This window comes from Salarias fasciatus, unplaced genomic scaffold (assembly GCF_902148845.1).
Source record: "Salarias fasciatus unplaced genomic scaffold, fSalaFa1.1, whole genome shotgun sequence".
NCBI lineage: Eukaryota > Metazoa > Chordata > Actinopteri > Blenniiformes > Blenniidae > Salarias > Salarias fasciatus.
The window spans coordinates 230,630-369,695 of record NW_021941388.1 but is presented as its reverse complement, the minus strand read 5'-3'; the positions used below and the strand labels follow the sequence as shown (position 1 = coordinate 369,695).

The 139,066-nt window shown below is 43.8% G+C and overlaps 12 protein-coding genes and 1 pseudogene across 42 annotated transcripts in view; 11 read left to right on the top strand and 2 right to left on the bottom strand.

Moving 5' to 3' along the window:
- LOC115385479 (sodium/calcium exchanger 1-like) overlaps nt 1-2,957 on the top strand; it is an 8,649-nt gene extending 5,692 nt beyond the window's left edge. For 3 of the 22 annotated variants that reach the window (XM_030087520.1, XM_030087521.1, XM_030087516.1), the window contains exons 3-6: nt 1,613-1,737; nt 1,881-1,980; nt 2,065-2,346; nt 2,569-2,957. In XM_030087520.1, the coding sequence (XP_029943380.1) occupies nt 1,613-1,737; nt 1,881-1,980; nt 2,065-2,346; nt 2,569-2,945 (884 nt within the window). In that variant the 3' untranslated portion in view covers nt 2,946-2,957. Of the gene's footprint in view, nt 1-313; nt 321-477; nt 501-557; nt 581-623; nt 649-708; nt 738-836; nt 876-951; nt 967-1,102; nt 1,117-1,400; nt 1,417-1,446; nt 1,539-1,599; nt 1,738-1,880; nt 1,981-2,064; nt 2,347-2,568 lie in introns of all 22 variants that reach the window. The other 19 variants (XM_030087532.1, XM_030087531.1, XM_030087515.1 and 16 more) reach the window with 16 other exon arrangements.
- Nucleotides 2,958-5,423: 2,466 nt separating this feature from the next.
- LOC115385483 (histone chaperone asf1b-B-like) lies at nt 5,424-9,840 on the top strand. Its single transcript, XM_030087535.1, has 4 exons — nt 5,424-5,727; nt 7,232-7,347; nt 7,503-7,679; nt 8,784-9,840. The coding sequence occupies exons 1-4, from the start codon at nt 5,619-5,621 to the stop codon at nt 8,979-8,981; spliced, it is 600 nt and encodes a 199-aa protein (XP_029943395.1). The 5' UTR covers nt 5,424-5,618; the 3' UTR covers nt 8,982-9,840.
- Nucleotides 9,841-10,482: 642 nt separating this feature from the next.
- LOC115385470 (atherin-like) lies at nt 10,483-31,793 on the top strand. Its single transcript, XM_030087489.1, has 8 exons — nt 10,483-10,493; nt 24,835-26,116; nt 27,264-27,516; nt 28,209-28,336; nt 30,851-30,899; nt 30,986-31,088; nt 31,325-31,439; nt 31,518-31,793. Exons 2-8 carry the CDS (start codon nt 24,974-24,976, stop codon nt 31,659-31,661), a joined length of 1,935 nt encoding a protein of 644 aa, XP_029943349.1. The 5' UTR covers nt 10,483-10,493; nt 24,835-24,973; the 3' UTR covers nt 31,662-31,793.
- Nucleotides 11,704-21,618, top strand: LOC115385472 (cAMP-dependent protein kinase catalytic subunit alpha). Its single transcript, XM_030087490.1, has 11 exons — nt 11,704-11,987; nt 14,503-14,564; nt 15,386-15,514; nt 16,224-16,322; nt 17,629-17,711; nt 18,076-18,202; nt 19,018-19,113; nt 19,651-19,773; nt 20,792-20,851; nt 20,938-21,042; nt 21,140-21,618. The coding sequence occupies exons 1-11, from the start codon at nt 11,942-11,944 to the stop codon at nt 21,263-21,265; spliced, it is 1,056 nt and encodes a 351-aa protein (XP_029943350.1). The 5' UTR covers nt 11,704-11,941; the 3' UTR covers nt 21,266-21,618.
- A 2,116-nt stretch (nt 31,794-33,909) lies between the features above and the next one.
- Nucleotides 33,910-42,034, top strand: LOC115385469 (transitional endoplasmic reticulum ATPase-like). The gene is made up of 18 exons (XM_030087488.1): nt 33,910-34,127; nt 34,543-34,654; nt 34,805-34,977; nt 35,643-35,785; nt 35,876-36,006; nt 36,171-36,302; nt 36,395-36,497; nt 36,925-37,058; nt 37,187-37,322; nt 37,414-37,526; nt 38,344-38,508; nt 38,678-38,800; nt 38,880-39,092; nt 39,278-39,456; nt 39,564-39,693; nt 40,434-40,592; nt 41,172-41,323; nt 41,410-42,034. The coding sequence occupies exons 1-18, from the start codon at nt 34,105-34,107 to the stop codon at nt 41,507-41,509; spliced, it is 2,421 nt and encodes an 806-aa protein (XP_029943348.1). The 5' UTR covers nt 33,910-34,104; the 3' UTR covers nt 41,510-42,034.
- Nucleotides 42,035-49,729: 7,695 nt separating this feature from the next.
- LOC115385474 (NADH dehydrogenase [ubiquinone] 1 beta subcomplex subunit 7-like) lies at nt 49,730-52,129 on the top strand. Its single transcript, XM_030087493.1, has 3 exons — nt 49,730-50,016; nt 51,415-51,583; nt 52,007-52,129. Exons 1-3 carry the CDS (start codon nt 49,905-49,907, stop codon nt 52,092-52,094), a joined length of 369 nt encoding a protein of 122 aa, XP_029943353.1. The 5' UTR covers nt 49,730-49,904; the 3' UTR covers nt 52,095-52,129.
- A 570-nt stretch (nt 52,130-52,699) lies between these two features.
- On the bottom strand, nt 52,700-67,613 carry LOC115385473 (very-long-chain enoyl-CoA reductase). Of its 2 annotated transcripts, XM_030087492.1 has the most exons (12): nt 67,542-67,613; nt 61,298-61,348; nt 56,127-56,178; nt 55,975-56,019; nt 55,779-55,882; nt 54,834-54,949; nt 54,610-54,715; nt 54,443-54,515; nt 54,216-54,259; nt 53,873-53,930; nt 53,648-53,736; nt 52,700-52,937 (listed from the first exon to the last, which is right to left on the bottom strand). In XM_030087492.1, the coding sequence occupies exons 1-12, from the start codon at nt 67,554-67,556 to the stop codon at nt 52,764-52,766; spliced, it is 927 nt and encodes a 308-aa protein (XP_029943352.1). In that variant the 5' UTR covers nt 67,557-67,613; the 3' UTR covers nt 52,700-52,763. The 2 variants fall into 2 exon arrangements, with proteins under 2 accessions (XP_029943352.1, XP_029943351.1); XM_030087491.1 differs by lacking the exon at nt 67,542-67,613 and having other exon boundaries at nt 61,298-61,545.
- A 1,712-nt stretch (nt 67,614-69,325) lies between these two features.
- LOC115385504 (dnaJ homolog subfamily B member 1-like) lies at nt 69,326-73,806 on the top strand (annotated as a pseudogene).
- An 8,657-nt stretch (nt 73,807-82,463) lies between these two features.
- On the top strand, nt 82,464-85,015 carry LOC115385494 (CMRF35-like molecule 5). Of its 2 annotated transcripts, none has more exons than XM_030087553.1 (6): nt 82,464-82,558; nt 82,642-82,965; nt 83,147-83,266; nt 83,353-83,397; nt 83,469-83,617; nt 84,434-85,015. In XM_030087553.1, the coding sequence occupies exons 1-6, from the start codon at nt 82,522-82,524 to the stop codon at nt 84,797-84,799; spliced, it is 1,041 nt and encodes a 346-aa protein (XP_029943413.1). In that variant the 5' UTR covers nt 82,464-82,521; the 3' UTR covers nt 84,800-85,015. The 2 variants fall into 2 exon arrangements, with proteins under 2 accessions (XP_029943413.1, XP_029943412.1); XM_030087552.1 differs by having other exon boundaries at nt 83,108-83,266.
- Nucleotides 85,016-88,046: 3,031 nt separating this feature from the next.
- Nucleotides 88,047-91,573, top strand: LOC115385498 (CMRF35-like molecule 6). The gene is made up of 5 exons (XM_030087560.1): nt 88,047-88,202; nt 88,285-88,626; nt 89,678-89,713; nt 89,820-89,947; nt 91,169-91,573. Exons 1-5 carry the CDS (start codon nt 88,136-88,138, stop codon nt 91,478-91,480), a joined length of 885 nt encoding a protein of 294 aa, XP_029943420.1. The 5' UTR covers nt 88,047-88,135; the 3' UTR covers nt 91,481-91,573.
- A 592-nt stretch (nt 91,574-92,165) lies between these two features.
- On the top strand, nt 92,166-103,313 carry LOC115385461 (uncharacterized). The gene is made up of 13 exons (XM_030087475.1): nt 92,166-92,317; nt 93,311-93,610; nt 93,817-93,864; nt 93,942-94,046; nt 94,261-94,556; nt 99,015-99,108; nt 99,207-99,263; nt 100,685-100,996; nt 101,077-101,400; nt 101,825-101,938; nt 102,048-102,134; nt 102,330-102,373; nt 102,456-103,313. Exons 1-13 carry the CDS (start codon nt 92,272-92,274, stop codon nt 102,663-102,665), a joined length of 2,037 nt encoding a protein of 678 aa, XP_029943335.1. The 5' UTR covers nt 92,166-92,271; the 3' UTR covers nt 102,666-103,313.
- Nucleotides 103,314-104,875: 1,562 nt separating this feature from the next.
- On the top strand, nt 104,876-126,279 carry dnm2b (dynamin 2b). Of its 8 annotated transcripts, none has more exons than XM_030087508.1 (21): nt 104,876-105,266; nt 108,098-108,171; nt 108,409-108,558; nt 109,681-109,884; nt 110,280-110,378; nt 111,569-111,729; nt 112,648-112,790; nt 112,893-113,028; nt 113,714-113,781; nt 114,085-114,223; nt 116,990-117,076; nt 117,192-117,262; nt 119,170-119,224; nt 119,450-119,461; nt 121,434-121,544; nt 121,620-121,729; nt 121,846-121,957; nt 122,164-122,331; nt 122,434-122,660; nt 122,758-122,985; nt 125,865-126,279. In XM_030087508.1, the coding sequence occupies exons 1-21, from the start codon at nt 105,106-105,108 to the stop codon at nt 125,902-125,904; spliced, it is 2,556 nt and encodes an 851-aa protein (XP_029943368.1). In that variant the 5' UTR covers nt 104,876-105,105; the 3' UTR covers nt 125,905-126,279. The 8 variants fall into 8 exon arrangements, with proteins under 8 accessions (XP_029943368.1, XP_029943364.1, XP_029943361.1 ...); XM_030087504.1 differs by lacking the exons at nt 114,085-114,223; nt 125,865-126,279 and adding exons at nt 115,281-115,419; nt 123,289-124,233; XM_030087501.1 differs by lacking the exons at nt 114,085-114,223; nt 125,865-126,279 and adding exons at nt 115,281-115,419; nt 123,286-124,233.
- Nucleotides 126,280-128,223: 1,944 nt separating this feature from the next.
- Nucleotides 128,224-136,519, bottom strand: tmed1b (transmembrane p24 trafficking protein 1b). Its single transcript, XM_030087568.1, has 5 exons — nt 136,252-136,519; nt 134,368-134,465; nt 134,086-134,278; nt 129,939-130,106; nt 128,224-129,416 (listed from the first exon to the last, which is right to left on the bottom strand). The coding sequence occupies exons 1-5, from the start codon at nt 136,450-136,452 to the stop codon at nt 129,366-129,368; spliced, it is 711 nt and encodes a 236-aa protein (XP_029943428.1). The 5' UTR covers nt 136,453-136,519; the 3' UTR covers nt 128,224-129,365.
- Between the last annotated feature and the right edge of the window lie 2,547 nt (nt 136,520-139,066).

The window sequence follows — 139,066 nt, the reverse complement described above, 5'->3', positions numbered from 1 at the left end:
CTTCTTCTGGGCTGCCCTCCTTTACTGAGTTCATTGAATGCCTTCAGACCAGCTGGTCGTCTTTGACTGACAGAAAGGTCAGGAAAGAGGATGAGATGAGGGACAGCTAGCGTGGACAGACAGGGATGCTGGCACTGAGACTGTTTGGGTTTGATGTGAAGAGGTGTCAGCTGATTACAGTGTGGTGGGTAATGCACGGATTAAAGTGATTCTGACCTGACCGTTCAGTCACATTTGAATGAGTTGACAAACTGAGGATAAGTTGGGACAGTTTGATTCTGTTTCACAGGACTGGACGCGTTGGACTTGTAAGGATCAGTGTGGAAATGTTGAACTGACCCACTGTCTTTGTCCAGATTTATGCACCAAGTTGACATCTAACTTGCACAAACGAATGACCGCCTCTGAGACATGGATTTGGAAGACGTTATTTGAACTGTCCAATGTGTCTGACCTGGTTCGTAACGAGGCCCAGAGGACAGACTGAGGTCCAGAAGACAGTCTGAGGTTCACAGGACATCATGAGTTCCAACAAGGTTTAGAGGACAGAGGTCCAGAGGACAGAAAGTCTACCTGTTCTGTCTTCATTTCCGTTTCACCTTTATTTTTTTTCTCCTCTCCAGCTGTGTTGCTTCAGGAAGTTGGTGAGCTTTCTTTATTCTATTTCCCCTATTTTTCTCCTCTGTCCTCCATTGTCCTCCACCTGACCTCCCTTACTCCTCTATTCTCCTAAGCCTGTCTCTGTCCATCCTCTCCCTCATCCTTCAGCATTTACCTGTCTGTATTTGGTTGTCCTCACACTAACATGTTGTTTTCACATTTCTTTCCCCTCTCAGGTGAATTCATGCCCACAGGTAAGAGAACTTCACTCACTTGCTTTGAGATCCCATCTCTTATATTTCCTGTTTGTCTGACTTCCTGTTCGTCTGCATTTTGTGTGACTCTTGACAGACAAGAAGCTGTATGGTAAGGCGCCTCTTCGCTGCAGCGTGCCACCACACTTTGGTGTTCAAACACGACTGAATTTTTTAAAAACACGCTGATGAAAGCTTTCTTGCTCGATCACCTCCTGACTCCTCCCACTCTGCACCCACTGCTGAAGCTGATGGGAAATGTGTGCAGGTCACCCAGCATCTTTTATTTTGTTGCTAAAGGCATATCTCTTGTTTCTCACCACTTCACCACCAAACCATCCAAAACTTATCCAGCGAATGTGCTCATTTTATTTAAGAACAGCAATAACAACAACTGACTTACACGCAGTGGCAAACAAGAAGTTGAAACCAACTCATTTGTTTTTATTGAGTTTTTTGTAATTGCTGCAGTTGCTGTTGTTGCTATTTTCGCTGTTCTTTTTTTGCTATTAATGTTTATATTTTTGTTGTTATTGCTAACACTAGCATTATTGTTGTTGGTGTTGTTCTCAGAATGTGTCGGTAAAATCAGCCTGTGTTTAAATGTTCAGGCAGAGATATCTACAGGAAGGTCCAAGGACGAGACCACCCAGCCCCCTCCACCATCATCAATGTCACAGGTTTGTCGGTCCATCCATCCATCCATCCATCCATCCATCCATTTTTTCTATCATTTATCACTCACCCCTCCCTCTCAGACAGGAGCGAGGAGTCCCTGACCAAAAAGGAGGAGGAGGAGCGAAGGATAGCAGAGATGGGACGGCCGATGCTGGGGGAACACGTCAGGCTGGAAGTCACCATTGAGGAGTCGTATGAGTTCAAAGTGCGTACAAAGAAAGCTTGATTTCATGTTAGACCTTTTGACTTCGTATTGGTGTTTTACAGAGAACTCCTGCCAAAAGTAGTAGCCGTTATGAAGCCGTAGTAGCTTCATAACCTGGTCTCTGCTGGTCTCTTTGGTACCAGAACACGGTAGACAAACTGCTGAAGAAGACCAACCTCGCGCTGCTGATCGGGACCAACAGCTGGAGGGAGCAGTTCGTAGAGGCCATCACTGTCAGCTCAGGTGGGAATGTGGACTCTCGTGGTCTGATGTCTGTCTCTGCCCTGCACTGGAAGATCTCCATGAGTCTGGACTTGTTCTCCTCAGGTGACGATGATGATGACAACGAAGATGGCAGTGGAGAGAAGAAGCTGCCGTCCTGCTTCGACTACGTGATGCACTTCCTGACGGTGTTCTGGAAACTTCTGTTCGCATTAGTTCCTCCCACAGACTACTGGAACGGCTGGGCCTGCTTCATCGTCTCCATCTCCGTCATCGGACTGCTCACCGCCATCATTGGAGACCTGGCGTCACATTTCGGCTGTACGGTTGGCCTCAAGGACTCCGTCACGGCTGTGGTGTTTGTTGCGTTGGGAACATCAGTCCCCGGTATGCTCACTTCCTCACACCATCGCCATGGAGATGGAATGTGTGTGTGTGTCTGTATGTAAATGTGTGTATTTGTACTGGATGTCCTTGACAGGTCGTCAGTCTGGGGATTCCTTGCTGTTCGGTAGAAATGTGGATGATTTTTTTTTCTTATGGCGCAGCGGTAGCTGCGACTTGTCATCCATCTCTCTGAGCTGATTTCATGTGACCCTCTGTCCTCAGACACCTTCGCCAGTAAGGTGGCCGCAATCCAGGACCAGTATGCCGACGCCTCCATCGGGAACGTGACAGGAAGTAACGCTGTCAATGTGTTCTTGGGCATTGGAGTGGCCTGGTCTATCGCCGCCATCTACCACCAGGCCAAAGGCGGCAAGTTCTATGTCAACCCCGGAACTCTGGCCTTCTCTGTCACCCTCTTCACCATCTTTGCCTTCATCTGCATCGCCGTCCTTCTCTACCGCCGCCGGCCAGAGATCGGTGGAGAGCTCGGAGGCCCCCGAATCCCCAAGATCCTAACCAGCGGCCTGTTCTTCACCCTGTGGCTGTTGTACATCATCTTTTCCTCACTGGAGGCCTACTGCCACGTCAAGGGCTTCTAAGAGTCCTGCAGGTGACGGAGTCTGACTTGCTCTGGTAGATCAGGTTCCTGAATAACCTCACAGGTTCCTGCAGCGGGTACTTTGGCTGAGCTTTGGTGGACAACAGGAGGGAGTGTTGAAGGTTCTGGTGAATCAGATTTTGAAGATATTGAGTGAACTCCTTGGGGTTTTTGTTGATGTGACAGATATTGGAAAATTAATCTTCTGAAGGACTTTGTTAGGTCCTGCTGAGGTGCCAAAACCTGCTTCAGAACATCTTGGCTGGTTTCTGAAGGTCCTAAAGGTTCTTGAGGGACTCTCCAGCTTCCTTGCTGTTCTGATGAGTTTCTTGTCTTCCTCTAATAACGTCTTGTAATCTGTGATCAATGGATGACTCTAGCGGGGAGGTGTAAGTCTTGTCTCGACTTGTCTCTTGTAATTTATAATAATCTAATAATCTCTGTTTCAATACTTTTCAAATGACATCTTACATCTGCGTGGATTGAACTGACCCTTTACAGGTTGAACTGGTTCAGAACATTTTGAAAAGAATTAATTCATAAGTTTTAGTTCCTTTAGTTAATCTTATTAGTCAGAGGTTATAGATCAACGTCTGCAGGCGGTGGCAGGTTCCTATGCTGGTCTCTGAAGGTTGGGGTGGAGGTCTACCAGCTTTTAAAACAGATGCCATAACATTCACTCTGTCTCGTTCTGTCATATTCTTTGAATGTTCAAACAAATTTATCTGGTCTTTACTATGTTTTTAAAGATCCTGAAGGTTCCCGTCAGAGTTTAAAGGCTCTGGTGGGACTCTCCTGATTGCACATTCATTGACCCACCTTTCAAACAAGTACAGATGTGTTTTATGGATTCTCCAACCTCAGTGAAGTGTGAACTGTATAGCTTTCACAATGTGTGGACTTTGAAGCACCAAGCAGAGTGACCATCAGCGGCCTTTCTGGGAACACCTGTAGGACCTAGTTGATCCTGCAGTGTTGCACCGATGTGAAGTTCTACACCCAGCTACCGTTGGATGAACAGAAGAAAAAGTGGAGCTCTCAGACGTTTCAAGAAGCTGTGAATTCTTTAAACAAGATGATGCTGCTGCAGATTCTGCAGATGATTGGATGGCTGGAGGGACCAAAGGTGGCGCTCTGAGATCTAATTTCTTGTATTTTCCTTTCTTCAAATAATAAAGTGCAGTGAGTGACATACCATCATGCCTCCTGTCTGATTCGTCCATTCCGTCTTCTCTCTGACATCTATTTATTTTTTTGAATTTGTATTTTTTTTTTTTCCAAACACTGTTTTCTGAGCCAACAGGAATGTAATAATGACAAATTACACTTATAAAATGCATTCAATAGTACAAAACCGTAATTGTGAAATGTCTTACAGTTTTAGGGCTTCATATGTAGATATCCTCTCTGTCTCTACAGGCCAAAAGTCTCGGGTTCATTTCTCAAAGGGCCTTTTTTCTTGATGGACCTAACATTGATCATTTTTTTCACTGCCAAATTCAGCACACATTCACTATTGATGCATAGAAGCTGGCATTCCCTCTTTGCATTGATTTTAAAACTTCTGTTTGTCTGATGTGTTGGTAAAGCAACTATAATCACTATAAAGAGAAAACGGAACCTTTCCGTTGTCGGCCTCTTCCAGAGGTCATTTTGAACTAGCAATGCTCTCCATTAATTACAAAAAGGCAATTATGATGCATTCATTTATAGTGTGCTGATCCAAGCCATCTTTTTTGTTTTTGAAGGAATAGATTTCTTTAAGCAGCAGTTCTGACACCTACTGGCCAAACCTCTCTATTGCTCTGTGCTCTGCTCACAAGCATGATTGCTAATTAGAGCCACAAGGCCTGTTTTCAAACACAGAAGACATGATATTGAAGAGCAGGAGTGTTTAAAGAACGATGACAAGTTGTACATTTCTGTGCACACACTGTGTGTTCACTAAAGGCACTGATCATATACAGAAACGTCCAGATTGAATTGTGTGCTGGTAAGCTTGCAGTATGATGTCAACTTGTTTACTGTCCTCTGGCCTGCCCTTGTTTTACTTACTATCACCTAAAACCCAAACACTGCAATGAGAAAGTTGCCAAATGAGAGTTTGGGTCTGCTGGAGTTTTTTCTGTTACAGTTAACAGTGAACAGTATGTTCAGTTCATCCCTTTCAGTATTACTGCTGGGTTGATCAAGCTCAAAACTTGAGATAGATAAGTTGTAGCTCCACTATAGGCAAAAAATTTAAGACAAAGAAAAACAAGAGATAATTACCTTTTTCTGAGACAGGCAGTGCTTGTTGCCTCAAGGTTGACATCTTTTCCCACTGCCGCAAGTTCTCCAGTGACCTCTGGATCATCCGTGGTTTACAAGAAGCAACAGGCCTTGCTGTTTAGGACATACACCACTAGGAGGCAGCACCTGCAGACCACCACGCTCCGTGTGGCCTGAAGCAGCAGAAGAAGAAGGCAGTGACGTCCTTCCGGTCGCTGGTTCATGTCCGTGCTGTGGAAATAAAACAACCGAACTGTCTCCGCTCCTCAAGACAAGACAACTCCGAGCCGAGTGGACGGATCCGCGGACACAGCTGGAGGAGAACTGAGCGCAGGCTGACTCGTTCAATTAGTTCCAGGAACGAAAAACTAGTTTTTCAGATTGAGCTGCTTGAAAAACTGAGATGGCCAAGGTACAAGTGTTAAATGTCGCCGTGCTGGACAACCCCAGCCCGTTTGGGAACCCGTTTCAATTCGAAATCACGTTTGAGTGCATGGAGGATTTACCAGAAGGTGAGTTTTATGTTTAGTTCACGTATAATTTTCACTCTTTGTCTAAGCTGTTAACAGCCGCTCAGTCTTTTTACGTTCTTCTTAAATATTATATGATGGAATTCATTCAACCGCCAGGCGCGTTGTTTTCTGTCGTGATGATTTAACAATAACTGTTATTTTTTTCGCCGTACATGAAGAATTCGTGTGACAAAGTGTTAAAATTTGGCGCTGGCGCGTTCGTGCCCAAAGCCCCGCCTCCGGACCGCACCGATTGGCTGGGAGACCCGCCACGTCATTTTTTTCTTGAAGCTCATTGGTCGACGACGGGACGTTTCTGTAGCAACAAACAGACCCAAAAATTTGCCGCGAAATGCAAAGAACGCGGAATGGACAGATGCGCCATGTGTGTACTCATATTATAAAGCACCAGCATCCTGATGTGATCGAACGGCGAAACAATGTGTTAAAAACATAAAAATACACGTGTTTTCTTATGTTGATTAGTTTGAAGATCGATAGATCAACTTCTCAAGCATCGAAGCACAATCCTCCAGGAGAGTCCCTAGTATTTAATGATTCTACTCTGTGTTTAACTGCAAAAACAAAGACTTTTTATATTTTACAACTTGACCTTTGACTTTTACACTGTCGTCACTTGGTCTGTGTGTGTGCACAGGAAATAAGTTTCTTGCATATACATGCCCTCGTGCTCAAAATGGAACAATATGACCAGCTTCTCCATTTGACCTCTCAGAGGCTGTGATGGTGCTGCAGATGAGAGTAACCCGAGTCTTCTCGCTTATTTCTCTGCTAACTGGACTCTGTCAGATATACTGCAATAAAACTCCCTCATTGACCAAGTTGGAGCATCTTAATCACATTTTAGTCTGTATATCTAATTTTCAAAAAACAATTAACACTTTTTTGGCTAAAGACTTGCTAGCAATAGTCTAAAACAGAAATAAAGATAATAAAAGGTACAGTGTCACAGAGACATCATGTTTAACCTGAATGAATAGGCTTTGTGACATGTTAGGTTGTAAAACTGGGTGATTTACAAGTTGATTTTGGTTAAACAAAGTTAATTTTGTTTTATTTTAGGAGTTCAGTGAGGGTAGGTCATTTTGACCTGATGGACACAGTTTATAAACAGACTATCGGGAGGCAGAGAGCATTCATTCTGTTATCATTTGGAGTTTGACAGTGTTGCTGTGAACATAATGAGCACTGAGACACCAGCAAAATAAACTGGTTGTTGGAGGAGCGTTTTATAGAAAGTAATGAAGCAGCTGTATTTAATGTGAATCTTCTCTGGCCAATAGCTTAAGATCAATTTTGGTTCAGTAATTTCTATAATAGTGTCAGATAATAATACACGGACATGTTTTCTGTGTAGCATATGATAGTGATCAATGAAGTGTTTGATTTTAAAATGTTCGCTCTGTCACAGTGTTTTTTTCACAGCTCTGATTTATCCTCTTGTTTGAAGAAAAGTCTCATTTTCTCCTCTTTGTGCCGGCAGATCTGGAATGGAAGATAATCTATGTGGGTTCAGCTGAGAGTGAAGAGTACGACCAGGTTCTGGACTCGGTGTTAGTCGGCCCGGTACCAGCTGGCAGACACATGTTTGTGTTTCAGGTGAGTGTTTTGAAGTCGACGTTCATTCATGATACTTAAATTCGTCTCCTTACAAATGACAGTGTGAATAAACATGATTGAGGATGTGTTTGATGTTTCTGTCTGTGTCACGTGATCGCTGTGGTTTGATCTTCTCTCTTCATCCATCTCATTAGGCTGATGCTCCGAACACGAGGCTGATCCCAGAGAGCGACGCTGTGGGAGTGACTGTGGTTCTTATAACCTGCACTTACCGCGCGCAGGAGTTCATCCGCATCGGTTACTATGTCAACAATGAATACACGGACCCTGAACTGCGAGAAAACCCTCCCAACAAACCAGACTACGCTCAGGTAATACACAGCACTGGTGGAAGCTGCTGGTCGAAACATAGCTTTCTGCTGCCCTCTAGTGCTCAAGTGCAACATTCATCCATCTTCTACACTGCTTTATCCAGCTCTGATGATCAGCACTGCAGCCAGTTTTCAATAGAAAGACAGGGAACCACACACACATTAACACCTTTGGGCAATTTAAGGCCACTAATTAACATTTACCGCTTGTTTTTGGACCTATAAAGTTTACCTAGAAAGTAGGTAAAATTGGCTTAACTTAAGTTATTATTATTAAAATTGTGTCAGTCATTATTTAACATGCATGTTTCCAAAACATCAATAATGTATACATACATCATGTAAAATACAAGTCGGTTATCCATTCGTGAGTTGCAAAGCTGAGAGTACATTCAGTACTTCAGGTAAATAGAGGAGCATGTCGCACTTAATCGCCCCACCGTATCAAATTGTCCTTGTCCTCCTAAATCAAATCAATCACTTAGTATCTGTGTTAATGTATGCTTTATGTCCCTTCTGTTTAGACAGTTTGATTGAACGATTTAACATTTCAGGTGCTGCTGACAACTTCTGTTTCACAGTGATGACCTGCGATCGAATGAATGAATGAATGAATGAAAAGCATCATGGTTTCATATGCTAGCCAGTTTCACAGGAACGTCTTTCCAAATCGATGTACTTGCATACTTGTATGTTGTTGTTTTAAGAATGTTTAGTCAAATTTCCCCGTGTAAACATTTGGTGCAGTCGGTGACAATAACCGCCTGCAGAACTGAGAGCAGTTCAGTCCCAGTGGTCAAGCCCTCTTTCACAACTGTGCCATCAATATTGAATAGGCAGTGGCGCCTTAGTACTTTGCTGTAGTTTAAATGTGAAGCGGCTCTGTTAGTGCTGATCCTCTGTGTGACGTGATGCAGCTGAGTTAAAATACTCGATTCTGTTCCAATTTTAAATGACTTCTGCTATTCCATGAAAGCATACCTCCTTAAAATGTTCTATAATACATTCAGTGATACAGCTCCTGTCACCACATAGTCACGTCCGTTTTATCAATATCATTTTCAAACCAAACTGATGGGGTTTTTTTTCTGTTTTGCTTTGCAGCTCCAGAGGAACATTTTGGCCTCCAACCCCCGCGTCACCCGCTTCCATATCAACTGGGAAGGCTTGGCAGACAAGATGGAAGACAGCGAGAACGTGGATCCGTCCCCCAACATCAGCGGCATGCTCCCGCCGCCCTGTGTAGCAGGGAAGATGCCGCCTCTCGGACTGATGCCGGAAAACTCCATGGACTGCATTTAAGGATAATTGCATTAATCTGAAAGGACAAGGTGCCCCTCTCATCGACACCGTCACCAACATTGAAAATGCATATTTTGACAGGGAGGCCATGGATGTGTCTGTCACGGCTTGTGGACATTAATAGGGAGCAGGACACACCAGCAGGGATTTCATTTTTATATGTATTGCAAAAAAGAAACCTACAGGTTCTGTCTGGATTGTTGCCACATTTGGTTTCTTTTCTTTTATATTTTTTTTTCAACTTGATTGAATCTGCTCAGATGGAATTGCCTTAATTTATAGTCTGTTTGAGGTGGAAGTTTGAGTCACCAGGGTAATCTTAAGACGGGATCGCCGTCTCCTCACAGCCTGGAGAGAATCGAGCAGACGGGGATTTTGGTAACCCGGGTGTGCTGTTAATGTTGTCCTCTTGAGCACAGATCAAAGCCTCGGGCGGTTCTTTGTGTGTCGGAGTAGATGTAGCACTCGCTGCTCATTTTAAAGCGCTCCATTGTTCTGAAGGTTTCTCTCGCCGCATGCCTACCTGCGGAAACGGATACCCAGCCGAACATATGGGTCGTGTCACTGAGCTGGTTATTCGGCGTCATCTGAAGCCCACGCAGAATGCAGCCATGCGGTTCAAAGATTTGCTGCGAGGTTTCCCAGATTACTCAGTAAACCCGTTTGCATACTGCTCCTTGGTGTAATGTTACATAAAACACCTGCTTGTACAGGATGAACAGGTGCCATGTGGCAGTCAGACTGCAGGTGATGAAGAGTCACTGTTAATGTTTTCCCGGCGCTTTCATGGTCTTCACGATGAAGGCACGTTTTCTTTTTGTAACTGAAGTGATTGAGTTAATAAAGTTGGCTTTGTTGACCTTGTGCTGCTTACTGGGTAAATCTCCGCATCTTTCTTGCAGCTTCTATTCTGCCTGGACTATTATGGGAAGGAGCACAGCAACAGCAGCAAGACTTAGCACGTGTGCGCGTGCATCAGCCCACTCTTCACCCTCCCCTCCCCGGCTCCTTTCTTTTTTTCCAATTTCATTCATAAAATGCAGCAGCATCACTCCACCATATTCACTCTAGCCTCACGTTGCTTGGCAACTGCGCTACAAAAGGGAGGGGAGGCTGTCTGCTCTCACCCATTTTAGTTGAAGGGACTAACTCCCCCATCCATCCATCTGTTACCTCTGTCTGTTCCTCACATGTCTGAGCTGTTCAGCACAGTGAGAAGTGGCCGCGTCTCTTGTCTGCATATTTTTATTTGGCATCGGAATCCAGCTGTCCCCCAATAGCAGCAGTGCTGAATGCTCTTTTATGTTATGACGGTGTATTTTTTTTTTCTCCTGTTAAAATGTCAAAAGTGTGCTTGCAGTTTTTCAATCAGACTGCTGCAGTGTAACCTTCAACTTGTTCTTTGATGGATAATTTGATATCTGCAGAAGAACAATATTAGATAATTGTAGGAGTTGCAGAATTGTTTTTTTTAATCATTATTTTTTTGTGTGAACCTGAGGTGGTGTTTTAGTGTGATGGTGTCACAGCCTCTATTTATAGGGCGGGTGTTTGTTCATGTCTAGGTTTTGTTTACGAACTCCAATTATTATTAATATGAGGTAAAGTATTGATATGCACGTGTCTGTGTGATGGGGCTGCTCGAGGTGATCCAGATGCAGGGTGTCATCAGGAGGCTCGTGCTGAATGACTGCAGCGGCGGACTGTGTTAGCACACCGCAGCAGACACGCACGCGGGGGCCTGGCTCCGCGTCCCGCGCCGCTTCCAGAACTGATATTATCGTGTGATATTAATTCCCACCAAATCAACTCATCGCTCCGTGCACGAGAGTCTGCGAGATGTTCAGAAGCGCTGCCAGCCAGACCGCGCCGCGCGTGCATTAAATTCTGACCAACATTTCTAAAAATAGCTCGCGGTTGACGTCACTCAGCCAAACGTGTATCAGTCGCTTGGCGGAGGCTGGGGGGAGGAGGGGGGGGGGGGGGGGGGGGGGTATAAAGGAGGGTCTTTTTCTTCTATGGAGGGGGGGGGGGGCATTCTGTCAATCACCGGTGGCAGCCAATAGACGCCCGCGCATTCATCGAGATTCCCACGGTTCGTCCGCATCAAGCCAATGGGCGACGGAAACCAGAGGAGGTGGGCGCATACGTCGTCGGGAGGAAAATAATCAAGTAACCCCCCCCACACCCCCCTCCCCTCCGTGAGCTCGCTTTATGTAGCCTGGTAGGATGCCGCCGCTGCGATGGATCGCGAAGAGCCAATCAGAGCGGTCCGTGGAGCAGCCGGCCAATCAGCGCGCCGCCTCGAGCTGTCAGTCAAGCCCGGTCCTCGCTAGTGGGCGGGGCGTTCATCCGACTGTAGTTCCGTCATCTCGCTCGTCTCCGAGGCTACGGGGGGCCAATGTTGATTTTGGTGAATTCCCGTCGCTGTCGGTCCCCGCCGAGGTGTAACTTTTAGAAAGCTGGGTTCGGTCACTAAACGTGGGTGGCTTTCGGTTGAGGGTGTTGCAACCCCGCCTCTGGTAGCCTTGTTTTTTTTTTTTTTTCGGGCTGGGGAGAGGTGGGGAGCCGAGGTGGGGGGGCTCGTTCGGCGGGGGCTGCAAGGAGGGACAAGGCGAAGACTGGATCCTCCGTGTTCAGGCCGACAGTGCCGAGCTCGGCCAGACGGTCCAGTTTGAGCGCCAGCGACAGAGACGCCTCGCCGGCATCTCCCCCGTGGATTCCAGCTCGGCATCGGTCGCCGGTTGTCCGCCGCTGAGCCCGGGCGAGCCCGCCTCTCCATCCCGTCTCGCCGTGGCACCGCATCGGCGGCTGTCAGGCTATTAAGCACCGAGACGTCGGAGGTAACGCTGCTGCTGGATTTAGGAAACACCGGACCGCGCCGAATCGAGATTATCCCGGCTTGAGGAGGCTGCGGGGCGGCCACAAAGCCACGGATCGCCCGTTGACAGGTTGTCATCATGGGCAACGCGCCCACGGCCAGAAAGGGCAGCGAGATGGAAAGCGGTGGGTACAGTCGCCTGTACACACAACACCTCGTCTGCTACAGTCTTAGAGCCACAGACGATCTGACACAGCAAGATGTCTCAGCTCCACATAAAATACTGCATAGTGGCCTGTTCCTCTTCCTGCTGGCTAATTCCACACCAAGTCCTCATTGTAAACGAATTAACTTGTTCCATTCAGGCTCCCAGGTTTCTTGAAATTCTAAGCTGCCCTTCGGGTCAGAGGCGTCCTGTGTAATATTCTCACAAAAAATGATGCTCGGTATTTATATCCTACAGAAAAAAAGTGTATTTCAGCAGACTAAGGTAATGTAAAGATAGAAGAAAAGGCAAGAATATGGTACAGTTTGTCCATGAGCTGAATAACAGACATCAGCAATTGTAAGCTGCAAGAAATCTTGGCATGACCACATCCTGTTGTACTCAAATCTTGGCGATATCACAGTACGCTATGTGTCAGATATTTCCCAAACACTGTGTGCCTGTTGCTCTTTGGAAAGTGATGCTGCTGAGCTTGTGTGCTGTTTGGTGGACTCTGTGAGGTCTGCAGGTGTGCCACAGCTGGCCTGTTGGCTGCAATGAAGGCTTATTGTTATGCAGAAGGATGAAAGTTTGCAGAATAGTCATTCTGTTCTATTTCCACCAATATTACAAGAACATTTTTAATTGGCATATTAAAAATAGACGTGTGCATGTGTCTTTAAGGGAAGTTATGATTATATTCTTACAGTGTGTGGGCATCTTGTTTGTACATCAGCTGAAAGCTTTTCAACTAACTGAAGTCTATAAGCGGAGGAAAGGAATAAGTGAAACCTGGAAGCAATGGATCATATACAGTAGTGAGACAGTTACATGAATGCTTTTCTAGTTTTTTCCATGAATTTGCTCAAGAAATGTTTAGTACAGGTGAACATATCCATCAGATATTTACTGTGATTCTTGAAAAGGTAAATGAATCCTCAGGCTAAAGAGTCCAGAAAGAACTTCTGGTTTATTTTGGGATCCTTATGCTTAAAACAACATCATCAGAACACTTTATCAAACTGCTCTTTTAACACTGATCTGCTGATGTGAACATATCAAGCAAGTAGTGATTTCCAAAGGCTTTTAAACAAGAATTGTTGATTTATATAAACTGGGAAAAGGTTGCAGACTGGAGCTGTTCACCGGTCAGACTTTGACCGAATGTTTACAAATGGAGATAATTTTCTGATTTCTTAAACACAGAATCCGGAGGAATTATTAAACAGCTAATCTAACCAGACAAATAGAAATTCTTTCTATTAAAAAATAATTACTTTTTGACAGCTTTGCTGTTGCCCACTGCTACAGGAATTGTTTAATACACAATTCTCTAATTTAAATCAACATCCATGCATTTGATACTTTTTTTTTTAACAAACACAGTAACCTGGTACTTTGGAGTAATCTCATATGTCTTTAAAATGACTGCTATCTGTGATGCAGAACATGTATTCCTTTTTCCAAATTGTATGGATGTAATAGTACTCCAGCTGAAGCAGCAGTTTGTTTACTTTTTTGTGACACTGTAGATATAGATATAGATTTCACTCAGTAATCAAAGAAACCTTAGGTGAATGCATTAGAAAGGATTGTAGCATTCTTTAGTGATCCCATTTGAGAAGTCATTTCTCTGTATTTAACACATTCCATTCATAGTGAACCTTACTACAGATATTGGGGGAGTTCAAGAGATCAAGGGGATTTGAACCTTCAAACTTGAGCTTGATTCTCTACCTCTTGTCCACCCTGCCCGTTATGTTGACTTAGATCTCATGAAGATGAGGCTTCCGTGTCTTTTTCAAGGAGTAATTGCCTCTGAGGAGAAATGTTGGAAGTTAAATGGGTTTTTCCCTCCAGGCAGCCACGTTTAAGTTGCCTGTTATGTATCTTTCCTCACACTTTAAAATAGTTTTTTTATGTAATAAGCTAGCATGTCAAGATACACATTCATATCCATGTCCTAACTCATTCTCTTAACTTCCCCAGAAGCCATTTACTCTAATTTATTAATATTTTAGAACTTAAAATAACCTGATTGCACTTGATAATGTGAACAACATATTTTGATATAGTGATAAAATGATGCATCATCTGAGTTATTTTTTTGTTATTAATAGATTTGACTGGAACTTCAGTCTCGGGCAGTGGTAACTGAGCTTTACTGAGGTGCACATCAATCTACTTCCAACCAGCCTGGCCTTTTCCTGCACTCTTTCCTCATCTTGACTTTAATCTCAGTCTCTGTAAATGTTGTTTATATCATTAAATCACAGAAGCAAAGGGAGATAAAGCATATGATGGAGAGAAATGTAAGTGTGAGCTGCTCAACGGAGCATCTCCACAGTTAAATTTAGAAGTTGCTGTGGTGCTTTCTTTCATTCAGTACACACACACACACACACACACACACACACACACACACACACACACACACACACACATATCAGTAGAAGCGTGTCTTTTGTAAACACTGCTGATGTTACCTTCCACAGTCAAGGAGTTCCTTGCTAAAGCCAAAGAGGACTTCCTCAAAAAGTGGGAGAATCCTGCACAGGTAAGCTCCTTCCTCAGCCTGCAGTATGTCTCTCCAATAGCATGACAACAAATGGCACATTTTAGTTCTTCTAATTCAGATGGTTGCTTTTTTTTTACATATATAAATAAATAAGAAACACTTTTAATAGTGATCTTATCTGAACATGTCTGAATCACACCTGGGCCTTTGTCATTTTTTCTTTTAAATGGGGTTTTCATTTGTTTCTTTTTCTTTTTCTGTTTAATCCAACATGCTATGAAAATATAACTATTTCTATGGAGTCTAATATATTTTGACCATGAAGTGAAAATAAATGCTTGAGAAGAGCATCACCTTGATGATCATAAAGCTTTTCTTGGGAGCCTGCGCTCGTACCTTTTACCATTGGAAATAATTTTACAAAGCCTGTCTTCGCTTATAGACAACTTTTCTGTTGTGTTGAGTGCCAAATAGAGTTTTTTTTAGAGTGAAACACACCATTCTGCTTTTCACTATTTGGATTTGATCCATTCAGTTTGCTGCATGAAGATGGTTTTCATTCAACTTAAACAGGAAGTGGGCTTGACTGGGTTAGGTCTCCATGGTGTCTTTAAACTGGAAGAGGGGATCTGTATGTAACGTGCATTCACTGTGTCCCAGTGGCTTTAGGTCAAAGCAAAGATAAAATCATCACTTCGTCTAAGTTGCTGAAAGTGAACCAGTGACAAATCTTTAAAATTCCTGACTTGTTCATCTTCATTTTTTAATGTGCGCACCATTTCCGCTCTTGTAAAATGCAGCCTTCCCCATCGCTCTTCCACATAAGTCAGGGAAACGTTTTTTCTGTTTCATCTGTTCAGAACACTGCTTGCCTGGAGCAGTTTGAGAGGTTGAAAACTCTGGGCACGGGCTCGTTCGGACGTGTTATGCTTGTGAAACACAGAGAAACGGGACAGCATTACGCCATGAAGATCCTCAATAAGCAGAAGGTCAGTCTGGGTCAGAGGTCGCCGTGCGTGCACTCGCTGCGAAACGCAAACGGGTGGATATGGTTGAAGGAAATCATTTCTTTAGAAAAGACTGAAATACAAATGCAAGTTTTGCCTGGATACAATATTTACATCATAGATGAGACACTGGGGTGTGATTTTCTGTGTACTTATGGATAATATTAATCAAAAGATGACTGAAAAGAATGTTTTTAGATTTTTTAATGAAGACATGCAAGTTAGTTTTCAGATAAAAATGTGAACTGTATGTGTAATTTAAGTGGCTCCAATTTTCCTTACGTATACTCAGCTCTACAACACAGGAGAACTTTAAAGTTTAAAAGTAAAGGTTATTATTGTCACACTATTTCACCGGTCCAGTCCACTGTGGATGAAAATATGTCGTCGATGAACTAAAAGCTATAAGCAGGTATAGAGAAGGAAATATTTTGGTTACCGGTTATTTGATCCTCAAATGTAGTTGACATCCAATTAAATAGTTGTTACAAATTTTCAAGAAATTTTAAAGAAAATAAAAAGCAGCGCTGCGTACTCAAACCAGTATGGTTCAAGATGCCACAGCCTCTGATCTTCATACAACGTTTTTTGTTGTTAGTGCCTGATTAGAATGTCATAGTTTGGTTAAAATATTGTGAAGTCTTGCCGATCTCTCTGTTTTCTTCCTCAATCTCTGTCACTTTTGTTTCAGGTGGTGAAGCTCAAGCAGATAGAGCACACTCTGAATGAGAAGAGGATTCTTCAGGCGGTCAGCTTCCCCTTCCTGGTGCGGTTAGAGTACTCTTTCAAGGTACCGACAACTGCGTGTACACAAACCTGTGTTTGATGTGTGTGTGTGTGTTCTGTTTATCACGAGATTTAGAGTTTGTGGTACATTTTTTGTGAAGGTGAAAACGCAAAAACATTTAACCACAGGACTGTTAATTTGTGGGTGAGAGTGCTGAAATACATGGATGATGTTTAAAATGAAAGGTTGAATTCTGTAAATTCAAATCCATGAGCTGAAAGAGCCTGAAGTGAGAGCGTTCACTGTCAGTGCAGTGGTTAGTGCTCTTGCCTCACAGCAAGGAGCTCCAGGTTCGATCCTGCTGTCCCTGATGGGGTTTCTTTGACTGTGAATCTTCCTCTCTGAGTTGGATGAAGCAGCTCAGAGGATGAATGGCTGTTTGGAGAACAGAGCTTTTGACAGGACTTCCTGGTTGAAATCCCTCGATCGGTTAGAGACTGTGTGGGGATAGTGAAAGCTGCTGCTTCTGGCCCCCGACTGCTCCGCAGGTGAAGCCCACTCCTCTCAGTGTGTAGTTCAGGCTCACCATGAACACCATGTGTCAAACGCAAGAAGAACAATTTACCACGACGAGCGCTGCTGCATCAAGCTGTCATTTCCCTCATCGTGTCGTTCTCCTCACTTTGATCATGAATCTGGAGGATTCCTCATGTCGGTCCAGAGTGAGGTGAGCCGGTCAGCAGCTCTAATGCTAGCCGCCATCTTAATCAGTGGCTGTTTGTACTCCGACCAGCTCGCCCAGCTGACGGCCTTACCCCAAATACGGCCTGATTCAGGTTAAGCTGTTTAGACGCACCTGGATGCCCGGGGGATTGAATATCCTTAACACCTTAAATAAACTTTTCAGACCGTGTGTGTGTGTGCGGCGCACAGATGGAACAGTCAACAACAGACACAATCAAATCAACGTGTTTAGAATTAGTAGGTTAGAGTCTTGTTTCCTCACCATCCAAAAACATTCATAACACAGAGTGTCGGAGTCACACACGTGGCGTTTGGGCCGAGATGAGTCGCTGAACAGCGCTTGACAAAAGATCGTTTGAGTTCTGTTGACTGTTTAATGTGCTGCGGGCTCCTTAAAGTTCCTTTTTGTGGTATTGTACTGTGTGTCACATTTCCACATTTCTTCTTAATGTTTTAACAATAATAAAATAAAATAAATAAATGTACTTAAAATATCCCAAGAGCACAGATATAATCCACACCTGCTGTAGCTCATTCTGTGTGTGTGTGTGTGTGTGTGTGTGTGTGTGTGTGTGTACATTAATACTCATGAGTGTGTGTGTGACCTCTGGCTCTCCGTCCTCAGGACAACACTAACCTCTACATGGTGATGGAGTACGTCCCAGGTGGAGAGATGTTCTCCCATCTACGGAGAATCGGCAGATTTAGGTCAGTGGTTTACAGTCAGGAGGATCGTTTTCCTGACGCCTACTGAAACAAACAGGGGACTCTCTGTTCTGTTCTCTTGTATTTTACTCTGTTCTATTTACGTCGCTTCCCAACTGTACGGTCAAGCGTACTCTTTGTCCTCCTCTGTTTTTTTGTTTTGTTTTTTTTAAATACTTAGCTTTTATTGGAATATTAAAAAAACAAAACAAGTTACACATTTAAGGAAACGAAGTTAAATCCCGCAGGGGGCAGAGAAGTGAGAGTTGAAATTGAGGATGATGGGGATGATGAAGACCACCGACCACTTCCTCATTCTGCTGGATATTCTCTCCTGATTCTCCCCTCTCCTCTGCTGTGTGTGCAGTGAGCCCCACGCTCGGTTTTACGCTGCTCAGATCGTTCTGACCTTTGAGTACTTGCACGCTCTGGATCTGATCTACAGAGACCTGAAACCTGAAAACCTGCTCATAGACCAACAGGGCTACATACAGGTGAGAGGCATCAACGAGGAAACATTGATGAATTGATGGAACAGTTTGCCATTAGTCAAACAAAAATCCAATGAACTCAGAAATGGAGGGAGTGCAAAGTCTGAGTGAAAACAGCACGGCACGTTAAAAAAAAAAAAAAAAAAGCGTCTGACACACTTTCCTTTTTCCCAAGTTGACATTCTGAAATGTTTTGCCCCACCAACAGATGACCGAATACCACAGCCACTGCAGTTCTTCCTATTTTTAGCATGCAAACCTGGATTCGGGGTCTTTGTTTGACTTTAATGCAAAAGCACGAAAGCTGGCGTGAGGCTGCTCAGAGCAGGTGGTTCAACTCATTCAGTTCAAGCAGCACCATCCTAATGAGACCATGCTGCTGAAGATTTAGCAATACGACCAGCACATACCATAGTAGAAAACTTGATTCCCTCCTTTTTGATTTACTGTAAATGTCGCTATTACCTGAAAATGTTTGACAGCTTCTTGTGTCAAAGCAGATTTTCAGTACCGCTTTAATTCAGTTCTAACTTCTTCTTTCTTCTTGCATTTCCCCAGAGTTTGTTTTAGAAAATATAAAAAGAGTGTCAGGGTGTTCCCTCCAGCAGTCACATCACTGTGTTTACAAATCATTTGGAAACGTGAATGATGCTCCAGCACATTGACAGTTTTTAGCCCGGATCGTGGCGCCCTCTAGTGGTGAAAAGTGACATTACAGCAGATCTTTTTTCTCAATGCCTCTCAAATGCGTGGTGTGATTTGTCATTTTCCTTCTTTCTCATCTCCTCGTCTTGCTGCTTTTCTTCTCCATTCCTCAGGTGACAGACTTTGGCTTTGCCAAACGTGTAAAGGGCCGAACCTGGACGCTGTGCGGCACCCCAGAATATCTGGCCCCAGAGATTATTCTCAGCAAGGTGAGTCAACCGTGTCCCACTTTTCATCTGCACGTTCAGATGAGGTGAGCTCAGACATCGGCCTCATTCGCACCAAGGAATCCATGATGACACTTTTTATAAATCATAAACTTTCTTACATCAAAGTTCTTCACACAAAAGAGAACTTCAACAAAAGTAACACAGTCGTGATAAAAACATACATATACACAAATAACAATCAAAATGATGAAAATACAGTTGACACCTGAAGAAAGCTGTATTCAAATAAAAAGGCTGTTGCTGCTCTGTAAAGCTGAGAATTTACTGATTAGGGTAGCAGCTGCCAAATATTTTAATTAATGAAATAAATGTGTATTTTCTGTGCACGAAAACAGAAACTTCTTTCGCCAGTCATTTTGTTTCATTACAGGAACTTTCATTAAGGCTGAATCATCTTCAGTTCTGCAGTTAGAAATGTACAAAGGTGTTTATCCATGAATGATTTAATGACCGTTAAAACGTTTTGAAACCCTGTATAAAACAGGAAGGATGCTGAAAGGCCTTATTTCTCCACAGGGATACAACAAAGCGGTGGACTGGTGGGCTCTGGGCGTCCTGGTCTATGAGATGGCAGCAGGTTACCCACCCTTCTTCGCTGATCAGCCCATCCAGATCTATGAAAAGATCGTATCAGGGAAGGTGAGTTGGAATGTGTGGGGTTTTGAGGTGTGATGCTGCTCTCTTGAACTGTCTGCAGACTTTGATTGGTGTGTTTTTTTTAAACGTAGGTTTTCTTTTTCACTTCTATTCTCAGTAAAAACTTTTTCAGACATTGGTCTTTACATCTATTTGTGGTTAAATTCAAAATGTTTCACACCCACTAACTTGGAAGATTGGAAGATCTGATTATTTCCCTCCTGAATGGTGCCACTTTTTTAAGAGCCATGCATTTGTGGGATGAGCAGCAGAGCTATGTGGGTTTGCTCCCGTGAGGAATTCGAAGAGCGTTCTCCACCAATGCCAAATAGAATTCTGTGTTTTATTGTTGCTATTGATTGTTTTATTCTCCATTTGGTGTCAACAGAAAGTACTGCAAAGCCAACGATCCACTAAACAGACATTTCCTTATATTTTGTGCAAAATGTAAATAAAACTAGAAAGACGACAGCTTTCTTAAAAAGCTGAACTCAAGTTCAGCAGGTTTTGGCGCCGTATCACATGATGAAAGTCAGTATTCAGTACTTTTTAACAAACTGTTTGACATGCACATTTAATTAGATCCCGGGCGTTCAACACATTTTAGTTCAGTTCCCACATACAGTTTAATTTCATCTTGAGCCATAATTTCTCTGTGTTGCAAAATGTATATGATGAAAATGTCTGTTTTCGCAAAAAGCCATTCAAACAATCTCATTTATGCCACAAGAGACAACTCATTTGGAGCTTCTCTGCTTACATTTACATTCACGCACGGCGCATTCACTCAATAACATCTAATCGAATTGTCAGTCTGTCAAGGAAACGATTTAAGCATGAGACCGAGGGAGATGTCAGAACAGCAAGATAACACGAGATAAGACAGAAGATAAAGAAGATCAGATTAGAACAAGATGATAGTAGATGACAGTAAAAACAGCAATAAAAGCAATAAATAAGACACAAAGTCAACTGCCTTCACCTCACTCTGCCTCGTCCCTCTCTTCTCCTCCGTCCTCAGGTGCGTTTCCCGTCTCACTTCAGTTCAGACCTGAAAGACCTGCTGAGGAATCTGCTACAGGTGAAAACGAAGCGTCTCAGCCGATCCGCCGTCGTCGGCTCTGCTCCTGTGTAACTTTGATGGAAATGCGTCGGTGTCGCCCTCAGGTGGATCTCACAAAACGCTACGGCAACCTCAAGAACGGCGTCAACGACATCAAGGGACACAAGTGGTTTGCAACAACTGATTGGATCGCCATCTACCAGAAAAAGGTGTGTGTGTGTGTGTGTGTGTGTGTGTGTGTGTGTGTGTCTACACAGTTTTTTTTTCACATTCGGCTTTAAGCTGACGTTTGAATCCTGCATACAGGTGGAGGCTCCCTTCGTTCCCAAGTTCAAAGGCCCAGGCGACACCAGCAACTTTGACGACTACGAAGAGGAGGAGATCCGCATCTCCTTCACTGAGAAATGTGCCAAGGAGTTTGCTGAGTTCTAGAGTTAAAGAGCAGGAGAGGAAGAGAGCTGGAGGTAGGGAGAGTCGCTGGAAGGCTGGTCGAGTGGGAGACGTACACGCGGCGAGCACGGTCTCCTGTCCAAACACAAGCACCAGCTACAAAAAGAGGGGGAATGGGATAGAGAAGGGAAAAAAAAAAAAGAGTAAGGAGACTGATAACCAGCAGTGTTGCCTTTTCAGTTGCATTTTTGTTGTATTTTATTTATTATTCTGTCTTATTTATTAATCCCTTTATGATGAAGGTTTGCTTCGGATTCAGAGGTGGCGAAAAACCCATAAATTTAGAGTTGCCTCGACGCGTTTTTATCCCAGACTTCCCTTCCTTTTTAATATTTTTTTTTCCTAACATCTTTTTTTTTTTCACATCATAAAAAAAATGTGTTTTCAGATCTACTTCAGTCTTTCAGTCACTACATGAAGCCCACTGAGTCCTGTGCAGGTTTGAGGACGGGTGATTTTGAGCACGTAAACGGTAACTCAGACCCACACACACACTTTTACAGCATCAGAGTGACATTATGCAGTTTTCTCTTGGTGTTTTTTTTTTTTTTTTTTAACGCCCATATTTGAACATTTCCTCTCTCATATCATTAACGGGATTGTTTAAGGCGTATTGGGCCATTAAAAAAAAAAAAAGAAAAAGAAGTAGATTGAGTCAGTTCAGTTTACTGTAACTCCATCTGTCGTTCTTTGTTAGCTCGGCCAGACACCGTGCATATCTACAGTGCTCCGTCTTTAAATGTCGTTAGACACTAGTGGCTTCGAGAATACGTCACGCTAACAAACAAGAAAATAGGACTAAAGGAGTGAAAATATCTCAGTTTCAGTGGTGTTGTGAAGAAACGCCGTAACGTAATGGTATCTCAGGTTTGAACATATCACTCAATACACATTTTATCAACACGAAGCGTCGGGATGAGCGATGGACGTTTGGGAGTTTGAAGTCCTGGTTTTCAGTCAGGAGGAGCTAAAGGGAATATTTAGACTTTTGGTTAGCGTCTTCCACAGTTTGCCCTTCCAGAAGATTTGATTTTTGTGGACTCGAACATCTCCGTTTCCATGAGAGCACTTCCTGTCTCAGCTGCGAGCTCGCCTCTCGCTCGCTGACGCCGTTCCGTTTTCGCCCTCGATAGCTCCGACTAAAAAAGAGAAAATCCGAGCCAATCGGCCGCACCCTGCTGCGGAGCCATCTGAGTACCAGCCGCTGGAAGCAGTCCGGGTCGCCGGCTTCACTTTTTTTGTGTCCATCCATTCCTTTGACCAAACCGGGACGGCTCCACACACGACAGCAGCTCTGCTGGCAGGTCGAACACGCGCACTGTTTTTATGTTCCTGTGGTAATAATGCCAAGAGGACAGGCTCGCCAGTAAAAAGTTACAAAAAATATATATATATTTCGCTGCTGGTGGACATGAATGGAGCTTTCTGTTGAGGAGAAACCAAACAGTCTTAGTGCTGATCATGACATTGGCTAATCTGAAAGACAGAGTTGTTAAAAATGCTCAAAAGGTGTTTATTGTAAGATCTTTCATTCAGAAAGTGAAGGTGAGCCCATTGCCTGTTTGAGACATTAAAATGCCTTCTTTATCGTGCCACCATGATTAAGACGTCCTGATTTGGTTCCTACGGCCGCTCTGGTTTTTCTCATGTTTTTAATCTTAAAATAAATAATAATAATAATAATAATGTTCATCCAGATTGGTTCAGACACAGCAAAATACAACAAACCTGTCAGAATTACACTTTTGTGACGTGTAATCGTTTGTGTGTATCATTTGTAATATGGAATGATGTTTCAAACGGCCCAACATGAAGGAATCTGCAGCGTTGAGTTGTTTATCGTCCGACACGGCTCAGTGTCCACGGTCCCATTTGTCCGCTCTGGGGGTCCGGGGCCTCCTGCCCTCCTCACAGAGCTGCAGCCTGGTCATTTGAATTCGGCACAGATTGACACTCGAATATGGATTACACAAGCACAGTATCAGCCGAAGCGATGGGGGTCTCAAAAGCGCCGCCGCGGTGATTCGCTGTATAACGTTTTAATGAAGCTGGCGAGAGACGTGGCCGTTGAGATGAAGGCTGAGATGACCTGACGACGAGCGCCTTGTGTGGGTCAGCCTCAAAATAACTGATCCAAGAGCAGCTGCATGCAGCACGCCATGCAGGCTCTCCTTGATTAAAAAGGGCTCATTGATCAACCCAAACATGAACTGTAAATGAAGCAGAGTTCATATGAAAGGTTGATAATCAGAAGAAATGTGATATTCTGGAAAAATCCCATACAAAACAAGTGTGTAAATATGAAAAGTGCCGCAGCGTAACACAGTGTAGGTAGAATGTGGAGATAGGGGCTAAAACGTGTGGATCACACTGGTGCATTCTGACTCCATATTGTGCTCATGTATTACATATTCTGCAAAAAAAAAAGTTATAAAGAATTCTCACAAATGAAGCACTCTGGTAAAAATGGGACAAATGTTTCTGATGGTCACATCTTCAACCAAGTCATGACCAAAAGATTTCTTTTTTTAACATTATTTTATTGTTTATTTAATGAACAAAAAAAGCATTGCACAAACTTTTTTTTTCATTCCAACAAATGAAACCACTTAAAAAAAAAACGTATTATGGATATAAAGCTGCAAGCTGATCGGCTGGCTGTGACGAATTAATTTACAACCTGTTATATTTATTTCTTTTACATGGTTTGTTGAGACTTCCCATCCGCTGTATTTCCTCCATGTCAGGTTTAATGTTGACTATATCATCAAACTGTTCTGAAACACTATAATTGCGTGTCTCCTCGATGTTTTTTGCAGTGAAACAACTTCCTCTCAACGCAGGCACAATGCTGGTACCTACTGTCGCACTTTTTAGGGAAATGAGACCCCAATGTAAACCATGTTAACCCTTGCCACATACACACACACACTCTCTCTCTCTCTATTACACACACAAACACACACATGCATACACGCACACACACACACACACACATCGCAAAGGGAAGCGTCTAAAGTCACGAGAACAGTGACAGAAAAACACGAAGTGTAATATTTTGCAACATGAGTATCATTCCAATAAAGTTTTACTTGTAAAATTCCTTGTGATGTGGTGTGTGTGCGCGCGCGCGTGTAAGTTCACACTGGGAGTGTGTTCCTGGAGAGGAATCAGAAATGTTTTCAGAGGAGAGGTGTTTTTTCTCAGCTTTGAGACCGGACGTCCATCAGAGCCTCCAGATGCGGGATGGAGCCGCCACCCGGCCCGCTGCTCGGCCCGGTCCTCGCGCGCGTCGCCGGAATCCGGCTGTTATCAACCGCGTTCCGATCAGATTTAAAGACTGTGAAACAAAGAACGCAGCTCCGTGCGGGAGGGGAGGAGGGGAGGAGGGGAGGAGGGGGGGGGGGGGGGGGGGGGGGGGGGGCTCCAGAAGCGTTTCCATTCCACCTTAAATGCAATTTGCGTGTGTGGCCGCGGACGAGGCGCCTGGCGCCATCTTCAGTCCACCTTAAAAGCGCACAATTCGTGGCGAACCAACGCAAAGCGGTGAGGCAGCGAGGCTTCCGTCCTCATTCTCCGGCTGGGGATCGCACTTTGGCTCCCCGGCGTTGACACAGCGCCACTAGTGAAACAACAGAGGGGGAAAGACGCACTCGGGCCAAACCGCATCCGCAACAACCCGGGGGAAAGATGTCCGAGCCCAATAAGTACCGGGAGTGGATCCTGGAAACAATCGACTCTCTCCGCTCGAGGAAAGCCCGTCCGGACCTGGAGAGGATCTGCCGAATGGTCCGGAGGAGGCACGGGTCAGACCCGGACCGAACCAGGACGGAACTGGAAAAACTGATCCAAGAGCAGACGGTGCTCAAAGTTAGCTACAAGGGCTCCATCTCGTACCGGAACGCGGCGAAGGTGCAGAGGAAAAGCCGAAAGAAGAGTGAGTTTACGGCCGCTGGCGGCGGCGGCGGCGGCGGCGGCGGCGCGGAGGCAGCGAGGGAGCGGACCAAACACGACCACCTCAACAACAACAACAACGGCGACAGTGCGCACAGCTTCACCGACCAGGAGGAGGGAGAGGAGGACTCGGAGCCCAGCCCAGACGCGCACGCACAAACATCAGCCAGCGCCTCCGGCAGGAGGCTGCAGCCTGCCTCCAGCCCGAGTAGCGGAAACGGGCGCCTCGGCTGTGGCGCAACACCGGGCTGCGCTGCCGGGAGCGGCTGCAACGAGGAGAAAGCAAGTGCACCGGGGGACGGGGGATTAGGACCGGAGGGAGCGGAGGAACGCCCGGCGCCCGCTCTGAGCGCGCGCGACGGGGCTGATGCCAGCGGGACAGCGGGGAGCGGCGCGGCGGAGCCCGGCGGGTCCGGAGCTGACAGCCCCAACAAAACTTGTTCTGGGAGCGCCGGCAGCCCCGCGCCGCCTCACAGGCTCAAGCCCAAACTTCGAGTCTGTGCAGGAGGCGGAACCAGAGCCGCGGGGAGCCACGCCAACTCCGACCTGGGCGACAGGCTGGTGGCTTCAGTCCGCAGCCTGTCCGAGAGGAGCCTGCGGGGGGGCTCCGCCGCCAGAGGCCACATGAAGCCGCTCGGCTTGAAGGAGATCCTGGGCTACCTGAGCAGCCAGGAGCGCCTGTCGGAGGAGAAACTGACCCGAGGCAAAGTCAAAGTGGTCATGGAGCGAGAAGTGGCGAGGGGCAGGCTGCGCAGGACGCGCTGCGGGAACATTACTCTTCCTCTGAGGGGGATGGTGCTGGAGGAGCCGCTGCCCAAGAATGCGACCGCTGACAGACTTGCGAAGAGCGCACTGCAGGACAGACACACGGCCAAAAAGGTGGGCAACGCCAACTTAATATTTCCAACACGTCCCGTCTTTTGACAGGGGACAGCGAAGAGCGGCTCGCAGATAAATTAATGACACACACACACACGCACACGCCCCGCACCGGGACGCGCTCGCCTTTTGCGTTATTCCTCCTGGTTGAACCTCGAGGTTTGCGGCGCAAAAGTGTGAGAGGCGGCTTTATTGTTGCTTCGCAGTGTCGGCGTTTAGTCAGCGGGATGCAACTGTGTTCTGCGCCGATTTCTCTTTTCAAGCCGCGGTAAATGTGTGCGTGTGCACGTGTGTCTGTGCGCGCGAGCGTGTGTGCGTGTGTAGCTTGGCTTCCTGCACAAAAGGTGCGGGTTACATGGAGGGAGCAGACGGCTCCGGAGCGGTAACCCCCCCCCCCCCTCCCCTCCTCCACCACCACCTCCAGCTCGCGGGACGAGCGCGCGCACCATAAAGAGCGTCTCTGCATGGCGCGAGCACGAGAGCCGCCCGGTTTCGCGTCCAGATGAGTGTTTTCGGTGTGATCTGGCTGGCAGGAACTTTGGCGGAGCGCGGAGTGTCTGGGCCTGGCGCGCAGTAGGCGGTGTCTGTCTAAACTTGAGACGTGCCGCTGCCGCGCTCCTGTGCGCGCCGCCCGGCCGCGCAGGCCGGCGGAGACCTCACGCCAAACAAAACAAAAAAAACAAAAAAACACAAAAACTGCCGGGCATCACTGCTCGATCACGCATTTTCGATGTGATTCCTGCTCTGTCCCGACCCCGCTGTTTCCTCCCTGTAATCCGCCTCTCCGGTCTCTTCCCGCATCCCTCCCGCTTCGTGCCTCATTAAATCCTTTGTATCGCCTCTCCTCCCTCCCCGCCTCCCCGGTGGGGACCGCAAACTTGAGTGGGCTATACAGTAGGCGGCTTTTGTTATTTTTGATATTTCTGTGTGTCTCTCTCAAGTGGGAGGTTTTTTTAAAAAAAATTTTTTCAGTAACAGTATCCGCCCGAAAAAAGAAGTGCGGCAGGCCTAATATCACCAAATCACTAAGAGCCACGCCGAACAAAAACTTGAACAGATTGAAACCGAACGGAAGCGGCCGCCTCGCCTCAATTCACCTTTTTAAATAACGGAAACCGATTTCTTGTACAACTTTATGTCAATGCAGCCGCCGTCGCCCTCTCGCAGAGAGAATGAGCCAATGGAAACAGAGGAGCGGGGAGAGAATGAAGAAGAAGAAGAGGAGGAGGAGGAGGAGGAGGAGGAGGATGATCCCCGGAGTTCTGATGAGGAGGGAGGACTATCCCTGGTAGCCATGACAACCGAACCAGGGCTCATTGAGAAATCCAGAGAAGATGCTGAGATCCAGACAGCATCAAAGCAGGAGAGTCCCCAGCAGCAGCAGCAGCAGGGTGGCAAAGGTGTGTGTGTGTGTGTGCACGTGCGTATGTGGACTCCTGACAAACACTAATTAAACAGGCAACTGTTGTTATCATCTTCCGCTGCTTATAATCGTCATCTGGCTCATTAAACTGTAGCTGCAGAATCGATTTCATTTAATCCATTTAAATCCACATCGGCCTTCCTTCACATTTTAGCCTTCACGTTCGTGAACACACACATTTCATTTTAATTCCAGTATGAGTTCTGTAGTAATGCTGAGATGAATGAGAAAGAATGCAACTATGCAGAAATCATCCGTCAATCCCTCATTGGTTGGAGGAGGATGGAGCCCAGCAAATCATTTAAGACTTCTTTTTAATTGGAAATAGAACACACACACACACACACACACACACACACACACACACACACACACACACACACACACACACACACACACACACACACACACACACACACAACTGATCTTAAACACAGATGCTGATGCTTTTCTTTCCATTTATGTTTTCCATTTATAACTTTTAAAAGTGAGCCATCGGCTTTAAGTTGAGCATGAACTGGTTTTATTTTAACTTTTAATGTTATTTTCATTTTTAAAGATTGAATGATTTTATTCTGGGAGTTGCATTGCTGTTGTTTTAATATACTGTGTGGGAACACTCGCTGCCGCTTCCTCCTAATCTTCTGACTCATACTGCTGGTTTTTCAGAGACTTCCACGCCCAATTTCCACCCTAAGACCGAGCCTCCACCTGCTCCGGGAGCGTCGCTCTCACAGTGTAATGGCACACTGGAGGACAGAGCTTTTTCCCCTGAGCAGCTACATATGGAGACGCAAGTGAGTGAAACATTTACATCTCTTTTCTTGGTTTTTATTATGATATAGTACTTTTTCACATGCGTTACCAGAATAAGTGAGTGCAGTTAGGATTCTCATTGGTTCAGGTTCTAGTTCTTTCTGTGTGGAATGTGGATGTTCTGATCCTGCGTCTGTTTTCTTCAGGCACTCTGGTTTCCTAAAACATGAACATGCGGTTCATTAGTGACCCTAAATTGAAAATTGTTGTAAATGTGTGTTTTTTTCTGTGATGGACTGGTGACCTGTTGAGTCTTTCTGCAACTGTAATTTGAAGAATTAGAATAAGAACAGAGAATAAGAAAAATACATTTATTTGCATGTTTTTTCTCCTTCAGCACTTACTGATATAAAAATTGAAATGCAAAACATGTAAAGCAAAAAGATTTCCACATAAAGCAAAAATAACACCATGGTATTACAGACAGTTTGTGTAGATGAATGTAATCAAATTAAGGCCATAGGAGAAGAAAATGAAGCTAAACTAAACCGTAAAGTTGGATAAAGTGTAAATTAGATGAAAAATTACAGTGTGCAAGTATATAATAGCAATTTGTCTTTAAGAAGTACTTTAAAATGCTACTTTTCAGTGAGTTATGTTGTCACTGTGTTGTAAAGCTGACTGAAATGTGAAGTTGTATTTATTATGGACAAAAGCGTTTGTGCTCATCAGGTCAGTTTGTGAAGCTCAGAATCTTGTATCATACTGATATCAAATTTACTTTGTATCCGTTTTTCTTTCCACATCATAAAATTTCCATGCATAATTTGACATTCTGCTTGTTGTAACATCATCCATGGTCAGTGTGTGTTCACAATTCCCACTGCTGCAAAAGCAAACGTTAATATCACGCTGTAAAGCTTTAAGCTCTATCTAGGAGATTGAATCGTTAATATGTGCGCTGCGTCTCAGTGAGATAATCACAAAGGTCAAATCTGTGTCTGTGCTGTCATTTCACCGATTCTCCTTAATCTCTTTACTTGTGGAGTTTTGTGTCTTTTATCAGTGCTCAAATAGAAAAAAAAATCTTCAAAACAAATCCTGTAATCGAGATGACAAGAGCAGAGAATCTCACCTCAGATTACAGAAAGTCATCAAAGTTGTTTCTGAATACAGTTTAGTGCAGAATTAGATTATTATTTTGTGCAATTATCTTCATGTTCTGTAATCTGATTGAGAGCTCATCAGGATCAAATGAGTAACAGCAAAAGAAAGAATATGAACAATAAATAATAAGTAACAGTGACAATAATATAGAATGGAGAAGATAACTGTGACGTTATTTACATTCTTTTAGAGTAATGTTGGTATTAATTGGTAATGAACCAGAGATGATTTAGATCTTATGTTCAGGCCCAAAAGGAAACTCATTAGTGTTACAAATTCAACCTGAATCCCATCAAAAAATGTCTGTGAACAGATTGAAGTCATGATTGTGGGGCGTTATGTTTAGTTTCATGGAGATCTGGAGCACATGTCAAATCTCCAGCACTTCGCCCTCCACCGGGGTCCTGATCGAGAGCAGCGGTGGATCATTTCTGCACAGAGGAGTCGAGAGGAGTCAGGCTTAAACGCTTCTCAAAAGCAAAATGAACAGAGACTGGAAAATGTTTACTCTGCTGGGATGCCGTTCCTGTTTTAATTCCAAACCTCTCAAATCAAAAAGACTCTGCTGGATAAAGTAGTTAAAAATTCTACAAACTGCTAAAATTGCTAAAGACCAGAGAAAAAAAAGTGTAAGGAGGAGTGGCTTATAAAAATTTGTCAAAATGTTTGAAATGGACAAGAATGGAGCAAAACTAATCAAAGGATTAAACTGGCTAAAATGACTGAAAATTAATGGTCACAAATGAGAGTGGCTAAAACAACCAAACTCGCTCTATCAGGCTAAAAATGGCTGCAGAAGCTAAACCATGAAAACTCTACATTGCAGTCATGAAATGTTATGAATGAGCATTGAGAAACACTACATAAACATAAGCGACGTGTGTCCTCTTTTATGATTAAAGGAGTTTTGTTTGTTTGACAAAAATGTCTCTTTAGATAGGAGAGGCTGCAGAGCCCTGGGCTCATCCAGTCACCCCACATCCAAACAGAACGCCCATGATACATGCGCTTCTGAATTATTTTATTTTATTTTTTTATTATATTTTTTCCTGAGACAGCAGCTTATTATGACTGTGTGAGAGACCCTGTTACATCCATGTGCACTATGGAGCTCTGTGGGTGATGGAAGCTGAGGGTGACTGAGGTTGTTTTTTTTAGTCTTTCAGGTTAAAGTGACAAGAGTTTTCTCATCGGCGCCAGGCTCCACTCCTCCATCAGTCTTCTAAATACCTTGCACATCACTGTTTACACCCTCACAGCAGATGGCCTGAAGTGTCCCAGTGCAGTTTTGCTCCCGCTCGCCTCGTCCTTCATCTCAGGTGGAGGTCAGATAACAGTGACTCTTTCAGCAGTCCTCTGACTCTGTCTCCTCTTTTTTGTTTTTTCAGAATGGGACCCAGCCAGATGGCATAAATCACTCATCGTCGGGCTTTAACAGTGAGTCCCGCTCTTTGCGATGCTCTCTGAATTTACGACATTGTGGTGTTTGGAGTCACAGCTGGCTGTGAATGTGTTCCTAACAGGCTTGGAGTGTAAGACGGAGGTTGGAGTGTCGTCGTGTCTGCTCACTCCCACTGCCTCCCCGAGAGACTCGGGCCCGCCTGAAGAGCGAGGCTTCGGCGGAGGGTGAGTGCAGAACAGATGCTGGCATCGCTGATGCATGTCTCTGCACAGGTGTCTGAGATCTGCTGGAGTCCAAACCTAATGACGGATCACAGCTCGCTCTTACGTTAAACACATTCTGATCTCAACAGCATCTACGCTGTTATCTTTGGCTCGTGCGTGCAGCTATTTCCGCAAGTAAAAGTATCTGTATCGTAGCTACAAAAGCTGACTCCTGTTCCACGGCTTGTGGCTTCCAGGCTGATGAAGAGTGAGGGGGCCAGCGGCAGCCCGGCGGACTGGACGGTGTCTGACGTGGTCAGTTACTTCACCGCAGCAGGCTTCCCCGAGCAGGCCGCCGCCTTCAGGACCCAGGTGAGCCCGCAGGCATCACTCATGGCCGTTAGGGGGCGCCACCGGCCGGCTGTAACCCATCCTTGCTCTCTTCATCAGGAAATCGATGGGAAGTCTCTCCTCCTCATGCAGCGGAACGACGTCCTGACAGGCCTGTCCATCAGGCTCGGCCCCGCACTCAAGATCTATGAGCGACATGTCAAGGTGCTGCAGAAAACACACTTTGAGGACGAAGACTGCTAACAACACACACACACACACACACACACACACACACAATAACACAGGACTCGTGTGTGTGTGTGTCTATATATAACTCAGCTAGTGTAAAAATGCATGCCTGATATAGAAAACAATACACTTCACTCTCATGTCATGTCAGATCACACACACACACACACACACACACACACACACACACACACACACACACACACACACACACACACACACACAGTTCCCTCTGTGGACGACAAGGCGTTTTTGCCGAACGGAGCACAAACTGATGGAGGGAGGGAATAAACTCATAAACGCGGCATTTTAAGCAGCAGAGATGCAAAACAATCATGCAAGTACACTTTTTACCTTTTTTTTTAAAACTAAAATCAAGCACTTTGCTGTTTTTTTATTGATTGATCTGTAGACGGTTTGTGTTTTGTTGACCCTCATGCACATTTTTGTCCGAGACGGAGATTTCGCTTTGCTGAGGTTGGAGGAATTGGCATCTTTGTGACTGTGATTGGGGGGGGGGGTGCGCTCGTGGTCCAGTGTTGGACGAAGCTGCTACAAGTCAAAGGTTGGGCAGATCAAACTTATTTCCAGAGGTTGCATGAGGTGATTGGCATGCCGACCCGTCATCGTCATCCTGTCTGCAGAGGAAATACAATCCTGCGCAGAGTTTTCTGACCTTTTGCACACAGTTGCTTGTTCGAGCAATAAGCTGATCCTTTCTGCTTTAGAGGTTCTTTGTAGCCAAAACCTAAAATCATTGAACGGAGCTGTTTGTTTCCCGCTCTGGCCGATATGCATCACCTCTCCAGGGCTGGTTTCACAAAGACAGTGGTCTATGGGTTGACCCTGGGGTTATGTGGGAGAAATGAGCCCCTCCCCTCAGAGCTGGAATCGCAGTGTGACCAACTGATTTAAAGCATCTTCTCCTCGGCAGGTGTCAGTCATTGCTATTGTGCACAGCTGGATCTCAGTTGTGTTCAGTGACTTCTGAAGGCCAGGGGTGTAAACGTAAGGCTGATCAGACGCCGAGAGCACGTCTTTGTGAAACCAGCGTCGGAGAGCGCGGCAGAAATGTTGCTCGATCTCACCAGCGAACTGAACCCAAATCAGCAGAACAATCAACTCTCAGCTCCTCGGTCGAATGTAAATATATTAAAGATACATTCATTTTATGCATTATTTGTTTATGAATTATGGGAATTCCATTATCAGACGGAGAGATGTAATTGCAGGGTGCAGCTGAGTCAATCAATCAATGAATCTCACACCACCAGCACTTTTTACCAGTTTTCAGTGGTTATTACCATTACTAGCAACCAAATGCAGTCAGACTGTCTCACATCTCGTTCCCATCTCAACTCGAACTGCGCACATTCCAGGTCTTAAATTGCTGTTATCGTAGTTTGTCTTTTCTTCATCGCACTGGTTTCATTGTGTTTTTGCTGAGATCAGATCCGCGGTCTGCTTCCAGACCTCCTCTACCTCTCGCTCTCTTCTCTCTCCATCGACGTTGCTGCAGAAGTCCTCCCATTCTCTGTTTTCCACACCGTTTCATTCCCATCTTTAAAATCTGTTGGCGAGATCGTCCCGGTTCTCACAAGAGGAATGTACAGTAATGCCTTTGTTGCTTGTCTCCTGTTTTTTTTTTATGTTAAAGGACAATTTTAGTAATAAAAGTTTACATTGAAATACCAGCATGTGTGAAAGCTCAGTTGCTGCAGTTGTGTTCGGGTGTGTCCCTGTGCTCTCTGGAATATTTGCATATTTAAATAGGGTTCTTTAAGGATTTTTACAAACTTCAGAATCATCTCCAAGAGTGTACGCATACAATTCAATAACACAACCACACAAATGTTCCAGATGCCTTAAAAAGTCCATGTAGACCATTAAATTAAGAATACAGTTTTTCTACGGCGGGACTTGAGTTTATTTCAGAGCCGAAATGTTTCACTCCTGGAGGTGAAACAAGGAATATGTGAGAACATTTTGGAGAGTAATCCTTTGGATGCGTCACAGCGGCCAGGACCTGCTGGCTCCCACCCCCCCATCACTGGTCGGTGTTGGGGGAGGAGGAAATACTACGCTATATCTGTTCTGGGACTCTCTCCAAGGTAAGAGCCTCTGATCTCTGAGTGTATATGAGCATGTGCGACCATGATGGAGTTATAATAAGACAGGGAAGCAGATGAGCGCAGTGCGCTGCCTCTGATAAACAGGACTCTGCAGCTCGGAATTAAAAAAAAAAAAAGATGGTTTAAAACGAGAGAAGAAAGCTTCAAAACATCACCAGGACGGGTCGGACGGGCTCAGATGTGAAATCTCTGGCAGGGTCAAGACCCGAGGTTGACCTCCGAGTTTATCACGGCTAACAGGAGAGGAGGCCGGTGAAGAAGTGAACCCTGAGGGGAGGGGAACCGAGGGCTTCTGAACTCTGAAAAGACAAAAAGGAGCAGTCATGCCAGGCTCGGGAGGCGCAGAGTGAGTAAAACACAGCGTGTGTGTGTGTGTGTGTGTGTGTGTGTGTGTGTGTGTGTGTGTGTGTGTGTGTGTGTGTGTGTGTGTGTGTGTGTGCTCTCCCTCATCCATATTTGAACACACAGCAGAATACTTCTCAGATCTGGCGAACTGACGTTTTCTGTGCGGTTGTTTGTCTTGAAACCACTTCTAGTGATAAATCAGAGCGAGGCTGATCAACTCTGCAAACAGATGAAACGTTTCAAACAAACCACTGAGAAACGATTGAGGGAGTTTAAAAAAAAAAAAAAAAATGTTTATAGATTCCAAATTGTTGCTACGCACAGAGCAAAAGAGGGTCTAAATACAGCTCGGTGTCACATGGGGAAATTAGAGCCTGCCTGCATGTGAGAGTCATAACGCGCCTCCTGTCTGGAAGGCCGAAGGGGGAAGACTTCTCCACGGCCATCCTGAGGCAGAAACACCGGCCCAACAGACTCATCGTGGACGAAGCCCTCAACGAAGACAGCAGCATCGTCAGCATGTCCCAGGTGTGTGTGCGTGCGTGATTATCCACATATAAAAAAAAACAAAACAAAAGAACAAACCAACAAAAAAAACAACAAAAAGCTCCATATTGTGAGCAAGTTAGTCAGAACAGAGGACCCACGTGCTAAAGCCTGAGCTTGACCCTCCTCCAGAGCAAGACGGAGGAGCTGCAGCTCTTCAGAGGAGACACGGTGGTGCTGAGGGGACGCAAGCGGCGGCAGACGGTGTGCATCGTCCTGACGGACGACACCTGCGGGGACGAGAAGATCCGGATGAACCGCGTGACGCGCAGCAACCTGCGCGTGCGGCTCGGTGACGTCGTCAGGTCGGTTCAGGAAGCGCTTCAGACGATAATTAATAATAATAATTAATGATTTGAAATCTTGTGCCAAACTATGACTGCTGTTAGTTTGTCTAAGTTTATATAAAGTACCTATACAAATAACGCCGTTAAAAAGAATATTTCAGTAAAAGAAGAAAATACAAAACAGGAGTTCCTTTCTGTGTTTGCATGTTTTCCTATTGTGGTTTCCTCCCACAGTCATGCACGTGACGGGAACTGGTGACCCCAAATTCCCCGATTTTTTTGACATACCAGGTGTAATTTTACTTGGTGTAGGAAACCATGTTAATCAGAGCAAATACACACCAATTTCCTAAACAAACGGAATCATTTTAAGACATTTTTGACTAGAACACATGAAAATCAAAACTGCAGTATCCCAATAGATTATTTCACAAGATAAATGTATCCTTTTTAAAAAAGAAGGCCATGATTTTCACAGTTAATACAATGACAAAACAAATGATAAAGCATAAAGGAAAAGCTGACAAAATAATTTCCATTTTAATGATATTCTGATACTTTAAGATGCACCAGCAGAAATAAAATGACATATGGTGCTTCAAAAATGATCCTGATGACAGAAATGCAAGTAAAGTCATTAATCTGAAAATTGTTGATTTGTCACTTGCACTCTGTCTTCTCAGTGTCCACGCCTGCCCTGATATCAAGTACGGGAAGAAGATCCATACTCTTCCTATAGATGACACCATCCAGGGTCTCACAGGGAACCTCTTTGAGGTTTTCCTCAAACCGTACTTCCTGGAGGCTTACCGGCCCGTGCACAAAGGTACAAAACAGCTCTGATCGCTGTAGAAAAGAATCCGGTGATCCCACTGAAAAAGCACAACCTAAACTGGCCTTTTCTCTGTGCTGTCAGGTGATATATTCTTGATCAGGGGGAGCATGAGGGCGGTGGAGTTCAAGGTGGTGGAGACGGACCCCAGCCCTCACTGCATCGTGGCCCCGGACACAGTCATCTACTGCGAGGGCGAGCCCATCAAAAGAGAGGCGAGTGAGGGACAGAAGCCAAGACTATACCCACTGTTTACTGCTCAGCTGAAATGTGGATATTGATGACAAAAATCTCATGACAGTTCACGTGAATAAATACTTAAATAATCCTGTTTGGAGAATGTCTGTCCTGACCGGTCTGAGTTTCTGCTCGGTGCCAGGACGAAGAGGAGACTCTCAATGACATCGGCTACGACGACATCGGAGGCTGCCGGAAGCAGCTGGCTCAGATTAAAGAGATGGTGGAGCTTCCGCTCAGACACCCGGGACTGTTCAAGGCAATCGGGGTGAAGGTAGGACACGCAGCAGCTTCTCTCCGTTGCACTGTGACGTTTTTTTTTTTCTTCATGGCACAGCGTGCTCTCCTATCCTCTCTCTGGTTCAGCCTCCCAGAGGGATCCTGCTCTACGGCCCTGCAGGTACAGGGAAAACCCTCGTGGCTCGAGCTGTTGCCAATGAAACGGGAGCTTTCTTTTTCCTTATTAATGGTAAATGCTTTCATTCATTCACCCTGTTTTTGCTTTGTCATAGTGAGAAAGCACGATATAAAAGAAAACTTGTGTTTTTCAGTAGTTCTTATAGACAATGACTCTTGTATTCTTTTATTTTACTTTGAAATGGAACCATATTTGTATGGAAATGCATGTGTGGGATGATCAGAAGAGGCACACAGATTTATTATTCAATTATGACTGTTGGAAAACCTGCTTCTCTCTTTTTAAATACATCAATGACTGTAATAGAGAAAGTAACAAAATCCAAATACTGTCACCAATACAGTTCACTGAATGCTCCCACATCAGTACAGCTTACATCCTGTAATCTGCCTCACTTTTCTCTCTTGGTGAAATAATGAAGCGATTTGGGGCTTTGTGCAGGAATTACTCAACAAAATGTGTCTTATTCTGCCACCAGGCCCTGAAATCATGAGCAAACTGGCAGGAGAGTCAGAAAGCAACCTGAGGAAGGCCTTCGAGGAGGCGGAGAACAACGCTCCGGCCATCATCTTCATCGACGAGCTGGATGCCATCGCTCCCAAGAGAGAAAAGGTGAGGCAGCAGGAGGAAAGTCGAGAAGCAAGCTGCGCGGCCCGGCTGCACAGGCTCTTCTTTTGTCGCTGTCAGTATGCGGACGTGCCAGACTCTGAACCTCTGTTGGGTTTTCTGCACGCGCGCAGACTCACGGTGAAGTGGAGAGGCGCATCGTGTCCCAACTCCTGACCCTGATGGATGGCTTGAAGCAGAGAGCTCACGTGGTCGTCATGGCAGCGACCAACCGGCCGAACAGCGTGGACGCCGCTCTGAGACGCTTCGGTCAGGACTGCCGCGCGCACATGCTCACACGCGTGCCGAAACGCACACACTTCAGCTACAAAGTTACAGACGCGTGGGTGTCTGTCTTCAGGCAGGTTTGACCGGGAGATCGACATCGGAATCCCAGATTCAACTGGACGACTGGAAATCCTGCAGATCCACACCAAGAACATGAAACTGTCAGATGATGTTGACCTGGAGAGAGTGAGTCCCACACAGACGTCCGCATGCCCAAAACACTGGTTTTATTAGGAAGATCGGCTTCAGGGACATAGTTTATAGCATATTTAATCAAAAATGCATTAAAAAACATCAGTATTTCAAGAAAACATGATTAGAACCTAACTTGACTCAATATAACATATCAAAAATGTACAGCAAAATATTTACTTTGATGAAAAAAACTGTGATTTGCAGTTTGTTTTGGAGGATTTTCATGTTTTCCTTTTCTCACATCAGAGATGTTTCTGAATCCTCACTGCGTACTAGAAAGATTGCAAGATCTGACTTTCAATTTCTGACACATGCAGACACAGTTCATCAGAAAATGAAGAATCATTGGGACTAATATCAGTTTTATTAAATGACTGGAATTCCTCTGACTTGACACTCTTCATAAAACTCAAGAAAATAAAGAGGGAATCTTGAATCTATATAATTAGAAATGAATAAAAATGCACAATTTTTGACAAACAAATCTTTCTCATAAACACACACACACTCACACACACACCTCTTGAATTATGAAACTGACATTGGAACAACAAACACATAAAAACATAAATTATCATTTATTTCACACTAGTGAACAGTTTTCTTTCATAAACAATATCTTGTGTGAGTTCTAGCTCTAAATTGCCTCAAATATTTATTTTAGCTTCGTTCAGTAATGTATTCGAGGTGAAACTCAACATTTTTTCTTGGCATCTTTTCCGATGCTGCAGTGGTGTTTTCAAATAAATGTTTATCATCCCAACTTTTTTTTGTTTTTTTTGCCTATTTAAACAAAAACAAATCCCAGATCGCCACAGAGACCCACGGCCATGTTGGCGCAGATCTGGCCGCTCTGTGCTCAGAAGCCGCGCTGCAAGCCATCCGCAAGAAGATGACCCTCATCGATCTGGAGGATGAAACCATCGACGCCGACGTGCTCAACTCCCTGGCAGTTACCATGGACGACTTCCAAGTACAACACCCTCCCACGTGCTCTATATATTCATACTATAGAAACTTCAGCTCCTCCAGACTATATTTTAGTGCAGAAAACTTCATGCTTGTGAGACAAACATCAATAATAGTTCATGAATGAATACAGATGCGTTTCCATTCCCTGAAGCTGCGTTTCCCGTCCTCAGTGGGCGTTGAGTCAGAGCAACCCCTCGGCTCTGAGGGAGACGACGGCAGAGGTGCCTCAGGTCAGCTGGGAGGATGTTGGCGGGCTGGACGAGGTCAAGAGGGAACTGCAAGAGCTCGTTCAGGTAGAAGGAACACACTCCAGACGGCTCGGCACGCAGCGGCAGGCACGCTCTTCACCGAGCCTCGTCTCGCGCTCCCCAGTACCCCGTCGAGTATCCGGACAAGTTCCTGAAGTTCGGGATGACCCCGTCTCGCGGCGTGCTGTTTTACGGCCCGCCCGGCTGCGGGAAAACCCTGCTGGCCAAGGCCATCGCCAACGAGTGCCAGGCCAACTTCGTTTCCATCAAAGGCCCTGAGATGCTCACCATGTGGTTCGGAGAATCTGAGGCCAACGTCAGAGACGTGTTTGATAAGGTGAGAACGGGTGAAGTGAGGGTGAGGTCAGTGTTCGGCAGGCGACAGTCTGAGCAGCATCACAGGAATCCAACCGTCAACACCACTTTCTGTCCCGTTCTTTTCAACATCCTCAGGAAGATTCTATTGGGTGTACGTCCGTCTCTGAACAGTAAATCTTACCATCACTCCGACTGTTCCTGCAGGCCAGACAGGCGGCCCCCTGCATCCTTTTCTTTGATGAGTTAGACTCCATCGCCAAATCCAGAGGGGGTGGTGCGGGGGATGCAGGCGGCGCCGCGGACAGAGTGATCAACCAGATCCTCACCGAGATGGACGGCATGTCTGACAAGAAGAACGTTTTCATCATCGGCGCCACCAACAGGTGTTCAACACGCTCCATGACTGTTTTTTTTGCAGAGCTGTTGATTTCATTTGAGTCTTTTCTGATTTCTCCTCCCGTCGCCGTCTCCCCTCCACTCATCACGTCAGACCAGACATCATAGACTCGGCCATCCTGCGGCCGGGCCGACTGGATCAGCTCATCTACATCCCACTGCCCGACAAACCCTCCCGCAGAGCCATTCTGAATGCCAATCTACGCAAGTCTCCTGTTGCACGAGTCAGTGAAACACGCACAGTTTGAAATGTCTCTGTAAATCCCTCTTCCTTAGAAACACATTTCAAAATACAGGCTAATGTTAAACTGATGTCTGTGTAAAGCATATGTAAACCGTAGTCAGCCTAATCAATAAGAACCTACCGCCAACATTATGTGCTCATTGGATTCATGGATAAAGGCTGAGACAGCGAGATTTAGGCTCCATTTACACGATGTTTCAAGTGACAAAGCATCGATTTTGAGTTTTCGTTTCAGAAAAATTTCATGTTTTCATGACAGAGTTTTGAAAATGAAATTTGTTTACACTAAGAACAATGTAGTTAGCATGTAGGGCCACTAGTGGGTGCTGTTGATTGTTTTTGTAATGCAGCCACACACCTGCTATAAACATGAACCATGGAGAGTACTGACTCTATTGGCTTACTGTTTCCATGGAGACGGGTTAAGAAAGTTATTGGAAATTTCCACCTCTGGGAGCTGTTTTCAAAAAGTTATTTTCAGTGGCTCTGAGCACAGTTGTAGAGTAAACAAGTCACCAAAAACTCAATGAAAGTTTTCTGTTTTCACACTGCAGTGTAAACAGGGCCGTCGGCAGAATCACCAACGAACTCACGAATCCCTGCTGTTCCCATTTAAAGCTACTCAAACATTCAGGGATCACTACTAACAATGCAGATCTAAACATTTAACATTAACACAGAGCTTCAGCTCATGCCTTTTGTTTTCCACTCTGTCTGTAGGACGTGGATCTAGATTACCTGTCTCGCATCACCGAGGGTTTCTCCGGAGCTGACCTGACAGAGATCTGCCAGCGGGCTTGTAAACTGGCGATCCGCGAAGCCATCGAGGCCGAGATCAAGGCTGAGCGCCAGAGGCAAAACAGACCGGGCATCCCCATGGTCAGCAGCAGCGCCGCCGCGCCGCCTCATTACGATGCTGCTGTTCCTCACCTGGTCGCCTTTTGGGCAGGTGGAAGCAGTTTGTTGTTTTTGTTTGAGAAAAATATCAGGCCCAGATGGTAAAGTTTTGAAAACTCCTCATGCACACAGAAAAGCCAAACGTTGAAATCCCAGACCAGTAGTCAGTCCAGGTATCTGTATGTTGGTGATAGTGAGTCTGTCCGCCTGCATTTGGCTTCACTGTAATGTTTTGGTAAAAAGACCACAGGTTAGAGTTTGAGGTCCACCGTCTCTCTGAGAGGGAATCCAGACAGCGGCCGACCGAGTCGGAAAGCACGGTTATAAAGTCTGAAGGGAAGATTGGACTTTCTATTGATCCACAGAATCACATCTCAGAGTGGTGCCAGGCTGTGTGTGCTCGGTACAGACAGAGACTGTGAGAGATCAAAAGTTCCCGAAAGGGCGGCTGTGCGTTTTGTAACTCATAGCCTTTGGACTGGGAGCATACACACACACGTGCACACACCCACACGCACACACATCCACAGTGTACAGCTTTTGTGTATTTTCTGCCTACAGGATGAGGATTTTGATCCCGTCCCGGAGATCAGGAAGGACCACTTTGAGGAGGCGATGAGATTCGCTCGGCGCTCCGTCAGCGACAACGACATCCGTAAATATGAGATGTTTGCTCAAACTCTCCAGCAGAGCCGAGGTTTCGGAAACTTCAGGTACACGCAAAAACATGCCCCAAACAATACTGATCCCTTTTTTTTGTTGTGCTCCTGTTAGTTACTTTTTAAATTTGACCCTCCAGGTTCCCGTCTGCTGCTGGCGGCCAGTCTGGAACCCAGGGCTCTGAATCGGGGAGGCCGGGTCTGCACAGGGAGCACGGCGACGACGACCTCTATCAGTGACAGAAACGCCGCTCTGCTCATCCCCTTTAGCTGGAATGCAGTGCAATTTGTTCCTTTTTCTTTCTTGGAAGAAATGTGAATTTATGAATATGAGTGTAAATTTAAGGTTAAGTTGCAATCAGTTGATACTACCATCAATACCAAGGAAGTTTTTTTTTTCTTAGAAAGGCCGAACGTCATCACAGCTTTGATTTTAGGAGTGACCAGTTTGTTCAATGAGGGTTACGTCAGGTGTGTGTATGGATGAGTTGAAAATGTAATCAGTCTATTTTTTTCTTTATTTCCAATGACTTAATGCATTCTTGAATTCTGAGTATTTGCATATATCAATATGCTGGTATAAATCGATCAATTTGCAACAACAACAAAAAACTCCATAAAATTCCCTCATGTGTTGTTGTCAAACTATTTTTACAAAAAAATCTGTACAAACTACTAGATTTGTGACAACGATGTTTTACTGAAAAAAATTTGACAAATCATGCTATACGAAAATCAAACCAATCAATAATAAAGTTAAGAATTACTGAACTGTATTTAACTGCTCTGGAAAGGTTTTTTGTTTGTTTGTTTGTTTTTTTTTTTTGTTTCTTGTATGTTCTGTTATTTTCTCTGTGGGTATTTTCTATGTATAGTCATTCTTAAGTATTTTTGTGGCTATTTTTTGTCTCCATTCACAAATGTATGTACTAATGACCTTCTAAATTATCCACAACTTCCGCAGAGTCTGTACAGTATAAGCTCATGTATGCTAAATCAGGTTTTACAGGTGGCCTTTGTCACCAAAACATAATGAAGGAGCAAGAAGCTATAGCTGCAGATTTGGTTTTTGACCGCGAAACAACACCATTTTGAAAAATGTGTTTCCATCGTGTTTTAATAAATGATAAAAAATAATATACATGTATGTTTTTCACAATTTGCTTGGTGGGTTCCTGGGCCAGATGGCAGGTTCTAGGAATAAGGTACCTTTTGTTAGTTTGTTTGTTTTTTCTGTGAAATTAACATAATCGGATTCCACAAAATGGGTCTTTTTCTTGTTATTCTGTTTTTAGGTGAAACAAAAACAGAAAAAAGCTAAATTCAACTCGCTTTTTCATTTTTCCATTCCGACTGATAAAACAGATTTACCACTCAATCGTTATTGACAGGTGGGCGGGGCTTAACACTTCTTGCTTCTGACTGGCCCATTTTTGCAATATACTCTTCAGAGTAAAGGTCTAACTGACTGCTGATTCTCCTTCCTCCTGTCAGTACTGTAGCTCTCTAGTGAAAACCATATTATTGCGATACACACATGCTAACACCGTGAATTAGTCCTATATAAAAGTGAGAAACCACTGCTGAATTCTCCAAAAGCTGTAAGATCCAGCCTGTAGCGGAGCCAGAGTGGGGGCAAGGGGGCGGTCGCCCCAGGGCCCACAAGGTCATAGGGCCCCGTTTCATGTGATGTGTTCACATTTGATTGGAAATAAATTATTAGAATAAAATGTACAGTGTGTACGAGAAGGTATACTCATATGATTGTGGGCTCCAATTTGCCAATTCTTACATTACGACTGTTCATGAATGCATCAGAGCTGTAAGCCAGCGCTGATTGACTGTGCGGCATGAACAAGTTTTTTCTTTTGCACTTGATCTGAACTCTTTGGAGGTAAGTTAAACACTATGCTAAACACTATGCTAGCCGCTAGCGGTACTACCCAAAACCTAACATCGGAGCCACTGGTGAGTCAGTGAAACCTTCAAAAATATTATCTTTATCAGAATGCTGTGGTCTTAAACACCTGGATATTTGAATGTGCCTTGTGTACAAGAGACCGCCGAGTCTATATTTTTCTAATATACATGAATTCCAAAAGATATAGATAGCTGTGTCTACATCTATCTGAATAGATAGTGTAATTTTAGACCAGCTGTGTTCATTTCATATTTAAGCTGTATCAAAGATGGTCCAGATGTAGCCCATGACTTTTTATGTGAGCTTTCAGCACCATGGACAGCAGACGCTCTGAGATTGACACCTGTCAGGCTTCATTTGTGTGTGTGTGTATTTGTTCTTCAGGACAAGTTTGTGAACTGATTTGTGACTTTATTCTCCTTTCTGAGACATATAGGTTTGCTTGGCTCAATAAAAGTGAGCATTAGTGTGTTGTTTGATGGTAGCATGAGGGATTGTTTGAATGGAAAAATTACTATCATAAGGGCCCGTGGAGAATGCCCCCCTGTACTGAGACCCATGCTCTGCCTCTGGATCCAGCCATACAGGCTCCTATGTGATGATCTAATGGAGGGAAAATCAGCTGGCAGATGAAGACCTGTTCATCGGGCCAGAGACCACAGAGTTCATCAGAAAGGAGCTGAAGTCTGACACCTGCAACGACAGCAGGTCCTTGGGTGACAAAGGAGCAGGAAAAGGGAGGACCTAGACACACACACACGCACACACACACGCACACACACACACACACACACACACACACACACACACGCACACGCACACACACATGCACACACACGTGCACATACACCTGCACATGCATGAGCCACCTCCTCAGTCTGATTTAGAATCAGTAATTTATGACAGCATTTTTTTGTTATTGGCTTTACATATATATATTTGTATATTTTGTATTCGACTGCAATTAATACTAAACACACTGGCTTCAAGAAGGCTGGAGAGTAATTTTAAAAGGAACATTGTTGCGCTTTTCAGTGTCTCCATGGATTTGAGGCTCATTAAAACTCATTTTGTTGACACTGGAGTGGAGATGTTGAGAGTGGAGCATAGTAACTACTCTGAGATAATTACCATTATTTCTTAGCTCAGTGTTAGCAGGTATATGTTACTGAATATTTTGGGTTTTTTTGCAGGATTTGTCCTACCATGACACAATTGCCTGGTTTATTGGGTTCAGTAAATTTGTTCATTTGAAGCCCATTGTATATTTGACTCTATTTATGGTCAGTAATATTCCTCCAAGTCAGGGCTTCTCAAACTAATCAGTCCGTGCTGTTTGTGGCTTAATACCAAAGTTTCACCACCTGACAGTGCATGAGCTGCTCCAGTCTTTTTTTTTCATCCTGGCATTGTCAAATAGAGAAAAGTTCAAAACAAAAAGCACTTTAGCTTGATCAAACTCATTTTACAATCAAAGTGCTCACAATCCAAATACTCACTGTTGTTGTTGTTGTTGTTGTTGTTGTTGTTGTTGTTGTTGTCGTCACAGCAGCTCAGAATCACAGTTCAGCAAACACATGAAAGTTTTTGGCGACATGCAGAGGTGAACGGGGAGGTGAGTGGGCAGAAAATAAACAGGGACACTTATTATTAACAAGGAAACCTTTTAAATGTGTCTAACACACTGCCATCGGATGTTGGAACATATGGTTTAAAGTAAACTTTTTTCCCATGTCAAACTGCCCCCACAGGGGCACACGACTCTCATCAGAGTCACAAATGACCTCCTGATGACCTCTGACTCCGGCTCCACTTCCCTCCTCATCCCTCTCGACCTCTCTGCTGCATTTGATACTGTTGATCACCACATCCTCCTTCACCGCCTCCAACATGACATCAGTATCTCTGGCACCGCCCTCCAATGGTTTCACAGGAAGGACTGAGTTCGTAGCCCTGGGGGACGCTAAATCCCGCCCCCACGCTGTCACCTGTGGGGTCCCCCAGGGCTCTGTCCTCGGTCCTACCCTCTTCACCATCTACATGCTCCCCCTCGGCCGTGTCATCAGCAGGCATGGAATACAATTCCATTGCTATGCTGACGACACTCAACTCTACATCAAGGTCACCCCCTCCTCCACCTCCTCCTCCACCTCCCCATCTTCTGTCTCTCAGCTGGACTCCTGCCTCAAGGAAATAAATGCTTGAATGAGCGAAAACTTCTTAGGGCTGAACAGCTCCAAAACAGAGGCCATTCATATTGGCACTCCTCACCAGCTCCGTTCCTCTGCCATTTCCTCTGTCTCCTTTCTCAGCCACAAATTTCCCCTTTCTCCCTCTGTTAATAATTTGGGTGTCAGGTTTGACCCCGATCTTAGTTTTGACCATCGTATATCTCATGTTTGCAAAATCTCCTTCTTTCACCTCCGTAGCATTGCCAAACTCTGGCCATCTCTCTCCCGTCCTGCTGCAGAGAAGCTCATCCATGCCTTTGTCTCCTCCAGGCTGGACTACTGTAACGCTCTCCTCCGGGCAGGAGCCTCCAAAGGCTATGAGGGGCGTAAACATGACCACATCACCCCCATCCTTCGCTCTCTGCACTGGCTTCCTGTTCACCTTCACATTCAATTCAAAATCCTTCTCCACACCCACCACTGTCTGCACGGTGCAGCCCCCACCTGTCTCACTGAACTCCTCCACCCAAATACTTCAGCTAGAACCCAGTCAGGCCAGCTGCACCTTCTGCACCCGCCCAGGACTCGGCTCAGGACCATAAGTGACAGGGCCTTTGAGGCTGCTGCTCCCCGTCCGTGGAACGCCCTCCCCGACCACCTCAGGGCTCCACAGACGGTGGACTCCTTCAAAAGAGGACTAAAAACCTTTTTGTTTCACATTGCTTCTCCTGAGTGATCTTATTGCTCATTGTTTTTACTTTTTTTTCTTACTGTTTATACTGTCTTGCTGTTTTCTGTTCTTTTCTGTTGTTTTTATCGCTGTTTCTATTATTTTCTTGACTGTGCACTTTGAGATCTGCCCTCAGATGTAAAGTGCATTATAAATAAAATCCATTATTATTATTATTACAGGTGACTGCCCCAAGAGGTGATGTCGCTTGCACAAACATCGGTGGTTTGAACCAAGTGCTCAACCTCCGCTGATGAAAAATTCAGGGTAGGGGCTAAGCCTATACGCTTGAAGCCCCTGCTTCTACCCGGATTGTCGGTTGACACGCCGACACCTTTTATGACCTGAATAATGTGGCTGATCGTTTGCATGTTGGAAATATGTCCATTTATTTTCCTCCTCACAAACTCCACCACAGAACACAAATCATACACTACGGCGGTGGCGATGACAGTGCCGGTCAAAACCATGTTTCCTCTCACGCAGCAACACCTGCAGGCCGTAACTACTTCCTTTAATACATCTGGTGCTAATTGGCTCCTACATTCAGTCAATGGGGAAGTGCAGAGAAGCTGTAATACCAGGGAAATTCCAACATTGGGCAATGATGTTGGCTTCAAAAAGAGTCTCATTGGAACCCATTAAAAATGCCAATTTTCAGAGTGCAAATAAACACATACAGCACTCAGTTTCAGAACATGTTTTGGTATTTACCGTCTATGGTTTCAATGAGACCCAAGCTCCACCTGAAACCAACATCATCACCCTCTGCTGGAATTTCCCCGGAATTACAGCTTTTCTGCATTTCAGCATTATCTTCGTGTTTTACCAGGGGAAGTTGGTGCTTGGTGGTATCTTGTAAGTTTGGTTTATCTTTATAAACAGTCAATGGTTTGAACCCCATAAGAGTCACAATGTTACATCCTACTGCATTGTAAACAAACAAACAAACAAACAAACAAACAAAAAAACTAATTCAAAAACCTGATTGGAAGTTGGTCCACAGCCAGGATCAAACTTCCTTTTCTTTTTTCAAACATGCTGTCATGAAAACTCAAACCATATCAGGAAGTCATCTCACAGCTCACTGTTTTGGGGAAAACAGTTCATTTTGCAACATGTGACTAATGTGGAGAAAATGCACTGTCTCCAATTTTTTAAACTGAATAAATTGGTACACACATATTTATGCTCAATGGTGGGGCAATTACCTTACAATGCTAACAATAAATGACAGGAAGTCGTTATGGCAAATATCTCTCCTCAAAAGATCACAGGATTTTATAAAAATGGTTAGCAGGAACCAAATCTAACTAACTACATGTCAGTAACTGGACCAACACAAACCAACAAAATAAAAAGAAAAACAACAATTTTACATTTCTTCCACACACAGGGCGACCCCTGCTTTCCATTTTTTGTAACTACTTTTATTAAATTGGGGACAACAGAATGCAGTTTAGCTTCTCTTGGTGCCAAAGAGTAGCAAAGCACAGAGTAAGCATGTTCAAAGAAGTAATAATTTTAGGATATCTACAGTACTGACAGGAGGAAGGAGCAGCAGCACTCAGACAGCTGTAAATTGTGTTAAGATAAAACTTTACTCTGAAGAGTACGATGCAAATATGAGCCAATCAGAGACATGAATGGTGTATGCCCCGCCCACTAGTCAAAAAGGAAATACTGAGTAGTAAATCTGTTCTGTCAGTCAGAATGAAAAAATGGGAAAACAAGAAAACAACCAGTTTTTGTAGAATCTCATTATGCTAATTTAACAGGGAAACAAACTAACAAAAGGTACGTTTTCTGTTTTTCTAGCGGACTGGTTTTGGTCCACGTCCCTTCTGTTTGACACCTGCTCATTGCATGTCAGGGTCACTATAATAATGTTCCACATTTCATACTAAATACGGCAACAGTTGTTTCTACTTTTCCCTAACAGTTGCTGTTAAAATTGAGACATTATTCAAGATTAAATATTTAGAGTCACAAATACGTAAATTCATTTTGAAACAGATATTGACAGTATTTTTTATTTATTTATTTATTTTGCCCCTGCCACTCGCGAGGCGGCGGAACCAATGACGTATAGAATTACTAGACCGCTCACTGCCCCCTGAGAGACGGCAAATCGCAGCTGACTTCCGGTAGGGGCAAAAAGCGGATTCTGAGTGGGACTCCAGCACGGTATGTGACTTTGTGTTTCGTGATTTACCAAGGTACAGTAAACTTCTGTGTAGGAATCAAGTCACAATGCTTGAGATACATTGTGAACACCAAGCCAGGAGACCCAGGAGTTTCTGTTTTTTTTTAATTTATCTCCTCTGAAACAGAAGTCACAAAAACAAGTGTATCCTGCCACTACGGAATGTGCAATTAATATGTCATTGTGTGCATTTTTTCATTTACTGTGAATAAACTTTTAATTTTTATTGCAATTACTGTGTTTCGTGCTTTCATTTTTTTTTCCATTTCTTGTCTTCCTTTGGCTGTTTCACTCAATCTGTTGTAATTATTCTAGAAATGAGTGTCCATTATATTCAATGGACCCCCACTGCTTAAATTGACTTCATTTTTTATTACACTACTTTATCTCTTACATTTTACTCTGAGAAACCTCTGTGTATGTTAAGGTATTCAGTTCAGTTCAGTTCTTTATTGAGCATTTAAAGCAGTATTACATAAATATATTACATAAATACTGTGCATGTTCTGACTGCAACAATTGCTCCTCCAGAAACTTTTTATCGCCATTTTTGTGGGAGGAAAAAAGCAACCATTCCAAGGTATGTGGGTCTGAGCAGCTGTGAAAGTCCAACTGAATCATTTGAATTGGAGAAAAATTGTTTAAAACACTTTCTTATTTGGCATTATTTCTGTTTTGGCAGAAACATTGATTTCAATCAGCAGTTAAGGGACCATCTAGAATTTACAGGACGCTGGAACAGTGAAGACAAACGCCATATCCAATAAATTTGATAGGAGACAAATGAAGGTTGTGGTGATTATGGTGACACTGCAGTGAATCCCACTGGTGGTATTACGTTTTCTTTTTTTGTGTTAGTTTTTTTTTTTTTTTTTTTTTTTTTTTTTTTTGGTGTTTATCTTCACTGTTGCTGCGTCTTGTAAATTGTAGACGGTCCCTTAACCCCACAGCAGGACCGGCTGCTTATAGAAATTAATATTGTTTCTGATGCTTGATAGACACATACTTTTAATAAAAATGAGCTTGTAGCATGTAGTCCACCTCATAGCGATGGGATGCAGGCGCCCTCTGTAAGTTACTGACGTTTTGTGTAAGAGTTATTGAGACTGAAAGTCAGCATCTGTCAACTAAAAACATGCTTTATTTTTTTCTTGTCTGTGAGGGATAAACAACGCTGTGATCGCCATGACAGCATGCCGAGGACAGAGATTTTACTGTCTGCTAACAGTAAAAGCCATTACATAACACATATTGTCCCATCAGTGATGACCAGCAGGCTTTGAAGTCTGTGTATTTACACTGGATTCCACAGCGCCCCACAGCTTCTTGCCCCTACCGGAAGTCAGCGCCGATTTGCCATGGCGCCGCTGCTGTCCGCCGAGCAGTGAGCGGTCTAGTAATTCTATACGTCATTGGGCGGAACCTTGTATGTTTGAGCCGGAAGGTGTTTCCGTGAGGGAGCGATTTGGCGGTGACACACGGAAGTTGGTACTGGGGTTTTGTGGAGGTGACCGAATGGCAGAAAGCAGAAACCTTTAGAAAACATTGCTTAGTGCCAGTACAGAGTAGTTTATTTTACCTCACGGTGTGTGAGCATCCTTAGCGCCATGGGAGCTCACCTGGTCAGACGGTACGTGACCGAGAGGGACACGGAACCCGACCCGGCCAAGAAGTTCGAGTTCGAGCCCGAGTTCGGCTTCGAGGACAGAAAAGAGAGAGGTTAGTCCCCCCCCAAAAAAACACCTCTAATTCACCATTTGAAGATAAGCGTCAGGCTTTGTTTTTTATCAATACACAATGTTTACCAGGTGCACGGACAGTCACTCCATCTAGGCTCTGATTCAGCCGTCGTTAGCTTAGCATCCAGGTTGTTTATACCGTCAGTCTTGTTTATAATGCTGCACTAAAATGTCCTGAAAAGATAATTTTGTAATCACATTTAATCAACATTGTCATTAACAAACCTTAAAATTAATTTATAAGTGTAACAATGCTACTGTCACATTAAGGTTGCATGTGTTGACATTATTCAAAGGAACAACTGCTGTGAAGCAACATTTTTGCATTTTAAATAAACGTATTGGCTAATATAGTGCAAAGGGCTATGAATATTACTTGAAAATGTACACGCTTCTTTTAGTGCCAATTGAGCAACCATACTGTTAACAACACGACAACAATCACCCATTCACACACCAGTGGAGGCTGCTGAGTGGTGCTCAGTCCCATAGTATTGAATGACAGAAAAGAAAAACTACATTAATCCCTTTTAAAACATTGTTCCACACTAAAGAAATAGGAAAGAAAGTTACATATCAGATAAGACTGGATAAATAATAATAATTATTATTATTCTATACATTTTATATTAACAACACTATTTACAGGTTATAGAGCCTTGTGGCCATAGGAAGGAAGGTGCATCATAAAGCACTCTGGTGGCGTGTCTGTTGCTGAAAGTGTTCCTGCTGTTGACCAGGACATCTGATACTTGAAATTTAAATAAAACAAACTTCTCACATAACCTGGATGAAATAGTGAATGTTCACTTGGATAATAAATTCCCGGTGGTGTGTTCGGTTTTTGTTATGGTGAAAAGCATCAAAACTGTCAAAGCATCAAGAAACCAGTTTTCATGGAAGGCTGGAACACTGGAGGCTTAAGAGGGATCATCAAAGACGATGACATCCCTGTTCTTAATGTTGTGATCAAGTTTTGAGAAGCTTTCTGAAATTAATAGCAACATATTGATGTTTTCATGATGTGTGACTTCTTACTATTGAAAGAATTGTCTTTTTAAAGTATCAACGCTGCAGAATACAATTTGCAAAACATAAAAAAATGGTGTTATTTCAATTAAAAAAAATGTACAGGTTTGTGGACAAATGTCTAATAAATTTGGATATTTCCATAATGTGCTTTGCACTAAAACACAGGGTGAGCACTAAACTGACTAAAATTAGTTTAAGTGTTTCTAGATTTATAATCTGAACGTTTATTGGTTCACTGATACTCAGGTTTGTATCATGTACAGTAGTGACGCAGCTTCACTGCTGCACTGAAGTCAAAGTCATCATGTCCTCTGATTGACCTTTTTTTTCCTTCCGGTCTGGTCAGAGATGATCGCGACCCAGCAGCAGATGAACTTGGCCCAGCTGCCGGTGGAGCAGAGAGATTACTGTGCTCACTACCTGCTCAAGCTCATGAAGTGCAAGAGAGACAACTGGCCCAACTTCCTGGCCTGCAAGCACGAGAGGCACGACTGGGACTACTGTGAACACCAGGAGTGAGTGTTGAAACAAGGATCCCGTGTTGACTTGTGGGCTTAAATTACTTTGCCTTTAAAACATGCAACCTCCCTTAAAATTCAGAATGTAAAGCTAAATTGGTGTGGCTGATCATGTGAAGCTCAGAGACTCCTAAAATGTCTAATAATTCCACAATAGTGATTCGCTACTTTCTCTCGTTTGTATCTGCAGTCACCTAAATCATTTACTTTGTGGTTTTCAGACTGAACTTCACAGTCAAAGACACCATACTGGTTAAAAGTAACAGCTTTAATATCAGAGGTGGAAAAAAGTTCTTAACACTGTATTTTTTAAATCATAAGTCATTTAAAGAAAACTCAATGCGCTCCCTGTAGCTCAGAGGTTGAGTCATCTATGTTGTCATGTTGAGGTAAACACAACCACATGTGTTCTGCCCGCAGCTACGTGATGCGCATGAAGGAGTACGAGAGGGAGAGGAGGCTGCAGCTGAGGAAGAAGAGAATCCAAGCTCAGGCCGAAGCTGCATGATCACAACGTCCTGCGATTCGACTTTGTACATAAACGCTACTGTTCACAATAAACAAGATTGTTGAAGCTCTACCACCCCGAGTCGTGCTCATGTCGGGTACAACGCTCATTTTGTTCAAGTGCCGGGAGTGAAGTGAAATCAGAAGGGTACAGTTGTTCCAATATACACCATTCAGCCACAACATTATGACCTCCTGCCTGGACACAAACCACTAAACCTCTGAAGGTCACAGTTTCCCTCACTCCAACAAAAACTAAAGAGATAGAAGACAATACATTTCAACAATTGTTTTTTATTTTTTTAATAAATTATTACTTCAGACATCAACAAAGTTTGCTTCTGCCGTGGTTTCGGATGAATATTGATGGATGTCACGACCGATCAGCTCAAGATGCGTCGTACGCTACACTCTTTAGCGTCGGGTGAGAAGCTTTGTTCTGATGTTGATTCACTGCTCTGGGAGGTGGAACACAGAAACATCCAGTAACCAGTCAGAATGACTTTTGTTTGTCTGCCATAAAAAAAAAGTGAGAGCAAATGTAGCGTTTTACATTTTCACTAAACACAACAGGAGCTGATTAGAGGGGGGCGGGGGGTTCTGCTAGGCGGCCTCAAACTCTTTCAGTCAGTCTATTAAGTTCCAGTGTTGGGGGGAGGGGGGAGGTCCTCTACAGGACGAAGGGCAGGATGGGCGAGCGCAGCGGAGGGTAGTCGCGGAACTCCTTCAGGTAGCTGCGGTGCTTTCCCTTGGCCCACACGGTCATCTGGATGAAGCCCACCAGGGTGAAGAAGGCCACCGGCAGACACTGGGTCATCAGGGTGAAGCCCAGCCAGGAGCCCAGCTGCAGCACAGGAGAGAACAGCAGACGCTGACTGGAGGCGCCACAATGTGTTGATGACACTGTCTGACCAGCAGAGGGCAGCAGCAGGCGCAACATCAACAGACCAAGAAGATGGAGTTTTTCATTATCTGCTGTTCAAAGTTGCATTAAAAACTTCATTTGTACAATTTAGAGCAGTAAACATTAAAGTTTTCATCGTTATTGCGGCAGCCTTTGGCTGTTTCATCCTTTTTTTTTTTTACATTTTTAAAGGTATTTAACCACTGTTTTTGCTTTTTCGCATTTTTTTTAGTTTAGGCTGTTTTAGCATTTCACTGTTTGAGCTGTTTAATAGTTTTTTACTATTTTAAAAAACATTTTATGAGAAATTTCATTCAACATAAGTCTTTTTTCCTTCACATATTTGCTTGTGAGTTTTAGCTATTTCTTTCATTTTTAACAAAATTAGCAATTTTAGGTATTTTCTTTAAAAATTCAGTGCTTTTTTTGTTGCTCTTTTTAGCAAAGACAAAAGAGACATTTAGAAAAGGAGTCTAGAGTGTAAATAAGAGGAAAAACATGATAAAAATGTTTTAGCTTCAGAGGAGCCGAACTGCAGCGATCTCTGAACGTCACTTTTTAATGTTTCCCTTCCTTCTTTACTTCTAAAATTCAAATGAGGAAAATGTGTTTTGTGTGTTCAGTCACATGTGAGAGGTAAGACATGTCACCTCGTAGGTGTAGTTGGGACAAGAAACCAGCAGGAAGATCCAGGTGAAGGGGTTCTTGGTTGGATACGGGATCTTCCGGGTCTTCGAGCCTGGATTCAGGAAGAAAGAGAAAATGAACAAAAGACTTAAAATATGATGGATGTGAGCATGTAAACAAAGTGCTCCGTTGTCGCTGTAGCAATAAGTGTTTTAAATTTAGTGACGGTGTGGAAGCGGAGCGCTCACCTGGTGGACGGAGGTTCCTGAGGGCGATGTGGATGGAAAAGTTGCCGATCTGACAGAACTGAAGAAGAAACATTGATGAAGGTGTTCAAGTCATTCACCACTGAAAATGTTCAGATCAAAACATGACTAAATTGTTTTATTACGAGTACACAAAACAACTTAAATAGATTAATCTTAAGTACGTTATGTAACAGGTGTATTGCTGCGATCGTTTGCCAAATAAAATCAACAATTCTGTCTCTATTTAATAAATTACTTTGTAAAATATCAGCCAATAAACTAGAATGCCACAAAAAAAAAGCTTAAATAAGAAGTGAACTATGAAAAAAAAAAAAGCTCTTACCAGGAACACGATGAGAGCGAGTCTGATCTGTTGCTCCCCGTAAACTGAAAAATACACAATGAAATAATGATTAAAAGTCATACAGCATGACGTGTATCACCTTTATTTTATGTTTCTACTGGGTTTCTCTGAAAGGCAGCCCTCCGGCATGTCCCACTGGTGCGTGCACGTGTGTGTGTGTGTGTGTGTGTGTGTGTGTGTGTGTGTGTGTGTGTATGCAGACTCACTGGGCGGTGTGTACAGAGGGTGGTTGATGTAATAAGCCATCCACGCTGCAAAGCCCCAGTAGTAGGTACAGTTCTGAAACAGTCAAGGGAACAACACTGTCACTTACCTGGAAATAAAACACACTTAAAAAAAAAAAAAAAAAAAAAAAATCACTTGTGTGTCTCACCTTGAAGATGTTGCGCAGCGGCATCGTCCCGTGAGAGAAGCGGTGGACAAACAGCGTCTCAAGGAGCCTCTTCACGTAGTGGAAGGAGTGGCACATGCAGGCCAGACTGGAGACATGAACAGAGGAAAGTCAATGAACTCTTAACAGTCCAGAAGCAGGAGTCGTTCTGTAGATTCAGGGATCAGCAGGAAATCAATGTAAGGTCTGAAAGACGTGACACTCACTGCACGACCCAGTGTTTACTGGTGGTGAAGTCGTATTTGGGCGCGTAGATGAAGGGAACCCTGAAGTAGAACATCAGGTAGATGACCAGAGGCCCGGTGTACTCCGTCAGGAAGACCTGGTGAAGACCAAACAGCAGAAGAAGAAGAGCGGACTGTCTGTCAGTGAGTTTGGGGTGTGTGAGCTGAAGCCTCTCCTTCAGCGTCTCTGCAGCCACTTCTTGGAACTTGAAATCAAAACTTTACTTTGAAAAGTGTAATCCAGAATAACTGAGAATTTAGTGAACTAAAATACGAGTCACATGTCTGCAGCATGAATGTGGAGTTTCTGATCTGGATTCCACTATATTAAGTAAATATGTGATAATGTTATTGAGTGCTGCCAAAAATAATGTGCATCTGCGGTTTTTCAGTTCCAATTCTCAATTTCCCTTCATTTCTGCCCTGTGGCCTCCAGATATGAAATATCTTTGTTATATTAAAAAAGATTGGCTCTCCAAACATTAGATCTAATTTTTTCTTGCATTAAGGTCATCCATCCATCTCTTTGAGATTTCACTTGTGGATAAGTGTCCACACACACACACACGCACACGCACACAAAATGGAGCTTTAGAAAACAACAAGGCTTTCCTTTGTGATTTAAATAGTAAACCGTTTTAGATCGTTTGAAATAAATTGACTCTCGTTTCAGAAATCAGCCAAATCAAACTGGAAAAGCTGATTTATGGTTTCCACGTGCCCGTGTCCTCCCGCATGTTTCGTTCACTGCAGAGCTAAAAACAAGTTCAAGTGTAACAACAAGCTCCTGTGTAACAAATTAACACGGAGGTCAGGGGGAAACTTTTGACCCCACATGCTCATTCGGCCTTTTTACGCAGTGAGAAATCTCGATATAGCCGAGCTGGATGTGTTCGGGCTTGCTGGGGCTGTGGGTGCTGCTCTCACCGTGACCCAGCTGATCTGAGCGCCCAGGTCTCTGAAGTAGAAGGTGGCCGTGGTCCCGACAGGAAGATGCTGCAGCACATCCTCGTCCTTCAGAGACTTCCCCTCTGAAACACACACGAATCGCTCAGTGCTGGAATGTACTGGAAGTGCAGTTTATTCACTGTAATTAGTCTCAGAATGAGTGTGGTCGACATACTGGGGTCGAGGCGGATGGACTGTCTGGCCGGGTACCACTGAGGATCTGAAACACACACACACACACACACGATTCACACACGTCTAAAAACGGCACATTTGGTGACTTCTGTCACGGGGTGTGTGTGCTGTGTGTGTGAGAGTGGCACTCACGGCTCTTGTGGAACATAGACTTGATCTCCCCGATGGTGGCATTTGGCTCGACCTACAAATAACAGCACGGTAAATAAGAGCACACAAAGGGACAGATAATAACCCTGTTTTCCATTCAGGAGGATGATTGGAGGTAAATTTAGCTGCGGCTGTGCTCCACGCCCAATGGATGTGCCTGATCCAACAGCTGGTATTAGGGGTTTAAAGTCACCCAGCACACACACACACACACACACACACACACACACACACACAGACAGAGAACAGAGTGTTGTGCCAGGCTGCCAGCCATCGCCCAACAACACCGACTATAAACACAAAGGAAAACACGGAGCAGTGAAGTCCTGAGGATGGCAGCCAAGTGGGATGGTTCAGACAGTGACGACCACTTTCTGAATGATTTGACTCAAAGGCTTCATTGATCCACCCAGACGACGTTGGAGTTGAGATAGCCAAGCAGGCTTCATTAATTTTCTTTATAATGGAGTTCTGGCACACTTCACACTTCCTCCTCCATGTTTGACACTTCTTGTCACACACTGTGGACCCGCTGTGTCTCTGATTCAACGGCATTAAAAGATCCCGTTTGATGAACTGAAGACTAACTTTGATTAATCAGTTCATTCTTCCAGGCTTCAGTCGTCCAGTAGCGGCGTCTGACGGCCCAAACAAAACCTCTTGGCCGTATTCTTAAAGTCTTAAAGTTGGTAATTAATTTCTTCTTCCGGCTTTGACTAAATTGATCTCTTTATCTCACCTCTGGAAGTTCATTCCTCATTTCAAGCTATTCACTCTACTTTAATCGCAATAAATAACTGGAATATTATGTTGTTCTAAAACTGGTTTTATATTTAAACTCATGAAACATTTTTTGAAAGACTTTAACTTTTACGACCAGTTAATCTGCTCTCACTGCATTTCCAACACATTTTCACAGGCTTTGGTTTGAGACAAACAGCAGTCATGTTGTAACTGATTCAGAAATGTTTGATTAGGACAGTACCTGAACTTATGTCGGCTCTCAAGATAAGATAGGCTTTATCTATCCCAGCACGGGCAAAGTGCAGCACTTGTAATAGATACTATAAACAAACGAAACCACAAACAGCGCCCACTAGTGGCTCTGCATGAAAACTCCAGTTTTTTTCCTTTACCGTTTCCGGGTATCATTTTCAAAACGTCGCCATGTAAAGGTGAAACCTTTCTGAAATGACAATATGAAAACGAAGCGTTCTCACTGGGATTGTCGTCGAGTAAACTGGACCTCCTCAACATGTGCAAAGCCACATGATCAATTAACTCAACAAAGAGGACATAATATTTAGTGTTGGGTTTGAAATAACGTTTCAAATAAAGCTCCAGCTGTCTCCAGAAGCGTTTCATGGTTAGTGTCAGACATTTAATCACACGCACAGGAAGACGCCACGACCAGCTGCCCTGCACGGTGCCGTCCACCAGTGCCAGCAACTGAGCACTCAGTATCTTGCCCAAGGACACTCTGACAGGTGGAGATGGTGCTCAAACCGCCAACCTCGGACATGGAGGATTGCCTAGCGCTCCAACCTGAACCACAGCTGCCACTGATGCCTCGCGTGTTTAGGAATTGAATCATAAAAACTAAATTTAGAATATTTTAAGGATTTGCGGGGATCCTAATTAAGTGGTAATGAATACGGCTTTAATCATTCACTGACAAACTTTTAGTTCAGCGGGAGTAAACAGGAGAACGCTGAGCTTTATGCGACCCTGTTCCAACTTTTTTGAGACGTTCTTTGTGAACAAAATATGGTTTTTCTCTACTTTTAAAGGAGCCAAACCATCTGGGCTTTGGCACAGTAAATCAAACCAGTGTCTTTTACAGGCCGTCATTCTCTCACAGTGGATTAACCTTGTGCACAGCAGGGAGGTACGACAGTTAAACATGTGATACGCGGTTATGCTCGGCGTTACGACCTCCGTATGACTCGCGGTAAACAAACAACTCATGAAGCGTGATGTTGATGCGGCTGTGGCTTTGGGTTTGTGTTTTTCTAGCAGCGGTGCCAGACCGACACTTCAACCAGGAACACGGTTTGATTTGGAACTCTGAAATACGGTGCAGCCCACATTCACAGTACTGCATGATGAGTCCTCACAGATACTTACTGAATTATATTCAAGCAAAAATAACCACAAATATCACCGCAGAAGAAAGCAAAATCTAAATTTTCCTAAAAGTAAAAAAAAAAACAAAACAAATCTCAGTGTGAGAAGGCTGACATTTCAGTTTACCTCCTTGTGACTGTGACTATGTTTAGTTCTGATAGAGTGCATATAATTTCATATTGATATATTATATACTGGATCAGTATCAAGATACTGACCTTATGAGAGAAGGAGCCATAAATATATACCCCCGACTGCAACTGACTAGGAGAGACTAGAATCAGATGAAATTATTGCACTGTGTGCTGTTATATTTCTGTTATTTGTGTGAATTGCAGAAAAAAGATACTATTGAGAAAATAATGGCAGGCATAATGAGGGTAAATAAAGGCTGTGTCTTCCTGTGCAAACGGAGCTCTTTCCCTGGCCGAGACGACGACAGCACAGATACCTCTGAGAAATGTGTGAGGCAAGAGGAAACTCCTGCCAAAAATTTGGAGAGCATCTTTTTCTATATTTGTTTTGCTCTCAGATCAAATGCTTCCTAAATGAGTTCATCATGTGACCATAACCACCCAGACAGCATTAAACGCTGATAAAGTACAGCTGAGGCGGGTTGTCCAGGCCTCGATGATCATTCTGAAGACAGAGCTCAGGAAACCACCATAAATACTGAAAAAATACCCAACAACAAGATCAAAATGTTTTCTTTCAGTAAAAAAGAAATCCAAACATAAAATGTAAGCTGCACACAATTATTGGCAGCCTTCGCCAATATTTGGTTTCAGAAGCTGCAGCGAAGTGGCAGCTTCTCAACATCTCCTGTATCCTTCTACAAGCTTCTTGCACCTGTCTGCTCCTGGTTTGGGAGCCTCGTCCACCGTGATGAGTTGCAGCTTTTTTAAGGTTGTGGATCCCTTGCTGCGAGGGCAGATTTATTTAACTCCCTCACTCTGATTTGATCGGGATACTGATAGTTTCTAAGAGTCGATCTTCTAATTTTCAGCCTGTCTTTTGAAATGCAGGTTTGCCTCACCTAAAACCTTCTGCTTTACCGACTCTTTCCTAAAGGTCTCAGTAATGCAGCAAAGCAGCCCGCCAGCATGATGATGCCACCACCATGTTATCAAAGGTGATTGAGTGAATGCTTTATTTGGAATGAATGAAAAAAAAAAGGATTCCTTGAATGTTCACTTCATTGTGTGCTGAAATCACTCAATCTGCAGGAAGAAAAACATCCTGCTCCTGTCAGAACTGCAGCTTTGGTCTCTGTTCATCCTCTCCTGAAGGCGACGAGCCGCTCTCAGCGGGGTGAACCTGGACGTTAGCGGACCACCTCTCAGTGACCCCACAGGCTTTCAACAGGGCTCGTTCAGCACTGAAACCACTCAGCATGTCTTACACACACACAAACTCTGACACTTCAAAGGAGACGGGCTTCATTTTTAACTCGGTCAGTCAGTGTGACTCAGTGAACCTAATTGAAGCAAACCGGTTCCCTGAAGAGAGCCTGCCCGTCCACATCCAGATTTATATCTGTCGTGTCTATGAACCTGACCTTCCAGAGGTGATAAGATTGGGACGCTACAGCCATAGAAACTCTGCTAAGCCGACAAGAGAGCATAATCCAGTAAGGATAGCACCTCACGCTCTGCTGTACTGAGGAGTGACTTTTGATAAGCAGAGTCAGACCCGGCGCGGTGAACACGGCTAATGCAACTGAATACACCGACAGGACTCACACCAACAATGCTCTAAACCCTCCTGGTGCAACAGCACAGACCTGCAGGACTAATTCAATCTGTCTGACAAAATAGACACAAAGTACAGGCCGAGCACCGCGAATATCCCCAAAATAACAACAGGCTTACACATCAAATTAAGATAAATATAACTAATGCAACAGGGACATCCTTCAGTCCAGACTGTAAACACGACAGACCGTCTCACCAGCAAAAGCTGAGAGCACCTTGACTGTGCTGAAACTGTTTCATTTTGAAAAACTACAAGAGAAGAAAAGGTCAGGTGACAAATGAGGATTCAACAGAGCAGTAAAAAGGTTGATGAAAGAGCAAACTGTACATGTGAACATGTGGAGGCAGTGGTGGCCTCGATGTTAAAGAAGCAAGCCTTCAACCTAATGTCCCATGGTTCAAATCCCACTGCTGTGGGTCCCTGAGCAAAGATCTTCACCTCAACTGCTCAGTTTGTGTCAATCAGAGCTCACCTTCTACTTAGTATGTTGGAAAAGGGCAACAAAGGGAAAAATGTAGTTGTTAAGCCTTCAGATGCCTTCATTTACTGGCATTCAGACAAGCAATATGAACACTGTAACTGATATTATTCACAATATCACTGAGGAACAACATTTCACGCCTTCGTGGTGAGACAGTGCACATAAACACCTGTACCTCCGCTGCGATGGTGTCGTAATGCCCTATACTGTCGGTGAACTGTGCCGTCAGCCATATATAACTCTTACTACAGCCTCAAAAATAACACAGATTTAAATCCTGGTATTTCAGTTGTTTGATCCCTATTTAACCAGAAAAACTACCCGCAACACAAAAATACATTTAAACAGGTGTGCTTGGTTGAAGACATGCTGCAGCACAACAAAAAAATAAATAAAATGAAATAAAATAAACACACCTTACAATGAGGAGTGAACTTTTTGCTGGTGCATAAACGACCTGACTCAGATCAGTGAAGCACAGCTGCACTATGAGGTACGTATGAAAGGCATCGGCAGTGTGCGTCAGAGTGACAGTTCCACATCCCCTGAGTGACAGAGCAGCTCTGCTGCGTTCTAGAAAACACCAGACTCACACCAGACTTTTTACTGCAAGACAGCATTTACAGACACACGGGGCAGACACCAGAACGACCAAAGACAGTTTGAGAGGCTTCTCAGGGCGCTGCACACACACACACACACACGCACACACAAACAAACACACAGTGTGATTAAACTTGCATCAAGAGGACAATAACTGATCACGTGAAGACTCTGAATGGATTCCTACCTTGTCCAGGAAGCAGAGCTTGTCCTTGGTCTTGGCATCCAATATCTCCACCTCAAAAAAAACAACAGCCTTTTTAGCTTTTTTGGCGGGTTTGCGTTTGACCGGGGCTGGACCCGGCAGTGGAGCAGGTACGGCTGCCCCGTTGGACGTCTTTTTACCGGTGGTGGCCTCTAGCGCTAGTGCATCCATGCCCACGGTTCTCCTCCTGCTCTTAGTTTACTCCCCTCAACTCTTCCCCCCCAGTCGTGCGGTGACTCCCCACCTCCCAACTGTCGATGTCAGACGGAGCCTGAGAGCAGAGGGGCAGCACTCAGCTGTGGAAATAAATCTGTCTGCTCCCCTGCGCGCCTCCCTCCTCCTCCCTCCTCCTCCTCCTCTGTCATTCTTTCGCTCTCCCTGCCTCTGTCATTCCTTCACTTCTGGTGTTGCTGCTTTATTTAACCGCCAGCCGACCCCCGCGGTGCAAGCGCACGCCACATGTGTGAGCACACGCGTATGTAGGAATGTACGCCATCCACAGTGGCAAACTGTCATCTACGTATACGTCTGCAGATAGAAACTTCCAGACCTGCAGCGCCCCCCTCGGAGGCTTCGTTTTGAAATCTAATTCCACCACCGTGAGCAGCCCCCCCACCCCCTGGTGACCCCGGCCACCTCTGAAGTGGGAGGACGGAGGACACACACTAAGAGAAACAACACTTCCCCTTGTCTGACCCCCCCAAGGCCCCCCACCCCCTGCTAATTTTAAGCCTCCCCTGCAAACTCTGCATAACCGGGCGTCTCCCAGCAGACCCCACACCTCTCCATGATGTCATGGCTTTACTGCCGATCACGCCAGGTGCACCCCCCCCCCCCGAAACCAGACGGCACGGCTTCGTCTCTCAGCCACTCGCAGAGGGAGTCGCCTTTTCTTGATACCACAGGGCGATAATACTCCAGACTGAGAGGGCTTAGCCGGGGTATTCCCCCCCCCCTCCATCTCTGGTCAAGCCCACCCCCGCTCTCCCGCTGCCTTGTGACGAAAAGACGGGATACAGTTTCCATAATGAATGAAAGACGAAAGACATACAGTCACAAGTGGCAACGGGGAGGTTTGGGCCGTGTTCTCTATTTATGGACGAGAAGCTATAAATACAGAGAATAAAATGTCGTGGGTGTCCATCAGGGATGGAGCAGCTTTGAACCACAAAGTTAAAATAAAAATAGGTAAAAACTTTTTTATTTTAATTAGTTTACTCCAAAAAATGGCTTATAATTTATATATACACAAGATACAATGATGTTTTATATACATTTCAGAATAAGACCGATTATGGTTACACATCATTGCAACTATTGGTCTGCAGTTCTGGACGATGTATGTACTGTTGAATGCATTACAATATTTTTCCTTTCATTGTTGTTTTCACTTGTTAAAGAGAAAAAGTATGTCCTCATTTTTGACCGTCAGCACTTGAATCTCGCCGTCTATTTGTAAGAGATTCATAGTACTGAGCATATGAGGATTTACTTGTATTGTAACGGCAGATGGAGAGACTGTAGCAGTTCCAGATTTGAGAACTGCTGACAGAATCTTGCCACAATTTGTCTGCGGTCCTGTTACAGAAATATTTCACAAACATACTTTTCTCTGAAGGTGAAAAACTCCCCCTCCATGCTGGAAACACTTAGCAGTAGTGAATCTCATCGATGCACAATGAGGTAACATTCACACGACAACAACTCACGTGAAAAACGTATCGTTTTTGCGTTTATTTCGTTGGAGAAGTTTCACGTTGAAGTCGCAACGTTTTGTAAATGATGGTTGTACGGAAATGGAAGAAATACTGAAAATGATGTTGTTAGTATACCAGGAAACAAGAAAGTGCCGTTTGTTGTTGGAAGGCGCTGTTTCTGGTCCTGCCTTCCACTCACGCATGTACAGAAGAATTATTCACCACAGCTGTGCACAACAGCAGCATTACAGAAGAGTGGCGTTTTACCCCATTCACATGGAGAATGAGTCGGAGCTGTGATCTTCAATAAACCCCAATAAATTTCTGAACAAATTAGTTGACCTGCTTTAACGGGATGCAAATCAAACATCCACATAAAATTAGCGGACCACATGACACTGCAATCGAGACTTCAGGGAAATGATCCCATGTCTTCCTCTGAGCCAGGCATACCCGACTCGACAGTAGCTCCCCCCTCATCTGGTCTATATAAAACCTCTGGCAGTGACAGCGTGTACCGGCAGCACACTCCCCAGTGAAGCTGAAGCAGAAAGAGCAAAAAACTCGTTCAACTGAAACTGAAAACACCGAATGTGCGATGATGACCCACAATGCTTTGCTGGTTTAACTTCACCTTCAGCTACAAGATAAGGTAAGATGATTTTTAGCATGTTTTTGACAAAAATTCAATGTTTGCTTTTAAGATGTGATTTATGCACGCTCTTAAACATTAGCAACGGCTAAGAAGTTCTTCAGTGCTACCTGGTGGAAATGCAATGAAAAATGATTCAGTCAATGAAACACATGAACAAAAATGATGAAAAAACCTGTTCTAGACGAGCGTTCATGGAAAGTTCAGAGGCACCATCAATTCGTAAACCACCGTGGCATGTCTCAGTGCTTCTTCTCCATATAGCTGTGGTGTCAACTCCCTCAAATCCCTACAGATTTTTGTATTTACCTGAGTACCTATTTCATTCAGTTTAACAGGAACCTTTTTCTGTGGCCTACAAAGCCCGGTTACCAAAACTAGAAATTGTATTTATTATTGGAAACAGTAGTGGGTGAAGAGACTAAGGATCGACCGATATGGCTTTTTTAGGGCCGATGCCGATGCCAATTATTGGTACTTATGGAAACCGATAACCGATATGTTGAACCGATATTCATTTGCAGCAAAAATGAACATTTTGGCATCAAAATGTAGCTGTGGGCGGGACATTGTTCCACAGCCCAGAGTAGTGACTTAGTAGGGAAGTGACTAGTGAAGAGAGATGTGATGTGCTCAGTGGAAAACACTTCTACATTCATTATACTCAGGCCTTTTGTTTTTGTTCAGTTTATAATTGTGTGATTACTTTATTATTATTGTTATTATTATTATTACTGATACATGTAATTATATTTATCACACACACACACACACACACAATAATGCAGTCATCTCATCCATAACTTCCCCAAAACTTCAATATTCAACTCTTTCCTTCATTTTCTTGTATGTTGTCCCCTGTATGTCCGTGTACCGTAGGAATAAAAAATAATAATAAAATAAACAATGGAGAATCCTGGTTGAACTAAAGTTGTAGGCTACTGTAACGCTAAAACATATGTTAAAATCAATGTTATCACTAATCGATGCGCGCCCCCGTGGGGGGAGTCATTTTTCGGCAGGCAGTCTGTTCTCGGCACGGTAACCAGTCAACCCCCGGTCGCCCCGACCGACTCGGCCCGGCGTCTTCTGTCACGCACTCACGCCACACATTGAAAACTGGAAAAAAAAAAATCAGCGGTCGGTCTGTGACAGGCTTGTGTTTGATTCCTCCCGGTTCCACAGCAGCACCAGACACATTTACCGGTCATTTTTTTTTCAGTTTTCAATGTGTGGCGTGAGTGCGTGACGGAAGATGCGCGGGGCCGACTTCACTGTAATCCGCTGCCGGTTGACCGCTGCCGGCCGACCGCTCCCGGCGTCCCAGCGAGCGGGCTGTCCGCCGGCGTCGGGCCGCTCCTCGCGGCTGTGCAGCTGTGCGCCGTGCTCTCCGGTTGGGAGACTTGAGGACAAACGGTGATTGTGGTGACTGACGGGTCAGAGGCGGAGAATCTGCCACAAGCTTCATATTTGCCGTTCTTTGGAACTGGCTAGCTTAGCTACAAGCAAGCAGAAGTTGTTTGCTCATGTGATCACATCACAATGCATTATGGGAGCCGTAGTCAAGACAACTGACTGACAACCGGGTGGTCTTTATTACCGTATTTTCTGAAAAAAAGGCGCACCGAAATATAAGGCAGACAGTTGGGCTTTGAGACAATTAGAGGCTTTTAGGTGCGCCTCATAGTGCGGGAAATACGGTAAAAAAAAATTTTTATCGGATATTGGTGGAAAAAAAGGCCGATGCTGATTATTAGAAAAATGCCCAATATCGGCCGATATTATCGGCCAGGCCAATAATTGGTCGATCCTTAGAAGAGACTGAACACATCCCAGCACAATCCCGTCTAGTTTCACTTAGGGCGATAAAACAATAAATATAGATATCGCAAAATAACCTTTCCTCGATTAACTTATGAAACTTGGTCGATACTTCGACACACAATACGAATGGCCAATGATAATGAAGAGCTGCTCTGTGCTGAGCCAATCATGTGGCTGGAGCAGGGACTTGCCAAGTTAGCACAATAGCAGTTCGTTGCAAATAAACAGGTGCTCCTGTTTGTGCTGCTGCAGCCGTGTGTCTCAGCGGTAGGGTGACCACTCGTCCCAGGACGCACAGCACCCCATCATCACGTCCACCGTCCCGGAACCCGAGACTGCGCCCCGCCTAGCGATGCCTGAGCACCAACCCATAACCCAAAACCCGGTCAGCCAGCCCGCCGGCGGCTAAGCTCAGTCTGACTGGCAGGGCACGATCCCTGTGGAAATGGAACAAAAACGCTACGTGTCCCAAACAGAATGGGACAGGTAGCCACCCCAGCAGTGGGACACTGCTGAGAAAGATAAAAGAGAGTGTGTTTTCTCGGTTTTTATACTACCTGACACAACTGTGTAGTGTTATGTGTTATGCTCAGCTTTTACAGAGAATAAATATTTTAATAATTAACCTTTTGATATCTTCAAATCTCACTTAAAACTAACAGGAAACATTCAAAACGGACAAAAATAGTGATTTGATTTATATGGTAATAAATATCAAAATCAACTTATTGCTACAGGACTTTTCCCATATCGAGTAGCCCTACTGGATAGGTTTAAAATGCGTGAGAGCTTTAGAATGAGTGACAGTTTTCCAGTGTTTGACAGTTTGAGATTGTTTCAGATGAGATGTTTAAGCTGAAGGAGGTGTTCCTGAAATGAGCCCCAGAGTGACACAGATAGATCAAGTGACAGTAAGAACCACTGGGAGCACACACGTAGGAGTAAATGAGGTCAGGGTTTAGTGCTCAGTTAAAAAGAACAAAATCTAGCAGAATGAGACAGAAAGATGTACGATAAATATATCAATCCTTTTCTATTTATTAACTAATCAGAATTTACGAATTCCCTTAGGGAAATTTCTTTTTTCATTTTTACCCATCCCAATTCTAGGATGTGGTGGGCAACCACGTTAGGCAAACTATGCTTTATAATCTAAAATAAGAAATAAAAATGTCTACAACATGCACTGGTGAAAGTGTACAGAATGAATTTTTCCACTGTATTTTTTTCCCCCAGATCTGCAACCAATTAAAACTGAATCATTTATTCTGACATTTGATTTGAGTGCTACTAAACAAACTTCAGGATCATATACATGTTTTTTCTTCCATGTCTCCTAGGTGTCATCTCAAGCCATGGAGAGAAAGAGGGGGAACCAGGGCGGACACTGGTTGGTTCAGTTTCTGTCAGACTGCTTCAAATCCTGTCTGATGGGTTTAGCTGCTCCGCAAACTGCCACCATTCAACAAAAGGTGGTGAAGCCGTCCAGGACTGAAGCCTGCATATTTCTGCCACCACTAACATGCACTTGTCACATGCCATTGTCTCTGACTGGTTGGGAAACACACACCCAGGCCAGCAGGGTTCATTCTGGAGAGCAGAGATGGCCCACTTGACTGTTCACCTGCACTGCTGGGTAAGGAGATAAGAAACGCCATGAGTCACTCCGGCCACAGATGGCGACAATGCAGAGCTTTATTCAACCAATTCCGCCCATTTAGAAGCGTACCAAGCGTCGATAGATGAGTAAACACGCCGCGCACGTGCGATGTGTGTACAGGTTTTGACAGTGGTGCCGTTCCAGTCACGTTAGTCGGTAAAACCCTCTGGCAGCTCTCAGAACCAGGCCCCGGCGGCTCGGGCAGGCAGCTCCTGACAGGCGCTGCAGCAGCAGCATGCCAGTCTCTCCATTCTCATTCACTCCTCCGGATTTCAACTCATTCCGCGGAGTTCACACTTACACAAGTACCTGGGGAATGTCGTACGTTTCTCATTTGTAAAATTCTGAACCCAACAGGCGTCTTTCGATTGTAGTTAGATGAACACCACTCACCTCGTAGTGCTTCATCTTGGCAGCTAGCACCCCTTCCTTGATATCCCGGATGAGTGACAGGGCGGCGACCAATCACAGGAGAGGACCGGAACTGCTGAGGACGCGGTGGGCGGGGTTTAATGCTGACCGTCAGCCAATAGAATGCCGTATGAGGCACGCGGACACGCCCACACGTCTGTGATTTGACCAATGAGATGTGTGAATACGGAGAGCTAACATAATGGGATTTATTCATGTTGACTGAATGGAGGCCCTGTCTGTGTTTACTGAATGCTACATTTAATGGTCTCATTCTTCATTCTCATATTCATGCCTCTATTACTTCCTCGTTTTTTTTATTTATTATTTTGTAACTTGGTGCTTTTCAATGTTATTCATTTAGAAAATAGAAACCCTTTATTATCAACATAGAAGCTACAACAAAACTCGAAAGAGACTGCCGTCACACTAGAATGTCACAAATAAAATCCAGTATAACTTTCAGCTTCTGATTGTCTTTGTCTTTGCTTTGATACACCTGCAGTGTCTAACCAGAGGTCAAAAGGTCAAGCAGGTGGAAACCTGGGTGTGAGGTGTATTCAGTAATGTTTTGTGCTCTGCTGAGGTATTGGGAGATGTAAATGTCCATCAGGGAGCTTCCCTCCCTGTGACTGCTCTCTCTTACCTCAGTGCTTGCTGCTCTTGATATATTCAAGTTCCAGAACCCTCTAGATTTTTTTTCTTGATTCAAATACAAATGTGTCTATTGCTGTATGAATAAAGTTTGCTTTTTCTTATTACAGTGTCGCATTACTGTTGGTAAACAAAGGGCAGTTGCATTGTAAAGGTGCAATTAATGGTTTTTTTTAACCATTCCCGTTCTGTCTGGAGTCTCTGTGATCTCTTTCATTGCTTAACATTTCTAAAAGAGTGTTAATGAGTCGAATGTTTACTTTTTTTGTATTCTTATTTTAAGGGACTAACTAGGTAAACATAAATTGAGGGGATTTTGGAGAAAAACCTCACAGACACAGGAAAGAAGTGAAAACTCCACACAAAAAGATAAGAGCCCATCTAAAGCGAAAATGAAAGCTTTTCCTTTTCCCTTTTTTCTTTTAAATATGTAATAATGGGTCAAAGTCCATTCACCTATCCTATTGAGGGACACAGCCAAGGGAGGTACCCTGAAAAAAACCCTATAAGATCCATACTCAGAACTCAAACTATGGCTGTTCTTCCAGTGAGACAACCATGTTCAGCACTGCAACACCATGTAGCTCAATTATTTTATAAAATAGTAGGAAAAAAAAAAACATTTTGATGGTAACCTTGTGAAATTAAATGTGCATGTAAGTTCCTAGTACGGGAGTTTGATTTAGAGGATCCTATTTTGTTTGCTTTTTTAAAAATGCTAATTCATTCATTCATAGTCATATTCATCCAGCTGTAGAGCCATGGTTTTCTCCCACAGTCCAAAAACATGTGAGTCTAATTGGTGACCCTCAATTGCCTCTAGGTATGAATGTAAGTGTGTGTGGTGGTCTTTTTAATAATATTTGCATATCTAATTATTGAGAAAGTCAACAGTATGTAGCTTCATATTACTTATATAATGCACAATTTGGTTTATAAAGGATATAAACTTGTTTTATTGATATAAATATGCTTTTAAACAGGTGGAAATACTTTAGCGGTGGCGTTTATTTCCGTGTTGGGTCCCAGCTCCCCAGCGTTGAAATATTTCCGACAGCTCGCGAAGGCAGCACGTCATGACGTTGAGGTGGGCGTGTCTCGGCTGGACGTCACGCTGGAGAAGGTTCAGGCTGCTTATAGAAAACTCTGGAAGTTTCTACATTGTTTATAAAGAAAACGAACCGGGAGAAGTGTCCTCATTCGGGACGGAGGAGTGCTCGCAGCGGTTGCTCTCCAGATTTCACCGGCTGCCAGTTCCAGTATCTAGTAGGACGGAAAATGGGTAAAGACTACTACGACATTTTGGGAATTAAGAAAGGAGCGTCGGAGGACGACATCAAGAAAGCTTATCGTAAACAGGCGCTGCGCTACCATCCGGACAAAAATAAGTCCCCCGGAGCCGAGGACAAATTCAAAGAGATCGCAGAAGCCTACGATGTATTGAGCGACCCTAAGAAAAAAGACATCTACGATCGTTTTGGGGAAGAGGGTGAGCTTTTAATTCATTGTTTTTAGCGTTTGAGTCCGTGAACACATCAGCTGGGTTTATTCCTGAAAGCACAGAGACCCTGGCGGGACGAAGCGCTGTCCTGTGTGTGTGAGTGTGTGTGTGTGTGAGTGTGTGTGTGTGTCATGGCTGCCCCGTCCTTCAGTTAGAGCTCCTCTGGCCCAGGAGAGGAGAGGATAATGGCAGGAAAAGTCGCATTACAGGTTTAAACTCAGCAGAAAAATGTGTTGGTCTGGATCCAGCAGTGGAGCGAGAGGTGGGAGTGGTTCACTGCCAGGGAGCCATGAGTGTGGAGGAGAGAACTGAGTGGTAGAAAACTCAGCTTACACACTATTACGTTTGATTGCCATCTTTTAGCATTTTAGTATGATCTTATGCAACAAAAATCCTAGTGAAAGTGTGGTTGAGATCATGTGCAGAAGAAGAAGGTGAGACTCTGCATGCTTGGTATGCAGAGGTGAGAAGAGTACAGCTGCATTTACATTGTGAATTGTTGTTCAGCATACACAAGATCAGTACAGTATCTCCCTTTTTAAAGGGCATTTCTCAGAAGGTTGTATTTTGTTATGGACATGTAGATATGAATCAGGAATTTACTTTCTGTTTGATGACCACCACGCCCACACAAACACCTCAGACATGTACTGTGAAACATCTGTGGATCTATTCTCATATTGCACGACTTTTATGTCTTACTTTTAGTTCATTTACACTGTGAGAGGCGCAGTACTCCGGTGTTGTTGTACAATGCACAATGACAACAAAAGCTTTGGGATTTTTCCTCTTTGCTCCGAACATTGCTTCCTCAGTAAGGTGTAAAAATTTCATAGGTAAAGTCGATCACGTAGATGGTGAGATAGATGATGTGAGATATGTGCAGTACGACACCCTGTGTGGATTAAATAATCTCTGTTAGCATGCCACAGATTAAAAAACGTCAGTAGTAAATGTAGATTCTGGGCTTTAAATTTGGATTATATCGGGTCATTTAAAACGCGAATCATTTGATTTAACTGTTGAGTACACTATATATTCCTCTTTGTGAGATTTGAGATTCTAAAATAAGAGCTTTGGGAAATAGATTAATTCTTAAAAATAGCTATAATATAATTTCTCTTTCAAATATTCTAAATTTTCATCTAAAAAAAATCCAATAATAAGATAATAATTAAACCTGAGATCAAAATTTTCAAAACTGCTTCAGTACTTTCTCATAAAAAAGAATGTTTAAGTGGCCTTGTTTTCTCCTCTCTTATCTGGTTAGTTTTACCAGACTTAAAGTAAGTCAACCTACATCTGTGATGATGAAAAAGACTTTTAGTTCAGAGCTACTGAGTATTTCCATTCAGTTGCTTTCTCTTTTCCAATCAGTTCTTTCAAGACTGAGCCACACCTTATCACTGATAAGGTGACATGACTTTCAAAGATGTAAAAAGACATAAAAGTATTTATGGGAACTTGAGGTCAGCGGTATAAGTCCATTTACTCTAAAGGCATAACCCATAATCGGCTGTAAATCATTTTCTAAGAAGCTCATGGTTTGGTGTTGAGCTGAAGTGTGTGAACCTGAAAGGCGCCCTGTCATTGGAGTGGAGATTATTAAACTGCTGATCGGAGGCCTGTACTCCCATCGCATCACATATCGCTCAGTTATCTATTGACAAACCCAGACATTTGCATTTCTTGATAAGAGATACTTCAAAGCTTGTTATCAATTCAGTAATTCAACCCAGGCTTTTCCAGCCCTGATCATTGCACGTTGACATGAAAGGGGAGGAGTTTGCAGCGTCTGACCAATCGCAGACCTGGAGAAACCCTGCAGAGCAGCTTACTTTACCATAGAAGAGCAAACAATTATTCTTTGAAAATATGCGGAATTCAAACATCATGCAGGCCAAAAGCAACAATGTCGCTGCTGCGAAAGCCACAAAAAATGCTGGCAGAAATCCGTTGAGGCGTAACTTTGTGAGATTATCAGTGGACAAAATAAACAGACGGCACTGTGATCACTCTCTTTAGATTCATTACTTCCTCAGCTCCCTTCCCCTTGTTTATACTTTCCATTGAGTCCTTTAAGGCTGTGTTCAACAGTGTGAGCACTTTCTGTGTTGGAATATTAATTCCTCACTGTGATCGCACCTGTAGCTGTGCGTTCCATAAATTCATGTCTCTGCAGGTACAGCGGGTGTGACCATCATTATTTCAGATGCAAAAGGACAGAAAATCCAGGGTTAGTCCCTGATGCTACCTAGATGAGGCCTCGGGTCCAAGTCTCTGTTCCAAGATCAGAAATAATATCAACTCTGACAGGTTCAAGCGAAACGACTGTCTCTGTAAAGACAGGGTTCATTGTATCAAACCGTGTTAGATTGCATGTGTATGCTGAAAGAGGTGATCAGTCAGTGCCATTCGACAGTTGAACTGCAGACGCTGTGAGATTTTGAGGGTGTGTGTCACATTTTTTATGATGGTGTGTGTACACAGTGGGTTTCCTGAACCAGCCGCCGCACTCATTCCAAGGTTTTGTTAAATGCAGTTTAGAAATGTAAGAAAAGAGCTTCAGCTATTGATCACTTTAATTATTGAGCAATATGTTTATCCCAAAAATTGATTTGAAATATTTGTCATTGATGTTAATCAGACAATGCATAATAATGCACATATAAACAGTTTCTGATCTACTGATTGCTACTATTGCTACTAGTCATTATTGCTTTTTAATTTTTTTTTTCACAACATATTTATGAATGTCTACATTTTGGCCATAAACGTTAAGCATGAACACAAACAGGAAATATCCAGGTTTTGTTTGCACTCATTCCGTGGAACTCAGATATTCATGCCTATTCTTTTTTCAGCATTGTTTTTTTCCCCACACACACAAACCTAACAAATAAAAATGGTTCTTTTCGTCTTTTCGGCTCCAGGTCTGAAAGGCGGCGGCCCCATGGGTGGCGGCGGCGGCGGCACTGGCGGCCCTGGTAATTTCAGCTACACCTTCCAAGGCGACCCCCACGCCATCTTTAAGGAGTTCTTCGGCGGACATAACCCCTTCGAACAGTTCTTCGGCGCCAATGGAGGCATGGATGAGAACATGGACACCAGCGACCCCTTTGGCCGTTTTGGGATGGGGCAGGGGGGAATGGGCGGCTTCCCCGCTCCTTCAGCTCGGGCGTGGGAGGCATGGGTGGGATGGGCGGGATGGGAGGCATGGGCGGCATGGGCGGGATGGGCGGCCACACCAGCGTGGTGAAGAAGCAGCAGGACCCCGCCGTGGTGCGCGACCTCCCCGTGTCTCTGGAGGAAGTTCTGACGGGCTGCACGAAGAAAATGAAGATCTCCCGTAAGAGGCTGAATCCCGACCGGCGGTCGGTGAGGACTGAGGAGAAAATCCTGGAGGTGCACGTAAAGAAGGGCTGGAAGGAGGGCACCAAGATCACGTTCGCGAAAGAGGGCGACGAGAGCCCGACGAACATTCCGGCCGACGTGGTGTTTGTGCTGAAGGACAAGCCGCATCCCACGTTCAAGCGCGACGGCTCCGACATCGTCTACACCGCCAAGATCTCGCTCAGAGACGTAAGTTAGCATCAGAAACGTTTGAATACTACAGAACCTTCAAAGTGAGGCCAGTGAAGCTCATTTTTCTTTGTCTCCTCAGGCTCTGTGTGGCAGCACGGTCAACGCCCCCACGCTGGACGGCCGGTCGGTCACCGTCTCGTCCACAGATATCGTTCAGCCGGGCATGAAGCGGCGCGTCAGCGGGGAGGGGCTGCCCTACCCCAAACGGCCCGAGCGCCGAGGCGACCTAATAGTGGAGTATGAGGTCAAGTTCCCGGAACGGCTCAGCCAGAGCGCCCGGGACACCATCGGCCAGGTCCTCCCTCGGTCCTAAACCAGACGGACAGCCGGACTCGCACTCAGACGCCAGGAATCTGTTTGGTCCGGGTCAGATGGAGGTCAAACCTCCCCCAGACAATAAAGGACGGACTCGCGAGGCAGACCATCCGGCGTGCGCCGCAGTCGTTTATAGCGTGGGTTTTCAGAGTGAGGGGCGGGCCGGAGTGCTTCAGGGAGGTCACCCCAGGAAAGGCCTGGGGGTCGGGGGTCAGGGTGGGGGAGGGGGGGTTGTTGGGTATCATTTTCTAGTAATTCCCTTTCATTTTTGTAAAAACAATTTTGATTAAATGAAAGTATTAGGTAAAAATTTTTACCACTTTTTCAATTTTTTTTTCCCTTTAATTCTCAGTGTGATGGAGATTAAAAAAAACTAGACAATTCCCACGGAAATTGTGGCTTTGTGCCTGCAAAATAAAGAACAAAAGTTGAGTTAATTTCCTCATGGATCCGCTCACATATTACACTAATAACAGATCATCTGGCATGAACTGAAGGCACGCGCTGTGGTTGAAGCGTTCTGAATCGGGTGCAGGTTTGAAAACCACTGATCCTGGGTGTGAACTTCACTCCAGGGGGGGAAGGATCACTGTCAACATGTGCAGTATTTCTAGACTGTAAATACTTGAACAGTTTTGTGTGGTGTTTGGTGTAGGAACGAGAATATATTTTGTTTAAAAAGCTGTTTTACATTGTTAAAAATAAGCGCACTATTTTATGGAAACTGTTCTGTTCGTAATAAAAGCTTCCAGCACGAATGAAGTTGTATTTTTTATTTTTTGTTATTTTTTGTTTGGTTTTTGGGATTGCAGCAGGAAATGTTGGCGTGACACGTCTGTCCAAACAGCCCACACAGCGAGGAATCGCAAAACGTCAAGAATGTTTCCACAAAGGGGAATAAAGTTGTGTAAATGGAACATGAAGCCGGTCTGTCTCTTGTTATCTGGTCTGGGATCTGATCCCAACTAAGTGCATTTCACACACGCTCAATCATGAGACGGCTTCCCTCTAGAAGAGTCAAAGGGCTTTTAGTCGGGATTTAAAAGAACAAACCACGACGTTCTCCTAGTCTTTGATATAGAAGCAATCTCTCGGCTATACTTGTAACGTTAGATCCCAGCGCTGCATTTTGACACCGCTGATCAGAGTTTATTACAGCGACTGGAACAAGTCATCCGGATTACACTGATTCCACTTTGTTCCTGCCAGTTACATATTAGGACGTATTAATCCTGGAGTTTATCCTGTATGATATAGATGCGCACGTTTTTATTTTCCACCTGCTGAACGAGAAATGGACCAGACTGTGCTCCACACACAGTGTTCACTCTGAAGGACAAACAACAGAATGAGCCGAGACTTTACCCCGTTTAACTAAAATATAGGAGAAGTCATTTTGTTTGCTCTTCAGCACTTCAGAAACAAACCTTTGAACCATATATTTATGATTTACGGTGTTTTCTCTTCCATAACCTCCATGAGGAATATCTGATGTACATGTATGTATTTTTACATTTATCATTCATTTATTATGCATTTCTTTCTTACATAATGGAATTTCTACATTGGCTGTCTTCACAATGCACAATGAAATCAAAACAACTCCTGACAGCCACGTTAACAGATGGTCAAAACCTCAAACTTGACGTTGGTAAAGTTTGGTTTCAGTTATTCACCTACAAGATATTTGAGACGTGATCCCCAGCATCATGTCAGTGTCATGTAAAACCATTAAACTTAATGATTTCTCGTTTTGTTTAGGTTGCTCAAATTAAGTGTCTTAACCAATTTACCCTTCTGAAGCAACCACCTCATTGTTTGCCAAAATAGAACCTCATCATTTGATGATCGAAGTTGAGCTCGTGATTCAAATCAATTCAGTCCAATCTTATTTCATTTACACAGCACCGCATGCAATAGTCACTTCAGCTTTCAGCGGTGGAAAGAAAAACCTTCCAGAAACCTGCAGAACCAGACAGATAATGGAAAAAATGTGACCTAAGTCCAAACTAACAAAATGAAAAAAAAAACAAACCAAAAATGCACAAGTGTCAGCTTTGTTTGAGAAACACCTCACCTGTGTTTGTTTTCTGAGAGGAAAATAACTTTCAAACTTCCCCTGAACATGTGGGTGTCATCAGTTGACGAACGAAACTCTCCAGCATCACAATCATTCTCTAAAACAAGAAAACGAAACCCATCGTGACATTGAGTATTGTGAAAATAATGAACTGTGCAGAGGCTGGTTTTTTTTTGTTTCTTTCTTTTTGTGTCACCAATAGTTAATATTAAAAGGATATTTCAAAGATCTAGCCCTTGTCTGGATCTGTCAGCGCCTCAGGAAAAGCCACTGAATGCTGTTTTTGGATCATTTCCCAGCCTTTCTCCTATTTCCTCTCTCCTAATAAGTCATCACATGATTTTCCTCGCCCTTCCCATCGCATTAACTTCAACCTACACTGAGCCTGTGAGTGACAATAAACCATCTCTCCATCTGCTGTAACTCTTCCGCAAATACCACACAGGAAAAATGGAGTTGATTTAATGAAGGAATCCTCCTATAATCAGTTACTCAATAAATGAGTTTGAAGTAAGTGTAAGCGCTCAGTTATTTCCTCACTGTGGGATCGTCTTAGGATAACAGCACCATCTTTTGCCTGCTAAGATTAAATACATGACTTGTGCCGGTCTTTATGCCCTCGGGGGTATTGGTCCAAACTAAACCAGATTTACTGTCCCACATATGGTCTGAGTGGCTATTTTGCTGCCTGAAACTCAGTTTGCCCCCTGATCCCCGTGACACAGTCAGCAGACGGAATGCGTGTCGATGCCGATGATGCCCTCCGGCTCCACGTTCCGAGGCCGTGCTGCTCAAGAGCCCGGGCAGACAGAATCGCCTGACGTAAACACCGAGCAGCTCAACATCCCATCGCAGTCATGAGCCGCCGCTTTCAGAAGAGACCCAGGGAGGGCGGAGAGGGATGGAGGACTTCACTGAGCTGTAAATTCCCTGAAAGATCCGGTTAGAGGAGCGCCACGAGACACAATCACGACTATTTAGGAATGACAGGAGTTGAAGACGAACAGGCCGCTGCAGTTGCTTTTCTTTTTTCTAAAACACAATCTCATTTCATGACAGCAGGTCAGGTGACTGATTTGAAGCAGACTGCTGCGTATTTCTGATTCTGCTGCACTGCTGTCTGGCTCGCTCCCTCGTTTGGATGACAGGATGAAGTTTCTTCTCCTGGTTGTGTTTTGCTGCGTCGTCGGTGAGTTCTGGCTTGTTTCATTCGGAACGTTGGTTCCACGAAGGTGCAGCTTAGGGTTACAGTCGAAATTCTGAAAGATACATTAGTGAATGTAAGTGTGTGAATGTTTTACTGCTCTGCTGATAAATATCTTGTCTCTTTCTCATATAAAGTCTGAAAAGTCTTGAATCATCTCTCTGCTTTTCTCTGTGCATCAAAAATGCAAGAAATGTTTTTAGAAAAGTAGAATCTGGATGGTCTTGGTAAAGATAAGGTTGAAATTCTTTATGGTATGAAATAAGTGCCAAGTATAAGTAAATAAAAGGCAAAAATTCAGTTGTATTATAAATCTATAAACTCTATTTAAACTTAAACTCTTAAGGACTAAATAAAAATAGGTAAAAGTCTTAAAGATTGTTGTTCCAATGTTATTGCTGATGTTTTGCAAGCTTGTTGTAAAGTTAATGACGCGGAAAAAGTAAATTTTTTTATGGTTTGACATTTATATGTTTATTTTAGTGGTGTTATCAGATGATTATCTTCTCAACCATAAAGTAAAGTTTCCATTTTATCGCCTCTTTTTAATGCAAAGACAGTTTATATCACACAGTCTCTTTTGTTTGAAGTGTGCTTCGGCTCGTGTTCGCCACGTCGCTGCGTAATTCAGTAAAATCTAATCATATCCAGTGATTTGTTGACGTGTTTTCCTGCAATTAAATATTAAAGAATTAATGTTGCATTTCTTGGAATGACAATTACATTATTCCCAGAACAAAGGAAGCTTCTTTACGAATGTAGGACAACTGCAGTGTTAATGAACCAGCAGAACAGCTGTGACTGCGCGGGTTGTGTGTTTCTCACTGCAGCTGTGTGTGTGGAGGCCTCATCGCGGCTGGAGGTGAAGGGTCACGCCGGAGGAGAGGTCTCCATTCACTGCTCAGGAAACTGGACGGCGAGCGGCGGCTCCGAGCGCAGCAGTGTGTATTTCTGCAGAGGCGTCTGCTCGGGGGAGAACGTCCTCATCCGGAGCGAGGGGAGACCGTCGGGTGTCACACAGCGAGGGAGGTACAGCGCAGACATCGACAGGCGAGCGGGGGTCTTCACCGTGACCATAAAGAACCTGCGGAGCGCAGACGCCGGGCTGTACCACTGCGGAGCGGGGACCGCATTCAATGTGACGCACCAGTTTGAAATCAGTCTCACAGTGCTGGACGGTAAGTTTAATGACAACTGGAGGACGGTCTCTCTGACCAGGTCACCGAATGGCAGTTAAATGTTTACGGCCTCCAGGAGTGTGTATTCAATGGAGCATTTTATCTGCTCTGTCTTTCCTCCGCCGGCTAAAAGGAGCCTCACAACGTTGATTGATGTGAAGAGAAGAAACCACAAAATGAAGCCACTGTTTGGCCGGCAGCCGTTTGCACGCAGTTGTTTCTCAGATACTTGCTTTGCAGCTGATGCATGCAACCTGTGTGTGGTGCACATCTTGTGACACTCCTCCGCTTTCCTTAAACACAGAGTCTGCATTATGTGAGCGAATGTAAATATACGTACATGCAGATCAACACATTTCTCACCACTCGCTCTCCTCAAAGCTCCCACTGTTCCTCACGGACCTCCTCCCATCAGCAATAATACCCCTCAGTCCGGGGCAGACGCTGGACCCCGGGGCAACTTTCTGTTCAGCTCCGAACCGTCAGAAGCGACACTCACACTCGCCCCGTCAGAGGAGAAGACGAACCAGCGTGGAGTGACCAAACTCACAGGTACTTCCAGGCTGCTTTGGATTTTGGGGAGACAGACGTGAAACAGACTCAGTATTCACTCAGGCACAAGCAGAGGTGGTTGTTCGCTTAATAAGGAAGATTAAAAGTTAAACACTGAAGATGTTTGACTTCCAGCCTATATGGTGATGCTTGTGCAGTTGTTTGTCAGTTACATTCACATTCATCACCCAGACGGCAGGTTGTGTGTGCTGTATGTGCGCTGTGTGAACGTCGGGCTGAATTCTGGGGATTTCTCTGCCGTTCGCAGGCACCACAGTGGTCATCATCGTCTCGGGGAGCTTAGCGTTTCTGGTTTGTGCCATTATCCCCTTTATCTTCTATGGACACTGGCGGAGCAGTCCAGGTAGGTGAGAGGAAAACACACACTTTCATTTGCGCCACATGTTTGATGACATACACACACAAACACATGATGTATGAAGAGAAGAGAGAGAGAAGCAGGAAGATGCAGCAGGCGACATATATGTTTAAGGAGAGGAGCCAGCGCAGTGTATTTACGTCATTTTGCCGTCTTCCAGGCAGTAATATACATTACTTTAACTTCATTGTGATCTGATAACATGAATCTTCCTAAACACAATTTGAAGAGCATAATGTAAGAGCAATATAATGGATATAAATGGATCTTCTGGTTTGCTGCAGATGATCAGAACAGACTTGATGGAGACAAAGACGAGGTGAGTGACTGTCATTTCAAAAGTGATTGTGATATTTCCTTCTTTCACGATTGTTTTTAGCTCAAAAAGAAACTGATTAAAGTCTGAATTTCTCCACAGGGTGAATACAGTGAGCGGAATGCAGAGGTTGCATCAGCTCAGGCTGCAGTGCAGCTGCAGGCTTTTGAGCCGAAGGTGGAGCCTGAGAGCAGCGTTCAGGACTCCTCACAGTACGCCGCCATCTACCAGGCGCTGGACCCCAAAACCCTGGACTGACCAGGACTCAGTCTGATCCGAAACTCGCCCTCCTCTCTGTGTTTGGAACTGAATAAAAGTCAATGTGTGGACTGTACTTGTGTTTGCATTATTCAGTTTGAATCCGTTCGATTACAGCAGAGCTGTCTCACTGCATTTATTGCTCCTGTAAAATATAAAGAAAAGACACATTTCCTCATGAGCCACCGTTTGCTAGACCAGGAAACAAAGACTCTCTTTGACCGGGATGAAACCAATAGTCATTGGTGTGAAACGTGTTTAGTTCAGGAGTCACATAAAAATCCATCTGATATCGATCAGGCCAGCCCAGTAAAACGAAAACATGATACACTGACAATATCAACAGATAAATTGCAACAACAACAACAACAACAACAACAACCATAAAAAACAAGCACTTCTACAACTGTTATTGACAAGTTAAAACCATTTTTACTCTTTATCGTCATCCAGCAGACCAGACTGGATGATTTTTGAACCTCCACCAAACCATAAGTTTGACATTACTGCTCGAGGCAGCTGTGGTGAAACACTCCATAAATAACAGCAGGGATGGGGCGCTTTAGTCTTATAAACACACGACAACGTAAACAGCTGTGATGAATGAACTCCTGAAACAGCTGCACCTTGACCTGAGAGTCAGCAGCAGTGATGCAGTGAAACCTGCAGAGGGGGATACACGTACATCGTAATTCATCATGCTTGGCTATTTTCTCACCAGCACTTTCAAAGCTGTATTACTGCTCTGTGCATGGACGTTTTAAAATCATCTACTAAGTGACATCAGTTAGGGCCTGAAGTGTTTTATAAAACCTTTTAAAGTATTAATTATCAGCTAGTTTGCTATTGCAGTGAAATGGAAATATACTGGGGTTTTCAGATTAATTGAGGCTACAGCGTTTGGTTTCACGTCTCTCTTTCAGCAGCTCCCTTCAGGGCTCATCTACTCACATCTCACACTGTCCCGTCTTCTCTCCCGTTACTCCGATTATCTCCACGACATCCACGAGTCTCCTCTGAGATCTTCCTCCTCTCCTTCCTGTCAGCCCAGAAACCCTCTGTTCAACACAGGCCCTTCTGATGTCCCTCTGCATGTGAGAAAGCCTGAGCTGACTGATCCTCTTCACTTCCTGGTGCCTCCCAGTGAAAACCTCAGCATCGTCTCCCCTGCATTCCCCAGTTCAGCCTCTCTCTTTAAATATGTCACAATCTCCAAACCATAAACACTAAATCAGCGTTTCCACCAACTCCATCTGACACGTCCTTCATCACCTTTTACTTGAGCTCATTCATCACCCAGTGCAGTGCAGACCTCCTCCCCTCCTGGTCCTTTCCCACCTGCTCCCTGCTCTCTCCACTGATAGCGTCGTCGTCTGCAAAGCATCAGTCACACTTTCATGTTTCTGCAAGTCTTCCTCTGAATCACGTCCTTTCTGAAGAAGACGTGAGGGGAGCACAGTTAAAGTTTACTGTTGATCTCTGTTCTCACCTAGCCTGCAGTGTGTTTCAGTATCGTCTCTGCTCAGCAAGAAAAGGTAAAAAAGAAAAAAAAGTCAAACCCTTTGTGAAAGTCACAGTGAGTCATTCTAGCCTGCTAGACGTGTCCATGTCTGGTGCCTGAGTGTTAACTGGCAGCAAAGTTCATACAATGGAAACAGCTGAGACGGCGGGGTTGCTGTTTTTGACAGAACACACACACACAAAAAAATAAAAAATAAAAAAATACAAGGAAATGAATTGAAATTAGTTGTTATTTGAGACATATCTGGAAATCAAACTTACAGCATTTTTCATGAGTGTTGAATGTAAAAATTGAGATTTGTAGACAATTTACAGATCAGGACCAACGTTTTTCATGTATTCCCTCTGAAAATGTAAATCACAGAAATCAATTGGAACAATGATTAAAGTTCAGATGCATGAAAATTTATATTAAAAAATAAAAAAACAGACATTTTTGTCTTCTGTTTCCAAAAGCCGGGGAACTTACAGACTTTATCTCAGTACAGATACTAAAAACAGATCTTGTTAAAACTGAAAGTACAACTACAACTTGTTCGCTTGATAAACAAACAAACAAAAAAAAGCTGTTTCTTAAATGTATACAAGTGCAAATGTGAAAATGGTTGTGGATTTTTGTTTGGACATGACGCCTCTTTTCAGACAAAATTAATTTTTTTTGTTGTGTTTAAGGGGCTCACACACACACACGCGCTCGCACGCACGCACGCACGCACGCACACACACACACACACGCACAACACACACACAGTTACCAATGACGCAGTTCGTAATTCAATATTTGTCAGGTCTGAGTTCTAAACTAGATTATTCAGAGAAAGGCAGCTCTTTATATAACTAATGACGTGTGTTGGAAAACCTTCCACGGTTTGGATAAAAGAGTTGTCACTTCATCGCTGTCAGGGTCAATCATTCCACTTCTGTCGCTTCAGTGTGGATAAACGTCACCATCAGCAATGTGGGACTCTGAATCTCCTGATAGAGGTCAGAATGAACCAGTTTGAAGACTGTAAGGAGGAGGAAAATTGTGAATAACAGTATGAAAGCGTAAGAAAAACTCTTTAGTTAAGTGTTAATACCATACAATCTACTTCACAGTAACACTGTCCGAACCCTGCAGCTTGCCTCCCGTAGATCAAACATCTGCTGTAAATGTGCTGCAGTCATTCTTGTAAGACAAGACAAGACCAAAGAAGATAAGACATCTACAAAGAACTGCAAACTGGCCCTCTCTCTCTCTGGTGTGCGTTACGTTGTACGCCCTCATTCAGAGAAACCCACAGGAAGAGAGTTGTCAGCTTGTCTGGATCGGTGTGTGTGTAAGCCTCTGCTGTAGTAAATCTTCTCAGTTTTATTTACCACGCAGACTGAGACCACCCAGAACAGGAAACCCCGCAACGCCGACACTTAGCAGACAGAATGGTTCCCTTATCTTTATTTTACTGTCTTTTTTATGGTAAGTCTCCTTATTTTCTGACTCAAACACTCATTTAAAACAAGAGCGCCTTCTATCTGTTCACACTGATGCCTGTTTTCCAGCCGTCTTGACAGAAGGAACCACAATCAGAGTAGAGGGAGTGGAAGGCGGGAGCGTCTCATTCCAGTGCTCACACAGACTTGCATGGGGCTACAACAAGTACTTCTGCGTGGATCCATGTGAAAGCAGCAGCAGCGTGCTGGTGACTGTGGCGCCCGGGAAACAAGCGGCGTCCGGGCGAATAGCTCTGATGGACTCGGGGAACGGGGTCTTCACGGTGACCTTCAGTCAGCTCCGGCTGTCGGACTCACATAAGTATTTCTGCGGAGTGGAACGGACTGCAGCCATCGATACTTACGTTACTGTATATCTGACTGTCAGAGAAGGTAAGCGCATCCTCCCTGCATGCTCACAGTTTGAAACACGTTCATCAGACAAAACAGGAAAGGAAAATACCTGAACTTGTGGCCGCAAGTATTTCATGATGGTTTTCACCTGTTATGTTCTCACTGATTATCTTCTTTTTAGCTGAATTAAAAGCAACTGAAGTAGCGCTCTCCCCTCCAGACCCTCACACACACCAGCCATCAACTCCCACACCTAAGGTTTCCTCTACGTGGGCCGTCAGCAGCTCAGCACAGTTTACAAGTGGACTGAAGCCCGCTGTGTCTTCAAACCTCTCAGCAGGTGTTAAAATATGGTTTGAGCTCAGTTGTAAGCCTTGTGCGTGATGAGTGCTTTAAAGGAAGCTGAAATCTGATTGTGCCTTGCAGCCCCAAACTTCACACCCACAGGAGAGCAGACCAGCAGAAGCACAGGTGAGACTTTGTTTTTCTGTGAACTTCGTTGAAACAACATGAAATGAGAGTTTTTCTTTTGTTTTTGTCAGAAATCATTCTGTATGCCTCTATCGGGGGAGCTGTGACCGTCGCCGCCTTGATTCTGGTGATATGCATCAGGAAGTGCACACAACTATCAAAGCCTCGAGCACCGGTTTGCTGCACCAGCAGGCATGAGAACGATGCACATGAAAGAGAGGTATGTGGTGAAGACTGGAGAGCAGCCTGTCAGGACGTCTTTTCACAGCACAACTCGTCTCCATCAGATACTCGATTTAACAAGGTTCTTATCCTGGTTTTTTTTTTTTTTAATGCAGTGTTTTTTTCCCCCCAGTGCTCCAGTTCCCTTTAATTGATAATTATTGGTTTAAAGTCACAAATGTAAACGTAGATAAATGGAAATAATGTGAAATAAAAGGTTGGCGTGTTAAGAGAGTATGGTTTGTGATGACAGGAATTGGTGAATTTTCTGTTTTTACTGAAGACACATCTGAGGCAGATCAGCGCTGAAATAACACAATCTCTCTGGATATGCATGTAAAGTGCATTAAATTAAGGGTTTGGAATAAATATATACATTTATAATAACTCTCGTTTGAGTTTTTAGGCAAAAACCTTGAAAATTAAGCAATTAAGAATATGTCAATAAACAAATTAGTTATGAGCAGCTTTTTGGTTCGATATAGTCTTTCCTGTATATAGAAGAAGCTCTGATCTGGAGATGGCGACGTTGTCTTAATGGGCAGTGACTCTGGCTCAGCTGGTAGAAACAGAGCTTTGGGAATGCTGCTGCCGCCCTGACATAAAAGAAAAAAAAATGTATTTAATATTTACTCATGGACAAAGAAACAAGAAGACAGCAAGTGAGGCATTTTCAGATTCTGGTGGGTCTGGTCTCCTGTTGGAGTGGATGTGCGTCTGCAGATCTCTATTCACACCCTGCCTCCTCACTGTTCTTCCATCCAACCACTGCATTGTAGAGCCATCATGTCTTCTCTTTGCCATCTTTCCGCAGGTCGACTATGAGTACGACGACATCGATGATATAAAACTTTATGTTCGAAATGTCTCTCAAAGTACTGCCGGTGCTCAGCGAACGCCGAGGGATTCACCTGCATCGTCCTCCGGAGCGGCTGGACGCCCCGCTTCGCATCACATCTATGAAAATCACTCTTTATATAAAACTCCCCCCAGATCAGCGTGTTCCCCGGCCACTGCGGCGACGTCTCTGTCAGCTACCAAAACAAAGAGAGCAGGAAAACCCTCACATCAACCCAGACGACTCAACGACGCACAGAGGCGTAAAACCAGCGCGTTGTACAATGAATCTGATGAAGCCAGTCACATTTCACTGTGGTTTGGTTTAGAGATATCTGTCTGAAATTACTTTATATGTAAACCTGCGTGACAGTGATTACTGCATTTCTTAAGAGAACAGAATGTATCTATTATATCTTGATGCTGGATCTTGCACACTATCCTGTGTTGTTATTGTGTCATGCATTTTTATGTCACTTTTTTTTAATTAAATATGCACATTTAATACAGCTGTGTCCTCTCACACAAGGTGTAATGTTATCATGTCAAAGGCAAGTTTTGAGGTACTGAAACAAATGTGTGAAGTGATGCACATGGTCTTATTAATGTCTTATTAACATATTATAAAGTGAGAGCAGAAAATAAGTGTCTGCAAACTGCATAACAGACAAGGAGAAAGAAATATGAAGGACGTCATACTTCATTTCTCTCCGATTTATTTCAACAGAAAATACACAAGTTTTGATGATAATAATAAATAATAATGATAAAATGATTGGAATCTGCCAAAAGACTAATTTGTAGGACAACTAAGCACACAGATACTATCTATCTATCTATCCATCTATCTATCTATCTATCGTAAAACATTTAAAATACGTAAAATGTGCTGTTCCAACCTTGACGATCAATCAGGTGAAGAGACAGAGGATGATTATTCAGAGGAGCAGGGCACTGATCACAAATTAAATATTAGTGTGTACTTTAAAAAATTAGACAGCTTGTTGCATAATTTATTTATGTTGATCAAGCAAGATTGTTTTTTTTTAATTTTATTGTTTACATGTAAAAAAACTGTGTTTTGTATTTTTAACAAATATTTCTGACTGCAATACTAGATTTATTTCTGCAAAGATACTATTTTATTGTTGATTTCACAGACTCAGTTGAGTTTATTTACGTCTCCTCAGATTTATTTTGGTCAGTGTGTCAGCAGCAGCGCCTCGCTCAATATTAAGCATAACAGTTTAATGATGCTTTATTTGACTATTGTCAATATACCATAATTTGTTTGAGAGAAATAGAGAGAAGATCAGAGAAGTAACAAAATTTGGAAACTTGTAGAGAAAGAGGTATTGATCCTGGTTACAGTCATCATAAGCTGTGCGATGTGTTCTGCTCTGTTATGCTTTGTGAAATACGGTTTCTGCCATTCCTACCGTTATTTAAATATTCACACATTTAGTCGATTTCCAAACGTTTCCAGCTTCATTCTTCACTCAGCAGCGTGCACTGTTGACCAGAAGATACAGAGAACTAAAACTGCAGTGAGACTCAAGCGAAAAGGTCAAACCAGAGTCAGCAGTGGTTTTTTAATGATCGCAGCAACTGAGCGAGTTCATGCTCTGAGTTTTAGAGAACTGCATTGTGGGAGGATTAGAAGAACAAAAAGGGGTGGAATTATTCTAGTCTCCTTCAAATGTTTGTGTTTTCGGTAACACTTTACTTGAAGCCCCTCTTTATAACACATTATAAGTAGTTATAAACACTAATACATGATCACAATGCTTTATAACTCACTATACAGCAGTATACAGCATAGGATTAAGGTTAGGGTTAGGGTTAGGGTTAGGGTTAGGGTTAGGGTTAGGTCCTGGCATTGTGATCATCTATGAATGTTTATAACTATAGCTACACATGTTATAATGGCATTATAATACTTTATGAATGTATTTATAATGTGTTATGCAGGGGGGCTTCAAGTAAAGTGTTACCGTGTTTTCCTGTTGTCACTAATCTTTGATTTCAGAAGCAGGAACATTTTGATTGATTTATTTATTGAGGGAATTGCTGTAAATTTAGTATTTTGCTGGAATTTTACACCCAGAAGGAAAAAATATGCTCATTGTCAGTTAAAATCAATGTCTTAAATGGAAAAAAAAATGAAATATTCACATAAGAGCACAAATCAAATTGTGAAAACAACAGATTAAAATAGCAAAAAAAACAATCGATAAACTGCAAACTAAATGACTACTTTGAATTATTGTGCTATTGAGATTTGAGAATGACACAATAAGGTAATATCTTGATGCATCTTTCTCAGTTTACCACCACTGACTGAGACATTTCTTGTTGTGCGCAGTCTCTCACTTTTAAATCCAGCATTTCCTGTCAGATGGCCTCCATCTTCAGCACTGAAAAACCTCCAAACAGTTGTTCTGTGAATTGTTTTCTGATTTTAATATGATCAATCTTGGCTTTAGAAAAAGTCTATCTCAAAATGCAGTTAGCTTTTAGAACGGTTCCCTGAAACCTGAACATATAGTGACAAGATTTTTTTTTTTTTTTCATTCATGAGCTTCAGCTTCAATTGTAGGACATTGTTTCAGTTCACTTCCCTTTTTTTTCTTCTTTTATATATTAATCAATCTATCCATAAACCTGCATAAATCCTTGTGGATTCCCATCTTTTCATCCCGATGCAGCAGCTTCTCCGTTCTGCTGCTTTTGTTTGTCGGGCCTTTGATGATAAAGCCTTACATGCTTTCTGTGGTTCCCCTCTTAAAGGTCATAGATAAAGTTGGCTCTCTTCTGAAAGACCACATAATACGATGGGCCAAGTTATGAATTAAAAACAGATTTACTCGACATGATTATTCCACTTGGTGGAGGCAGAATGTCCCGTGATTTTGATGAACTGCTGTTGCTGTTCGGTGCAGTCACGTCCGGTCAAGCTGTGAGGCCTGTGGGCACTACTGTTTTTATTTTCTAAAGGTCTGATGTAAAGGCTTTTCCGTAGCTTCCCTGTTGATTTGTAGCGGAACATAAATCCACATAAACAAAGAAAAGATGAATGATTAGTTCCTTGAAATCTGTGTTCTGTTTTGGCTCCGTTGTAATCTGCTGAAAACATTCAGCTGCTCTCTGGGAGAAAAATCTTCTGCTGGCTTGTTAATGAAAAGTGAAATAGATTCCTGAAGCAGCAGGAAACCATCCTAATCAAAACAATTAACTGGTGTGAAAAACACCTCATCTTCAGTCTGGTGATGATGCTCAGTGTGACTTTCACATATCAAACTAATGGTGTAAGCCACTGCTCGCATGAAAATGTTGATTTGTGTATCTTTATCAGTCAGTAAATCATGTCTGCTTTATAGTAGTGATCTTCTACCCTGCACCCGTTTGATTCTTTCTGCAGTGTGGATCAAGAAGAGCCGGCTGCAATCAGCAGGTGTCACTAAATCTTCCAGGTTTCACCTTCCCGATCGAAAAAGAAAGGTGACATTCTGAGTCACAAAAGCCGCAGCAGCAGGCCGCTGCCTACAAACAGCTTCGTGCACGAAAGAGGAAGAGGTCCAGACACATGGAGAAGACGGCACCTGACTGAGAGTAGATTCAGCCGGCTCCTGTTCACTGCAGGAGAATCAGACTGAGCCGTGGAGTCGAGCCGGGAGTGATGGGAGCGTCTCGGGTCTCACTCAGGTCAACTGCAGCTGTCGTCTTTACCTTACTGCAGATCCGAGGTGAGACTTTTCAAGCAGTGAGGAAATGTAAAATCGCCAAATACAAAACGACCACTAAACTATTCTCTTGTGCTCCTGACAGCTCTGATCAGCGCCAAGACTACGGAAGTCTCTGTGGTGGAGGGCCAGAGATTGGATTTCAGATGCGATTATTCTCAAAACTACACCAACCACTCCAAGTACTTCTGCCTGTACGATGACGACGAGCCGTCCGGCTACCTGATCCGCTCAGAGGGTCACGACCGGTGGGAGACAAGCGGACGCTTCGCCCTGTACGACAACACCTCCGGGCCGTTCTTCACCGTCCACCTGGACGAGCCGCGTCTGGACGACAGCGGGACGTACTGGTGCGGGGTGGACGTCGCCGGCATGCCGGATATCGTCAGGGTCATCAGACTCCAGGTTTTCCCACGTTTGTCTCAAGGTCAGAGAGCGCGATGAATGGATTTAAATAAATTTTATGTTTGTGTCTGTTTGATACAGATGTTTTAAACACGCTTAAATCACAGCTCTGTTTCAAATTGTCAGGTGAGTTTTATTCGTTGGGGTCGTTCTGTCGCGCTCAGGATGCAAAATCGTCAGGCCGCTCACACGATTAATGGGAACCGAGAGGTGTTGCTTTTTGCCATTTATGTTCTGCATCTTAGAAGTTTCTGTTCCTACGGAAAAGTTTTGACAAGAATGAGAGGGAGAATGTTTTCCCTTCCTGGTTCACCACGGCGGATCACGTGGAGTGCTGGTCCACCGATGGCACGTGAGGGGCCCGGCTCGGGGGCCGGTGAGGGGCCAGCAAAACAGACGTAGCGATCTGGAGGAACATGTGAATGATTATGTGGTTTGAGGATTTAGAATAATTGGAAATAAACAAAAACCAAAAATAAACCAAAACTGAAGGAATGAGACATATTTACAACTCTTTGAAACTGTATGATTCATATAAAAAAAATACACGTCCTTGATAATTACATCCACTGAAGTAAGGTTTAGTTGAAGGTCCTATTCTCTCAGTTGTTTTGTTTAACGTAAGATTTCACCTCAGACTTCCAGATGACTGCAGCTGCAGCGGTGGGAAAAAGCCCTCCGTAACAAAGTGAAAGTAACAAGTTCTGCTCCAAAAGCGGAATTTACTCAGTTCACATCAAGGCCTTGTATGTCCAGTTTGTGAAGGATTTTCTTGATCCTAACGCTCATATTTTTAGAATTAGAGCAAAAATGTATGTAAAGAGTAAGTCAAATGCTTACGTTGATATCCACTGTAACTTAAAAATGCAGAATATAAATGAAAATAAATACTTTCTCTGGTGGTTTTGAACTGCAGGTTCAACAAAAGCAAAGTCCACCAAAAAGTCTGATGTTTGAAGAACCATAAAACTATGCATGACATCTGAAGAAGTTTACATCTATATACATTTTAAGTACATTTTAATTGAGGATAAACATTTGCTGTATATCCCATCTTCACTCTTGTTTTTCAGTAATTGACGAAGTGTCACCTCCTCCAGAAATACACAGTAAGTCTCATTCTTATTTATGTCTCCACACCTGCAGCATTTAGAACTTTCAGCTTGTTTTGTTTGAAGTGAGTCCTCATGTGTGTGTGCGACGCTTGTTTTCCAGAGCTGAGCTTCTCGCTGTACCTCACTGCTGTGATGTGCGTGGCAGCAATGCTGTTCGTGTGTTTGTTCACGATCGGCCTCCTGCTGGCTGTGAAAAACAGACGCGCGAGATCACGTCGAAACGCCGAGGTTTGTCAGAAACACGCCTGTTCTTGAATATATGTTGATGAGAGGAGCCTCTACTGTCCTCAGTGGCTCCACAGGAGGACAGTCTGGACGTGCACACATTTCCGTTTGACTTTATGTGATTTAAAGGTGCTGTAGGCTGGATTTTTGCTAGTCAATGCTAATTTTTCTGTGTTTTCTTTGGATTAAATGTTAGAGTATCCATTGATAATCCTTTAGGAGTGTAGCATAATTGCACTATCGTGAGGGAGCAGCGTTTCCATCTGTCTCTGTTCTGAGCTGAAAAGGAATCTCAACAGCGCCAGGTATCTTTGACCAATCAGAAGAGTCCATGAGGCTCTGACCATGATTGGTCGAGGGGAGTTCGTTGCACGTTCTTGTGGGAGGGGCTTAACTTGTGTAAGGGCGTGATGTCAGAGAAAACAGGACAGGATTGGCTGTGCTGGGTTTCAAGTCGCCATCTTCGATGGGTTAAATCGCCATCTTGCTTAGGCAACCCTAAGCAAGATGGCGGAGATGCAGAATCCTGCGTACAGCACCTTTAACCCGAAAAAGCTGAAAAGTTTGAGCAGTTGTAATCACTGGGTCAAAGCATCTTAACTGTAACTGTTGTTTAGTGTTGTCAGTGGTCAGAGGTCAGAGGTCAGGGTCATGGCAGAGCCGAGTCTCACTGATGCATGTAGGGAGTGAAGGGTACTCTGACCCGAGCTGCTGTTGCTCAAACTGCAGCAAAGGTTCATGGGTTCTGACAGAAATCAGCCTCGATACACAGTCAGGCCGTGATGTATCGATGGATACGTAACTCTGGGCTTCATTTGGAGGTGCTGTCTCACATGGAGATACCGAAATGCATTTGTGTTGAATTCTCACGACGTCTCTCAGTTCAAGCCTGGCAGCTTGTAATGCATCTAGTTTTTTAGAGCTTTATTCACATTTAAGAGTGTTGTGTTCAGAACAAACTCACTCAAACAGGTCTTTGTGAAATAGAGAAAAACCTTAAAGATAAAAAGAAAATTGGAATTCACTAGTCATTTTACTTCATTTAGGAGAAGTTTCAGACCTGGGAAGGAACTGGTTGTTTCCAAAGGAAATGAAGCTGTTTACATTGTGCTTTAAGTTAGCGTCAACATTTTAGCTCCCCATTTGGTTTAAAAACCAAAAAACCAAACGTGATTTCTCTTATATCTGTGAGATCAACCGTGAGGCTTTTTGCTCTTCGTACAGACGTCCTCGGACTACGAGCCAATGAAGCCCACAGTGAGAGCCGAGCCCGAACGCTGCTGCTCGTATCCAGGCTGCGCCGAGCTTTCAGCTGCTCCATCGGCAGCCAGCATGTCTCCGGGCCTCACGGCCAAGCAGCGGGAGTCGGCCTTCTCCGCCAGCTCCGACGACTACGCTGACGTGGAAGCTCCCCGGTGCATCTGTCACTACGAACATCTGGACCCCAGCAGTCAGGAGAATCACGTCTACCTCAGCATTCAGGGAAACTGCGACCCCAAACATGAACCCTCTAAAGAGACCATTCACTCTGGATAACGGCGCCGCTTATCGTTACAGTTCTGTAAACTGCGTCTTTGTAGTTAGTGAGGTCTTGCTGACAGAAATAATGGTTATGATGGGAACAATTTGATGAGGCTTTCAACATATGAGAAAGAATGATTTCATGTACATTGATGAATGAAAGATAAGATTTTGTGAAAGTAAAAATTGTTATAAAGAAAGCCTTTGCTGTGATGTGTTCAATTTAAAGGTAAACAAGGCATATTTATTCTAGGATATAACATAAAAAGAGGAACACATGACTGGTTTAAACATTCTTCTGTTCAGTTTTATCCAATGATTCATGGCTGCAGGTTATAAGAACTGAACTCAGATGGAGGACTGGGAGGCTGGACGGTCACCAGTCCACCACAGGGCAGACGCCATAGTCACATTCACATCAGTTTATAGTCTCCATTTAACCCCAAATGCATGTCTCTGAACTGTCGGAGGAGCCCAGAGAAAACACGTGCCAACCACCTCACCACTGTCGTCACATTTCTTCACTTAAACACAGTGACGATATTTACAGACGGTTCTTGCGTTAGTTGTCTTCTGACCTGTTGATCACACAGAAAGCAAAGTTCCTCTGTCACGGAGGGGGGAGGGACACTGACTTCTCATCACATGCTCAAAGTAGGATGTGGATACAGACAGAGGAACTGGCCATAGAGAGGAAGTATGACAACCAGCAGGAACCTCTTCTGAAGAGCCGTCTTATTAGAGGACTTGAAACCAAAGCGTGGCACCGAAAGACTGAAACGTGACAAAGATATTGCAGTGATAGAATGAAAATGGATGTTACCTTGGTGCTTATGGCCTTTCTTCTCCAAGGTGAGTTCAGTAAACATATTCTTAAGTCCTTCTTTTCTCCACAAGTCACTGTGTTCAGAACAGGCGATGTATATTCCTGGTTACTTTTTCAAGTTATGTTTTCATCTTCAGAAATACTAGATTGTTGTGGTTTTTCACGCCAAAGCAGGATACAGTCAAAACACAGGACTTAGTGAAAAAGTAATCAATGGACCTGTAGTTCATTCCAGGAGTCAGAGAGAAGAAATGATATCTTAAAAGAACAAGTTGTTTTAACCAAAGAGGGTGGCATTATGAGGCACTGCAGTGATACTGAGAGCTGAATATTATTCTGATGGTTCCCTAAAGAAGAAGATACTCCTCAAGGTCTTCCCAATGCCGCTATCTTCTCCTGTGAAAACACTCAAACATACAGAGTCATCCAAATTCAGGCAGTGAATACCGGAAACAGCTGGAGTGTGGAGAACAGGAGTTAAACTCCTTTGAATTCAGAAGTCACATAATCAATTTTATTTTGACTGGGCCTTGAATAGCGGCACAAACCACATCTGAACAGACCGTTCTGAAACTTCAAATACTTACTTGGTAAGTTATTAACTTTAATTACTACTTCATCGATAAGCTAACTGGCTTTCATTGTGTGCCACGAAATAAAACTTTCCCGTAAATGAAAAGAAAAAAATGAGTGCGGGAACTGTGTGTTTGACGCACTCCATCTAAATAATCTATGACTGACAAAATAAGAGCAGTTGAGAAATGATGTAAATCAATGTGGAAGTTACTGAAACTGAGTTAAATTAAGAAGCTGTATTGTCATTGCAGCGTCTCCTACAACTGCTGCAATGCTGTCATAATTATAATAGTATAAGGAATTTTCATTAAGGTGAATTAAAAGCCAAGTTAAAATAATATAAACAAATGGTTTTTCAGGTTCACATAAATATTTTCAGTAAAAAAAAAAATTACAAACACTGATTTAAAAAAAAGTAACTTCTTGCCCTTGTTTTTCTGCAGGGTTGCAGGAGGCCGAAGCCATAGTGGTGACTGCAGTGGAGGGACAAGAGGTCGAAATTAAATGCGTGCACTCAAACGCTGCCTCCAATGTGAAATATTTCTGCAGCAGACCCTGCGGAGACGAAGACGTCCTGGTGACCAGCAAAAGGCCACACAAAGACGGGAAATTCAGGATCAGGGATAAGGGAAACACATTCTATGTGACTGTCTCTAAACTGAGGCTGGAAGACTCAGGAACCTACTGGTGTGGAATAGAAAGAGTCGGCGTCGACACGTACACTCAGGTGGACATCAGAGTCAGTGAGTTATTTCAGCTCTGCATGCGAGCAGCTTGCTGATGGGAGAAACCCCCTCTGTCTCATTTCCCTTTCACCAAAACGCAGCAAATTTCACAACTGTCTCAAAATAGGGAGGAGCTTTGGGGTTGTTTTGTAACGTTAGTCAGCACAGGAAACAAATCAGACTCTCACATTGCAGAAGTAAAAACATGTTTATCTGTTTTTCAGGAGAATCAAAAAGGGAGGACAGTCAGTCACAGAGTGCTCTGACCCCCAGTAAGCAACCGTCTCTGGTGTGAATGGTGATGGTTCAGTCCTGAGTGGTTTATCAGTGCTGTGGTTATCTTCTTCAGAGGAGCTGTACATCGGGACAGGTCTGGGAGTGGTGGTGCTGGCTCTGGCGGTAGCTCTTCTCATATTCTTCAGACATCGAAAGAAACACATCGGCCCATCTCAAGGTGAAAAAAACACCAAGATGGCGCAGAAGACACTTCAAATCGTCAGAAACAGCATTCTGATCATAGTTTGACGTCAAAACAATTTCAAAAGCAGTTTCTCAGCAACAGTACAAAGCAAATTGTTTGGAGTTCATTTTTGGGGACAAGCATAATGTCAAATCAATCCCAAATGTGTGTGTGTGTCAACTCATGCATGTCTTCACTCTTCGCACAGAAAAGGGCCAACCGATGGTTCAAGCAACACCGTCCACACAGGACCAGGACAGACACCCGGACGGCGCCGCGCCCTCAACCGGCCAGAAACACGGAGCGTTCAGCAGCGCCAACAGCACGACGGATCTTTACTCTGACGTATCACCGGAGCCTCAGACTCAACAGGAAGCTCTGTTTTACTCCACTGTGAGCTTCAACAAACATGCAGACTGCAGCGCCGCGACGCCGCCTGACCCAATGACCACGTACACGACCATTGAACTCAGATCTACAGACGAGTCAGCCGTCTACTCCAACGTCTGAATATCCAGCTGTCTGCCATACTGACTTTTGAGGAGAGTTTCAGGGAAATTAAAAGTGAAACTGCAGTATTTATCACTAACATGCCATGAGAACCATCTACAATCATAAGAAAGTGTATCATTCCCACAACTTTTACATTATTAAATACAATGCAGTATAATTATTAAATTAGTTTTTTTTTCTATTGTTGTGCTTTCATATTTTTTTTTTTTTTTGTACAAGTAATCCATGCCTTTATTACGTCCCGGCTGGATTACTGTAACTCACTTCATGTTGGAGTCAGCCAGTCGTCCCTCGCACGTCTCCAGCTGGTCCAGAATGCTGCAGCGCGGCTACTAACTGGAGAACGTAAGAGGCCGCACATCACTGCGGTCCTGGCCTCCCTCTGCTGGCTGTCTGTGCACTTTAGAGCTCATTTTAGAATTATTTTATTTGTTTTTGTTTTTTTTAAGTCTCTGGGCTGCTTCAGCCCTACACTCCTCCTCAGGTCAGTGGATCAGCTGGTCCTGGAGGGACCCAGGTCCAGGTGTAAGCTCAGAGGGGACAGAGCTTTTCTGCTTTGGCCCTGAGCTGTGGAACGAGCTGCTACAGACAGGCCCCCTCACTGTCCATTTTCAAGAGGGATCTTCAGACATTTTTACTCTTTGTCCTTTAACCCAGTATGAGACGTACTCCCGCTTTAGTGTCAACAATTTTATTTTATTGTATTTATATTTATTTTTAGATTTTCTTGCCCATGTGCAGCACTGTGTTGCCATGATTGTTGTCTTAAAGTGCTTTATAAATAAAGCTGAGTTGAGCTGAGTTGAATTACAGCATAATAAATGATAGTTGGTTCTGAGCATTGAAATGTGAATATTAATGTACTTTCACAGTAGAAAGCAGATACATTGTTCAGGCAGGTTGAATACACGCTAAATCATGGCCCCTTGTAGCCATACCGTGTGTGTGTGTGTGTGTGTGTGTGTGTGTGTGTGTGTGTGTGTGTGTGTGTATTCCAATGGCTATTACAAAAGTTCAAGGTGCTTTAAAAGGCACTAAGATAAAGATAAATATTCATTTTGACTTCTGTACTTGAGGAAGTTTGAGAAGTTGCTCTTCTAAAAATAAGAAAAAGTAAAAAAAAAAAAAAAAAAAAACCTCTATTATTATTTAGAATTTTCTCCAAGAAGTAGAGTACATTGCTGGGTAGGCGATCTAGGAGCCAATGTTTATTAATAATTAAAATGGACATCTTTTAATTTCTGATAGATATTGATTTTTGATTCCAGAGCATGCTTTATACCTCTAATGAGGAAAAACAGACAGTGTGATGTAGAAAAAACTTTACTGAATGAAGCACAGCCAGATGATAGTTTGATAATATGGGGAACTGCGCCGTCTAGTGGTCAAGCTATATAAATAGAGCCTTTGCATCTGCTTGATGCGCCTTGAATTCAAATTCAGTCTGATCCTACATTCTCTACATTCAGCCATCATTCCCTCTGGGTAATTTCTTCTCTCTGCCTCATTTTCTGCTTCACTGCACGGATAAGTTTGTCTCCTTCTTTCAGCCACATGACCTCAAACAGTTACTTTGAAAGAGGAAATGAATCTTGTTATTGGTACAAATAGAGAGACAGAAATAAAACAAACTCAGCAAAAAGAAATAGGAGTGAAACTCAGTCCAGATTTTCATGATATGCATTGTTGATTTCATTAGATTACTTTTCTCGACACCTTTATGACAGAAGAGAAAGTCACAGAAATTTGAATTTCAGGAAAAGTTCAAGTTTATCTATCAATTTGATTTTTTTTTCCAACAGGATGTGGATCTTAGTATAGATTTTAGTTGTACTTGTTTATAAAATGAAATAGAATATGCCTATTATTTCTACACGGACGCAAAAATAGCAAATCTTCAGCTCGGATGAGTCAGTCGATACTACAAATAAGAACAGACATCGGATCGTCAAAGACTGCAGCACAATTACAAACTTATTGGACTTCATTCATCTGTCTGCTAAACAGTTCCCTTCCTTTGTACCAGTCATGAAAAGAGCCTGGTTGTTGAGGCACTGATGAATGTATATATACTGTGTCTACAGCATATTACTGCCAGTTCTGTTTATACAGCTCTGATGAGCTCTGCTCTGAGCTTTTACAAGCTGAAAGAAGAATTTTCCATCTTTACTCTTTGTCTAACTTCATTAAGTGATAAACACAACATTTTAAGTAACAATCAATATGGATTTCGGACTAATCACTCAACCACCACAGCAATTATGGAACTGGCAGAAGAAATTACAAATGCAATGGACAAGAAAGGTTTCTTAGTAAGTGTCTTCGTAGATCTTCAAAAAGCATTTGATACTCTAGATCATGACATATTGCTGTATAAATTATATAAGTACGGTATAAGAGGTGTTGCTCATGAATGGGTCAAAAGCTATTTAAAAGACAGAAAACAATTTGTTCAAATCAACGATATAAAATCTAAAAATCGAAACATGACTTGTGGGGTTCCTCAAGGATCCGTCCTTGGACCAGTACTCTTTCTTCTCTATATCAGTGACATTGACACTGCTTCCAGCTTATTGAAATGCATCTTGTTTGCGGATGATACTACTTTGTATTATGCTGGAGACAATATAAATGAAGTTTTAGAAATTGTAGAAAAAAGAGTTTCAGAATGTTATAAAATGGTTCAACGCTAACAAACTATCTTTGAACATCAGTAAGACCGAATATATGATTTTCAGTTACAGAAGGAAAGATGTTGACACAACACTGACAGTGGAAGGTATAGAGATCGAAAGAACAAATGAAATTAAGTTCTTAGGTGTATTGCTGGATGAACAACTAACATGGAAATCCCATATAGAGTACGTTAAAACTAAGATTTCTCAAACCATTGCTGTTCTGTACAAATTGAAAGAGTCACTTCGCAATAATTCTTTGTTTCTGTTGTACAGTTCATTGATCATACCATATCTGACCTACTGTGTTGAAGTCTGGGGAAATGCTTGTAAGACCTACATTGAACCACTCTTCCTTTTACAGAACCGAGCGATTCGTGTGGTGAATGGAAGTGGTTACAGAGACCAAACGAACCCAATATTTATAAAATTGAAATCCTTAAAAATTAAAGAATTGGTAGAACTCAACCTTCTTAAAACAATGTATAAAGCTCACCGGAAAAAAATATCATTTAATTTACAGAATAGATTTGCAAAGCGAGACAGTCAATATAGATTAAGAGGCACTGAAGTTTTCAAACGACCGGAATCAAGAACCAAATTGAAAGAAAGATGCATCACAACAAAAGGAATCAATTTATGGAATAAACTTGACAGTGAAATTAAGAGGTCTCAGTCCATTCACATCTTCAAGAAATGTTTAAAAGCACAGTTATTGGGAGGGCACGACTCTGTTTTAAAGAATGGTCAAACTTAGAATGATTGTTTCTTTTGAAAATAATTCATTAAGGTTTTTTTTTTGTATTTAGATTTTGTGAAATGGTTGTATTTGATCTGTAATTATTTGTGAAACGGTCGTGTTTGTATTTTGATTTAGTGAAATGGTTGTATTTAATTTTGTATTTTTTTTGGCGATATGTTAACAAATCTTGACAAATTGTCATTTATTTTATGTTGATAGGGGCAGACATCATAAGTCTCACTTCTTTCTGTTCCTTTTCATTTCTTTCTTTTAAAAAGAATGAAACAAATAAAATCAATCAATCAATCAATCAATCAATCAAAGTGATTAGTATTGATCCTGAGCCCTGCACCTTGGAGGAAATGCCTCAAAAACTTTACATATGAAGTGAGAAGAATAGATCTGAGTTATATCTGATGCAGTTTGTCTTTGCGTCTGTCATCCAGATGTCAACAATTTGTGTTTATTTTAGCCAGACTTACTCTTTTTGTGGCTCTATCAAATACATTTTCTTTCCATAATAACCTTTAAATTTCACCTTTGGCAGGCCGGATTGGAATCTCTTGTGGGCTGGTTTTGGCCCACGGGCCTTATGTTTGTTTGATACCTCTGTGGTAAACAGTTACACTACTTTTTTTTTTTTTTTTAACAGTGAAACTCCTCAACTCCCATGGACACACACCACATGCACTATACATGTTCACACAGGTCTTTTAATCCCGCCCCACTGGACAGAAAAGACTTACGTCTAACTTCATGAAGAATTCACTGGAATCTAAGAAATCTGGATGTAAATTGCCTGCGTGAGAGAGATCATGTGAGGGATATTTATATTTCACATGAAAGAAATGAAACGATGGCGAGCAGGTGGAACGGTTCTGTGAGTCAGCACGCTCTCTTTCTCTTCTCCATTTCAGTCTCTGGTTGTTTCTCTCTCTCCACAACTCAAAAAAGGACCTTTGTTGTTCAACATCATGCAAATGTTTCACAGCGCGTGTTAAAAAAAGAGGAACGGGTGTTTTTCTCACACAGTTGTGGGTTCAGAGGAGATACAGTGTAGAGGAGAGTTACTACATCTGTGAAGGAATGAAGACGTCCTTGAAAATCATTGTTTTCTTAATATCAGGTAACATTCAACACCTGTCATTTCATTAAGTTCTTTTATTTTGTTTGAGTTGAAATTAACCTTTAATTATGGTGAAATAACTGAATTTTTCATGGCAGGAAATGTATTTTTATTTTCTGTGGAAGGAGCCAAACCAAGACCTGCCAACGCTGAATGTAAGTACAATCAGACAGAAGTAGAAAGCACCCATTGCGCAAAGAGTTGTTACACTTTAGATGTAAAAATAATCAATGAACAAACTTTATCAGAAACTTTAGATTTATTCCTTTCCACTGAAGGTCAAAAATGTGTTTTTTTAAATTCAGTAATTCACACCTTCTTTATAAATACTGATAAGAATCTCAGGGCAACAGGAAACACAAGAAAGGTCGCTGGTGCATGAATAATGAAGCAGATAGAATTTAGAAAACAATTTTTCTGTCTTATATTCTGTTATATGATGCTGAGTGGCGATGGGAGGAATATTTTTAAAAATTAAACTAATGTAAAGGAGCTCTAATCTTTAAATTTGTCAAATTAATGATTGTTGAAGTTTACTAATTTGCTTCCAAAGAGCATCTCTCTGCTGTGCTGTTGCCACAGTGTAATCATGATGACTGATCGGTCTGATTAAACAGTGTCTGACGTGTGGAAACATGGTTTTATTATCTCTCACATCAGTGAGAAAATGTCAGGTTCATAACATTTTAAAGCCGAATTACACAGAATAATTGTGGTTTTGCTGAATTGGATTCTCCTCAACAGAAAAACCTTTTATGAAATGGCTCCAAAATTATTTAATGATCTTGGAAACTGTCCAGCGTAAATAAAAACCTGTAGAAATCCCTTGAGGTTAAAACTTTCACTTTCAAGTATTTTAGTGAAGGCTCCACGTGAAGGCTTCAAATATTTCTGTTTAATACAAATCACTTGTGAAGAAGAATCGTTCATCTGTAATGACTGTATTTTATCTTTTAAATCATGGTAAGTTTGATTTTTAATGGCTATTTCTGCATTTTATCCAAACAACCTCATGTTTGAATCAGTGTTTTAAACTTCTTAAGGTGCAAATAAATGTTAAAAGGACAATTTGGTCTCAGTCATCAGCTCTCTGGTTCTGGTTCAGCAGCAGCTCCGCTGATGCTTAAACTACTTCTTTATTCGACGTCCCAGATGAAAATAAGTGAGGAATCGGAGGAGGTTCTGACAGCAGGTCTGAGCTTGTTCTCACAGAATTACTTCACAGAATAGAGCCAGAGTGTCACACAGACTATTGAAAATCCACACTCAGTTAATCCAGGTTTGGATCACAGGAAGCTGGCGTCAATCTCAGCTGATAGAATATTTGAATGCCCCGAGAATGGGAGTGATGAAGCCTCTTCCCTTAAGCAAAGGACGCATTATATTTATTGTTGTTTTTAAAGCAGTGACACTTCATTTTTTTATGTTCTGGGGTGGAAAGTCAGGCTACACTGAAAGCACTCATGGTGTAAAAAAAACATTAATCAATAAATAAAGTGTTGCTCCAACTTGAGGTGGCTTTAGTGTAACAGGTGCATCTGAACTGAATTTAAAAATATCCTCAACCTTGCGGCAGGTCGCAGCACACCTGTGAATCAGACTGCATATCTCGGAGGCTCTGCCACCATCGTCTGCAATTATCCAAGCACCGAAGAAAACAAGATCAAACACTTCTACAAAGAAGCTGAGAGCAACAGACCCATAGTAATTGAATCTTGGCAGCCACTAACCAGAAAAGGCAGGTTTTCTCTGGAAAATTCTAGAGATCGAGGAGTCTACACTGTGAACATTACCTCACTGACACGCAGCGATGCTGGGAAATATGTGTGTGCTGTGAGAAATGATGAACACACTGCATGTTTGACTGAGATCCACCTGCAAGTATTGAGTGAGTACTGACTAGAAAAGAGGAAAAGATGCTGAACTGGACTGTTGCTTAACTGAAGACGGATTTCTTTCCTGTTGCAGGTTGGGATGACATTAACCCAAAGAAACTTTCTGGAGTTACTTCAAAGAATGCGTACATCAATTGTTCCTATACTGACAAGCATGCGGGAAACGAGAAGTTCTTGTGCAAAGGGGAGAATCCTGCAAACTGTACAAAGTTGATACATACAACAGAGCACGATAGAAATGTAGTTGAAGGCAGGTTTGACATCAGGGATAGCCCCCGATCCAAGTATTTCTATGTGTACATCAAAAACTTGACCAAATCCGACTCTGGGACATACTGGTGTGGCTTCGGAGAGACGCTGCAACATGACAGCTACACCAAAATACAGCTTACTGTCAGTGAGTACACCCAGCCACTGTGCGTCAGGCGGATGGACACGTTCACTCAGTCTGACGGAAGCATTTCCTGACTCCTTCAGTATTTTTGCACAGCTGATGGCCTTCCTTTAATGTCTTCCTTCTCTGCATCCATGAACCTCAGTATCTTTTTCCCTTTATTAATATCTGACATAACTCACTTTCCCTTCAACTGTTACTGTTCAGCAGCTGTTACTCTAATGCAGTCATTTTAAAACCTTTTCATTCTCTTCACTCACAGTAAAAACCCCAGCATCCTTCGGTTCTTCTTTCTTTTTGCTGGTCACTGGCTCCACCTCTATGGTCTGCTCTCACCGCCCTCCTGCAGACCTTCCTATGTTTGGAACAGTAATGTTTATTATCGTGCCTTTCATCTTTCATCATATTTCTTCTCACTCTCAAACAGCTGAAAATACAAAATCGGTCAGTTCAAGAGGAAAGGATCAAGGAGTGGAAACACGTGACTCTGGCACCGATAAGGACAAGAAACCACGCAAAAAGCCCAGGAAGCTTGCATTAGGTAGGTGCCTTTAGGCAAACAGAGTTGGGTTAGAGCTCAACATGTACTATGACACACTGTCTGCTCACATGCAACAATTGATGGTGTTATCTTTTGTCTTGTCTTGCAGTTTTGGTCGTCGGTATCTTGTTTTGTATTTCATTGTTGACAATAACTGTGATCATGCTGTGCAGACAGAGACTCACCTGCAAACGGGGTGAGACACACCACCTCAGCATAACACACACTAACACGATCCTCTCCATTTGTTTCTATTTTCAGTTCATTCTTTACGCATGATTTCTGAAGCCACAGACTTTAGTTTTTAGTGATGTGGTTATTTGCACAGGCTTCGTGAACAGATGAGGATGTTTCCTCTTAATGAACTCTGTTTTTGCATGTTGCGCTGCAGATGAACGACCGGAGCAAACCACAAACCCTGGACCAAACACAGAGGTAGTGTGTGTGTTTGCTTGGTTTGCATATCAGAACAGCAGCTGTTCATGTTTCACCTCGCCTCTCCTCTCCTCCTCCTCAGGGAGAAAATGGAGATCACAATTATGAAGAGATAGTGTTTGAGAGCCAGCCTGCGCGCCCCCTGCCGTCTGTTTATGCCACCGTCAACGCTCCCGCTGACCTGCTCCCGGAGAAGAACACTCCTCCTGATGTCAACACAACCCAGGCCGCTGATCCTCCAGCACCAGTGTCAATCGTCTATTCCACTGTCAAAATCCCAGAGGAGCAGTGATGTGGGCCCTCTGGAAAGAGGAGGAGGTGGTGAAATGCCAGCTTTTAATTTGTTGCATGTCCTAAGTTTTGAGACACGTAGGATATGCAAAACAAAACTAGACTCCCTGACATTGATAATTAGTTGAGCCTCAGCCACATGATGCTTCCAATAACCTCCAATGAGTGTCTGGATTCGGGATGAATCCCGATTAGTTCACTAATTCCAACCAGTTCAGTCAGGTTTGACGGTTTCTGAGCACGGACAGCTCACATCAGCTCATCCCACAGATCTCTAATGATATTCCAGCCTGGAAACGGGGATGATCATCCCAGAACATTGTTCTTGTTCCTCTGAATATAGTTTGATCAGTGTTTTGTCTCGTTGTCTTGTTGAAATATAAGAAGTGTTTTTCTGTAACAATTTTAAGCTGTTTTAACATGTAATGTTTATACAAATATTTCCATAAATAAACTGTGGTTGGATAGACTTGGATCCTCCTCATGTCAAAATTGTCCATTTTACTAAGATATCCTGCTGAGAAAGCACAGAATTGTTCTTCTTAATAAAAAGGGGCTCATTTTTGACTGCAGTTGGAGTTTTGTAGAAACTTGTGTTGCTTCACTTTAAAAGTCAATGCAGAGTATGAAGAGGCCTCAGTGTCAGGCTGAGCCTCACTGGAGCCAACAGCGCCCTCTGGTGGACAGCTCCATGATCACAGTTAATGCTGTCATCCCTTGTATTTGTTACAGTTATTAAAAATAACCATTTTCATCTCACCTGTCATCTTTATAATGAATACATCGATTCGCATGTGGAAAAAGCTGTGGAATTCCTGTCGTAAAAGCTGAATGCAGATGGAGAGAACTGCAGTCTGATGAAACGAAGAAGATAAAAATACACATTTTTCCTGAGATATAGTGATATAACAGAGCTCTCTATCTTTACTTTTTCTTGATGCGTTAGAAATATAAAAATGTGTCAGCTTCAAGATTTGAGCATATCTGACAACAAAAACGCTTTGACAGACAACTGGGTTGACGCATCTCCCAGATTGCAGCCATTTGTGGGCATTTCTTCGCCTGCAGTGGTCAGGCTCTGTTGACAGTGGTCCAATGAAGGAAAATCTAACTGATGACAGGGTTATGAGCAGCACTGATGCTCCTACTGAGATCCCACCTCTCAGCTCAGAGGAGTCTGCTGTTAACATCCTGCTGTCAGATACCGCAGCACACCTTCAGAGTGCAGTGGAGGCTATAGGGTAGCGGGTGGTTCAGGGCTTTATAGGCGGCAAGCAGGGTCCAGAATCTGGCAGGTTTACAGCTTTATGCATTCCTATTCTACACAGAGAGAAACAGGCAGTTCTAGTGGTCTCATTAAACATGTTTTCAGGATTGTGGGAGAAAACCAGCGTACTCAGAGAAAACCCACACATTCAGGGAGAACATGCAAACTCCACCTTGACAAAGGCCCTCAAACCCAAACTCACAATATGATTCACGAGGAATAACCACTACACCATACAGCAGAGAGTTACAGTGTTGCACAAAAGTTTCTGTCTTAACAGGTGGGAAAACATTTAAGTCAACATTTTTTCAGAGCAAACACCGGATTTTGGAATAAACTCTCAGAGAGTATAAAACAACTCAGTTTCAGACCACATGACCATCTGAGCTGAGGAGCAGTGCTGCACTGCAATGTTGCAGTGTAATGTTTGTTAACCACATGATTCTAATCACAACAAACAGCGGTTTGGTTTAAGTTTCTCTGAATGCAGAACAGAACGTCCACAGTGAAGGTGAATGTTTCCTCATTGTGGCAGCTCCGCTCTTCCCTAATTTTGCACAGTTCTGCATTCCAGTGGATTATTTCAGTGTATTAAAACATAACACAGCAATTAATTAAAAATAGAACAAGTCCAGTTAAAAAAAAAAAATGAGGGAAAAAATATCCAGAATCAAAGTTTGAAAACCAGGAGCGAGAAAAAGAAAATGGAAGTAATGAGTTTTCATGACAATGAGCTCAGAGTTTTAATCTCTGTCAAAGTTCAAGTGTAAAAACTGGATCATAAAATTGATGACATGCCGTGACCGGGGTTTGACGGACGGTCTTTCTGACCAATCAGGTGAAAGAGTGCGGCGCGGGGCGGAGCCTGGACCTCCGGCGGAGGCTGGGTGTCGCCTGACCGGATGATGACAGAACTTTTCACTCCAGTGCAGCGACTTTTATCACACAATCCCCCATTTAGAGAGAAGACGCCTCCTGCCACTCTGGATTTTTCAATCTCTGATTCATTTCTGTTGGAATAAACTAAAACTCGCCACGACTGCACCATCTGGGAACTTTTGGGATTTTTTTTTTTCCTTAGGGGGAGAAGGAAGCTTTGGATTTAATTTGACCGGGGAGGAAAAAAGAAGAAGAGCAGGGCTGAAGCCTGCGGGGGCTGACTTGAGGTGCCGCGATGGGAAACCGGGGGATGGAAGACCTGATTCCCCTCATCAACAAGCTGCAGGACGCCTTCAGCTCCATCGGCCAGAGCTGCAACCTGGACCTGCCGCAGATAGCGGTGGTCGGCGGCCAGAGCGCAGGGAAGAGCTCCGTGCTGGAGAACTTCGTGGGGAGGTTGTACCTTTTATTGGATCGATCAGACACCCTGAATGAATCAGTTTCACCTCTGTAGAATGAAGTTTGTGGCGCTTCCCGTCCGTTTTAACGGCGTCGAGCTTTTGCGTAAAAGTCGCCAACTAAGCAGTCGGTTACGCGCCGCCTGTGTGTCTCTGAGCCTCCCAGTTCCTGATGGTTTTTTTCCCATTTTGAAGCCGAGCGATTCACGACCAAAAATTACGCATTTTACGTAAGGAAAACAGCTGTGGATTTAGCCACAAAAACGGAATGAATCGATTATAGGAGTGCGTAAGAGGGAGGTTTTACTCCATAGATCCACATTTAAAAAAACATAAATTAAAAAGTGACTTTCCTGGTGAAGCTGTTACTTTTCTTTGATTTCCAGATCATGTGAGAAAGCAGGCCAATCCTGTCAAACATTTACAGAAGGCAGTTTTCTTTGAGATTGATTGCGTGGAGTAAGTGGTTATGTTTATTGGGCTCTATAAGGTCGGGTCAATGTTTTACCTTGGAGGGTGAGGCCGCTTCCCTGATCCACACACAGCAGCTCAGCTGCACTGCTGTTAGAAAATATGACTGTCTGACTCTCAGCACTCGGGATTTTTCTTTGTGAGGCTGATGAATGAGCTGAAAGGAATTTCTCTGAGCAGTTGTGACTCTTTTTTTTTTTTTCGATGACCAATCACAAGGAAGCAACTGTGTGGAGACCACTCTGCCCCTCACAATGATCACAACCCCCTGTTTTCAGTGGAAGCACAACAACCCTCTGCCTGAGATAAGATAAATTCAGAGGAAACGTTCAGGGGAGAGGACACTGTGTTGTTGCGGCGGTGAAGGCCGACTCCTCGTGTGAGATCCACATCATCTCAGAATGATTTCATCTGTCGTCCCAGAGACTGGGAATGTTGATCAGGCAACCATGTCTCCTTTTTTTTCCCCCCTGTTGCCTTTTGTCTGCGAGTCCCAAGCGGTGGCGGCGGCGGACAGTGGGGGCATTGATGTGTCAGTGCCGGGGTCACCAGTGATGTCACCAGCTGCACTGTCATGTGTGTGTGACACACTGGGTACCAGACAGAACCCCACAGAGGGACGCTCACATGCACGCTCCTCACACACACCGCTGGAGCCCGGCCTCCAGCAGCACACACACTTACCTGCTGAGCTGGTGGGATGTTGAGGATGTAGGCAGCGTTTGGTCATCTGTAAAGATGGTCCAGTCCAGGTCCATACAGGAAGTCACTCATAGCTGTGGGTGCTCCGAAGCTCTTTCAATTCTTTCTTATTTTAATCACCACACGTGGAAATTTTTAGATACAACACCAGGATCGAAAATAAATGTCATTATTGATTAGTTTTTTTAATGACCTTTTAAAGTCTGGTTGTTTCTGTATTTAAAAGAAAAAAAAACCCCAAACGGTTTATTTTCCCTAATGACTCTGAAGGAAAAAGTGTCAGTTTAAGTTTCAACCACACGGAACTCTCTGAACTTTCCTGTTTTTTTTAATCTCATGCCAAGCAATGCGTTTCAGTTTCAGGCTTCGTCATGCTTGAGGTGTTTGGGTAATTCCTGTCGAGCATCCTGTGACCGTTAGATACTGTTAATCAGAAATATCTCATAAGTCCTCATACACACCCCGTAACTGTTCTCACTGTTACATCTACGATTCTGAATTAAATTGATTCCATGCTTAAATTGTCTCAATTACACCTGTAAAGACTTAAGTTCAAAACAAAAAGTGTTTTAATAAAATATTGAATAGTTTTAAATTCCACTTTTCTATGTATTTTTTCCCCTATCATAATTAAAAGAAAAGAAAATCATGCTTGGAAAAGGCAAACCACATGTTTTTAAAGCTACGGTTTTACCTTTATATGAATCGTAGAGGAGGATAAAATGCTGGAGCCAAAATTTACGTTTTTGTTTGCTTCAACATGTTGGATTACACTGTGAAAAAACATGCTAATTGTTTTTAGCTGATGAAACAGGAAACGTTTTTTCTTTAGTGACAGCTGGAAACCAATGATTTGGACTGTGAAATATCAGAAGATGATCAGAGAGGTCCGTCTCATTGCAGGACGCCGGAGATGATTGGATAAATATGAATTAATGGAGTCGGTGCGCCGCTGGCGATCGTGGTGTTTGTGCTGCGGTTTCATAAGTGACGGGGAAGAGATGAGGAAACAGGATGGGATCACGGTTGTGTAACATCCTGACTGCTCCGTCAGCAGCGGACAGCAGTGTGTGGACCTCTTCTGATGGTGGCTTCTTAGCACATAGGTGCACGTTTCTCTGAGTGTGTGTGTGTTGTGGCAGGCTGTCTGTGCTGGGACTCAGGCCTTGGCGTTGACCCGACAGCACACAGACACAAACATGTCGCGATGGCCTGCAGAGATGTGTAAGCACTGACCTGGAACTGATCACAGCTCTATTGAACAGGAGTTTCCATTCTCATGGACATGGATGTAATGAGCCGGGGACGCTGAGGGAGACGCTTCCTCTCCTCTCTGCAGTATTTATAACCAGCCGGGTAGTAAGTCAATCTGTCCACGTGCATCAATAATGCAGACCCTCAGACGGAGGACTGCATATGTAATTGAGGGGAAGTTAGAGACTATTTTACTGCATCGACTCCTAAATCTGAGACGTCTGAAAAAGATGTTTTACGTTGATTTAAGATAAAGTGCAGCATGAATCAGACGATCGTCGTCTCCTCACTGGAAGTAGTGATGACACTGATTTAACGTCTGGTCGCCTCACCGATTTGCCTGAGACGGCGCTTGTGTGTTGTTTGTTTGTGTGTTAATCTTAAGCTCTGTTTGCTCATCAGAGACTTCTTGCCCAGAGGATCCGGCATCGTCACACGTCGGCCTCTCATCCTGCAGCTGGTAAACAGCAAAGCGGGTGAGTCACGCACAAGCGTTTCAGAAATGATCAACAGCCTCATCTGGTAACATCTACACAGGTTCTGCCTCATTTCCACCCTGTTGTGCAGTTTATTGAGAATACTGCGTCAATATTATTGAATTGTTAAAGATTTAATTTGTACAAACGATGCTGCTGAGTTGTTTATTTGCAGGATCGCTCTGTTTTCTGCTGTCTCTCACTCTTGATTTGCGGGTTTGTCGTCCTGTCATGCAGAGTATGCAGAGTTCCTGCACTGTAAGGGACGCAAGTTTGTGGATTTCGATGAAGTCCGGCTGGAGATCGAGGCAGAAACCGACCGGATAACTGGATCCAACAAGGGCATCTCTCCAATTCCTATCAACCTCCGGGTCTACTCTCCTCATGGTAACACACACACACACACACACACACACACACACACACACACACACACACACACACACACACACAATCCCATATAGAGAAATATTAAATTTTAATATTCAGTTTTGATATTTTATGTTTTATTTATAGTACCATTATTATAGAAGTTAATATTTTAAAATCTATACTACTTTTATTTGGACATTTGACTTTTTTTTTTAATCTTTTTTGTTTCTTTTCTTTCCATTGTTTTTCAGGAGTGTGGCCTTTAATTTGACCTCATTCAGAGAAATATCGATCAGTTTAATTCAACTGTTTAGAGTCTCCTTTAGTCTTTGACACACTTATAAAGCTTTGTGTGTCTACATGTACACACTCACATACACACATTTGGCAGGCATATATATATATATATATATATGTATATGTATATATATATATATAATCTACACACACTATTTCTTTGCTGTTGTGAAGTAATTTGCGTTGACTTGTGTGTGAATAGTAAACTGGCCTTGCCTCTTCCAACGCCAGACAGCTCTTCTTTACTTTTAAAAAAAACTGGCTTTGATTATTGTTTTTCTACTAAATAGCACCAGACAACAAAGAATAACATGAAAAACAAAATCAGCATTATGAGAAGCTCTGCTGCTCATCCCACAGATGCATGCTCCTTGAAAATCCCATGAGGCATTGTGTCAACAACATGTTTGTATGTCTGTGTGTGTTTGCATATATTTGCATGGCTTTTAGCACCTGGAGTGTTTTGAATCACATTTTTTTTATCTGTTCTTCAGAAGAGACTAATTTTGTTCATGATGTAGATGCATCTCTAAGGTGTTGTGAGGATAAAGTTTGAATGATTGATTCATCTTTGACATATGTACACACACTGACATTAAAAAAATCCTATTATGCGACAAGTAATTGATGACCCAGAGGTCTGAAACCTGAGCTGCAGCAGGAAGAATTACCAAAACACTTCCTTGTGCTCCATCTCCTGCTTCATTCCAGCGAGCCAAAGAGGAAACTGTAAAGTTTCTTCTTTAATCTATTACTTAATAAGCTCAATGTTTAACTTTCTTTGACATTCAGTCTTCCCGATAAAAGTTTGACTTCAGTTCTCCGCTCCTCGTCTCCCAGTGCTCAACCTGACGCTGATCGATCTGCCGGGAATGACCAAAGTGGCCGTGGGCGACCAGCCGGTCGACATCGAGCATCAGATCAGAGACATGCTGCTGCAGTTCATCACCAAGGAGAGCTGCCTGATCCTGGCCGTCACTCCGGCCAACACCGACCTGGCCAACTCCGACGCCCTGAAGATCGCCAAGGAGGTGGATCCCCAGGGTGAGCCGGCGCTCTGTTTGGACTCGATCATAAAACTTTAAGAGAAATCTGTTGCTGAAATTCAGGAGAGAGAAAAAGAAAAAAAAAAGTAATTACCTTTTGCTCCCGCTTGCAGCCATTTGCACTCTTCTTCTCTCCATTAATCTTTGCCTGGGTGCAGGAAGCAGCTCACCAGAATAATTAACAGTCACATTATTCAAATGCGCCCTGGCAGCAAAGATCTATTAAATGAGATTAGTGGAGATATAATTAAATTTAATTATCTCTACCTTTATTTAACCTGGAGGATGTTGTTATTCATTTCGACGCGCGAGATTCTAATTGAGTTTAAAGTCTAAATGATCTCTGTGAATCCTGATAATCAAGCGGGGATTCAAACCACCGTCCCTCCTCAGGGCTGCGCACCATCGGCGTGATCACCAAGCTGGACCTGATGGATGAGGGGACTGATGCGAGAGACATCCTGGAAAACAAACTGCTGCCCCTGCGCCGAGGTCAGGACACACACACACACACACACACACACACACACACACACACACACACACACACACACACACACACACACACACGCTCAGTCTTGTATTTCTATCCTTGTGGGGACCGTCCATTGACTCCCATTCATGTCTAGCCCCTAACCCTGACCCTTACCCTAACCCTAACCCACACCACAACAAAGCCTAACCCTAAAGAAATGTTTTTGCACTTTTACTTTTTTCAGTAACAACAACATGGTCAAGAAAACACTGTTTCTCCTACTTAGGACCGGAAAAAGGTCCCCACAAGGCACGTCGTTCCACGTTTTGCTATCCTTGTGGGGACATTTGGCCCCGACAAGGATAGAAATACGAGAACGCACACACGCACACACACACACACACACACACACACACACACACACACGTTCACTTCAGAAAGTGTTAGCTGGCTGGTTGGTTTTGTATTTTTTGACTGATGCACTAAATGAAAAACTTCTAACCCAGTTAGTTTTTTTTGCCATGAGATTTCAGGTATGATAGAAACACCTGCGGAGAAGCTTTTGTGACACATATTCTGCAATATAACAGCAAACAGTGTATGAAGAGCTGAATGCAATATGGAGTGAATAGGTTTTTTTTTTGCCAATTGAGAAATCAGAAGCTTAAAACATGTACTGTAAGTATCACATTACGAAGTGGCTCATTAATGAGCAGCTTTGCAGAGGACATACTTTTCAAAAAAGCCTTTCTGATGATTTCTTCTTGACATTACTAGATTTGCACTGACAGAATTCTCATGTTCTGATGTAGGTGATGACAATAAAGACGAGTTAAAATAGTGACATTGATTTCTCTGCAGCAGTGGCCAGCTTTCAAAATAAAAGTCTTGATGGAAACAGATGATATTTCCTTAAATGGAACAAGTGCAATCAGTTAATTTTCATCACCACAAACCTGACAGAATAATAATGATTTTTGTTTTGGTTGCAAACATGAAGTCATGACAAAACTTTTCTTTTTGCTGTGAGAATTTCCTAGAAAGTGTCTCATTATGGTTCAGTGCTGTTTTAAGTCTGTTTCATCATCTTCAGGGCAGTGGAAGCCTTCATGTGTGGAGCCACTGATGTGAAACGTGTCGGTGTTTTGACTACGAGCTTTATTCTGAATGTGTGTGTGTGTGTGTGTGTGTGTGTGTTTCTCCTCAGGATACATCGGGGTGGTGAACCGCAGTCAGAAAGACATCGATGGGAAGAAAGACATCCGCGCTGCTTTGGCTGCAGAGAGGAAGTTCTTCCTCTCCCATCCTGCTTACAGACACATAGCAGAACGCATGGGCACGCCACACCTGCAGAAAACCCTCAACCAGGTGACACACACACACACACACACACACACACACAGTCTTGTATTTCTATCCTTGTGGGGACCGTCCATTGACTCCCATTCATGTCTAGCCCCTAACCCTGACCCTTATCCTAACCCTAACCCAAACCACAACAATGCCTAACCCTAAAGAAATGTTTTTGCACTTTTACTTTTTTTCAGTAACCACAACATTGTCAAGAAAACACTGTTTCCCCTTATTAGGACTGGAAAAAGGTCCCCACAAGGCACATCGTGCCAGGTTTTCCTGTCCTTGTCCCCACAAGGATAGAAAAACGCACACACACACACACACACACACACACACACACACACACACACACACACACACACACACACACACACACACACACACACACACACACACACACACACACACGATACTCTGAAACAACTCTTCTTTTTGTATGGGTAAAATTCACGTTGTTCTTCACGCCCGTCTGTTTCGATGAAATCAATCTTTTGAACTAAGGTTTTCTTACTGCAGCTCAAAGTTTAATAAGAGTTGAAGCAAAGTTTCCTCCATGCGTACCTCTTCTGTTTTCTTTATGGAGTTCTCAGGATGATGTAGAATCCTCTCTCACACTGCTTATTCTTTCTCTGCACTTCTTCTAATGGTCACACCAAGAGTTTTAAATGTTAAGATGGTCTGTCTTCCTTTAATTGGCTTTTTTTTTTTTTTTTGTTATAGTCAGAAAATCGTGTGGGGACACAGATGTGCCATAAAGCAAAGTCAAACAAAAGCATTCTTTACTCACCCTAACCAATAAATTTTGTATTTTGTACTGAGTTTAACTGAGCACGAGTGGATACCGTATACTTTTGTAACAGGATGCTCTGATGAGTAATCTGCTGGTTGAACTCATCATCCGTCACCGTTTCCCACTGATCTTCTCTCCAGCAACTCACCAACCACATCCGCGACACGTTGCCAGGGTTACGCAACAAGCTGCAGAGCCAGCTGCTGTCCCTGGAGAAGGAGGTGGAGGAGTACAAGAACTTCCGCCCTGACGATCCCGCTCGCAAGACCAAGGCCTTGCTTCAGTCAGTGCTCACACACACACACACACACACACACACACACACACACACGCACACACACACACACACGGAGTGTTAGATGCTCTCTATGCACTGACTCTGCAGGATGGTGCAGCAGTTCGGTGTGGACTTTGAGAAGTGCATCGAGGGCTCCGGAGACCAGGTGGACACCTCCAACCTGTCCGGCGGAGCCAAGATCAACCGCATCTTTCACGAGCGCTTCCCGTTCGAGCTGGTGAAGGTAACCGAGACGTTAACTTTCCTCTGCGATTATTTAGATCGGTGAGGGGATCAGAGGATGCTCTCGGCTCGTTGTTTGCATTCTGGTCAAAAACTCATAATGCTGCCAAAAATATTCACAAAGTCAAACTGCATCACATTTTAACCTGGTTTTATAGAGTTTTATCTGATTATGTTGATTTGTCATTAATATTGTCACACCAGTGAGTAATGAATGTATGAAATGAAGAGCCTTTATATCATGAAACGTGTCAATGAGTGATCACACTTTATTGTAAAATTCTGTATTTTTCTTAACTTGTTCAAAGTTGAAAATTCACAACAATATAAAATGAGAGGTTTGACCTGTGATGATAATCAGAATTTTTTTTTTTTTTTGGTGTTTTGCAGCAATTTTATTGATCAGTACATTGCAGAAATTTTCTTTATCTTGACCTTTATTAAGGTGAATTAAATTATCAAATTATACAGGCAACTCTGCAAATGAAATCTGATATGATCTATTGAAATTAATATTAGTGTTCTAATCTTTGTCACAGTTGGCCATCGTTCTGGAAGGCAAAATGAACTCTGTAGCTTCTAAAACACCTGGAATCTTCCCTAGTTGTGTGTTTGTTCTGCATTCATCCAGTGTAAAGAAAGGACTGGTGCAGAGGCCTGGTGGTTAAATGAGTTTTGTGTCTCAGATGGAGTTCGACGAGAAGGAGCTCAGGAAGGAGATCAGCTACGCCATCAAGAACATCCACGGAGTCAGGCAAGTTGAAGCGGCGCGCCTCTCACTTTCCGCTCGCCTGCCCGTCAGCTTTTTGTCTGTTTGTCATCTCCCTATTATGTGTGGTCTCTTTGATGTTTCACTTGGTCGGTGAGCGGTTTTTCATTTCTTACTGTTTGGCAGCTTGTTGGATGCCTCCTGCTCCACTTGTTTTGTTTTGCCCTTCGTTCCTCCTTGTTTGTTTTTTCCTCTGTCTGCTCTCATCTTCCCTGTTTGTGTGTGTGTGTGTGTGTGTGTGCCTCCTGCTCCACGTCTCCATGTGTGTCTTGTCTGTATGTCCTTCAGGACAGGCCTGTTCACCCCAGACCTGGCGTTTGAGGCCATAGTGAAAAAGCAGATCATTAAGCTGAAAGAGCCTTGTCTGAAATGCATCGACCTGGTCATCCAGGAGCTCATCAACACAGTCAGACAGTGCACCAATAAGGTATCGCTGCATGGTCCCTGCTGCGACCCACACCGCCCTGCATGGTCAGTGCAGCCAGGCACGCTCGTCAGTGATCACTGGTGGCATTTTTTTTTATTCTGGATGCTTTTTAGTGTTTCGAACTCAACTTTTCTGCACTGGTATACGATTGGATATGAAGTATGTGGAGCCGAGTTGAGCCCCGGCTGCGCTGCAGTGCACTGACGTGTGGTTTCTGACAGGCCGTGTGATCAGAAGCAGGCGGGCTGCGACATGCTCCGGTGCAGGTTCATTGCAAAACAAGCTGCAGGCCTGGTTTGAAGCTCCAGCTGCTGCCCTCATGACTGCTGTGCGCAAACGCATGCAAACACCAGCGTGCTAATATTTGCTTTTTAACATCAAGACCGGCGGATTTTCACAGTGTGAGGAAGCATCAGAGATGTCTCAGCTCAGGTCTCAGTGTTGTGTTGTGTCCTTTGTGCTCTGGCTGGATTGGAACCTCTTACAGGGCAATTTTATGTTTCAATCCTCTGGTCTACTGTGTTACTGATTAAACGTATTAAAGAGGAAAACAAATTTTAATTACAGCCCCCAAAATGACAAGAAGACTTAATCACATCACTTTATTTAAGCCTAAACCTGAAAGACTGTGAAGACCCCTGGCTTGGACTGATTGGAAGTTCAGGTTTCTGAATGATGGTGATCCAAGAGAAGACGTGAGGGGATTCCAGCATCATGAGGAATCATCTCACTGCCCGTCCAGCTGTTTTGAGACCTGTCCTCCGTGACGGTCGTGTTTAAAAAGCTATAGTCTCATTCTTGGTGTGCATTCCTGGGATGCAGACATTTCACTGAGCATTTTTTAAAGCCTGCAGCTTGTTTTTGTTCTGAACTCGATGTAGAACTCACTAACGTCTTATTTTTCTTTCTTTTCTTTTTTTTTTATCCCTACTTCTTCATCTCTCTCTTTCTTATTGAAACTCTCTTCTCCACCACCGCTGCCTCTTTCCACCTCCATGACTGACGCTACACTTCCTCCTGATATTAAACCCTCCACCTCCAATGCCCCCCCCTGCAGGACAGGCCTGTTCACCCCAGACATGGCCTTCGAGGCTATAGTGAAAAAGCAGGTCATTAAGCTGAAAGACCCGTGTCTGAAATGCGTTGACCTCGTCGTCACCGAGCTCGTGACCCTGATCAGGAAGTGCACTGAAAAGGTAAACATGAACAGCAGAGAGAGACAGACGGAGATCTGAAAGAGTGAAGTCCGCAGTTTGAAAGCAGCGAGTCGAACGGAGGCAGAGCTTCAGGATCCGCTGCTGCCAGCGTCGATCGTCACGCACTCACCGCTGCTTCAAGGCTTCACGCACCCGCTGCTGCTTCCCGCTGCGTTGATCCTCAGTGACAGAGTCCAGAGCCCGATCCGCCTGCTGATCCTGATCCTGATCCTGATCCTGATCCCGGTCCCTCACTAGTCCACCCAGACCCTCGGCGCTGGTCCGAGTGGTTTAACCACCCCTCACCTGCCTAATCAAACCAGATCCTCCCCTCACACCGACAGATTTGGCTGTTCAGAAGCGTCACGCCTCTGGCTGTTATTCACTCCCATCAAGAGTTTTCCTATTGACACCAATAACTCGACCCCCACCACCCCCACCTCCAACCCTTCAGCCCACGTCCCGCCACCACCCCTCACTACCTGCTCTCCATCTCTGTCTGGACTCTTCTTCTACTTCTCACCTCGATTTCAGACTCAGTATCAGTTTGAGATTTATTTTTTTGCACGGATTACAGAAAAGAAGAACTTTTAAAAAGAATTCTGATTACCACATCCGCTGCGTGAAAGATTTCTCAAGCTGATACGGGAGTCGGTGCATGCCTCCTCCGTGTTCACGAGCCACATTTACACCAGGCGGTACAATGTGTTTTGACTCATTAGACACGAAGTTCTCACTTAATGAGAGGAAGCGTCGGGGAAGTGCTCAGCTTGGGAGGGAGTTGTGATCTCGCCGTGAAATGTTCACAAGTTCAACGATGATCAAAACAGTTTCGGTGCAGGAGACAGCGGCGTGTTTCTCCCCTTTCACCTGAGGAGTGTATTAATAGCAATTCTCTCCAAAAAGATTAAAAAAAAAGCAAAACAAAACCGCATAATGCCATGTGCATCTCAGAATGTATCATATGAGAACTTAAATGAAGAGAAAACTTGACCCAGTATGTGGGAAGCTTATTGTTGATCTACCTCAATTGGATTGCTTCTTTTTGTTGTTCACATACTTTGTAAAGCTTGTTTGCAAAGTGCTTCCTGATTAAAATGGATATTTTATCCGTAAGTGATACTTAAATTGAATCAAGTGATCAGACACATTAAAGTGTCGTGTCGTGAGACACTTTCTGACCCAAATCCTTTTTCTCTTGGAGGAGAAGCGACAGCAGGAGGGAGGGAGAGTTACACAAATCTGTGATAGTTTGAGTTTCTTAAAAGCAGAGGATGATTGGGATCTTCAATAAAACATCTGAACTTCATACAAAACACATTTTATTACCAGTGTAAATGACATCTGTGTGTAAAATGTCTTTGTGTTGACTTTTGCTGCCAGTGGTTGAACGTAGCTGCTTATAAACACACACACACACACACACACACACACACAGTGTATTTACAGTGTTGTGTAAGCCTGGAGACGGCAGGTGTGTTTGTGTGTGTGTCCGACCATCATCTGCATCAATCTGCAGCAGTGCGTGTGTGGGTGTGTTTCCTTTGTGTGTGTGTGTGTGTGCGCGCAGCTCGGTTCGTATCCTCGGCTGAGAGAAGAGACGGAGAGAATCGTCACCACCTACGTCAGAGAGAGAGACAGCAAGACCAAAGACCAGGTGAGTGCGTGTGTGCGTGTGTGTGTGTGCGTGCCCCACAGAGCAACAGGCCTCACCTCAACGCTTCTCCGCCTCCTTGTGTACATATTAACACCTGTGGTGTTTTCCTCCTCAGGTGTTGCTGCTGATTGACATTGAGCTCTCCTACATCAACACCAACCACGAGGACTTCATAGGATTCGCCAAGTAAGAAAACAGGATGTGCTGCAGATTCCAATTTACAAAATTAAAAAAAGGAAAAAAATCCTTATTAGAAAGAAGTCTAACGTGATTGAACATTATATCTATTAGTGCCCTCTGGTGGACAAACTGTGCAATGAACGCACGTATTGCTGAAGCCAGTCATTCTCCACTGGTGATATTTATACTTCATTAACTAAACCGGCTTTGTTGCTTTATTTATGAGAACAGTTCAGAGTTACAGTGAGAGGATCAAAGCTGTTATTGAGACTAAAGCTGCACAAGTTGATGGAAATTAAATAATAATCCATCCTTGATGCTTGAATGACAAGACTATCCCTTTACATGTAAAAAACAAACTACCAAAGGTGTGTTAAAAGTTGATTCATGAGCTGTGTCAATAATTATTAAACTTTTGTATTCACCCTTTTAAAAACATCAATTTGTGCACAGAAAAAAAAGTCGTAAAAGGTACAAGATGCATTTAAAAAGATTGTGCATCTTGTGTATCAATTAAAATTCAGTTTAAATTTTATTGCTGTACATTTCAGAACCTGTATTTTCTACTTTAACTGAAGTAAATGTATTCACTTAGTTTTATTGAAAAGGCACGTGAAGTGATCAGAGTAAAACATGCTACTACTTCAAATCAATAAATCCTAATATTAAAATCTGTACTTCCACTGAAACAGTGCGAGTATTCTTACCACCTACTTCATTTTGTATTGACCAGTAAGTTAATATCTGCCCCACTTTCAGCTCTTAGCGGTAAATCTTCTGCATGTCAACACTGAAAACACTGAAAATCCTACAATAATTGACAGTGTCATCCCGCGGCTGGTGCACTGCAGGTCTGATGCCAAAAATGTGTTGAGGTAGTTCAGATATGTTGTCAGTAACCATGGTAACTGACTCCGTGAAATTAACTTTCCACTCCTGGATCAAGAGTTCCCTCCTCTCACTTCTTCATTGCTGCAACACACTTCAGGCGTACGGCGCAGAATCTGGATGCTCTGAACGTCGGGAGTCTTTGGAGCCGGTCCAGGGAGTGGACAGCATCTGTTTTCCTCTCTGTCCTGTCGGGAATGTGTTAGTCTGAGACAACAGCTGAGGCACGGCTCAAAGCAAACAAACAGAGGAGCAAAGTCGCACAAAAAGCATACAAAGTGAGTCACTGGCTGTTTCCGAAAAAGCAACAAAGCGGGGAAGGGAAAAAAAAAGAAAAGAAAAAGGACTGGCTTGTGGAGAAATGGCAGCTTACAGAGAGGCAGAAAGCAAAGAAACACAAAACAGGAACACTGGAACCAAAACAGAGAGGAGGAAGGACACACACGCACACGCACACGCACACACACACACACACACACACACACACAAAATCCCCAACATGAATTCAGAGAGTGAATCCAAGCAGTTTTTGATGCATTAGAGTTTTCAGAGTGGCAGGATGAGCTCGGACCACACTGCACTCGTCTTTCCATCCAGCCTGCTGTTTCCACACTCCTCTGCTCTTCTTACTGATCAAAGCAGCCAATGCTTGATAGAAACTCTCTTCAGTAAACCGACAGTTTTGGACGTGACGCTTTGGTTGCCTTTGAGTCTTTAAGTGCCAAAAAAAAAAAATAAAAACTTTTTTGGGGTTTTCCATTGAAAATATTCCTCAAACCCGGGCATTAGATTCAAGACTTCTGCCTCACAAGTCTGATGTGAATCTAATGTTTTCCAATAGCAGGGGGGGCTCTGCTGCGAACACACTTTTACTGTTAAATTTAATACCGTTTTATAGATCTGTTTTGGAAGCATTCACTACGTGGCAGAGGCAGAGAAGATGTGAGCTGTTTAAGTGAGACGTAAGGCTTGAAACTAACGTGGGGTTTGTCCTGCTGAGCATTGATGAATTCTCTCTCCTGCAGCGCCCAGCAAAGAACTGCCGCCAACGCCACCAAGAAGAGGGTCATGCCCAATCAGGTGATTAAAGAGACGCCACACACTCCTCCGCTGAAGCCCTCACTTCTCCACGGCTGCTCTCTCCTCCTGTTTTCCTTCGCTTCTCTCCGCCGTCGTCTCTCCTGTCATTACAGCCCTTTGTCGCCTCACATTTTCACACTCTTTGTTTGTGCCCCTCTTGTCTCCTCTCTTGACTCCCCGCTCCTCCTCGCTCTCCTCCTTCTGTTCCTCCTTTTAACGGCCCAGGGAGAGATTCTTGTAAGTACTGCGCCCTCGCCCTCACCCCCTCCCCGTCCCGCACTTCCACTTGTCGCTTCCTCTTTCAGGTGGGCGGGGGAGTCGACGGGTATTCGGACCGTGTCCAGAAGCAGCACATGTGCTCCTGGACGAGGGGGGGGAAGTGAAAGTTACGCTCAGAGACGTGGAGCCGCTGCACTTTAATGAAACAGGCGTCAGATCGCGGCCCGCCTTTGAAGATTTACTGTCATGCTTGTAGCTGTGGGTGTCGGTGTGGATCTTAAGCGGGATTTACATCCAGCATTAAGACTTTAAAGCTGAGATTCGCACATAAAAATGTCCGTCTCCTAAACCGTCTGCTTGTTTTACTCTGACACACACACGTATCGTCAACGTTAACTGAGAGCTGCGTTTGAATATTGTGCGGCTCAGCAGTTCCGCGGCAGACAGGCCTTTTATCTCTCTCTGCTCCTCTGGTCTCTCAAGAGGCAACAATTCCAAATCACTACTAATCATTTCTGCTTCTCCCTCCATCCATCTTTTATATCGCTTTGTTCAATCCAGCCAGTCCAAGTTTTTAATGGACAAAGGGAAGTTAGACCCTGCAGACAGTCACAGACACGTCTGAACTGTGAGTGCCTGTTGACCCCACAGCTAAGTTTGTTTTAATTCATCTTAATACAGTTTTTAAACTGGTTAATTTATATCAGTCTGTTTGAATTTAGTTAACTTTTTATTTAGACTTAGATTTTATTTGAAATTGTATTAATATGGTTGATTTTGATTCAACTCATTCCATTCCCCTCCCCTGAATAAATAATACAAAATAATGTCATTACTCTGTACACACACACACACACACACACACACAAACCCATTAATCCTGTAATCATGAAAACGGCCTCCTCTAACCCGTCTGTGGAGAATTGAGTAGATTGTTCGGCAACAATCAGCTCTTTTGGTAACCAGGTGTTTAATTCAGTGTGACTTTAACAATAAGCTGCATTCACAATCATGATGTCAACTGACTTCATAATACCAGAGGTGTGGAGCCGAAAATGTATCCCTCCTCAGGAGTGTGTGTGTGTGTGTGTGTGTGTGTGTGTGTGTGTGTGTGTGTGTGTGTGTGTGTGTGTGTGTGTGTGTGTGTGTGTGTGTGTGTGTGTGTGTGTGTGGTGTGTGTGTGTGTGTGTGTGTGTGTGTGTGTGTGTGTGTGGTGTGTGTGTGTGTGTGTGTATCATTCATCAAACATACCATTCACAGTTGTATAATATGATCTATTACTTATCTGAATATCTGAATAACCAAAACCAGGCAGATCGTTCCGAGCACTTCATTTTTAAAATACATATAATAAGAAATGGAGAAAGGTTATGTGTGTGTGTGGGGAAAAAAAAAACACAAGAAATTCCATTCCACCTAACATACTTCAATCGTAGAATCATAAAGATGAAAGTCGTTTCAATCACGGCAGACGTCAGTAATATAATGTAGAAACTGAATGTTGATTATTGGGATTGGCACCCGTAAATGTCATGGAAGGAGCAGACTTTGAAAAAATGAAGAAAAAAAAAAAACACATCTGATGAATCTCACTACTTTTCCATGTAAACAGAGTAAAGATAAACTGTCCTGTTGTGCAGTGTCTTCTGTTTGTAAAAGAGTGAACATGGCGGTGCTGACTGAAGCTCAGTGAAGGCCACGGTCGGATCAGTGTGTCGTCGTTTACGTCTGCTTATTCTCCCTGTGTGTCCCTCTGTCTTCTCGTCTGTCAGTCTGGCTCTGAGAGGGATGCAGACAAGGTGACTCCAGTAACTTGTGCTGTTTATTTGTCCTGTAGGTTGGTTTGACTGTGCCGTGATTGTGTTTGTGTGAGGCGTGTGTCTGCATGGCGTGCTGCGGTTTGGTTTTGCGTGCGGCCTGCTGGCGCGTGACGACCCGACCCCTCCGGCCGGGAGCGTAGCTCAGTCAGCTGTCGGACTCTCGTGTGCAGGTCATCCGCAGAGGCTGGCTCACCATCAACATCAGCATCATGAAGGGGGGATCCAAGGACTACTGGTTCGTCCTGACCGCCGAGTCGCTCTCCTGGTACAAAGACGAGGAGGTAAGGACGATCGCTCCGTCTTCACCTGTCCGTCTCTCTGTGGTGGCTTGACTGGTCTTTGTCATCATCTGTCAGGAGAAAGAGAAGAAGTACATGCTGCCGCTGGACAACCTGAAGCTCAGGGATCTGGAGAAGGGCTTCATGTCCAGCAAGCACGTCTTTGCCATCTTCAACACGGAACAGAGGTGCGGATGCATTGAGATCGTCTGGAACTGCTGCCTTTTAGGCGCCTTGGCATTTTATCATGAGATGTGTGTGTGTGTGTGTGTGTGTGTGTGTGTGTGTGTCCTCCTCATCACAGGAATGTGTACAAAGACCTGCGTCAGATCGAACTGGCCTGTGACACTCAGGAGGATGTGGACAGCTGGAAGGCCTCCTTCCTCAGGGCCGGCGTTTATCCAGAGAAAGACCAGGTACACACACACACACATGGTGTCACACACTGGTACTTCACATATATGTCACCTTGGAACAACCCTAAGAATGAACAGTAGGTGCCACATTTTTAAATCGTTCAATCAAACCCAGATATCTTCACTGAAGAGTTCATTGTTTTGGGAATAACTTTTGCACTCATGATGTATTCATCTCCCTCTACGTCCGTCTCATTGTCCGTCAGGGTGAGAACGAAGACGCCATGAATCCGAGCGACACGGTGTCGATGGACCCCCAGCTGGAGCGACAGGTGGAGACCATCCGCAACCTCGTGGACTCGTACATCGGAATCGTCAACAAGACCATCAGAGACCTCATGCCCAAGACCATCATGCACCTCATGATCAACAGCGTACGTTCCGTCCTCTCCTCACGCCTTCTTTTACACGGGTAATGTTGGCCGCGGTCTCTTCTAAACCGTACGGGGCCCTCTGGCCCGCCTGCCCCCCTCCAGGCGAAGGACTTCATCCACTCGGAGCTGCTGGCCTACCTGTACTCGGCCGGCGATCAGGGCAGCCTGATGGAGGAGTCGGCGGAGCAGGCTCAGAGGAGAGACGAGATGCTGAAGATGTACCACGCCCTGAAAGAGGCGCTGGTCATCATCGGGGACATCAGCACCACCACCATCTCCACCCCCATGCCTCCGCCCGTAGACGACACATGGCTAGCCAAAGAACCCAGGTAGCGAAACAGATGAGGAAGTCTGCAGCAGACGGGTGTGTGAATAGCTCCGATGGGTTTATTCGAGGAATTCTTGTCCATTGTGTCTTTCTCTCAGCCCTCCGCCATCGTCCCGTCCCGCCACCTCAACGGCGCCCCCTCCCAGCCGACCCCCGGCAGTCCGAGGGCCCACGCCCGGCCCCCCACCCCCGCTCAACCCCTCGCCGGCGTTCGGCGCCCCGCCCGTGCCGTCGCGGCCCGGACCGCCGCCGGACTCCTCGGCCGTGCCGCTCATCCCGTCGAGGCCGGCCCGCGTGCCGCCGGCCCTGCCCCCGGGGATTCCCAGGTAACACCGTGTACAAACACACACACTCACACACAGTCACACTCACACACACACACTCACACACACACACACACACACACACACAGTTTTGCCTTCTGTGGTTGTGTCCTGGTGGGAGTCGCTGTTCTGGTGAGGGATTTCACGGTGATTTTCTGGCTTTTGGTGCTTTGGGAGTCGGTGCATGACTGTCTGATGATGTTTTTCCTTGCATGCCCAATCCCACCCCCCCACCCCCTCCCTCTCCCCCCCCTACCCCCTCCACTCCTCCCTCTCCACCTCTCCTCCTCTCTCTTCCTGCAGCAGAAGACCCCCGGCTGCTCCCAACAGGCCCACTGTCATTCGTCCTTCAGAGCCCTCCCTGCTTGACTAGAAAAAAAAAAAACACACACACACACACACACACACACACACACACACACACACACACACACACACACACACACACACATCTTTGTTTTCGTTGGTTTTGCAGACTGTGTTTACACTCACATGTTGATCCCCAGTAGAAATAGTCACTAAAATCTTTGATTTCCCTGGAACTGCAGACTACTGTAAGTGGTAATCTGATGCTGTTTCAGTCTGTGCATTTCAGAAACATTTTGTATGTAATTGTGGTTGTATGTGAAGATAGCTTTTCTCTTTTACTTTTTAACAATATGATACATTCATTTTTTGCATCATTGCTACAAAAAGGGATAAATTTGATGATGTTAGTCAATTATAGGCGATGTACCAGTCGGTATCTTTCATTGTTCTTATTTCATTTGAAATGAAATACGTCTTAAACCAATATATAGCATAACTTTTTATATTATGGTAAAGAAAAACAAACACATTTTAGAAGTAATATTCCTGAATTGTATCCTCGCTAATGTTGCTATTTTCACACACTAAGCACCTCAATATGTAAGCAGCACTTTTTTTTTTTTTTCTGTTTTTACGAAATCCTCAAAATTTTCTCAGCTTCTCCAAGTTAACTGAATGTTATATGCTTCAGTATTTTGTATGCTTCAGTATCTTTGGCGTATTACTAAGAATGTTTAATGTATGCGGTAGTTCTGTTTAGTGTTTGCATTTTGTGGACCAGTCAAAGTAAGTCGTGCTGCAGCAGTGTGTCGTCTTCTGGTAGGATGATACTGAAGCGTTCTGCAGCATAGTAACAAAAAAAAAAAAATTGAAAAAGTGAAGTTTTTGTGGATTAATGGAAAGTTTGGGGATGTACGGTTGTACAGTGGTTAGCAGAGCCAGCTCGCAGTATCAAACAATCCCCAGTCTTGAGTTTGCTTCTTCTTGTTTGGGTTTTCCCCCCACGAGGGAAAAACATTACAGGCTAACTGGTTACTCAGAATTTATTTCTGTTTGACCTCCTGCCCACATTCCACCCCCCCTTTTTTTTTGATCTTCAGACGAAGTTAATTCAGGCAGATTCTCTAAAATGTAATTTTTGTGTGAAGGCAATGTAATGACAGAATAATTGAGGCTGACCAGTCCGACATGCTCCGAGTTATTTTGTTCGAAAGAAAAGCCATAACGAAGAGAAAAGACATCTCTGGGTGAAGTAAATAAATCAACAGATAAAAAGATTTGGTTGCCATGTTGGTGTTGTCTTCTTCTTGCTGCTCTGTCTACTTGTAGCTTTCCCAAAATCTCATCTAAATGAAATTTTATTTTCTGTTTATTTTACCCTTAATTAGCAGTAAGAAGTAAAACATGTGACAAGTTTATTCCAGTAGTTCATCAACAGACCTCTCACTGTGACTGAAGCTTTCACTGCAGGTAATTAGTGTTGAGATTGCAATTTTATGCTATTTACAGACATTTTAATACTTTAAATTGAGAGTAAAGAAACATCTCCATGGGGTGTTATTAGGAAATATGTCGAAAAACATTTTTCTGAATAGAATCACAGAATCTTCTCAATTCTAGCTTGAAAATACTCATTAAAAAACACTTCTCACTGGATTTCTGTGAAAATTATATTAATTTCACTATCTTATTTTAAAGTACCCTAAAAATGACTCACCAAAAGCTTTAGGCATATTTTTGAGAACTTGTTTGCAGTGCTTTTCTCAATAAGATTTTCTAATTATTTTATATTTTTGAGTTGCGTTGCATCAATCCAGTAGAAAAAAAAAAGCTTTTCTATGGAAAATTAGGCAAAATATAGAAGTAGGACTTCCTCTATTATGTGATTATCATTAGTCTTCAATTGTTCGTTGGAAAGAAAAAAAGGAAGGAAAGAAAAGTTACCAATAAAGGGTTAATTCAGCGTGGCAGAGTTAATTTGAGGTGCACTGGTTTGTCTGTGTGGAGAGAAAATAGTGAATAAAAGTAAAACGCGTTTAAAAGATATACAACAAGTAAAAATGGCAATTAGATATTAGTTTATCTTAATGTTTTTTTTTTCTTCCTTTTTGCATTTCCAGACACTTTTATCTAAAGAAGGCTAGATGTCCTCTTTTCACAGTAAAGCTGGTGCGATATGCTCTTTACTCTGAGAGCCTTCCTGCGGTTTGATGCATTCTCACGGTAAATCCGTGCAGGTGCTGGATTTCACTCTAAAGCTCGCAGCGTGAGTCCAGAGTTCAGGTCGACACTTCCTCATTAGCATGATCATAAAATGGAGTGCAGAACACTTTTCTTTTTTTTTTTTTTTTCCCAGTGTGCATCCTGCAAAGACCTGCTCCGCTCGCTGTGTGATGGAGCCACGGGTCGCCATGGTAACCGCGGTTGCCAGTAGCAACGCAGTAAAGAAAGCGTTGGTAGTTGCTTTTCGGACTGTTAATAGAGCCGAGGACGGGTGCATAGATGTCGGCAATTCCTGCAGTTGATTTAAACTGAAAACTAACCGATCCGCTGTTCGTGTTCTTCCCACTCAGGCGACCTCCACAAGTCCCGTCTCGCCCCAACCACTGGTGAGGGCGGCACAGGCCTCAGTCCCGGTCCGGCCGCAGCAGCAGTCTGGAGGACTGAGTGCAGCAATCTGTCTTTGGGTTCAAATCTTTTCTCTCAACATTACAAAATAGGAAGAAAAAAAAAATCATCTGTTGAAGCAGCCAGCAGTCTGAGCAGCAGTATGTGCAGAGTTGACCTCGATCAGACTGCAGACATGTCATCTTGCAAAAATAATGATGATTCCTGTGAAACATGGGTTTAATTCTCAGCTTGTTAGGGATTTCTAAGTGTGTTTTTCACTATGAATTAACTGGCATTAGGTTATCGATTGAAATAACCTTGAATAAGTTCTCATGTTCACTCTCTTCGTGTATGTTTGTTAAAAATAAAGGCATTGATACTCGACTTCTGTTTCTCTGAGCCATGAATTATACTCAACCCTTGATTATTGTAGCAGAGCCAGAGTGGGGGCAAGGGGGCTTTCGCCCCAGGGCCCACAAGGTCAAAGGACCCCGTTTCATGTGATGTGTTCACATTTACTCGGAAATAAATTATAATAATAAAATGTGCAGTGTGTACGAGAAGGTATACGCATATGATTGTGGGCTCCAATTTGCCAATTCTTACATTACGACTGTCCATGAATGCATCAGAGCTGTAAGCCAGCACTGATTGGCTGTGCAGCATGAACGAGCTTTTTTCTTTTGCACTTGATCTGAACTCTTTGGAGGGAAGTTAAACAGTATGCTAAACACTATGCTAGCCGCTAGCGGTACTACCCAAAACCTAACATCGGAGCCACTGGTGAGTCAGTGAAACCTTCAAAAATATTATCTTTATCAGAATGCTGTAGTCTTAAACACCTGGATATTTGAATGTGCCTTGTGTTGCTCTCAACTATAAGAGACCGCCGAGTCTATTTTTTTCTAATATACATGAATTCCAAAAGATATAGATAGCTGTGTCTATATCTATCTGAATAGATTGTGTAATTTTAGACCAGCTGTGTTCATTTTATATTTAAGCTGTATCAAAGATGGTACAGATTAGCTCGTGAGTTTTTATCTGAGTTTTCAGCACCATGGACAGCGGACGCTCTGAGAGTGACACCTGTCAGGCTGCATTTGTGCATATGTGTATTTGTTCTTCAGAACAAGTTTGTGAACTGGTTTGTGACTTTATTCTGCTTTCTGAAGCATATAGGTTTGCTTGGCTCAATAAAAGTGAGCATTAGTGTGTTGTTTGATGGTAGCATGAGGGATTGTTTGAATGGTAAAATTACTATCATAAGGGCCCATCGAGAATGCTCTGACCCCTCTGTATTGAGACCTACGCTCCGCCTCTGCTTGATTATTACTATTTTTTTATTATCTCTTTTTCTGGTAACTATACAACAGTCAAGTTCTTTAAATACATGCTTTATTTTGAAAATTTCCTAAAAAACATTGCATTATTTGTGAGTTTATTTACCAGCTTCACAGAACTGTCATCAGTGCTTTACCTTGTTGGGGACATTCTTTAGAGCAGGCATTAGGTGGAGCTGCAGCTGCAAAAATTGTGAATATACAGACAAGCGGTGTCTGTGCTGTCTTCTTGCATTTTGTGGAGGTCGATCTTTGATTCCACTGCTGTGGAGCTCCACACCGTTTCATGGCTGTTGAGAGGTTTAAACGTAGTTTTAGGGCTTTGGTTTAATCAGTATGTGGTTAAACACTGAGGTGTGAAGGGTGATTTTGGTCATTTTGGGGGCTTGACAGAGCATTATGGGAATGTATCACAGATCACAGAAAAATGTGACTGTGTACAGATATTTCTTTTTTGGGATCTAAATAATTTCAGATATTCACAGAATGTGGAGCCCAAGTTCCCATAAAGATGATCACTAAAAACATGATGAGGCCAAGTAGTACGCAATGAGTCATGTGAGGGATTTCCTTACAACTGTATGAACAAATCTAAAACATACTGAGAACATAAATTCTGTTTGTATTAACTCAATTTTTGTTATTTATTAATGTTTGACAGGTAACTTTATTCTGGACTGCACAAAGAAAAAAAAATGTTTTAGAAGCAAAACTTTGAGGTGGAATTTTTGGGTCTTGATGAAAGTGATGTGTGACTGTGTGGCGACGGATTTGATGAGTGTTCATGTTCCTTCGATACTTGTGTAGTTTTTCTCTGGATACTCCCACTTCCTCCCACGTGCGTTTTAGGTTTGTTGTGACTGAATGTGTGTATAGATGTGTGTTTCACGTGGAGAAGGCTCCACTACTCCTCAATCCTGGTCTGAATGAAACCAGTGAAGGACGAACAAATCTATAGTTTTCCCATCAAAGATGTATATCCTGTGTAAAAATGCATTTATTATTACATGTGAATCCAAAAACAAACATTTCTTTTAATTATCTTACAAAGCCACAGACGGTTCTATAAAAATGAAAACAATACACTCATATATATTTGGATAAAACTGCCAGCTAAACCGTACATCAGCATGTTTGATCGCCTCAGAAATCAAAAGCTGGAACCGAACAATGATCCTCCTGACAGATGCTTTGACTGGAAGACGGCTGAGTCGCGGACGCACTTCACACTGGAGATCATCCGTCTTTCCCGCTCCGCCTTGCAATTTGTCAACATGTCAGTTCTTTAAATGGCACATGAGAAGAAATCAGTAACATCCTAAAATAACTCGTCAATAAGGCTGTAACCAAGGAAACGGTCGGTGATCACAATTCAAATCACCAATATTTAGATACTGGCAGATCTTTCACTGTGAAGGCGACAAGAGCAAAAAAGCGGCACAATGGCATCGTTTTGTTTTTCAAACTGAAAGCTCTGTAGGTTCATGATGAAGCAGTAAAATTCAATAAACCTGTTTTCTGATGGCAATGTTACCTTAAAGGACGAGTTTTCAGACATAAAAGAACAGCAGTTGCACTACAACATGATTATTCGTGGAGGGATGCGACATTAAAAGCTGCAGATGATCGTAAACCAGATTTCTCAGTATTTAAATCATGTGAGGGAATAAGATCCACACATTTAATTATTGCTGAGGAAATGCTCTGGAAAGAAACTTCTACAAATTAAAACCCATTCAGTTTCATGTTGACAACAAATTTAACATAAGTACCATATGTAATATTCATTTTTTTCAAATAAAAAGCTAATAAAAGAAAGTCAGTTTTTCCAGTAGATTTGGGGGTGAAGTTAGCATGCTAACCAGCTAGCCGCAGCATTTCTATCCTGTGAGATCGTACGGTGAAGAAAAACCAGGCTGCAGCTGATGGTAAATACTAACTTAAAGGAATTCAAAAGTGCTGCACTGAAGACAAACGGGGCACTGCAGTGACCGACTGACCGCCAGTCGACACAGTTAAATGCTTCTGTTGGATTCTGCAGACTGCACCTTTAACAGGACATAATCTGGAGACGTCTTGAGCTGGAGTGCTTTTCATTTTGCAGCCGTTTGTGTCTCTCCTCTACGTGCAGACCCTGCGCTTATCGTCAAACAGCTTGCGGACGGTGTAGACCTGTGAAAGAACAAAAAGGCGCCGGGCGTTATGTTTTTTCAGAGACATTTCCCTTCATTTTCATGACCAACATATTTTACTTTAATGTAATTAGTCTAGTTAATTTTTTAAAATAACTTCACTACAATTTTTAATTACAAAAACAAAACTGGTATTTTGAGGGGGGAAGAAAATTCAATTCATAAAAGCCTGAAAATTATGTTGGAATCGGTTTACATGATCAAGACGTCATTCCACAACGACATCAGGTATGAACTGAAGTGAAAGGTGAAACTGAGGTCAGTTTGTGGAAAACAGGCTTCTACAATTAAAAATCTGAATCACTTTTCCAGAAAAACTCCTACAAGACTCCAAGAACCACACAAATGTAACAACAGGAGGAATAAATTCCCAACATCTGCTGCTTTCATTAATCAGCGTTGAGTTGAGTCAGTCATGTTTCCTTTGTTTCAGGAAATCACTCACAGACGCTAAATGCTGACAGAGTGTGGGGCTGAGCAGGTGTGTGGGGGCTTTGCTGACCTGTGTGAGAGCCACGCAGAGCATCACCAGCACGCTGGCGCACGACCAGAACGACACCCTCCACAGGTTGTCTTCCAGAAGGTTCCGGTCCCGGGCCTCGTAGGCCCGCAGCACCGTCTGCATCTGCCGGCTGCGCTCCAGACGCCTGTGCAGGGAGTCCATGGACTCCTGAGAGGAAACATGTCGGGACCGCAAAATGAGACGTGTGGAAATAAAGGAAGTGATACATCGTGTATTGAGCTCATGGGGCCCGTTAAATCATCACTTGCTAAAAACTAAGACACTGAGGACCCGTTTCAAGTATTTCTATTCTAAAAGACAGCTGTTGATATATGTTTTTTCTTTTGAGTCTGGTGTTTCTTTGTTTACCTTTTTCCACACCGTCAGCAAATGCAACAATAAACCAAAAACCGATATCACGTTTGTGTGCATTTCAAAACTGTCTCACTTCCCCAGCGTGTCTGAGGTTCACAGCACTCTGATGAAAAGTGGAAGAAAGGGGGTCGGAAATTCTTCAGAAACATTCTCCAAAAAACAAAACAAAACAGAAATTAGTGGGTTAGAGGGTTGCATCAAAATTCCGTGGGAGAAAAACAAATGACGAGGTCAAACTGAAAAACACACGCAATAAAAATCGAAATAAAAGTTTCCAGGACGTGAAGCTGCGCGGCGCTGTTCGACCGAGAAGTTTAGAGTTGGCTTTGCATTTTGAGGAAAACATTTACCTCCTGATCAGGGCCGACCCAGGCTTCGGAGGCGCCCTAGGCGAGCCTGAGACGAGCACCCCTTGGGAGCACGTTTTTCGAGCGGTCCCGAGAGTTGTTGAGTGGAGGGGGGTTGCTGAGGAGCAATGCCGAACGATACCGAGCAGTGCCGAGCGTCGGGGCACACGGAACACAGAGCGTCGTGGCGCCCCTTGTACTACCCCTAGTTCGCCTATGCCTAGAGCCGGCCCTGCTCCTGATGTACTGAGCCTCTGCTGCGGGTCAAGGCAGCTCGGACATGACACTGTGAGGCGTTCAAATGCATTTGGTAATTCAGTGTTGAAAGCTCCTCAGTGGCAAGGCACCGGGGGTGGACGAGATTCGGCCTGAGTACCTTAAGTCTCTGGATGTGCAGGGACTGTCTTGGTTGACACGTCTCTGCAACGTCGCGTGGCGGTCGGGGACAGTGCCTCTGGATTGGCAGACCGGGGTGGTAGTCCCCCTGTTTAAAAAGGGGGACCGGAGGGTGTGCTCCAACTATAGGGGGATTACACTCCTCAGCCTCCCCGGGAAAGTCTACTCCAGGGTACTGGAGAGGAGGATCCGACCGATAGTCGAACCTCGGATCCAGGAGGAACAATGCGGTTTTCGTCCTGGTCGTGGAACACTGGACCAGCTCTATACCCTCCATAGGGTGCTTGAGGGTTCGTGGGAGTTTGCCCAACCAGTCCACATGTGTTTTGTGGATTTGGAGAAGGCATTCGACCGCATCACTCGTGGTGTCTTGTGGGGGGTGCTCCGGGAATACGGAGTCCGGGGCCCCTTGTTAAGGGCCGTCCAGTCTCTGTATGACCGGAGTGGGAGTCTGGTCCGCATTGCCGGCAGTAAGTCGGACCTGTTCCCGGTGCATGCTGGACTCCGGCAGGGCTGCCCTTTGACACCGGTTCTGTTTATAATCTTCATGGACAGAATTTCTAGGTGCAGCCAGGGCCGGAGGGGGTCCGGTTCGGGAACCACAGGATTTCATCTCTGCTTTTTGCAGATGATGTTGTCCTGTTGGCTCCATTGAACCCGGACCTACAGCATGCACTGGGGCGGTTCGCAGCCGAGTGTGAAGCGGCAGGGATGAGGATCAGCACCTCCAAATCCGAGGCCATGGTCCTCGACCGGAGGAAGGTGGCTTGCCCCCTCCAGGTTGGTGGAGAGACCTGAGCCCAGGTGGAGGAGTTCAAGTATCTTGGGGTCTTGTTCACGAGTGGGGGACGGATGGAGCGTGAGATTGACAGGCGGATCGGTGCAGCAGCTGCAGTGATGCGGTCGTTGTATCGGTCCGTCGTGGTGAAGAAGGAGTTGAGCCGAAAGGCGAAGCTCTCGATTTACCGGTCAATCTACGTTCCCACCCTCACCTATGGTCATGAGCTTTGGGTCATGACCGAAAGGACAAGATCCTGGATACAAGCGGCCGAAATGAGTTTCCTTCGTAGGGTGGCTGGGCGCTCCCTTAGAGATAGGGTGAGGAGCTCAGTCACCAGGGAGGAGCTCAGAGTAGAGCCACTACTCCTCCACATCGAGAAGAACCAGCTGAGGTGGCTCGGACATCTGTTTAGGATGCCTCCTGGACGCCTCCCTGGGGAGGTGTTCCGGGCATGTCCCACTGGGAGGAGACCCCGGGGAAGACCCAGGACACGCTGGAGAGACTATGTCTCTCGGCTGGCCTGGGAACGCCTTGGGATCCTCCCAGAGGAGCTGGAGGAAGTGTCGGGGGACAGGGAAGTCTGGGCATCCCTGCTGAGACTGCTGCCCCCGCGACCCGGCCCCGGATAAGCGGTAGAAAATGGATGGATGGATGGATGTTAACTGAAATAATTAAAGAAACAACTAAATGAGACACTGAAAATAAGAGTGGAGTGTCTGTGAACTTTATGTTAAACTTATGTTAACTGTTGTTTTCCTGGCATCAGAAATAACTTTAAAATGAGTCGAATGTTGAACATCTCTCACAGGAGCCTGCAGCGCTGAGGAGGATTTAGTTTTCCTTTTCATTTCAAGGAACAAGTTCTCCTCATTGTTTACAACAACAAAGCATCTTTTGAGATTTTATGATTGCTTTTGTACTGTAGTCTAAATAACAAAAACAAATGTCAGAATATTTTGTTTTGTACTGTAGACAGGCAGAAATAACCTTTTTATGTTCATGTAAGTCTGCATAAGGAGGAAAGTCAAGAATATTTCATGTCTGCATTTCTATTGTTAACAGAATTTGATGCTTGTATTTTTGCACGAGCCACAAGCTACCTCAAAATACAACATTTAACTTTTATATTGTAAAGAGGAGAATAGAAGAGGATGGTGAAACGTTTGTTTGTGCACATAGTGAAGAGACTGAACAACAAACAGACCAAGGTTTTTTGGCCTATTGAACCAAAACTACAAAAGCACTAAAAACAAACTTTTTTTTAGACCTTTTCATGTATGTTTAAGAAATTCTTTATTTGTAGAGCAAAACTTTTACAATCTGCAATTCTTGCTGTCAAATTGCTTTTCATCAAATTCATCATTTCCATCAGGTGGTTTTCTAAAATTTTTATTTCGTATCTCAGATCACTTCCTAGTTTAGCATTCCGTTACACCCCTAAGTGATTTATTTCAGGATATATTGATTTTTGACCCCCCCCCCCCCCCCCCCCCCCCAAAAAAAAAAAAACCTGAAAGTATTTTCAACAGGAAGAGTTGATAGTTGTCCGCTCTCCCATTTTTTTTTTGAATGAGCGGACCGAGGACAGACTGAGGTTCCACATTTCTAAAAGTCTGGCCCGCTGCTGGGAGCCGCTTCTCTTGCTAACTTCAGTTGAACAACACAGACATCTTTCGAGACAAAGAAGTCAAGCCGACTTTAGTCGACGGATCGCATTCAGTTTCACCGACAGTGTGGCTTTGAGGAGGATGCTAGTTTGGTAGCAACGAGGCAGCTCACTGTAATGATGATATCTCAGCTCGGGTCTCAGCGTCGCGCTCCGTCCACAGCTTTTTAGAAAGCTAGAAAAAAATTCAATGCTTTCTTTGCAATTTTTACAATTTGCTAGGTCCTGTTCTAGGCCACATTGGAGCTTCTTGTGGGCCAGTTTTGGCCCACGAACTTTAGGTTTGACGCCCCTGTATTAAAGGATCTCAGGACTGGCACTTCCCTTGTATTAGCTTTTTTGAATGAATAAAAAACAATTTGGTGTTTTGAGCAGCAGACAGTGACAGCAGACATCTTGGATTAAGATGACTTCATGTTGATATACACTACAGTATATTTGTTTTTGTAAGCACTTCCCTCCATTTTTCCCCATTTATCCGTGGAAAACAGAACATTTGAAGATTTTTTTTTTCCTTTTGGCAACAAAGAAATGATTACTGCACAATAAATCAACTTTTTTCCTTATTTGTGTGAATCTCACCCGAATATCATCCAGTTTGTACTCCAGAAGGCTCCCGTCGATCTCCTCCAAACCCGCCGGCCACTCGTCGTCTCCGCCCACGTCTCCGCCTTGCCCTTCGATGATGATCTCAAAGAACACCATCTTCTCCGAGAAGCGGCTGAAGCTGTTGTCAAAGCAGATTTCGTAGTCGCCCTCCTCCGTAGGCTCCACCCTGCGAGTCAGGTAAATAAGCTGGACATTAAAACAAGCTGAGAAACTGCTGCAGAGTCGGAAACGTGAGGCGGATTCGAAGCGCTTTACACGTGGACTCCATCGGAGCGCCGGGACTCGGTGATGAATTCGACGCCTTGAGGGGAGCGGACGGAGAAGTCGACATCCATGCCGGCGCCTGCTATCACCTGGGGGAAGACAAACACACACACACACACACACACACACACACACACACACACACACACACACGAGTATAAAATAAACACATTGAAAAGAAGGATATGGTGAAACTCAAAAGGCCAAACCTCTCCAGACGAGGGTTTGTGTAACTTTGCATAAGGTCGCCTCTGAACTGGGACTCTCCCACTAAACAAACGAACTGCTGACGAGTCAAACTTCCCTGTCAGAGGAGGCCTGTTCCTGTTTGAACTGACATTTACAAGGTGTTGCATCGGCTGGACAGTCACAACACTCCAGTGGATAATCCACTGGGGAGCAAACATTTTAATGACAAAGAAAATCTGTTAAAAATACAATCACAATGTGAACATCTGTGATTGTAAGGTTGTGTGGTCTGCTGATGGTTTGGGATTTAGATTTTCACTCCACCATATTTCAGACCTTACTGACTTTTTTTGATGAAGATATTTCAAAAAGAGCCACATTTACATATAGGTTGAAACTAAAAATAAAAGAAAATCAGCAGCTGACTTTACTTAAAATTTCTATATTTCATCATATGGATGGATCCTTTGCATAACAAGAACACAAAACAAACAAAAAACTAACCTGCAATTAAAGTGTATAGTGGCAAATGAGCCAATATTTGTTCAGAAACGTCATAAAAATGGCTCCTGGTGATGAACGCCATTACTTTTTTCTTTTAATGGCTTCACATGTCACTGATCACACATCCTTCATGTTGTTTTTCTGAATGACTCAGCATGTAAATGTTTTAATGGTGTCCGGCCCTTTAGCTTTAATACCTGTCCTGTCAAGAGGTTTTCAATACTGCTACATTATGACTGTGCTCAGTCAGAAGTACATTTTTCCACAAGCATAACTTAAGTCAACTAAAACTTGAGCTGTTCTATATTTCGGGGAGTAGACAGCCCTTCAGCTAACCCTTTTTCGATTCCGTTTCTTTTTTGTGTCAAAATCTATTTACCATGCATCTTGGAATTGACCCTCTTCCAGGAAACCCTGTCAGCACTGAGTGTTTGCAATTTGACACCAGCATCATTGTGTTTGTAGCTTGTGTTGTGCCCTGGAGCAGACAGTGATAGGCTGACATTATATAATGTCAGCTTTAAGTCTAATGCAATCCTACACTGCTTCATTTGATTTAGGGTTGTGGGTGGCTGCAGGGTTAGGGTTAAAGGAATAAGGCTGCAACAAGACACTTCTCAGGCCGAACATATAAATAATGCCGTGGAGCACCATGATGACAATCTATCTGTGCACTTTGCTCATGGCCATCATTTACAGCAGCTGAGGCTGGGCCTTCATCACATGCTTTCAGCTCCAGCTGACTCTGGCGTTTCTCACAATTCTCCCTTGATTTTTCTGCTCTGGTCTCCAGGTTTAGGCTGTCTTTTAGCATGTTCTGTCACATTTGAACTTCTGTCAAAGTTACAGAGCAAAGAAACAATTCCTCTCAGTTGTCACTCTGTTGCACGTGCAGATGTTGGAACAGCGATGATCTTCCTTTATGTTGCGAAGCTCTGGTAAACAGTCCTGTTAAGCAGTGATCCACGTCTTCCATGAAGAGATTATTTGATTTATGAGCTTCTGTTTGCTTGCAGACACAAGTTTGAGCCGCATGCTTCTCGTGATACGTGTGCACGAGCCAGCTGCCACCAGCGCAAACAAACGAACTATTAATAGAAGCGATTCGTGCAGTTCGAGATAATGGTTGGTGACACTGGGTGGTCGGCTCTGCAGCCCCCCCATATCCATCCACACAGTTACCTGATATTCGACCTCCATCGTTCCGTTCTTAACCGCCGCCTGAAAGAAACACTCGGCTCTCCCCGCTGGCACCAGCACCGTGAACTCGCTGTCCTGGCTCTGGCCGAAGCAGCTCGCCGGGCCCGCACGCCACAGACACAGGGCCGCCGCGAGGACGAGCAGCCGCCCCCCGGTCCTCGCTGCCCCCCGCAGAACATCCATCGTAGGAATCTTTCCGGGCAGACGCGGCTATCTAAGTTCGGCCATCTCTGCATCCGTCTTCCGCAGCACAACTTTGCAGCGTCCTGATTGGACGGACGTCCCCCGCCGCGGACCAATCAGAGGAGAGAGAGTAGCAATCGGCATCCAATCAGGAGAGAGCAGAGGTTCTCAGAGCACACCGTGTCATGACGACCCATCAAAACACGAACTGCATCAATCAGGGCATGAACTGCACCTGCAGAAACTGCAAGCTACCTTCAACACGTTATCTTCACCTCCTTTATAATATTCAGGGCAGCGGCACCACAGCCAGGCCCAGCTACAGAGAAAAAAACACACCATGAACAGTTCTCAACAGGGCAAACACACAGAGACAAACAACCACAACCACAAACACTCACATTCACAAAGCAGGGCAATTTAGGGTCACCAGTTTATCTCATACAGGCGTTTTTTGAAAGTGCGAGAAAACCAGTGTGCCAAAATTAAACCCTCGCAGAGGACATGCAAACTCCACACAGGAAGGCCCAGCCCGTGTTGAACTTATGACCTCTCGCTGTGAGACGAGCGCAACAGCCAATCTGTCACAATGTGGCCAATAAATCCTTATGACACGAATTAGCAAATCTTCCAGCGATAAATTCCAGTCAGTGTTTCCTTTGTCTTTATTCACCTTACAGAGCCATCGGCGGTCTCCATAGAGGGTTTTCACCGACGTCACGACTTGGGCGGTACCCTCGCTGCGCCGCCATATTGGAGATACTCAGTGTAAACAATCATACTGACAGTAGTCGCGATTGTGTGTTATGGAACAATTTGAGTGCGTTCAGCCATGTCGAAAGCTCGTCAAAACGGACTGAAGAAGCACAGGAATATCGGGAAGGCCTTGGGTTACAAGCCCGATATTTCGAGAAGCTACGGTTTGTTGGTGGTAAAGATCCGTAGGAGTTGGTTCCCACCTCCTGGACCCTCACTGGGGACCAGCACTTTCGTAGGGGTTGGGGTTCTAAATAATTGATTAAAACGCAAATATTACCAAGCTGATGGCTACAAATAGTGTGATAGCTGATATATGTATTCTTTTTACATAAAATACTTTAAAAATCTAGCACAAACTTTTTTTTTTTCAGGAGTAATACATCTCTTAAGGCTAGGGACAGAAAAATTCAAGTTTCTGTAGAAGCTAAACGTCTATGAATGATCAAAGTAACATATGAAGTCATTAATGAGCTTAAACTGTTGCGCTCTGTTTCACTTACCTGACAAGAAATGTGCCTATGTATGTACCCCCCCCCCCCCCCCCCCCCCGCAGGACCAGGGCGGACAGTGACCATGGCCAGAGAGCCACCGACCCAAGAAGCACACACCCATCATGCATCAGGAGGAGTGAAGGTGAGGACAGACAGGGGGCAGCAGAAGGACCCAGACCCAGGGCCCACTGCCCCCAGGCCCACCGGGGCCACCCCCCACAGGACACCGCACTCTCTCATACATAGCTCCAATCGCCCACACATATACACCCACACGTACAGACATACATACATACTTACAGATACACACCCACACACACATACATACACGCTCACAGATACATACCCACACACACATACACACTTACACATACATAGTCACACACATACACATACATATCCAGATACACACCCACATACACCTACATAAATACCCACACATACAAAAACATACATACATACTCACACATACACACCCACACACATATACACATACACGTACACGCACCTTCCCCAACCCCCTAACCCCCACAGCCCACCACCCCCCTATCTACCCCCCCATCCACCCCACCCCGTCACCCCCACCCCCCACCCATTCACCCCACTCCCCTGTCCCCCACCACCACAACCACCCACCCCGATGCCCTGGATTCCGGGGCAGCAACCAGACACCAGGGCGTGTACCGACCCAGGCCGCGGCAGCACGCCCGAGCCGACCGGCCCCCCCCAGCCAGGCCGACCCCCTCACCCTCACGGAAGGGGGGCATCAACCATCTGAATAACAATCATAGGACATGTCCACTAAAAAAACAAAACAAAACAAAAAAAAAAATCTGAACGAAAATTCTAACTTAAACCATAATTTCAGGTACAGATGTTTACATTGACATGAGGACGATGGCAAGAGCTGGAGGGATCACTGGTTTTACATTTACCAAATGAACACATGGCCTAAAAACACTTCCTGTCAAAAAAGGTCACGCCATCACAAACCGTTTTCCCTACAGTCCCACAGACTGATGTATTAAACAAAATATTAAAAGAGATTTAAACTCAACGGCCATCAGAGTAACAAATACATAGCTTACATTAAGTGGAATGTCGACCATTTGACACTGAGATTAATTCTTCATTAAACAAAATGACATCCTGCCTTAAAGTAGGCGATATCTTTTCACTAGATTTACTTTCCATTGATTCACTAACATTTGCTCACTGATCAGCAGATCATTTTAAAGTGATTCTATTTCCTCAAAATGTTTCGACAAACATCTGTAGTGTGTTTTAAATAACCGTTAAAGGTATCTGATTCAAAGTCCTCTGATTTCACTGAACTTCATAGGCTTTCTGCAGTACAGGTGGCT

Bases quoted from the DNA above. Each gene is read 5' to 3' on its own strand.
- LOC115385473 (XM_030087491.1), bottom strand. From the start codon at position 61,486: ATGGATGCACTAGCGCTAGAGGCCACCACCGGTAAAAAGACGTCCAAC. The intron at 54,260-54,442 runs GTGAGTCTGCAT...TGTATTTTTCAG, and splicing joins CCCTCTGTACACACCGCCCA to TTTACGGGGAGCAACAGATC. The intron at 53,737-53,872 runs GTGAGCGCTCCG...TCCTGAATCCAG, and splicing joins CAGGAACCTCCGTCCACCAG to GCTCGAAGACCCGGAAGATC.
- LOC115385472 (XM_030087490.1), top strand. From the start codon at position 11,942: ATGGGCAACGCGCCCACGGCCAGAAAGGGCAGCGAGATGGAAAGCG. The intron at 14,565-15,385 runs GTAAGCTCCTTC...TCATCTGTTCAG, and splicing joins AGTGGGAGAATCCTGCACAG to AACACTGCTTGCCTGGAGCA. The intron at 18,203-19,017 runs GTGAGAGGCATC...TCCATTCCTCAG, and splicing joins ACCAACAGGGCTACATACAG to GTGACAGACTTTGGCTTTGC.
- LOC115385494 (XM_030087552.1), top strand. From the start codon at position 82,522: ATGGTTCCCTTATCTTTATTTTACTGTCTTTTTTATG. The intron at 83,267-83,352 runs GTGTTAAAATAT...TGTGCCTTGCAG, and splicing joins GTCTTCAAACCTCTCAGCAG to CCCCAAACTTCACACCCACA. The intron at 83,398-83,468 runs GTGAGACTTTGT...TGTTTTTGTCAG, and splicing joins GCAGACCAGCAGAAGCACAG to AAATCATTCTGTATGCCTCT.
- LOC115385469 (XM_030087488.1), top strand. From the start codon at position 34,105: ATGCCAGGCTCGGGAGGCGCAGA. The intron at 36,498-36,924 runs GTAAATGCTTTC...TTCTGCCACCAG, and splicing joins TTTCTTTTTCCTTATTAATG to GCCCTGAAATCATGAGCAAA. The intron at 40,593-41,171 runs GTCAGCAGCAGC...TTCTGCCTACAG, and splicing joins ACAGACCGGGCATCCCCATG to GATGAGGATTTTGATCCCGT.
- dnm2b (XM_030087501.1), top strand. From the start codon at position 105,106: ATGGGAAACCGGGGGATGGAAGACCTGATTCCCCTCATCAACAAGCTG. The intron at 105,267-108,097 runs GTTGTACCTTTT...TTTGCTCATCAG, and splicing joins CTGGAGAACTTCGTGGGGAG to AGACTTCTTGCCCAGAGGAT. The intron at 121,958-122,163 runs GTACACACACAC...ATTGTCCGTCAG, and splicing joins TTTATCCAGAGAAAGACCAG to GGTGAGAACGAAGACGCCAT.
- LOC115385498 (XM_030087560.1), top strand. From the start codon at position 88,136: ATGGGAGCGTCTCGGGTCTCACTCAGGTCAACTGCAGCTGTCGTCTTT. The intron at 88,627-89,677 runs GTCAGAGAGCGC...CTTGTTTTTCAG, and splicing joins TTTCCCACGTTTGTCTCAAG to TAATTGACGAAGTGTCACCT. The intron at 89,714-89,819 runs GTAAGTCTCATT...CTTGTTTTCCAG, and splicing joins ACCTCCTCCAGAAATACACA to AGCTGAGCTTCTCGCTGTAC.
- LOC115385461 (XM_030087475.1), top strand. From the start codon at position 92,272: ATGAAAATGGATGTTACCTTGGTGCTTATGGCCTTTCTTCTCCAAG. The intron at 94,047-94,260 runs GTGAAAAAAACA...CTCTTCGCACAG, and splicing joins ACACATCGGCCCATCTCAAG to AAAAGGGCCAACCGATGGTT. The intron at 101,939-102,047 runs GTAGGTGCCTTT...CTTGTCTTGCAG, and splicing joins GCCCAGGAAGCTTGCATTAG to TTTTGGTCGTCGGTATCTTG.
- LOC115385474 (XM_030087493.1), top strand. From the start codon at position 49,905: ATGGGAGCTCACCTGGTCAGACGGTACGTGACCGAGAGGGACACGGAA. The intron at 50,017-51,414 runs GTTAGTCCCCCC...CGGTCTGGTCAG, and splicing joins CGAGGACAGAAAAGAGAGAG to AGATGATCGCGACCCAGCAG. The intron at 51,584-52,006 runs GTGAGTGTTGAA...TTCTGCCCGCAG, and splicing joins GACTACTGTGAACACCAGGA to CTACGTGATGCGCATGAAGG.
- LOC115385470 (XM_030087489.1), top strand. From the start codon at position 24,974: ATGTCCGAGCCCAATAAGTACCGGGAGTGGATCCTGGAAACAATCGAC. The intron at 28,337-30,850 runs GTGAGTGAAACA...TTGTTTTTTCAG, and splicing joins AGCTACATATGGAGACGCAA to AATGGGACCCAGCCAGATGG. The intron at 31,440-31,517 runs GTGAGCCCGCAG...TCTCTTCATCAG, and splicing joins CCGCCGCCTTCAGGACCCAG to GAAATCGATGGGAAGTCTCT.
- tmed1b (XM_030087568.1), bottom strand. From the start codon at position 136,452: ATGGATGTTCTGCGGGGGGCAGCGAGGACCGGGGGGCGGCTGCTCGTC. The intron at 134,466-136,251 runs GTAACTGTGTGG...GTCTTCCCCCAG, and splicing joins CGATGGAGGTCGAATATCAG to GTGATAGCAGGCGCCGGCAT. The intron at 134,279-134,367 runs GTAAAGCGCTTC...CCTGACTCGCAG, and splicing joins CGCTCCGATGGAGTCCACGT to GGTGGAGCCTACGGAGGAGG.
- LOC115385483 (XM_030087535.1), top strand. From the start codon at position 5,619: ATGGCCAAGGTACAAGTGTTAAATGTCGCCGTGCTGGACAACCCCAGC. The intron at 5,728-7,231 runs GTGAGTTTTATG...TTGTGCCGGCAG, and splicing joins CATGGAGGATTTACCAGAAG to ATCTGGAATGGAAGATAATC. The intron at 7,348-7,502 runs GTGAGTGTTTTG...CCATCTCATTAG, and splicing joins GACACATGTTTGTGTTTCAG to GCTGATGCTCCGAACACGAG.